General features: G+C 37.7%; 4 protein-coding genes across 6 annotated transcripts; 1 reads left to right on the top strand and 3 right to left on the bottom strand.

Moving 5' to 3' along the window:
- Nucleotides 1-1181: 1181 nt before the first annotated feature.
- LOC306847724 (syncoilin-like) lies at nt 1182-8708 on the bottom strand. Its single transcript, XM_079381850.1, has 5 exons — nt 8546-8708; nt 6787-7549; nt 4960-5379; nt 4765-4889; nt 1182-1943 (listed from the first exon to the last, which is right to left on the bottom strand). Exons 2-5 carry the CDS (start codon nt 7534-7536, stop codon nt 1886-1888), a joined length of 1353 nt encoding a protein of 450 aa, XP_079237976.1. The 5' UTR covers nt 7537-7549; nt 8546-8708; the 3' UTR covers nt 1182-1885.
- A 20607-nt stretch (nt 8709-29315) lies between these two features.
- LOC306847676 (NHS-like protein 3) lies at nt 29316-82261 on the top strand. Of its 3 annotated transcripts, XM_079381773.1 has the most exons (9): nt 29385-29525; nt 29840-29874; nt 30927-31218; nt 75893-76048; nt 76183-76223; nt 76725-76851; nt 77491-77598; nt 77744-81337; nt 81428-82261. In XM_079381773.1, the coding sequence occupies exons 3-9, from the start codon at nt 30981-30983 to the stop codon at nt 81448-81450; spliced, it is 4287 nt and encodes a 1428-aa protein (XP_079237899.1). In that variant the 5' UTR covers nt 29385-29525; nt 29840-29874; nt 30927-30980; the 3' UTR covers nt 81451-82261. The 3 variants fall into 3 exon arrangements, with proteins under 3 accessions (XP_079237900.1, XP_079237898.1, XP_079237899.1); XM_079381774.1 differs by lacking the exon at nt 29840-29874 and having other exon boundaries at nt 29316-29525; nt 75896-76048; XM_079381772.1 differs by lacking the exon at nt 29840-29874 and having other exon boundaries at nt 29316-29525.
- Nucleotides 82262-82448: 187 nt separating this feature from the next.
- Nucleotides 82449-90128, bottom strand: LOC306847038 (tyrosine--tRNA ligase, cytoplasmic-like). Its single transcript, XM_079380777.1, has 14 exons — nt 89865-90128; nt 89513-89583; nt 87787-87933; nt 87515-87690; nt 87223-87352; nt 86245-86325; nt 85852-85944; nt 85522-85657; nt 85358-85443; nt 84578-84713; nt 84314-84414; nt 84038-84231; nt 83785-83926; nt 82449-83689 (listed from the first exon to the last, which is right to left on the bottom strand). Exons 2-14 carry the CDS (start codon nt 89567-89569, stop codon nt 83579-83581), a joined length of 1590 nt encoding a protein of 529 aa, XP_079236903.1. The 5' UTR covers nt 89570-89583; nt 89865-90128; the 3' UTR covers nt 82449-83578.
- Nucleotides 90129-92265: 2137 nt separating this feature from the next.
- On the bottom strand, nt 92266-104867 carry LOC306846821 (sodium-dependent lysophosphatidylcholine symporter 1-B; the record flags this gene model as incomplete). The annotated part of the gene is made up of 14 exons (XM_079380449.1): nt 104746-104867; nt 102233-102358; nt 100658-100782; nt 96862-96985; nt 96684-96762; nt 96437-96606; nt 96260-96350; nt 94707-94825; nt 94438-94521; nt 93422-93505; nt 93187-93299; nt 92957-93100; nt 92496-92672; nt 92266-92317 (listed from the first exon to the last, which is right to left on the bottom strand). Exons 1-14 carry the CDS (start codon nt 104830-104832, stop codon nt 92266-92268), a joined length of 1575 nt encoding a protein of 524 aa, XP_079236575.1. The 5' UTR covers nt 104833-104867.
- Between the last annotated feature and the right edge of the window lie 31851 nt (nt 104868-136718).

Genomic DNA, 136718 nt, shown 5'->3' with positions numbered 1-136718 from the left:
AGACCTAGATGGCATGGTGCAAGTGAAATGTTTGTGAGTGCAAGAGTAATCACTTTTAAAGCACTGTTATGAAATCGTATGTATAGATTTGTCTGCAGACTTAATGCTTCTAAAAATAAGATTATTGGGGGTTTATCAAATATAGGGGTTAGTAGGCTAATACACGGTATCAGTCAAAACTGTGGAGACACTGCTATTGCTGTATTTATGGGTTGTAGGCTATATGTAGTCTATTGTCTTTTTTTAAATCTGGACCTTGAGTCTGTTATAAAGTTTGATTGATTTACGATTCAACTAAGTCTTAATCACTGTTCTAATGGTGAAAACTGGCAGAACGGTAAGTTATTTAAGTAATGTTCATTTTAATGGTACCCCACGGGCAAAAAAATAAAATTAAAAAAACGTGGCAGCAGAAAAAAATGAAGATAAAAACAATTCAATCAGGTAAAGTTCAAGTGTGAAAGTTTCATGGGTGTAGGCTACTTGACTTTACAAACATTTGACATATTCAATAAATATCAGTGTCTATTTCAATGTGCAGCGGTCTTTTCCACATAGTCTAATGATCTTTTCACATAAATGTTCTCTAATCCAGTGGTTCTCAAACTTTTTACACCAAGTACCACCTCAGAAAATATTTAGCTTTCCAAGTCCCACCATTATGACCAACATTAAAATGCAGTAGCACTATGCACAGTTTCAAAAATATAAAAAATAATGAGTCAGTTTTATTCCTTAAAAAAAATAACCCACTGGCCGATAATTTTACTTGTTTCCCCCAGGAAACAAGACTAAATATCATATTTTATATAGAAACTGCATCTTGATTCAAGAATGTTTCGATTTTTGTACTTGAAATAAGGCAAAAAATCTCAGCAATAAGCATTTTTGCAGCATTAATGAATGAGGTTTAAACAGTTTATGCTTTAAAAAGGGGGAGGAGACCCCGAGAAACTCTGGCTTTACCGAAGATAACCTGCTCCAGACCAGGTTAGGTTCACAAAGTTATTTTATTACTATGGTAACTTACCGAGAGGTTTAGTTTAGTCTTTTATTGGAACCGAAAACCCTGAGTTTCTTTTTTCTGGGGTTAACAAAACCCGCTTTCTGGAATACACCCCAGACCACTTGTAATTGTTTAACAAATGAAAGCCAAAAAAAAGAGACCGAACAAAACCCAGTGTTCCTCAATAAATGCCTTTTATTTTTGTAATTACCCAGATTCAAATTTTCTAAATTGTTGTCAACAAAAGGTCTTGAAATAGCAACTTATTCAGTCTTAAAAGTACATGCTCCTTGTCACTGACAGAATTCATATTCTTGCACTCTATTCACAACTAGGTACGAGTCATATGAATAATATTTCTAATTCTTGTTTATTTCAGATCTTAACAAGACACATCAAATCAACTAAGCACTTAATTCATCTTCTCTTAGTCATTCATCTAAACATTCTCACCATCATGCTGCTGGCATGTTTATAGAGCTCTCCTACAGTGCCCAAATAAGTCCTTGTTTTTCCCACTTAACTTACTCATAAGAGAAAGCACTTAGTTCAGGCACCACTTGATATATGAGCTTTATTCCCTCTTATACACACACAGCAAAACAGTGTTTTAAGAACATTCTAAACTGTGTAACTTGTCAGATAAAGATCTGGATATCTGACACAATTGGTCCTTGCTCTTCAGAGTGCTTTTTTTTCTAATTTGACCTTTGCAGAAAACACTGTTGTGCGTCTTCAGTAAATTGGGGTTACTGTTTTGGTGATTGACTATTAAATGATACTAAGAGAGGAGAGACAGTTTCGATTAAACTATGAAAACAATTAATGAAACACATTTTACATAAAAGAATAAGATAATCAGTAACAAACTTTAGTTCATTAGGTTTTTTCCACCACCACACGGTTCTCTTGCTTGCAGGTGCCCTCTACATGCTCTCTGTAAAACAATAAAGACGTACAATGTAGATGTGCCATCTGTCCTGACCAGATGCAATGCAAGTTTTCTGCAATTAGTAAAAGTAAATTGTCCGTCCACACTGAAAGTGGAAATCCAGTACAATCACGGCCAATCAGAACGTAGGGCAAGATGGAGGAAGTTATTCCTCTTGAGAACAGTGTGCTTTTATAGGTTACATGTACACGACAGTGATGAACTAAAAACAGAAAATGCATTTTTTTGCATTTATGAAAAGCTTTGTATACAGACAACAATGTTGTCAAAAGTTCATTCACATGTATCTGCAAAAATGTCTGAAAATGCTGTATTATGCATGCCAGGCCAGTAGTGGGCGATGTCACTTTGTAAAATAATGCATTCTCCTACACAGCCTTGAATATCAACATTGTTGGTTTTGGTTGTCAAGTACTCTCGCATGCCTATAGACTGAACACATTATACACACGATGTCACTTTTTTCACAAATTCGTGGTTGTGTGATTTACACAGAAATAATACTGGTAGTGTTTTCAAAAGTTTGCGTTATCAGACCCGCTAAACACTGTTGTCGTTTAAATGATCAGCCAAAACCCATAAAAAGTGACATGTAAACCCCTTAAATTGTAATGTATGTTTATATAAGTGTAGCGTGGGCAGAATGATGATGCATCAGCCAATGTGTTATTAAGGGAAATAAACTGAAACATTTGCAAATTAGTTGGCTTTTGATATCATTCTTATTAATATTTATATATTTGTGTGTATTTACATCCGTAAGTGGCACTGATATAAAATACTAAATCAGCTATTCTACAGTGGGGGAAAAAATGATTTGATCCCCTGCTTATTTTGTACGTTTGCCCACCGACAAAGAAATGATCAGTCTATAATTTTAATGGTAGGTTTATTTGAACAGTGAGTGATAGAACAACAACAACAACAAAAAAACCTGAAAAACGCATTTCAAAAAAGTAATAAATTGATTAGCATTTTAATGAGTGAAATAAGTATTTGATCCCCTATCAATCAGCAAGATTTCTGGCTCCCAGGTGTATTTTATACAGGTAAGGAGCTGAGATTAGGGGCACTCCCTTTAAGAGATCTCAGCTTGTTACCTGTATAAAAGACACCTGCCCACAGAAGCAATCAATCAATCAGATTCCAAACTCTCCACCATGGCCAAGACCAAAGAGCTGTCCAAGGATGTCAGGGACAAGATTGTAGACCTACACAAGGCTGGAATGGGCTACAAGACCAACGGCAAGCAGCTTGGTGAGAAGGTGACAACAGTTGGTGCAAGATCTTACCTCGTGGAGTTTCAGTGATCATGAGAACGGTGAGTAATCAGCCCAGAACTACACGGGAGGATCTTGTCAATGATCTCAAGGCAGCTGGGACCATAGTCACCAAGAAAACAATTGGTAACACACTACGCCGTGAAGGACTGAAATCCTGCAGAGCCCGCAAGGTCCCCGTCCTCACGATAGCACATGTACAGGGCCGGTACAGGGCTGTCTGAAGTTTGCCAATGATTCAGAGGAGAACAGGGTGAAAGTGTTGTGGTCAGATGAAACCAAAATCTAGCTCTTTGGCATCAACTCAACTCACCGTGTTTGGAGGAGGAGGAATGCTGCCTATGACCCCAAGAACACCATCAAATATGGAGGTAGAAACATTATACTTTGGGGGTGTTTTTTCTGCTAAGGGGACTGGACAACTGCACCTCATCAAAGGGACGATGGACGGAGTCATGTGGCTCGTGGATGGGTTTTCCAGCATGACAGTGACCCAAAACACATGGCCAAGGCAACAAAGGAGTGGCTCAAGAAGAGGCACATTAAGGTCCTGGAGTGGCCTAGCCAGTTTCCAGACCTTAATCCCATATAAAATCTGTGGAGGGAGCTGAAGGTTCGAATTGCGAAACGTCAGCCTCGAAACATTAATGACTTCAAGAGGATCTGCGAAGAGAAGTGGGACAAAAACCTGTGTGCAAGTGAGATGTGCAAACCTGGTGGCCAACTACAAGAAACGTCTGACCTCTGTGATTGCCAAAAAGGGTTTTACCACCAAGTACTAAGTCATGTTTTGCGAAGGGGTCAAATACATATTTCACTCATTAAAATGCAAATCAATTTATAACTTTTTTGAAATGCGTTTTTCTGGATTTTTCTCACTGTTCAAATAAACCAACCATTACAATTATAGACTGATCATTTATTTGTCAGTGGGCAAACGTACAAAATCACCAGGGGATCAAATATTTTTTTCCCTCGCTGTATTTAAAATTGTATTTTGGCACTTTAGTAAATAATTGAATAATTGATGACACGCAAAGCAGCATCAGACTAAAAGAGATTCATGTGAAAGTTATATTTATTTTAAGACTTATACAGACATATAGATATTTACATATTTAATGGCCAATATTTTAATTAAAGATTTCACTGAATTAGCTAATAGGTTTTAATGAAAAGTAAAGATGTACGTCTAATTCATGGAATTACTGAATTAGAACCTCATGAATTACAGTAAATAAATAAAAAATTGGGGTCATCATGCCCCGGGGGAATCTTACCCCCTTTTAATATTTAATAGAGTAAGCTTTTGGACCAATGACATATCACTGTGGGCAGTGCTATCTAGTTTAGTGTAACAGAGCTAGAAATCTTGCAACTGTCTTGTTGCAGCTGGTTAGGATGAGTATCCATTATCATAGAAGAGTTTTTATCACTTGGTACATGCATGGTGTAATAGTATATTCGCCTTAAATTACTTTGCAGTTTAAAAAAGAAAAACTAATTGAAAAAGTGTCTGCACTTGCCTGTAGAAGAACAGCTCTTTGGCCGTGTTGTTCTTCAGCATATCCAATTCTTCTGTCTTTTTTATCTGGATCTTGAGCTCAGTTTTCAGTCCTCTGATGTTCTCCTCTAAGGCATCAACTGTGTCCTGAATGAAGAACGTTAAACACTCAATAACTAAAAATGACAATTATCTAAAATCAGTTAAAATTACTTACCCGATATTGTTCCACATTTTCCCTTCTCTGTCTCTCCATTAGTTGGATCCTCTCCTCCAGACAAGTTCTCTGGAGTCTCAACATCTGCTCCTCTTCTCTCAGTGGTCCCAACTGGGCCCTCAGCTCCTGGCACTGCTCTTTAGCCTTACTGAGGGCATCCATGTTGGCCTCACGTCTCTTCAGCAGGGACACTAACCGGGGCTCGTAGAACTCCTCCAGAGCTTTGATCCCACCCTGCAGGTACTGCTGGAGGTCACAAGAGGCCCGTCGTCCTTGAGTTACATAAGAGCGATTTTTCTTCTTGCTGGATTCCTGAGTGGTGTTCAGTTGCTTTTCTAGTTCCTGCAGGTGGCTTTGGTGATCTGAATGTATCTTGGCGATCTCCTCAGTCAGCTTAACATCAAGGGCCTTCAGCTCCTCCTGAGCCAGTGGGTTTTGAATACAGTTAGTTAATTTAACACCCATTTATCACAACTGATATGACATGAACAACAGGGACTGAGTAACTTAAACCAGGGGTCTCCATCCTTTTTTATACCATGGACCTTTTTTTGTTTAGACAATATTCTCGCGGACAGGAAATCATCAAATTACGTCTCAACTGCATGCAACAGCAAACTAAAACAAAACATTACAACTCACCATAATAATCAGTGGGAGCACTGAGCTTGTTTCCCTGCAATAATAAGGTCTCAATGAGGAGGGATGGGTGACAGTGAGCATCTAAAACTAAACTAAACCAAGTGTGCATGACGAGTCCTCAAAAGTGAAGCCATAGCATCTTGATCGCCCCAGGTGACTGGCTGCAGTATAGGTCATAAACCCCGCCCTCTCCATGTAATCTAATGGGACGCGAGACAAACTAAAAAAAATCAAATTACACATTTTAGGTAGTTCTTATGCTGAAGTATGTCCAAGTATTAGTTTTTCTTAACAAGTTTGCTTTTAACTAGTTATTTGATGCTATAAAAACAGGGTGTGGTAGCATGATTGTGAGCTTGTGATTGGGTCTGCGGGAGTTTGGGAGGGACTTTGATACCGCACCTCACGATCTCTACTGCGCAGACTCTGGCTCCAAATGACGTCATTTTCACAAGATGACAGCGTCCATACTGAGAATGTTTTGGCTTCACTTTTCTATAGTGGAAGGAAGTGGAGACACGTCGTCCATCTTTTTTTACAGTCTATGAACTAAACTAAAGAAACTTGAGTGATGTTTGTTTCCCTTTCATGTTAATATTAGCTGAACCTTAAAGGATTTTCTGAAATCGTGCCTTATGTAAATTTGGATATTAGCTATCAAAGGGGAAACACAATGAATAATACAGTGGGATAGCATATAGCCTAGACTCATTTTGCGTACTTGCGGCCCAATAGCAGCTGTTTCACAGCCGGGACTGGGTCGCGACCCCGGGGGTGGGGGACCTCTGACTTAAACCATGTGATTTTCTATGATATTTGGTTTACAATTTTAATTGGTTGGAACTTGTCAGCTATTTAAAATCTGGTTAACAAATTTTGCAAGAAAGAAATTCAATTAATTAAAAAAAAAGATTTTTGTTTTGGGGCCACTGAGAATGTTATCAGAGTAAATCTGTTAACTATAGGCCTGACCTGGAAAGAAAAAATAATACCACCTCATACAGTTCCTGGTGTCCTTTTGCTATACAGTTCTAAACAACATTTATAAAAGGTAATTTATAAATCCTATAATCAATATAAAAATCTTGCTTAAGTTTAATATATAAACTTAAGTGGAAGCTTAAACTTGAGCAAGATTTTAAAACTTTTGTTTCAATGTACTTGTACTAGTTCACTTAACACTACCTGAGCTTGGTTGAGATGCTCCACCTCTTTATGTTGTAATTGAAGCTGTACTTGTCTCTGTGCACAGTCTCGGGCCGCTATGAACAGGCGTCTCTTGGTCTTTTGAGTCTCCTCCTGCAGATTTTGCCTTTCCAGTCTGGCTTTGGACAGGAGGCCTTGTTCTTCCCCCAAAGTCTCCCTCACAGTCTGCAGCTCTTGGGCCATTGGCTCCTCCAGCTCCAGAAGCTCCTGAACCAACTCATCCCTTTTGCGCTCCAACTTGCCCACCTCCTCAATACAGCTCTCAAATGCTTCTCTGAGCTTCTGTATTTCCATGGGGGCAGACAGCTCAGGCCTTGCCTCGACAGGGATGCCAACAGCATTATCTTTGACCTCCAACACAGTTTGCTCTTTCTCAGGAATGCACGTCTCTCCAAACTCTATTTTTTTTGTGAATCCATTCTTGTCCATTTTGTTCACTGTTTCTGAGAATAACTCCAGTGGTGCAGTAGTTGGATGGGCTGCATCAAAAGCATCTAACTGTGACAACATCTGTTGCATAAGTCCATTAAACTCAGCTTGCAAAGCTTCTCTGTATTTTATTGAATAAGGCATAGCCTCTCCAGGAAGAGTTAGATTAGCCTCAATATCCTCCAAGCAGTCTTCAAAGTAGTCTTCATCTTCCTCCTCAATAAATAAGGGTTCAAACGTTTTGTCTGTCTCCGATAGAGACCCATAAGCTTGCTCAATGTTAATTTCTTGATCCTCCATTTTATATGTTGACCTATGAGGTGAACATTATGTGAATGCGAGCTAAATCAGAATTAAACTACGGTATGTAGTTTGTATTACTTTCACAAACACCAAATGCATTGATCACTATATTAACACATCTTGTCGTTAGCCATCAAGTTCATTTTATAGTTTAAGTATGTACTATGTGCTATCTATGTGAACTGTGATTCCTGAGTGATCAAAGGATGGTGAGAAGAAATCTGAAGCGAATGCGTCACTGAAGGACAGCTGCATAAACTTGTCGAACAGCTGACTGATCATGAACACATAGATTAACATCTGCGAGTGGACCTTTGGTCAGTTGTAAATGCACACATTGGTACATACATGCTTTTGCATGTGGCAAACATGAAGTGAATATAACGGTAATGTTTCTACAGGTTTCTACACGAACTGTACATCTTCTGGATCTTTATCAAAATGCTGTCAGTCACCAAAAATTGGAAACATTTTTTTTGCACATAAACTTTGCCCAAACTCTATGATTTAAGTATCTAGAAATGCCCGTCCACTGTCTTCCTGTTAGACTGGGCTGGCATTTCTTATGCCAGTCTCGATGGGACACAGAGCAGCTGCTGAAACTGGCAGCAAGAACAGACAGAGAACATTCCACCAGTGCCAATGATCCTAAAATCCCCATCATGAACAACTGCTCATTCCTTCGACATGTTTACTTAAGCATACTATGACATATCAGCAGTTTTACATGTTGTTTTGGAGTAACTAATAACTCTAATCAAGTGAAAATAGATGTACATTTGTCTTCAGTTAATTAATTTCCTCCAACTTTTGAAACCATCGCCAAGAATAGAAACAAAGTGTGAAAGAAAAACCACAAAAACACTGTGCAGTGACTGAGTAGGTAGTGATATGACAAGTCTAAAGATGTAGCTAGAGCTAAGATACTGTGCCAATGTAAATATTCTAAAATCAAACGCCTTTGAGGAAAAAAAAAATACTGTTATATATAAATGCATCAACTCACCTCAACTCAGATAATGAGTTTCCAGGACAATAACCATGAAATGAACCCAAAGGGAAGAGCTGGTAGCCAACTGAACATGAAAATAGGACAGCAGTAGTCTGGCCTCTCTCTGACCGAGTTTAAACACATGCCGCTGGTCTCTCAGGCAACGTTTTATCTGTTTACATTTATTAATAAACAGAAGGGGGAAGAAATATGAGCTTGTACAGCATAGGCACCAACTCCAGCTAATCAGAAATCATGAGGCCCTCTGGGAGGCGACCTCCTCACTGGAACCAATAAGATAGCAAAGAGCAAATTTTATGCAAATAATTATAATCAGTATCCAATGGGTGGAAAGTGTAGGGTCCGCACATGGACACACAGCAATAGAATCTAGGAGGGGTGGCCGCACAAGAGTGACATACTGCAGTCACCAATAGGGGCCACGAGGAGATGCTCATGAAAAGTTGTCATCACTTTTGTGGTTTCCTAAACGGCGCTGACCTACATTCAGGAATGACCTGAAAGCCGGGCTCTCATAAAGCATGGACAGGATTGAAATCAAGTGGGAACTGAAAGCTCCAAGAGAGTCATTATAGACAGTGAGATATGAGGAGTGAGTGTTTGCTTAGAAGAGCCAACAGCGCCAAATTCCCACCATGCCTGCTCATTTTCTCAGCTACTTTTAATAGACATCACAGATCTAAATAGATGTTTCACAAATCAATAAAGTTGGTACAAGATAGACATTTTGAGGCAGCTAGTTTCAACAAATTAATAATTTGGTGCTGCGATAAGGCTTAACAAAACATTTAAACTAAGATAAGAAGACAAAATATAATTTGTAATAAAAATAATGACATGGTGAAAGTATTTATAAATACGTGAGAAATCAGTGTGCTATTTTTAAATCCTTCTTTAGCAAGAATTGTCATGTTTATCCAAATTAATCCACTGGAGGTTTTAAAAACGATAAACCTGGGAAAGTTATGAGGTAACACTTTAGAATACTGTTCTGTCATTAATAACTACATGGGAACAAATAATTAATGCACTGTTAACATTCTACACTCTTAAAAGTGCTGGGTTATTTCTGTAAATTGTGCTGGGTCATAATTCTGGGTTGTTTGAGGTACTGTAAACACACAGTTGGGTTGCTCATGCTGGGTCAAATGGACTGCAAGGGGTTCTTTCACCACTGAACACCTGGGTTGGGTTATTTTGACCCAACCGGTTTGTTTATTTTTCCTCTTCATCAAATTTTCTGTATTCTTCGCTCATTTCGTCGTCAGACGGTCAAGCAACTCGCAGCAAGCAGGATTATAAGGTAAATTAATGTGATGATATGATTATTTACCTTTATTTTTAATAAACTGTAGTAAGAGCACACTGATTTCACGGTTAATGTGATATTTGATCTGTCGCTGTGCGAGTTAATGTTAGCACTATTCTGTGAATGAAGTAGCCACCTAAATTTTTTGTTGACAAAAAAAGGCCTCAACAATTTCTTTATGTGTGTGTAAGTTTTATATATTTTAACGCCTCATGGGAAAGGTATGAACTTTGGTTAGGTCAGAAATACAGGGGTAAGTTCAGTCATCCCAGTGGTTGGGTCAAATAAACAACCCAGCATTCAATGGCTCAACCCAGCACTTGGGTCAAAACAACCCAGCGCGTGTTCTGTCCCATAGTTACCCAGCGGCTGGGTTAAGGTTGGGTTGTTTTTTAACCCAGCATTTTTAGAGTGTAGTAACTACTATCAACTAACAAAAAACTCAGTTGGAAAGTTGTAGTTCACTATTAGCTATAAAGTAACTACTGTTTTTTTTTTTCATATCTCCCGGAGAACTTTTAAGAACAACTGTATTCAGGGTCTTAATTAATGTGAATAATGCAAAAAGGATAATTACTTTAAAAGTAATGGACATGGTAACCCACTAGTAATGACTCAAGTATTAGCAAATCCTTCAGAAGGGATAACTAATTATTTGGATCAGTATTGGAATTAAAAACTCAGACTTCGGAATATTGTGAAAGCCCCTAAGACATAAAAAGGAAAAATCCTGGAGTGGTGAAAAAGATTTCTGTAGTGACTGGTCCACTTTGGGATGCAGCCATTGCAGGGTTGACATGTCTAGGGGCCTTCCTGTAATTTAAATCCTACATTTTCAAAGCTGTGTTCCACATGGAGGCGCTATACAACTTCTTTTCCTAAGGTAACAGATACATAGGTGTAGTTTAATTTTCTTTATAAATGTTGTCTTGACGGAATTAGTCATCTGATTGGAACCTAAAAATGCAATTTCTAAACATTACATCTAGAAGCTTTTTACTACAAGCCTTTTCTAACTATTTTAATGCCCAACAATTCAAGTCTCTCTCTCTTACAGAAAGACAGGGTAATAATAATAATAACAATAAGCCCCCTCTGTGGATTGCAGAGGCTCTTGAGCTGTGTAATAAAGCAGTGTTGAGTGATTCCTGAGCTGACTGAACTTGGTAATGACCATTCAAATTAGTGTTCAACAGCTTCATTCACTCTGATTAGATTTACATTTATGCATTTAGCAGATGCTTTTATCCAAAGCGACTTACATTGCATTCAAGTTACAGTTTTTACATTTTATCAGCTCTTGCTTTCCCTGGGAATCGAACCCACGACCTTGGTGTTGCTAGCGCCATGCTCTACTATTTGAGCTACAGGAAAGAGATAAGCTTGTTCAATTTATTTGTTAAAAAAAAAAGTACAGCACCTATTTGGAATATGCGTTTTCTTCACAATACAGTGTATCGCTGTAACAATACAATAGTGAATAATAATAATGCAGCTAGCCTTAGCGAACACTGCTAATATTTCCAAATAGTGTAAAAATAATCCCAAGCTTTTACCTATGTGGCTTTGAATTACAGGTTTGCTCCGTAAATAAGTGGATACATTAAACACTGTTACCACTGAGGTAACTATAGATACTATAAGAGACACTGAATGGATTCTGCTATTCACATACTTACATAGATGAAAAATACTTAACCAATTGTTTTCCTAAACTATATCTATGAGTTTGATTGTATTGTGCAACTATGTCAGGGACTACTCACCAGTTTTCCATCAATAATTAATTTTTTTTTTCTCTATTTTTATGTATCCGCAAAGGCTGGCTGTAAGCCTCTGGTCTAGAGGTGCTCTGGAAAGTTAAATATTTTGATATGCCGCTTCACGTCCAGTGTTTGACCAAAAGGTCACTACTGCTATACAGGGCTTTGCTGCGTCAAAATGTGTAACTAAGGACATACAGTGAGGTTCAAAAGTCTGACACCAAACAAAAGTACAAGTATACATGGTCAGTGTCTCCAATTTGGTCAAATGATTAGAGACCTAGAAATAATGCAGAATATTTCTTTGTTTTGCATTATAATTACATTATAATACACTATAATAAATCTTCAAACTTAAATCACATTTCTTTTGGTGGTGGGGGGGGGGGGGGGGGGGGGGGACTTTTAGAAGTGTTGTGTCATACCTCCTCTGAATAAACACTGGGAAGATCTTAGTTTTACAAAATAGATCTACATTTAAAGGCTGTCACCATGTTGAGAAGTAATGGATGGGACATTTAATCCCAAAGTTTTGATCTGTATATCTACAGAGGATCTTTGAAATATTGGTTTAAAACATTACAATTTTTATTTTGCATTACTACTTTTTTCTGCTGTTCACATTACAGCTCAGGAGATTCAATTTGCTGTACATGTATTTGTATAACACAAATATTCATGTAAATATGCTTGAGACCGCAAGTGTTATGTTGCCATCAACCAGTCAATCTTCATTGAGCAACTCCCATAACAATAAAATGTCACAGGTTAGCTTCACTTTAGCCCTCAAAAGTCCAGTCCAGTAAAAGGCAGAAAGCACACTAAAACAAAAAGATTACTTCATGTTCATATTTTAGATGTTTGTGCTTACCTGGTGAACACTGCAATATTAACATCCTTGACTTATTTTGAATTGCAGCCTAAACGTTCTGTGCGTGCCATTTAAATTTTTGGTCAGAGTTATATTATCATAAAAGTCTTTGGAGAGCTATAACTCTTGGGAAAGTCTGCCTGTGGTCCCAGATGTGCATTGTGATCTTTTATTCATTGCTGGCTGTCAGATTTTTCTTAGATTGTGTTGTTAATGGAAACTCTATGTGTACTCTAAGAAAAAGACAGTCTTGAAAATATCTGCTTACCTCAAAGAATGACTGACACTGTGTGATAAAAACATGCTTTTCACAAGCACATGTATGACTCTGTGGCTCTTCAAAACAATGTTGAACCATTAGTATCACATGAAGGAAAGACGGTCATGATAAACAACCTTCCCTGTCTGAAAATAACATCCTGAACTGCCACGACAACATTCTCAAACATCCGATAACTCTCTTATGATATTGTTTTGTGTGGGATACAACTGAAGCAAATCCACGTCAATGGCACCCTATAGTGTTCCTTTTAAATGATACATATCATTTTTGATCTAAAAAAAACCCACACAAATTTCTCACAAAACATACACCTGCAAGAGCACTGGGTTGTATGATGATGATTTTTTAAGTGAAAGACTATAGTGCATGAAATGCAGACATAAACTGAAATACTTTTGGTCCTAGTAATAGAAACACATGGTACAGGCTAAAAAGCTCAGCTGGTAAGTTAACCATAAATGGACACAGAGTTTTTGGAAGTCAAAGAATGCTGGAGATGAGTAGATCAGTGTGATCTGGAGAGATTTACTGTATGTTCTCTGTCTCTGCTTTCCACTGGTCTCCTCAATTTATTTCAGTGGATGTGGATGAGGTCAACTCTCCTGACGGTCAGCTATGATCAAAAACTATCTGCTGGGATTTTAGTGCAGCTGTTTTCATTGCCGTAATAAAATGGCTTTTTTTTTGCTATGATAGTGAGGGAATTATTGAGGATGGGTCAGTCGGATCAGCCCCCTGACACCTGATTCAAAAAAAGGAGTATGAGATGAGATTGAAGATTAAAACTAAAATGAAAAGAGAGATTAGAGTTTATGGGATTTTTAAAAACAGCAGACACTTAACATTCCACATACTTGATATGAAAGCTGTTGTGTTGATAATGCTGTGTTTTTGACTTTGAAATTCCCAAACAGGCGTATATGACACATTTGCACTGTCAGCTGTATGTGTAAATGTGAATCATACTCCTTATCAGTGTGTGGGGAGAGTGAACTGGGCAAGTTTAAATAATTTGGAATATTGTACACATTGCAGTCCATTTGTGAGAAATACATACACAGCATCTAAGGTCAAACAAATAGCACCTCTGACTGGGATGGCAATCAAAAAATACACTGACTGAACAAATAAAAACCCAGTAGCTGGTTAGACTCCTGTTCATTTGTTGACCGTTTTTTGCATTGCATGGAAAATGTGATAAATTCAATTCTGGTTTCTAAAAAGCCTCTTTCATGCACCAAAACAATAGACTCAGGTCCATCACAGACATCTCCTTAAACATGTATATTTTTCAGTTCATTATGTGGCTACAAATACAGCTGATGTTCAGATACTTCAAATTAAATGAAAATCTATTGCTCCTTCAAAGGTTTAGACATTAACAGTGTGACTGTTGGCTCGTTTTCTGACAAGTATATATACACACTCAAAGATTGGGTAACTGTACTGCAAATTTGTCCTTAAGATCAAATCTAGCTGTTGTTGTTCTATTTTAGCCATATACTCAAGACTAGTGTAAAATGGTTTTAAAAATACTTTACAGACCATTAATGTAATACTAACTAATCCATAGAAAAAGACCGTAAGGGTTTGTTTACACGATACCTTCAACTAAAAATTTTAAACTTTTTATCTGTTTTGGCCATTCATTTACACAACAACTCTGTTTTGGAAGCCTTCAAATTGCAAGATTTTACACGTGTGCAGTAGTGTTTTTTTTACAAATTAACATTGCCAACTACTGGCCTGGCATGCAGTGTTTAATACAGCATTTTTAGTTGTTTTTGTGGAGCTGTGTGAACGGGGATTGTCTTGATGACATTATACACAAAAAGTTTCAAATTGGAAAGGTAAAACTTGGTTGTGTAAATCATTGTCATGTAAATGTACCCTTTTTTCATTTTCTGTGATATTCATCTTGTTGAAAGACCTACAAGATAAAAATTTAAATGGATTAAAATCAGTATTTCATGTCATAAATGGAGATTGTGTGCAGTCATTTTCACAAAATAAACCAAATCAAGGGATTATTCCAGGGAACCAGCATTTAAATATGGATCCAGCAAAGCATAAATTAATAACAGAATGGAAAGTGTGACAAACAAAAAATGTCCATGTGTTTACTGCGATGCTCAACCACATAATGCCCAAAGGTGCACTGAAAAGCCAAAGAACCAAAGCCTGGGAATATTCTGTCCACCTTATCCCCAGGTTTTGTGCATCTGCATATGACAACTCCAAGCTGAGTTTTCATAGACCTCCAATATTTTAAAGAACCTATTGTGTGTTCAGGATTCTTTAGTGTAGACCATAATTAAACTCTGCAAAATCTCTGTACATTTTTCCAGAATGTCTGAGAAGAAAAATTGACAAAAAAACTGATTGCTATCTTTTCTTGTTCTTTTTTTGTTGTTGTTGTTGTGCAAATGGAGCAAAGTCCAGGAATTTCAGGACATTTGGCCTCACAGCGTGTCTCTTAAATAGAGTAGGAAAACAGAGAGACCAAAGATCATGCCTGGACCTCTGCCTGTGTGTGAACAGAACGAACAAGACGAAAGGGTAATGAATTAGCTTGTCTGACCTCTCTCAAAGACCATAAGCACAGCAAAGAATGACAGGCAAGAAAGAAAAAAAATAATAAAATACGCATTGTCAAAAATATCTCTGTAGTATCAAGGCTAAATGTGTCTGTGCAGTTAAAGATTTTTGTCTTTAGTAAACAGTGATTTCAGCCGCATCTGTCTGATTGTCTGTCTGTGGCAGATGTTACGAATAGGGTGGGGTTATGAAGCTCTTTTGTGTCCTGCCTTCAAGCAGTGGTTTCTTGTCAGAGCCACATTTCTGTGAGTCATTGCTTTGGCTCTGTAGGCATATACAGCCTCAGACAGAGTATCCTCAGCCTCAGAAAGAGCAATTTTTCTTCTCAGACATTCTGGAAAAAGGTACAGAGATTTTGCAGAGTTTAATTATGGTCTACACTAAAGAATCCTGAACACACAATAGGTTCTTTAAAATATTGGAGGTCTATGAAAACTCAGCTTGGAGTTGTCATATGCAGATGCACAAAACCTGGGGATAAAGTGGACAGAATATTCCCAGGCTTTGGCGCTATATAAATGCATCATTCATTCATCATTCATTCATTCATTCATCCAGCCAGACGTGCTCCTCCAACCTGGAAGTGGTCGGATGGCTTGAAATCTTGCTTGCACATACTTGTGAGCATGGATTTTTTTTCCCAATATGGTTTGCAGATCATTAGCCTTTAAGCAATGTAGAAATCACAGCTGGACATGCAAGGAAAAGGAACACGTATGGTCATCCTAGACTTGCAGTGTGCTAAAATAGCAGGCTAATCAGTTATTTGAATGCTAAGCTGGCAGGCTAATTGGCTACCAGTGTGCAAACTAGTCAGCTATCTTGTTAGCTTGCAAGCTAACTACAAATGTTTTACTTGAAAGCTTGCATTTATAATATAAATATGGTAATTGTCATTGTACACACAGTGCATATTTACATATCCACAGTTCTGTCATGAGAAACTCTCGGAGGGATTTGCATTACATTGTTAATGTACATGACAATGTTAAAGGGGTCATCGGATGCCCATTTTACACAAGTTGATATGATTCTTTATTCTATGATTTCTATTAATGAAAAGTCTATAACGTACTTTGGTTAATATGTTTCAATGGTAGTGTAAAAAACACCTTTACCCTGTCAAAACCAGATCTGTTTTCAGCACGCTGTTCTAATCCATGATGCTTTAAATGCTAGTGAACTCTGCTGACTCCGCCCCTCTCTTCCGTGGAGTGACGAGCAGACTATAGATATGTGTAGATTCCCTATTCGACCACTCCAGATACGTTGACGCATCAGACATCTTGCATTCACCATAATAATCAATGAATATTTAAATATATACAAGCGTATAAATTGCTGTTTTAGACGCACACAGTCAATGCGCTCAAAGAGTCGCAGACCGTTCCAAAAATGTCAGATGGCTTACGTATCACGGCCCACAGAAACAGTCGATGAGGCATCTAGGTATATGGAGCATACTGAACTTCAGCCGCGAATCTGGCTAACTAGCACATTATTAGGAAAGGCAATCTGCAAAGATTCATAAAAACCTGTATCCTTACTTCTTCTGTAGATAAAGGTTGTAATGATCGGCCTTATTGGCTGATTTACATAGATTTAAAATGGGGTCAGATTAAACTGTGTGAGGGCTTTGAATGTTTAAAAAGATAAGTCTGACAACAATGTTAAAAGTTAAAATCAAATATGTATTTACAGTGTTCACAAGGAAGCTAAAACAACAGAATCCTAGGCTGTTAAAAGCACAGGTGTATTTCAGTTCCATACCATTATAACAGTCCTTAAGAATTCCAACGTGCTGTAAGTCCCAATGTGAATGTGAGAAGTATCCACCGGTGTATATACAGTCCAAAGAGAGTGATAATCCAATAAAGTGAGCTTCTGGAATTGTAAATCCTCAAAGGTAACTCCACAATCCAGCCTTTGGCCATTGACCATGATTGTTTGACATGCTGCCTCCTTTATGCTGTCAATTTCCTATTTGCTGTCATGTGATCAGTCACATGACAGGCAGACCCAAACTCATTTAAAGACATACACACATTAAAATGGTTAAGAGGCATAAAATGGCTAAGACAACATGAAAACCTATTAAAACTCAAACATACATAAAATCATTATAATATACTGAGCAGGTTAAAACGTGTCCTGTGTGACAGTGTCACAAGCTGGATTACGACTGATTCGGGCGAACATAGATGCATTTATGTAGATCGGGGATCGGCGCATTCCCTTCAAAATGAAAGTAACGTTAATCCTCTGCGGCTCAGATGTTGGGAGTAAATGATGACTGCTATAGTCATTATTACATCCAACAACTAAACTCTTAAATCGATTAATCTGAGACATCTTGTCTTCCCCTGAAACGGAGCTGACACAATGGCAGACAGCTCTCAATTCACTCAGGGTGGGTCTAAGGTAAGACGGTCTTGTCAATCAACTATCGTGAGAGTGGTCTGTACAGAACTACGTGATTCTGACAGGGCTCTCAGAACAGCCTGATCGCATTAAATTCAAGGCATTGATGTTTGCCTGCAGAACCACCACTGGCTCTGCACCCCTTTACCTAAATTAATTACTTCAGACTTATGTGCCCTCTAGAAGCTTGCATTCCTCAAGTGAACGACACATTATTGTACCATCCCAAAGACACACAAAAACACTTTCACAGACTTTTTCATTAACTGTTCCCATCTGGTGGAATGACCTGCCCAACTCAATCCGAGCAGCCGCATCCTTACCCATCTTCAAGAAACGGCTAAAAACTAATCTTTTCCATCTTTACTTGGCCCTCTAACTCTAGCACTCTCTATTCTAATTTTATTTTATCATATGTCTTTTTATTAAAAATAAATAAATAAATAAATAAATAATGATAATAATTATCTGTACTGCGTTAGGCTAACCACGACTTGTAATAGTACTTGCACTTTGTTGCTCTTTTGTTGGTTTTGATTGCTTCTTATGTCCTCATTTGTAAGTCGCTTTGGATAAAAGCGTCTGCTAAATGACTAAATAAATAAATAAATAAATATTGCTGCTGCAAATATAACATACAAGAAATAACCCCCATATAGCATACATGAATCACCTTGTAGCAGACCTATTCAGGTGGAGCTGGGGAAGGTGGAGGGTTTCTGAAGCACGCTGCAACTACTACAGCAAGCACTAGTCATATATTTGAATGTTGAGCAGCGAGCTCATTGGCTCGCAGGAGAGAACCAATCAGCTATGCCATGTGATAATGATGTCATTAGGTCAGATTGAGTTAGACCTATCGGACTGCGCCATCTACAACCCAAATTCCAGAAATGTTGGGACGTTTTTTAAATTTGAATGAAATGAAAACTAAAAGAATTTAAAATCACATGAGCCAATATTTTATTCACAATAGAACATAGATAACATAACAAATGTTTAAACTGAGAAATTTTTAAATTTTATGCACAAAATGAGCTCATTTCAAATTTGTTGCCTGCTACAGGTCTCAAAATAGTTGGGATGGGGGCATGTTTACAACAGTTTGAAGACATCTGGGCATCAAGGTTATGAGTTTCTGGAGTTTTGGTGTTGGAATTAGGTCCCATTCTTGCCTGATGAGTTCGTGGTCATCTTTGATGTATTTTTCGTTTAATGATGCACCAAATGTTCTCTATAGGTGAAAGATCTGGACTACAGGCAGGCCAATTCAGCATCCGGACTCTTCTACTACGAAGCCATGCTGTTGTTATAGCTGCAGTATGTGGTTTTGCATTGTCCTGCTGAAATACACAAGGCCTTCCCTGAAATAGACCTCGTCTGGAGGGGAGCATATGTTGCTCTAATACCTTTATATACATTTCAGCATTCATAGTGCCTTACAAAACATGCAAGCTGCCAATACCGTATGCACTTATGTATCCCCATACCATCAGAGATACTGGCTTCTGAACTGAACGCTGATAACATGCTGGAAGGTCTCCCTCCTCTTTAGCCCGGAGGACACGGCGTCCGTGATTTCCAACAAGAAAATTTGGATTCGTCTGACCATAGAACACTTTTCCACTTTAAAACGGTCCATTTTAAATGAGCTTTGGCCCACAGGACAAGACGCCGCTTCTGAACCATGTTCATATTTGGCTTCCTTTTTGCATGATAGAGCTTTACTTGGCATCTGCAGATGGCACGGCGGATTGTGTTTACCGACAGTGGTTTCTGGAAGTATTCCTGAGCCCATTTAGTAATGTCAATGACAGAATCATGCCGACGAGTGATGCAGTGTCGTCTGAGGGCTTTTATAGTTAATCATGTTACAAACCTGATGTCAATTAACTTAATTAGTTGCTAGATGTTCTCCCAGCTGAATCTTTTAAAAGTTTCTAGCTTTTTCAGCCCTTTGTTGCCCCTGTGCCAACTTATTTGAGACCATTAGTAGACCATTAGTAAAAAGACATTATAAATCATTATAATCAGTAATTATGTCCCCACTGGATGCAACAAATGCCTTGTTTATAATGGGTTTTATTGTTTTTGTCTCGTGGCACCGGGACACGGCATCACAATACGGTAAGGGGCGTACCATTTCTGTTACACGCTTGAGGTATTTGGCCAATCACAACACTTTGGATAGCTGGCCAATCAGAGCCCACCTCGCTTCTCAGAATGACGAGTTTTGTAAAAATCGACGCGTTTCAAAAGGCGGAGCATAGAGGAGCAACAATAATGTACAGTATGTGGAAAATCATGTTTTTTAACTTTAAGCCACATAAACATATTGCATTACACCAAATACCCAAAATAATGTTCTTTTTAGAAACATCATATGACCCTTTTAATACTTAAGCAAAGTATCCACATCTACAAAAATTACACACTTCTGCTTTAATAAGGATGGATTTTTCAAACTGGATCGTTTGGGGAAACAGTCTGTGAACCTGATTTGACCAGCCACTGAAACTGGTGAAATTAATTGAGTGCTAATATTAAAGTGTTAAATGTGTGATGCTCTGGGAGCTTGGCACGTCAGTGCCTTATTACAGACAGAGGCATGAAGGCACAGAAGCCTCTAAATCAAAGTGTTCATCACAGGCCATGTTTGGAATGTCTAAGTGAAACTCTCCATGCGTTTAATTTTTGAGCTCTGGCTTGATGAAGGAGATTAAAAAAAAAATGGGGACGCTTGCCAGGATGTACTTTCTCCATGATTCTTGTGACAGAGTAATGAGTGCGCACTGAAAATATGTGAGTCTCATTAGGGCTAAAGCTGTGGTACTAGAGCATCCGTCTGGTGCCTGCTGGGGTTTGGCTGGACTGCATATGGGCAACCACAGATCTCAATGTATTAGTGCTGACTATTTTACAGTCTGTACCTTTACTGAAGTTTATATATTCAAGGGATAGTTCACCCAATAATTAAAATTCCTCATTGCAGCTTTATTTTCTCAGTGGAACAACAACAACAAAAGTTGTTGAAGAACCTCTATGCCTATGTCTGTATGGAAAAGGGCAGCATGAACATTCTTCAAAATATACCATTTTGTGTTCCACAGAAGAAAGTAAGTTTGGAACAATATAAAGGTGAGTAAGTAACACTTTTCATTTTTTCATGAATTAACTCATTGTTTTTTTTTTCCCCAGCTTGTGTGTGAATTGTGTGTTTGAATTAAATTTTGTGTCCTCAGCTCATATTGGTTTGTGCGATTTTGTGCATTTGCGATTGTGTCACTGGCTGTGAAGTTCAGTGATACAGAAGGAAATCCAGTCTGCAGAGGACAAAGAGAGTGTGAGAGAGATAATATAATGCTGGGAGAGGAGGGCTTAACCCAATGGACAGGTGGGATTTCCTGGCTGTTGCCTCAGCTCCCATCCATGAGAGTGGTGGGAGATTTACGGAAAGCACCTGTGTAAAGGAGGCTTGTTATTGAGTTGTTATTGCTTATACGCTACAGGGATTTACAGAGAAAATTACAATAGGAGTTTTATGGTTTTAAGAACTTATTTTGACTCTTGTTTTTTTGATAAACTAAAAACAGCCAACTGTTGGCTGGTTTAAAGTTAAAGGGATAGTTCACCCAAAAATGAAAATTCTGTCATTAATTTCTCACCCTCATGTTTTTCCAAACCCGTAAGATCTTCATTCATCTTTGGAACACAAATTAAGATATTTTTGATGCATTCCGAGAGCTCTCTGACCCTCCCATAGACAGCAAGGATCCTTACACGATCAAGGCTCAGAAACGTAGCAAGGAGATCATTAAAATTCATATCCATGTGACATCAGTGGTTGAACCGTAATGTTATAAAGCTATGAGAATACAGAAAACAAACTTTATTCAACAATTCGTCTCCTCTGTGACACCCTATAGCGCCATTTTGGAGAGTATCACATACGTACACAACAAAGCGTAAACAGTGTATCCGCATACAGTGCTGCTGACACAGAACAGCATAAGTTGTTTACATATACAAATATTGTATGCGTAATACAAATCTTCAATACAAATATTCGCTTCGCTGTTAGTGTGCACACACCATAAACAGCTGATAGAAAAAAACACATGACTTGATTGTTGAAATATTATCAGAAAAATAATTCTCGGGTCGGTGTTGTCAGTCCTTGTCTTGTGTTTCCCCTCCTCTCGTGTCCCTATTTGGCCATCCTCGTTCCTTTCATGATTAGTTAATTTGTCCCAAGCCCTGCGTTTGATTAGCCCTCACCTGTTTCTGTTCTTCCCCGTTAATTTCCCTGTGTTTATAAGCCCTGTGTTTCCTAGCCCCTGTGTCCGGTCATAACGTCATTGATGTTCGTCTCTTCCCAAGCTCCTCGTCTCCTTGTGTGTGTCTCTCCAAATAAATGTGATTATTGGAACTCCTACGTCTCCTCGCTCCTTGTGTCCCGAGAGGGAACGTGACAGATGACCGGACCCACAAAGTAAGCGGCGCTCCTTTTCCCGTTTTGTTTTCCGTTTTTGAAAGTTTTTTGTTTGCTCCTTTTTTCCCGCTCCCTCCATGGCGATGGAGTTTACCGCCCGCCTCGGTGCACTCGTTATGCGGGATCTCCCATTCGTGGAGTACACCGGGGAGTTCTGCCGGCTCGCCGCGGTGACGGATCTGCACGACGCGGCCATCCTCCACCTGTTCCGGCTCGGAGCCTGTTACAACTACCCCATGGACCTCCCAGACACCACAGGATTGACCTGGAGGGTAGGAATATACCGGTGTCTGGGAGACTTCCGGGTCCGAGTCGGAGCTAGCCCGCCGTCGTCCGCGGCTCTCCCGAGCCCGCCGCCGCTCGCGCTTCCAGAGCGCCCCCGCGAACTCGCGCTTCCAGAGCGCCCTCCAGTGCCTGCTCCTCGCAGGTGGACTCCTGCGTCCCCGCTGGTCCCGCCCAGCTCTCCTGCGTCCCCGCTGGTCCCGCCCAGCTCTCCTGCGTCTCCGCTGGTCCCGTCCAGCTCAGCTCTTCCCGAGCGCCCCCAAGTGTCCGCGCTTCCAGAGCGCCCTCCAGTGCCGGCCCCACGCACGTGCCCTCCAGTGCCGGCCCCACGCACGTGCCCTCCAGTGCCGGCTCCACGCACGTGCCCTCCAGTGCCGGCTCCACGCACGTGCCCTCCCGTGCCGGCTCCATCCAGCCCTCCTGAGTTCCCGCTGGTTCCTCCCAGCCGTCCTGAAGTCCCGCTGGTTCCTCCCAGCCGTCCTGAAGTCCCGCTGGTTCCGCCCAGCCGTCCTGAAGTCCCGCTGGTTCCGCCCAGCCGTCCTGAAGTCCCGCTGGTTCCGCCCAGCCGTCCTGAAGTCCCGCTGGTTCCGCCCAGCCGTCCTGAAGTCCCGCTGGTTCCGCCCAGCCCTCCTGAGTTCCCGCTGGTTCCGCCCAGCCCTCCTGAGTTCCCGCTGGTTCCGCCCAGCCCTCCTGAGTTCCCGCTGGTTCCGCCCAGCCCTCCTGAGTTCCCGCTGGTTCCGTCCAGCCCTCCTGAGTCCGCGCTGCAAGAGCGCCCGACAGAGTCCGTGCTGCAAGAGCGCCCGACAGAGCCCGCTCCTCTGTGGCTCCCAGGGGGGAGCTTCCCCAAGAAAATTTTGGGGGGGGGGTAAGAGGGTCACAGCCTGTGTGGCCGGGCCAAGGGCCAAGGCCACAGAACCCCTCAGGCCCGAAAAAAAATAGGCCGTGGCCTCCCGAGTCTCCAGATCCGCCCTGGCCTCCCGAGTCTCCAGATCCGCCCTGGCCTCCCGAGTCTCCAGATCCGCCCTGGCCTCCCGAGTCTCCAGATCCGCCCTGGCCTCCCGAGTCTCCAGATCCGCCCTGGCCTCCCGAGTCTCCAGATCCGCCCTGGCCTCCCGAGTCCCCTGACCCGCCATGGCCCCTGGAACGGGCACCGCCCTGGAGGCCTCCAGAGCGCCCACCCCCCCTCCCCATTGGATGGCGTTAGGCGTGAGGACACGCCTTCCGGAGGGGGGCGTTATGTCAGTCCTTGTCTTGTGTTTCCCCTCCTCTCGTGTCCCTATTTGGCCATCCTCGTTCCTTTCATGATTAGTTAATTTGTCCCAAGCCCTGCGTTTGATTAGCCCTCACCTGTTTCTGTTCTTCCCCGTTAATTTCCCTGTGTTTATAAGCCCTGTGTTTCCTAGCCCCTGTGTCCGGTCATAACGTCATTGATGTTCGTCTCTCCCCAAGCTCCTCGTCTCCTTGTGTGTGTCTCTCCAAATAAATGTGATTATTGGAACTCCTACGTCTCCTCGCTCCTTGTGTCCCGAGAGGGAACGTGACAGGTGTATGATAATCTTAATTTACATATAAGGATTTATCAGTAATGTTTTAGTGTTTTAGTACAGTGGTATTTTACTGGGGCTTATTCCCCATTAAGTTTTAGTACTTCTGCACAAAGTTTAAAAGTTTTACAGCTTTGAAATATATTATACTATGAGAAATTTCAATGTAAAGCAACTTCACAGCCCGAGAAGACACGGAAGGAGGAGAATAACTGAAGGACTTTGAAAATCCACAACAACCACAAATGCTGGTTGGCTGGCAGACAGCAGACCAACTGTGCTATACCTGTTAGGATATTCATCACAGATGGTTCAACAACTTACTGCAGCCAGAACAGGAACCCGAGGGTAGTGTTTGATTCTCAGTTAAACCAAAATGCTTTCTCAACAGTCTTATTTGTAATTTGTAACAGTTTTACATTTTTGAAAATGGTTGGCTAATTAGTATGAACTTGTATAAATCCTGCTGGTTATGTTTAGGGGTAGACTTTCTTGCATACTTTTTTCTCATATCTTACATTTTCATACCTTGCAGATTGTATAAATTACCATACCATATTGTATAAATTATTGTACAAAATTTCCACCTCATAAAATAGTTTTCCCATGAGATCAGTTTGAATAGCTCAACTTTCACCTTCTCTGTTCACTCTTCTTCTGTGGTAGAACAAGCTTTCTTGGATTATGACATGGACCTGAACTAAACTAACTCCTGTACTGTACATCATCACTAATATACAGTACATACACCCAATACACTTGTTCATTTGTTAAAACACTTATTCCAGCCCGATTGTTCCATGTTTTGAAACTGTCTTTGAAAGCGTCTTCTTTGGAATTTAGCTGCACCGCAAAATTAACAACACAACAAAACTAACTCATCCCATTACATACAACAAAACTACTAACATGATCTTCATGATAAATTGCTTGCGCTTTCCTCATTTGTAAATCACTCTGGTTAAAACTAAAAATAAATGTTCTTTGGTAATCTTGAGAAAGGCTTGATTTATCTAGCTGGAAATGAGGAAATGTTGCATTTTCCCAATGCAATCCAATGATCAAAGGATTTGGCAAGGTTGAGTTTCTTCTGGTGGTAAATGATTGTGTATAGTAGTACTCAAAATATACCCGCAGTTTGAGCTCCATACTTTCACAACAACACACTGAGGCTTTTGTGAAGGCAGAGAATGACTGTTTTCTTCATAGTTGCTATAGCAACATTTAAACATTTCAAGGTGTTCATAGGGACTGAGTTTAAGTCTGACTCACAGTAACCCCACCCAATACCCCACAAGTCTTCTCTATCTCTCTGTACAATACAGAGGTTGCTGACAGAACATCCATGACATATTTTAACCTTGTTTGAAGCAACACATGAACTCTCTGGTCCTGCAATGGTTAATAAATATGTCTGACTGCAATCTGTGGTTGGCTGAAGAAAAATGTGTGCACGTATCTTCACTCCGTGACCCTAGAAAACAGATCCAGATTGTGATCCCTAGATAGTGCTGATTTACTGGATCATAGCTGGTCCAGCCCAGTGCAAGGAAGGAGGAAGGAGGCCAGGGCCCGAGGTTCTCCATCTGTGCTTTTCAAAGCAGAAAGTAAGTCAAACAAGCTCTGAAAATAAGCAGGCTCGTGTTTACAGAGCATATTGAGTCGTCCTGGGTACATATCCTGACACACACGTCTCCCTTATCTCTGTTTACGGTCACTAAATTGTCCTGTAAATGGCTATGGCGTGGTGGAAAATACATAGACAACACATTAAACATAGTTCCTGAAGGGTTGCGCCAGACAACAAAGGTTTATTTCTTTGCAGAGGCTGAAATAATACTGTCATTTTAGTTTGTTGTCCTTCTTTCAAATTCAGATAAAAGGAACTCAGAAATCAGATTGTTTGTGAGACTCTAGAGTAAACATTGACAGACCGCTTTGACACATCTCTGAAAAAATCCCACAGGATGAATCAAGAGCCCCACAGTTTCACAGTAACATACTATATGAATGAACCAGGTGGCAGAGCACATTTCTATCATGACAAGATTTTAGCATGGTAAAGGATATGACAATGTTATTGTATTTGGCTTTTGCGGAATAGATCTGCTACACTGCTGCTGTTGGTTATTACTGTTGTTGTAGATTATTGCTGCTGCTGCAAAGCAAGGTCAAGGAACTTGCTACTGTCAGTACATATGCCGAAACGGTGCTGTGAGTATTTAAGACATACTGCTGCTGCACAAGTAGCATATATAATAACCCGTAGCAGATCTATACAGGTGGAGCTGGGGAGGTGGAGGGTTTCAGAGGAACTCTGAAAGCTTGCTGCGAAACGTTCTAGTGGATGCTAACCAGCCGTTTAAATGTAAAGCAGTAAGCTCATTTACTGTGTATGCAACATGAACCAATCAGCTTTTACCTAGTAGTTTAACACTGTGAATATCCTCAATTTATGTTAACGACCCATCAGTCTGCACCATCTAGAGTTTCATGACAGAACTTGGCATTCATTCAAGATGGATAATATTAATTCTAAAACTAAAATTAGAATCTAAAATATAGACTAAAATAAGGCTAACATATGACACAAATATTTTTGAGTATTATAAGTGAAAACAATAATATTGTGATTAAAATTAAACAGTTTTTCTGTTTTAATATGTTTAAATATTTGTGACTCTGGACCACAAAACCAGTCATAAGTGTCAGTTTTTCAAAATTTAGATTTATACATCATCTGAATAAATGTCTCATGGAGAGGCTTCTCACCCTTCTTCTGTGAGCACGCTGTTTAAGTGCAGCCCGGCTGACGAGGCGCAGGTGTGGCCGATCAGCCCGTGACGAGCTGTGAGCAGGTGCTCCACGTGAATCTCCAGGGCAACACTGATGTGGACTCGGGACGCTCGTCACACAAAGTATATTACTAATCAAAAAAATTTACATTTTACAAGTTTTGATATATTTACAATAGGAAATTTACAAAATATCTTCATGGAACATGATCTTTACTTAATGTCCTAATGATTTTTGGCATAAAAGAAAAGTCAATCATTTTGACCCATACAGTGTATTTTTGGCTATTGCTAGTGACTTAAGACTGCTTTTGTAGTCCAGGGTCACATTAAATGTTTATTATGTTCAGTGTCACATGATCCTTCAGAATTCATTCTTATATGCTTATTTACTGCTCAATAAACATTTATTACTACAATCAGTGTTGAAAACCACTGTGCTGCATTTATATTTTTGTGGAAACTAATGCATATATTTTTTTCATGATTCTTTGATTAAATTTAAAAGAACATAATTTATCTGAAATAGAAATCTTTTGTAAAATTATAAAGGGTTTTAATGTCACTTGACTGTTTTAATGCATCATTGCTAAATAAAAATATGAATCTCTTAATTTACAAAAAAATAAAAATATGAACAGAATGCACATTTTTATTTGTTTCAGACTAATGTATATCCTCAAATATTAAGATAACAGGTTATTAAATAGACTGCCATAGTCCATACTACCCTTAGCCTGTACAATGAACATGAAACCATTAGCAACAGACAGAAAACATCATCTCATAGGATGTTGTCAGAGTGGCAACATTCACATCTTTGAGTTAGCTCACCGTCAGCCAGGATTTAAAATGAAACCAGATGAGCGGGTAACAGATCCCTTGCCACCGATTCCCACGGGACATGACATCGCTATTAGCTATTCTTAGCCTGCTTTCTGTGGCTTCTCTGTGCTGCTAAAAAACGAAAATAGCGAATTCACAGCAACCAAGCTCTCAAAGTTCAAGAGAAAATTCCCTAGAGGGTGAATCACCATCAGAGGTTAAAGAGCTACTCAATACATTAAGGAGACAAATCCCTGCACATACTCTCCTTTAACCGTTTCCACTGGTTACCAGACCTCATTAAGGCAGACAGTGGCCCCAAAAGTATTTGGACACTTGTGCCACTCTTTAAAATGTATGGCTATCACTATATTATCTATAAAAAGTATGTTAAAATAGCCTATACGATACAAAATATAAAGTAGCATCTGCAAACAATTGGTCGTAGACAGTTTCTCACAGCTGACCTTACTTTTAACAAGCTGGTCTCAAGATGATGGTGATTTTGATGTTCCCTTCAAGTTCACACAGGTGTCCTATCAGAGCAACCCAGTGTTAGTTTAGTATCAGTGATGTACTATTATAGTTTTTATTATGTGAATTCGAATTAGATTTTTTTTTTTTATTACCATTTTAATTTTAGATAAAGTTGTAATTATGTTTTGTCATTTTTAATTTTTAATTTATTTTATTTTATTTTATTTTTTAAATATGTCTATAGTTCTTATATTTTTATGTCAGTTTTAGTTATTTTAGTAAAGTGATGCCTTGGCAACTAGTTGAATTAAATAATTCCAGTTAATGTTTATTTTATTTCAAATAAGGAGAATGTTTTCTGTTTAAGTTTTAATTTTTGCTGTAGTTAATGATAATGACCTTAACAGGTGTATTTGATCATTTTAATTATGAACATGATCCACTAGCATTTCAAACCATAAAGTGTCCAGATGCTTGTCTTCTTTTTGAACATGATATCTATTGTTTCATCATTTAAAAATACTTTCTTTAGTCTGTTTTGCTTTATCTGTCTTTACAATAAATAGCACTTTATTTGATGTTCTGCTACCTGATATAATAAAAACCATGTGGCTGAAATCCAAATACTTTTAGGAGCCAAAAAGAGGAATTTTTTCCATGTTTTGGTTTATTACTTTATTTTTAGCCTCACTCTCATAGCTAGTAGAGTCTACACGCCTCTAAGCCTGTCAATCATGTCCAAAGACACGCTACATCTCAGGTTTCAGAGTCCATAAATCACCTGTTGCTCATGTCTATTTTTCATATGCCAAACACAATGATCAGCCTTTTGGCTTCATGTCAATGTTTCGAAACCAAAGCCAGCCTGGATGATGTCTCTCTACCACCTCTGATTAGGATGACATAGTATAAGTTAACAAAAAAACAATGAGTGCATAAGGAAGAGAAACAGGAGGAGTGGACAGACGATGTCTAAGAGCGATAAGTGAAGGTAGAGAGGAGTAAAACGGTGTGTACATTGTGGTGGGAGCCTGAGAGAGAGAAAGAGAGAGAGTAATAAGAGGAAGAGAGAGTCGGGGAGGGAGGGAGCCAGCTTGACATTGTGAAATAGTTGGGTGGAATACACATGTGAACAGTTCCTCTCTGCACTGCGCTGAATGGTGACCAGGAGACAGGACAGGAGGGGGAGGACTGACCAGCATGGAGCTCCACTTACCCAAAAAGAGCTGAATAAACAGTACAACACAGCACTGCAGCAAAGACAAGACACACACTGAGAAACACAGACAAAAGGACGCAAGAAACGAAAGCAAGGTACCCTCTGGTGTTTTTGTGCGCTTTTGTGTGTGTGTGTTGCCACATAAAATGTGTGTTTGGGAATGTGACGACTGTTTTGAATTGCATGCTGTAGTTGTGTAAGTGTGATGGTGTGTTAGAGTTTGGGTTTATGAGTGTGTAATTGGGGTGTGTGTTACTCCATCCAGAGATTTTGTTGCTGTCGAATTATTGTGCTTAGGTAAGATTGAGAAATTGAGAGAGAAATACAGAATACATGGTCAATATTAGCAAACTGAAGCTCTTGTGGGTGAGTTGGATATAATGGAGTTTACTTCTGAATACTTTCTCAGACGGAGAGGAACTTCACTGCCTGCTTTTGCATAAGGTAGAGTGTTTTCTCTCCCTTACACTCTTTTTCTCTCATACCATCAGTTCTCGCACCATGACTGAGATTAGAAGGCTTAGCGAGAATAAACGTTTTCAGGGAATGAGGGTGTAGACGCTACATTTGCATGTGAATGCTGAAACGGGACTTGCAAGTGCCTGATACAAAACACATGTGAGGCATCTTTGGAGAGAGAGTAATAGTAACTTTTCTCAGATTTCACTGTGTCTATGGGTGCTAAGAGAGACTTGATATAGACACAGTAGGTGAAGTGGCTGCTGACTTCTGGGCATTTCTTCTGTTACACAGAAGTGTGGCGTAATGGTTAAAGATCTGGGCTGGTAATGAAAACGTTGTGGGTTCAGTCCCCAGTTTGTGCCCTGCATCCAAGGTTGCTCAAGAGGGACTGGACCTGTAACAAATGAACTGATCCTGGTCCTGGAAAAACATTCCAAACAGATATTTGGATTAGGTCTGAGATTGGACTTGAACATTATTATAATAGTCTGATTTTATGGGTAGATAATAGTTAGGAGTTGTTATTTGTTAGAAAAAATATTTTAACAAAACTGCTTTGCTGCTTATTGATATTTGGAGAAATTTTCAACCATGTCAAAGTCATGTGGTGTAACCAACGTACAAAAGAAGCATAAAACAGGATATTATATTGCAATATTCATGGCAGTGTGTTTAGGTCAATAAGTCTTGTAATATTTCAAATGATCTGACATAATAGTATGACAAGGTAAGTTCAGGCTGTAAAATGTCATGAGGTGCAACTGCCTAAAAACTACCAGTGTTTTCATAGTGGTGTTACTTTATGGTTACACCACTTGACATTAAATTGAACCTTTTCTTGAAAATGGTTCATAACATTTTTCAAAACCATATGAAACTAACATATATATGAATAGCACATTTCTATGAACTTGGCACATGTGTTTTTTTGGACACACTTACATGTTATTGAGTCACGTGTCATTTACTTATCATTTTTTTATTTTATGAAATGTGAATGTTCATGTTTCTTCTCTCTTTTGATGTTGTGGTAGGTGTTTTGAGTGGAATAGGAGAGCAGTCAGAGATCAGTGGTCATTGGTCTCAGGATGTCCAAGAGCAGCTCTGCGGGGGATCTGGTGCCCAGAGACATTACTGAGATCCTGGCCTTGCAGCAGGCCAGTAAGAAGAAACGAGGTTCATCCTTGGGCCGGGCTTTCAGCTGGTTCAAGGGCAGTAAATGCAAGAGGAGTCTCAGTAATGGGCATAGCCGGTCAGGAGGTCCATGTGGACAGTCTGGAGAGAGCACTACAGCCAAACAGATTCATGCCAGTGGTGACTCTAAAGGTAAGCAAAAACTCCTTGCTTGCTTCAAATTCAGTGTATTTATAACTAGTCGTGTTTTACCGGGTTTGTTTTTGAAGAATTGGATTAGTTGATGCTAATCAAAGATGCCTGATTTTGATATTTTAGATGGAAAGGTTTCAAAATACCATAAAATTTGGTTTTAGCCACGTTCTCTGGTGCCAGTCTGTCCAAACCTTGAACGTGGAATTTTGTTCTTGCTTTATTTGAATGGTTATCACTGGGACATCACTTATTCAAGTAGGATTAGGTTACAATCACAAGGACATGTCTTCTCTGGAATGGCTTATCTGCTATTTTGTTGTTTATTTTTGCTTCATGTCTTCCTACTTTACACTTGCTTTTGGGTTCAACTTTTCTACTGCAAAGACAAAACAGTGTTGATATGCTATTAAGTGTCTCTGAGCAAATCAGTGGCATTGTGTGGTGTTGTCACGGGTTAATGTTTTCTTAGCGTATCAGTTTGAATGCGACATAATAAGAATTGTCATATTCAGTATCATCCGGCACCAGTGTTGCCAGATTGGATGGACGATTTCCAACCCGAAAGCTCACCAAAACCCGTCTACTCCAATAACAACAAAAATTGCCCAAAACATTAACTGTCAAAATAATGTGATGAAATGTTCTTGCCCTGCCATGTAAGGACCAGTTTTTAACTCCTTAAAACAAAATAATGATGACAAAATAATATTAAAATAGATCAATTTCACAGGAAAAATACATAAAAGAGAATTAACAAATATGACTACAATATACAGGCAGACACTATGTCAAAACTGAAATCAAGAAATTAATCGATTCCCTCGAAAAAAAAGAAAAGAAAAAAAGAAAGTGCATTATTTTCAATGTCAACAATCATTAGCCAATTTAAATGCAAAAAGTGCCCAATATAAGTGATCGGAATAACTAATGTAATTGGCAGGTATTTCACATTCCTTCATGCACACATCACGACAGTCAAAACTGCGTCATTCATGAATACATACTGCATGATAATCCGACCTTAAAAAATCAACAACAGTAAAGCACTTTATCCTTCCTGTCACACTTTAACTTCAGACAGAACTAGATAGTCTTTCGTGAAGAACATATTGTAGAACATAATACAAAACTTGGCACAGTCCCATATTCAGTTTTGATTTTGATTAAATTATTCAACTGTGCTCTGATTTCAGTTACAATGATATTAGAGCCTTCGTGTCATCTCCCTCCATAGGTTTAATTGACGTTTTGAGAATTAAGTCACTCTTCCCACTCTTTTCCGTGTAACATATTTATATTTGGCATGATGATCACTTGAATATACTGCTATTCATTCAAAATCTGATCCCTTATCATGCTAAAAACCCATCAACTCATGAATCAGCACATCTGTCTGCTGATCCCTATAGTGATTGGCTAAAAGCGCAGTTGTTGACGTCAACATCAGCATCAGCCTCTTCTGCAGTGTGTGTTTAATAACGTCATGATGACTGATTGGATGCAGTACATGCACACTTGGGTTTTGTTTGTTAACTAATTAGTCCATACAATTTAGATATTTGAAAACCACCAAACTGACCCCAAACCTGCCCAAATTTTGTCTACCTGCCCAAGTAAATTCTTACCTGTACATGAAATTCAAAACCCAATCTGGCAACACTGTCCAGCACCTGTAGAAAGGTGAGAACACGCTAGAACACAGCAATCACACAGCAACCAACCAAACCTACTTAGCAATTCCCAAGCAACACCCCATTAATGCCCAAATATCCACCCACAACAAGCTAGAAACACCTTATCAATCATCTAGCAACACCCTAACAATCCATAACATCTTAGCAATGCCCTTTCAACACCCTATCAACAACCACCCAAGACAAGCTAACAACATCCTATCCTACACTCAAGGAAAAAAAAACCTGGAAACCATTTAGAAGCACTTTATCAACCACCCAGAACTTCCTTGGAGCACCCTAACAACACCCTGGCAACCACCCAGAACCTCCTAGCAACCACCCATATATTGTTAGCAACGCCCTATCAACACCCACGCAACCACCCAAGACAAGCTAGCAACATCATAACACCCTACACTCAAGAACAAAACCTAGAAATCACTTTAAAACCACCCATAATGTCCTGGGAACACCCTAACAACACCTAGCAACCATCCATATCTTACTAGCAACACCCTATCAACACCCAAGCAACCATCCAAGACAAGCTAGCAACACCCTACACTTAGGAAAAAAAACTAGAAGCCACCTAGAAACATTTAAGCAACCACCCAAAACTTCCTGGGAACACCATAAGCAACTGCCAATATCTTCCTAGCAAGACCCTATCAATGCTCAAGTAAACACCCAAGACAATCTAGCAACATCCTAACACCCTACACATAAGCAAAACAAATAGAAACACTTTAACAACCACCCAGAACTTCCTGGGAACACTCTAGCAACGACCTATATCTTCCTATCAACACACACGTAACCACCCACAAGGTAGCACAACCCTAGCAACCACCTACACCTAATGTAAATCCTTGCAACCACTCTAGCAACCACCCAGAACTTCCCAGGAACAATGTATCAACGCTCTAGCAATCACCTAGCAACACTATAGCAACAAGCTATAAACACGCTATAATCCACCCACAACCACTATAATAACACTCACCCTATCAACTGCCTTAGAAATAAACTAAAATTTAGAGAGAGATGTGCTGTAAGTAGACCTACAGCAAGAGGACTGAGGATCTCTGCCATGTGACATCTGCTCACAAATCCCTGTGTGGAACCTAAGATTGTAAGAACAATATTGGACACTACGTTCAGTATTATTTCCCCAACCTTTCTGCTAAGTGGTCTTGGGAAAGTTTTGCAAAGCCGGCCTCTGAGGTCCTCTTGGACACTGACTCTTTAAAACCTGCTGGACCACTTTTATGTAGAGGTCCAACCAGAAGAGCGGAAGACTATGTAAAAAGTCTCAGTTTCTGGATTTTTCTCTTCCTGCCCCCACAAGTCTCACACTCCCTGTTACACTGAAAAAGCCAGTAGACTTTGAGTTGCCAGAGTCTGTGAGTTAACAGGCACTTGGGACTTAAGCTGGACATACACTGAGAATAACATGTCATTCAGAGTCTTCTAGTCTCATATTCTCTTCTTATACTCCACAATTTATAGCATTTTCTGGTCTTTATGAGAGGGAGACAAAGCCAACGTGTGGAAAGGTCTGAGAGATGAGACACATGCTGTGTTATTGAAAGATGACAGATTTTTCTGAAATGCTTTGTAATATTACATCCCTTTTTCTTTACCTCATAATCTCTTTTTTTATCTGGTTTCACAGTCTCCAACCCAAAAAGTACATTTAATTTGAATGAATGTGTGCTTGTAGTGTACTTCATTTCGTAAAAGTATTTTTTTTTAACTTTACTTGTAGATAAAATAATATGAATGAAACAACCAAGAGTACACTTAAGTTTACTTTAAAGTACATTTTAAATAATTTTTATGATATTTTGTCATGCTTTGCAGAAGTACACTGTTTTTTTGATGTGATGATTAACATACTAAAGCACCTGCAAGTATTTGATTAAAATGTTAACTGTAATGTGTTATTTAATATTACATTTAAAGTTATATATTAATATCAATATTTTATAAATATATTATATAAATATTTTAAATGTACTAAATTGCAACTTCATCATTGCATGTCTCATTACAAATATATTTAAATACACAAAATACAAGTTTCAATAGAAATTATATTAAAGTATATTTTAGTTACCATAAATGTTTCTCAGTAAATTCAACCGTAAACTTTAATCATATTTCAAAGAAAATAGAGTAAAACATATAAAGTTGTACTGAAGTCCTACATACGTGGGTCAAAAACACTCTAAAGTTCAGCTAATTGTATTTCGTATCAATTCAAACTATAATACATTTTCATTTAATTGCAATTCAAATACAGTTACAGTGTTCAATAACATTACATTATTTTTATTAGAATATTATTTTAAAGTCTGAATTTAATTGCAATTGAAAAAGTTACTAATTCACAGAAGATGATGTGATTGCTTAGCAGGTTCTAGGGGCTTTATGTAGATGCTATAAGGCATTGCTATATAGTTACATGAAGGCACAAGACCCACTGATATTCCAGTCTATATACAGATATTGGATTTGGGACATGCTGCTTCTTGTGGGCCCGTCCCCAAACAAATAATTTGAGCTATCCTGATTCAGGACATTTCTGGGCTTAGGAGCTCAACAGTGCAGCACTAACTCCTTGCGTCACCCCTGTTTGACTGAGCTCAGCCTCTGTCTACCCCCCTCCTTCCAGCCAGAGGGCTCTATCAGGTCCGGAAGCTTTTTGAGGGGTGAGACCACTGTGCATGGGATTCCCTCTAACGGAAAACATAGACACAGTAAATGCGACTTAATGTGACCTTCATAATGTATAAAAAAAAAAAAAAAAATTTAAATCAATACATGTTTCTGTAGTTGATGAAACATGTGGGACTCTTATGACAAGTGTAGTGGAAATAAGGGGGAAAAAAGTGAATAAGAAGGTATATGTTACTTAACTGGTCATTCTTATTGTGGAAGCCAGACATCTGTTAACGATGATCTCGAATGCCAACATAGAATGATGACTTGTGGTCAAACGGAGGAGGGTCAAATGAAACATGAGCTTCCTGTAATAGCTCTGAAATGAAGAACATGTGAATGTTTAATGGGGTTTGGAGACACTGATATACATCCCAACGCACGTCACAGAAACACAAAGGAACAGAGTGACAAAAGACAGTAATTGAATGTTCCGAGCGCTTCTCTGCCCAGAGGACGGTTAAAGAGCACACGAGGTCAGACTGGGAAACTGTGATAGACATTAGGGTTAAAACTGTTTAAAAAGTCTTGCAGAGTAGAAGAATATGATGACATGTTTTCATAAGAAGTAAATTTAGTGTTGCTTAGAAGATTTTGAAGATAAGTAGACCTTTACAAAATATACAACCACGGAATTCCACAGAAAACTCTGCAGATTTCCACAGAATAGGAACACCAGCCATTCAAGTTCAACAAATGCATGATCATTTAATAAATATCTTTGCATATTAAACAGCTCTTTGCTGTACTTCATTCTGATTGGTCATTCCCAACATTACGCAATCAAATGTTTTTATATAATGACCACAAACTAAATTCCTGATTTTGGCTGACATGCATTCCAAGGGTTATAAAGAAATTCCAGTATTGTGTTGACTACATTACATAAATCAGTTTTAAATATTACTTTGTCTTATTTCCAAACCAGTAACAGCATTTTGTACTGTTTGTAAGACGTATTTTGACTCTCAAAATCATTTTAGGTCACTGGAATTCTGAAAATATGATTAAATATTAATGTACTCTGAAGTGTAACAGCTTCTCTGCTTCATGCCATGGCCGCATTACTAACATGGGTGTGCATTATAATCAATAATGAATTAGTTTGGAGTCAATTATTCCATCAGAAAGAGTCTAGTATTATCAGCTACATTCAACACATTTTACAACATATAACGCCACAATTCCACAGGTTTATCACCAAAGATTTTTAAGTTTGTTTTTGAAAGAAGTATCTCACAAAAGCTCACAAAAGATTATTTCATTACATACAGTAAAAATCATTAATATTATGAAGTATAATTAATTAACTAATTTATTTATTTATTTTTATTTTATTATTATTAAATTATTATAATTTAATTTAATTTATTATTTTTTAAAATTATTGATGGCAAAGCTGCCAGTTGTGCTGCTTAATAATTTTGTATACACATTGTTTTTTTTTCAGGATAATTTACTTTTTTTTTTTATTGAAAAAAAAATAAATAAATAGAAATCTTTTTCTTTTAAATAGAAATATTTTGTAACATGTCTTTACTATCACTTTTGGTCAATTTAATTAATCCTTGCTGAAAAAAAAGTATACATTTCTTAAAAAAATATTTTGAACCATAGTGTATTTTCATTGACTTTTCATTCTATATATTAACTCTGTCGAATAGAAACTTCTCCATTTTCTCTGCATCCTTCGCCTACGATTCCCAATCAGCCAAGTTGTCTCATGTGTGGTTTTCATTATGTAACTCACAGTAATGGATACACCTGTTGACATGTTTGTTTTATCGTTTACTCCAACAAATTCTTGCCCTCTCTCACCCTCTTCCAGCCTGTGCATGAAAACAACCAGGCAGCTCACTGACAGCCTCTCACTACCATCTTAATTTACATAAGAAAGCATTAAGTGTTTTTCTTATTACCACAAACCTGTCAGGGAGACTAAGGCACATTTCTCACACACCTCTTTTAAAGTCAAGATAAGTGGGATAAAACAACGTCACTAATCCCTTTGCAGTAAGATTTTACAGAGCTTCAATACACTATCCAAGTGCTGGACTGTTTAATTTTGGCTGTGGCCGTGATGTTGGTATAATGAAACAAGGACACTCTGACAGCATTAATGGATGAAATTGCAATTTAGAGCTCCAGAGAGAAAGCACAGGAATGAGGAGAGTCTAAAAGAAGCTGCCAAGGTCACGAACAAGTTCTCTGACCTCAGTCTGGGTCATGACGGTTACACCCAACTGTCCGGCAAACACACACAAGCTCAGCAAGGGGTGCTGACACACCCACACTTCTCTGCTGTGAAACCAGATTACAGTATGGGGATATTTCCTGTTGTCGTGGCAGCCAGCCCATGACCTCTTGACCTCCATACCTCTTTGTTCAGATCTATTAATACCATTGGAGATGGAATAATCCAGTCGCTATGTCTATCAGGGTATGTTTGCACAGCAGTACAAAGAAGTGTTACTTCTGTCATGTGGGTGGAACTTGATATTATTTTTTGGCTTTTCATATTCATCTTGATGTATCTAATATTTTACAATATATTTTGCTAAATTATGGCTGTACGCTTTATTACCGTATTACCTTACTCTGCATTGCTGCACAATTGCATAACAAAAAAGGAAAGTTATTTCTGAGGTAGAACAAGTTATTTTATGAAATGTTACCAAGACTGCCATTTTTATTTTGAAAAAGTACGCAAAAGAGTTAAAAAAAAAAAAAAGCTGTGCATCATCACTCAGAGACAAACATCACACTATAGGCATGAATGAGGAAAAAATGCTCTGTCTGCTTTTGTTGTGAAGCACAACACTTTTAGCTCTCCACTGACAGCGTTTTCACAGCCTTTGTTTTGCTTTGTCTCCTTCCGCCTGGTTGATGCTGAGATAAATTTTTTTGTTTCTTATAATGGATCATGACTCATCATCTCACCTTGACCTCTGATTCTCTTCTGCCTCCTCTAGCCTCTTCATAACTCTGGCACTGTCAGCAGGCATGCTAGGAATGAAGACAGGGAACAATGAACACACAGATATACTATGAAGGTTCAGGCTGGGCTTCTCATAAGGTTAGCTTTTCCTACCTTTTTAACTTGCAAAGACAAATTGTCTTGAACAATTAAAAAGGGAGGAAACAATGTTAAAACAATAATCAGAAAAGGACAAGCAGATCCATCTAAGAGCAGGTGAATTACATTTGTAGGTTGGTACTGAGTAAACTGGCCACGTGTCTGCCAAGTGTTGGATCTGGAGGAATGCAGGTGGATGGAATTTGACTTGATGCCACTTGGATTACACCCCTCATTCAAGGATAGCAATATCCCAGCAAATCCAGAACAATTGCAGATTTGTGCAAGAGAAAACTGTTAACTTAAAGAAATGTTCTCAGTATGGTTTTGTTTTTTTGGCGCAGTTTTGTGTGCTTAAGAACAGTGAGAACAGCAGGTTTGAGTTACTGGTCATTGAGCTAGTAAAGCATGAGCCAGCAATGCTTGCCAAGCTGTCTTCACCTAAATGCTCATTTCTCTCCACAGCATTGATATGCTGTTTCAAGATTATTATAGAGTCGCATCTTTAAATGTTAGCAAATTTACATTTTTTAAAAGTACAAATTTCCACAATTAATTTTTGTATTTATAATAATGAGGCTTTCACTTCAGGATATATTTTGTCCAATGATCACTGAAATATCTTTCAGAGTGATTTTTTTTTTTCAGCTGATTAAGATAAAAACATTCACAACCAATCAGAATCCACCTGACTTTAAAGAACTCCAGCATTTAAAGCAACAGACAATAAAGCTTCTGTGGGCGCTTATGATGAACGGAATGTTATCATACTCACTTTGTTCCAGTCATCGTTCTTGATGCTAAACTACGGTGCCCGGGAGGGGACGTCTTCGGTTCACTTAGTTTTCTCGTGGCCATGACATATTAACTCATGGGAACGTCATATTAACTCGTGGGAACGTCATATTAATTCGTGGGAACGTCATATTAACTCGTGGGAATGTGATAATATGTCGTGGCCACGAGAACGATTAGTTGAGGTAACGACATCCTTATGTTGTGCCCTCGAGATGCTATGTTGAGGGAACGACATCCATTTCTCGTGGCCACGAGTTTAATGTGTACAAATATTATATTTATATTTATATATTTATAAAAAATATAGCAATAACAAGTTAATATAACCTAATAATAATAATCAAATATTAAATGAAATGTTTAACGTTAATAAAAATGTTTTATCCATCTCTGATAATACCGGGTTGCTATGGTCACGTAGGTTTGTTTACACATTAAACTCGTGGCCTAGAGAAAAATGTGTCGTTCCCTCAACATAAGGATGTCGTCACCTCGACTAAACGATCTCGTGGCCACGACATATTATCACGTTCCCACGAGTTAATATGACGTTACAACGAATTAATATCTCGTGGCCACGACAAAACTAGTGAGCCGAAGACGGCCCCTCCTGGGCACTGTACTAAACAAAGACAGCATGTTGAATATTAAGATATTAATGTTTTTTTTGTTTGTTTTTTTTATCTGCTTTAGCATAATATTTATTTAGAAAATCACTATATAAATACTTCCGAAATAGAACATTACTTTTAGAGTAATATTTTTACTCAAAAATATTTAGGTTTAAATTTAAGATGAACTAAATTAATTTAATTATTTTTACATTGAACAGATTTATGGTGATTCAAATCAGTTTGAATAAATGCATTTTGAAAATATGACGATTTAAATTAAATCAAATAGATGTAAATAGTTAATCATCATCTATGCCATGTTTTTTTCAAGCGTAGAAACTTTGCCCGTTTCTTACTGGTTTCAATTATACATAACTGACATAGGCATTATATTACCTTTATAGTTAAAAAGTTTATTTTAAAACTGTGTAATCCAAATGGATGGAAATGATGTGTTGTTTTATGTGGAGTTATGTGTTGTTTTGCCTTAGTACACTGACAATATTAAAGCAAATCATTTATTTTAGAAATTTCATGTGTAATATTTTTCTCACACGGCACAAATTGATCTTTATAGATGAAAATATGCATTTTCTAGTATGCATTTTAATACAGCATCATTTTGTCATACTTGGCATTTTGACAAAACTATAAATAAAGCAATTCAGTGTAAAACAGTGTAATAAAAAAAGTTTTTAGCTGTGAGAAAGTTTCTTACGAAAAACTAAAGTGTGACATAAAAACAACTGACACACTTTTGTCACTTCAGCAGTGATGAATGAAGCAGGCAGCAGGAAGGAAGCCAGTAATATCACTACACCTTCAGGGCATTCAATTCCTGTCAGGTGAAACTCTTCACATCACAAGCCTCTAAAATAGCATAGCATGTCCCACAGCACATTCACAGGTTCAGGAGAATCAACAGAATTCAGATGAGCTGAGTCACATGGAGGAACGGTGGTGTGAGTCTGTGCAAAGAGCTTAATGCAGAGCCAAATAAGAGCGGCATCGATTTATAAGGCATTATAATCCATTACTCTGTGAGGATGCTCTCTGAAAGCTTCTTGTGGTATTCAGACTACTTCTAAGTGTCTGTAAATTGATGTATGGTGTGCTTGTCTTAGTCAAACCTGATATTAAACCTGGAGCTAGTCTATGTCCAAACATGAGAGTGATGTTGAAGGGTTTGTGTTGGTGTTTGCATGCTTTTCTGATGGTGGTTTGATAGAACTGGTTGTTTTAGTGGAGAATGATAACATGCACTATAGTGGTCTTGCTTCATTGTGTTTGTGAATAACAAATGATGTAATATGGATAATGTTTCAAAAGAGGAGTGTTTCAAGAGAGGATCAGTTTGAAATGCAATGCATGAGACATGAGGTAGCTGATTGAAATGGTCGTCATAATTTTTGTTACAATCCTTTTCTGTTACATGATTCATAAAGTGTTTCCCCTGCCAAGTTACAAGAGGATAACGTAATTCCCAGGATTCCATTATGTTTGCATCTGCTTATGCCGGGGCCTCCTGTGTCTTCTGTCTGTTTTAGATTAACAATGATTTGCAAAGCTTTCAGTATTTATAAAGCCTGGGCTCTTGATTACAGTGAGAGGAGGTTGAAGGAGAGGAAACAAGGGAAGGGGAGGCCCAACTTGTACCTGGAAAAGGTCAAAAACATTCCTGGGGCACTGTGTTCCCCTCCTAAAATCTCCAGTAGGCATTCCTTTTCTTCCAGTCCAGTACTCAATGTATAAATTAACGTTTCTAAAGCCCGGTAGGCATAGTTTCAGTGACAGCTGTGTCACACACAAATGCTGAAAATTTTGCATTTAAACTTAAATCGTTATAAAATAAAATAAAATAACAAAACATGCATAAAATGTGCATAAAGACTGTTAACTGTAATCTCCTTAATTTAGACGGAAAACAAACAACATTTTCATGACACTGTCTAAAAGCCACTATAACCATATTTTTGGGTAATTTTGTTGTGTTTTGCCTTTATTATTCTTTAAATATGTATAGTTTTTATTACTTTTTTATTTCAGTTTTACTTTTTGGTTAGTTTATTACATAAAGTTAAACTAAATGAAAATGAGAAATGTTGCCTTGACAACTAACTGAAGTTTTTATATTTTATTATACTGCACCAGAAACAGGACAAAGAAAGAGATGCTGGTGGAAGAAAGAATAATGGATAAAATATGCAGGGTACTTGGCATAATCGTGGATGAGATGGAATGAGGTTTGATGCTTGCACAGTGCAGCAGTTGAATAATAAGTTGTTTCTTTGTCTGGTGTAGATTCGAATTACATGCCTACAGCCGTATTGTATCAAGAGATGTCATCTGTATGTTTCCACATATGTGGGATATAACATGTTAAAGTATTTTTAATACTGAACCAGGGAAATGTTTTCAAAATCAAAACAAAATGTTTGGGACGGGCATCTCTTCTTCTTTTCAAAACAGTTTAAAGACATCTAGGCATCAAGGTTATGAGTTTCTGGAATTTTGGTGTTGGAATTTAGTCCCATGTCAATTCAGCTCCCAGACTCTTCTACTACGCAGCCATGCTGTTGTAATAGCTGCAGTATGTGATTTTGCATTGTCCTGCTGAAATACACATCGTCTGGAGGGGAGCATATGTTGCTCTAAAACCTTTATATACCTTTCAGCATTCATAGTGCCTTCCAAAACATGCAAGCTGCCCATACCATATGCACTTATGCACCCCCATACCATCAGAGATGCTGGCTTTTGAACTGAACGCTGATGACACGCTGGAAGGTCTCCCTCCTCTTTAGCCAGGAGGACACGGCGTCCATGATTTCCAACAAGAATGTCAAATTTGGACTCGTCTAACCATAGAACACTTTTCCACTCTGAAACAGTCCAATTTAAATGAGCCTTGGCCCTCAGGATACGATGGCGCTTCTGGACCATGTTCACATATGGCTTCCTTTTTGCATGATAGAGCTTTAGTTGGCATGTGTAGATGGCACGGCAGATTGTGTTTACCGACAGTGGTTTCTAGAAGTATTCCTGAGCCCATTTAGTAATGTCAATGATAGAATCATGCCGATGAGTGATACAGTGTCATCTAAGGGCCCGAAGACCACGGGCATCCAACAAAGGTCTTCAGCCTTGTCCCTTACGCACTAGAGATTTCTCCAGTTTCTATGAATCTTTTGATGATGTTATTCACTGTAGATGATGAGATTTGCAAAGCCTTTGGAATTTGACAATTACGCACTCTTTCACAGATTTGATAGGCTCTGCCCATCTTTACTTCTGAGAGACTCTGCCTTTCTAAGACATCCCTTTTATAGCTAATCATGTTACAGATCTGATGTTAATTAACTTAAGTAGTTGCTAGATGTTCTCCCAGCTGAATCTTTTCAAAATTTCTTGCTTTTTCAGCCCTTTATTGCCCCCATGTAGCAGGCATCAAATTTGAAATGAGCTCATTTAGTGAATAAAAGTGTAAAATTTCTCTGTTTAAACATTTGTTATTTTCACTATGTTCTATTGTGAATAAAATATTGGCTCATGTGATTTGAAAGTCTTTTAGTTTTCATTTTATTCAAATTTAAAAAAACGTCCGAACATTTCCGGAATTTGGGTTATTTATATATATATATATATATATATATATATATATATATATATATATATATATATATTGTCTTGATTTTGGAGTAAAAACCTGACCGGGACATACCCTCTAAAATTTATATATATATATTCGATAGTTAAGCATGTTCTCTCCAAACTGTCGTTACATCAGTTTCATATATAAAGTAAATCAAATCTAATTTATATAACACATTAGATTAAATTAAATTTGAATTAAATTAATGCAACAAATACTACTATGACATATAGAGTGAATACAGATAACATATAATAATATTTGAATAGCTAAAGTCATTAGACTATGGAAGCTTGATATAATTTTGCAATTCTGAGATAAAACAAAGTTGCAATTCCCTTTTTTCATTATTTATTTTTTGGAAGGAAAAAAGCTGAATTGCAAGATGTGAACTCCAAATTCAGAGTAAAAAAATATATCTGTAAGATTATATCACAATTTTGACTTTTGTTCTCAGAATTTGGAATTTATATCTTGCGATTCTGAAAAAAATTCAGAATTGTGAGATATAAACTCATAATTGCCAAGAAGCAAGTCTAACTTGTGAGATAAAAGTTTCTCTTAATTTAGTTTTTCTTTAGATAGTTTTTCATTAGACATTTCTTAACTGCTTTCATAAGATTCACCCACCTAAGGTTTACACAAACATTGGATGGAGTCATTGGGATTTAGTGGATAAAGGCAAAAGAAAATAAAAGCAGGCATCCGTGCAAACAGAGGTATGACTGCCTAAGGCAAGATCAAAAAAACAGACAGAGGAAAGAGTGAGAGACAATACAGGATATACTCAAATATGTGAATCCTGATTGTTAAACTGCATCCATTACTGTAGTGTGAGTGCTTTAATGCGTGTTTGTGTGAGTATACAAGCATGAGTGGCTGAAGCAAGCACATATCCCTCCTTTCTCACATTCCAAGTGGCTGAAGTGAGCTGTGACTGATCATCGCTGAGAGCGGTGTGGTCTGAACAACAGAGGCGAGGAGGGAGGGTCTCGCACACGCACAGCAGAGAGCGAGACATCTCTGTCCCTGCTGCGGCAGCTGGAGCTCTGAGCGGGAACAGGAATATATAGGCATTGGGAGGAGGAGGAAGAGAGAGCGGGGAACCAAGGGTCCATATGTGGCAGTCCAGTGGGTTTGGGGAGTCTACAGCCAGTGGGTTCTGAGATCAGTGCCATGGGGAACTCTAACAGCAAGAAGAAAACCCAGGCTAACCTTACCAGCAGTTACCACACTAGCAGAGTAAAGTCCATCTGGCACTTTAGACATGTGGATAAATTCAAAACAGGTAGGAAAAGATGGGAAATGCTGCATTTTGCAATTCATAAAGTGTTTAGTATTACCCAGCTTAGATACTGTGAATATTTTTTCTGGCATTTTTTCTGTATATATGTGTATAACAAATTCAGTATTGGGGGATTTAAAGATAAAATATAATCTGTCATTGAAAAACCCATATTGATTGATTTAATGATTACTGTATACATGATACAAAGCACTTCAAAATATTCCCATATACTATTTTGGAGTTATTATTATTAACAAAAAAAAAAAAAAAAAAAAACTCATTGCTTCAAATAAAATAAAAATTAACTAAAATAAAATAAAATCTACAAAACAAACTATTTACCTAAAAAAAAAAAAAAAAAGAATAATAATTTATATCAGTGATACTAAAATTTCACTGTTCCACAAACCGTGGAAGTATCCCTTTAACAACACCAACAAAACTATAGTAATACCTGCATCACAAATTTGAACAAAAATGTTCAAATGTTTTTATAAAAATTATATTACAGTTAAAATGTTACAAATTGTGTGAACCAACTTTGTGACCTAACTATTAAAAAAAAAAAAAAAAAAAAAAAATCTGTCATTTCTAAAGCCTACACGTGTCCAAGAAACCATGGTAGTTCCATCATATACTATTGGTGGATTTCTGTTGTGTGGGAATCCTGAGAGATTTTGTGCTTTTGTCATTATGGCAGGGAAAGAGATCCAGGTGTCTCTTCCTGTGTTCCAGTCAGTTGCTTCAATGGCTGGGGAAGGGTTGGGAGTGTTATTGAAATTGAAAATGCTGTAAACCCGTCATAAGTCTATCATTTACGGCTTGTCTTCCTCATATTCCCTGCAATCACGGCTCTGTTATTTAGCAACCTATCATTTTCCAGAGCACACAACAGAGGAGGTCTTTGACTGAATGTTTGGTACATCAGTATCAGCACACTTCTGTGACTTCAGGCTTTGGGTGTCTGAGTGGCTTTGAGACAGTCAGTTCTCTGTCATTTAAAATCACAGGGGAATGTCAGCAGTAAGACCCTGGACAGAAAATGAAATCAAAAGTGTACGTCAAAAAGAGCTGCTGTTCACAGAGATGAACAAATCTTCTATCAAACACATCCCTTTCATCTCTCGGTTGCGTCTTAATAAAAAACAAGATGCCTGTTCTCAAGTGGAACATTTCACCAATCTGACTTGCTTCGTAAGGCACCTCACTTTTCATGTGACGCAAAGACTGCTACATCAAAATATCTCTGTAGAGAAAATGGAAAGAGGAAATTAGCCTATTAGCAGTAATGTCATTTGTGCGTGCAGGGCGCATTATGTCCAAATACTAAGACTTCTCCTTTCTCCTTTTGTTTGCCATAAAATTTTTTGCCAGTAAAATAATTAAGAAAATGTTTAACAAAGTTTTTTTTTTTTTTGATTATGTCAATGATAATAAATACAACATGATAAAAAGATATTGTGCATTATGGCGATAAACTAGACGATTTTAATGAAAACATATCCACTTATTTTGCAACCTGGAAGAAACCTATATTCTTTGAACATCTGAGACTTATAGAATTAGCTGCTATAGGTAAATAGCTAGAAGAAAAACTAAGTACTGTATAAGGTAGGTTAAAATATTGGTGCTGCAAACTAGTCTGTTCATAATTATACTAGATCGTCATATAAAGCAGTCCAGCAGGCACCTTGATATCGATTTGATGTCAAATTTTAGTCAATACATGATCAAGATGTTGTAAGATCATTTTAAATTCAGTTTGGACGGCAATTGATAGTTTTCACGTGACGTCACACCCTCATAGGAACGCCCGCCTGGCAGGCAAAACGAAGCTTAGCTGCACTGACCTCCAGCTATTTTTACGCAGATTGCATCAAGTAATAATGTAGTAAAACGCAGATATTAAAAGGCGAGATTCAGTGGACACCTTATCGAGGATGTATATTTTGTACAGGCAAGAAGATGAAGCCAGAATATAAACGCAATGTGCAAAGTTTCACATTAAATGGCTTCCCGTAGAAAAAGTACAAATTTTGCATGTCATTCGGAAATCAAGGTGCCAGAGTCTGGAGGAAGACTGGGGAGAGGGAAATGCCAAAATGCCTGAAGTCCAGTGTCAAGTACCCACAGTCAGTGATGCTGGTGTTGGTCCACTGTGTTTTATCAAGGGCAGGGTCAATGCAGCTAGCTATCAGGAGATTTTGGAGCACTTCATGCTTCCATCTGCTGAAAAGCTTTATGGAGATGAAGATTTCATTTTTCAGCACGACCTGGCACCTGCTCACAGTGCCAAAACCACTGGTAAATGGTTTACTGACCATGGTATTACTGTGCTCAATTGGCCTGCCAACTCTCCTGACCTGAACCCCATAGAGAATCTGTGGGATATTGTGAAGAGAAAGTTGAGAGACGCAAGACCCAACACTCTGGATGAGCTTAAGGCCGCTATCGAAGCATCCTGGGCCTCCATAACACCTCAGCAGTACCACAGGCTGATTGCCTCCATGCCACGCCGCATTGAAGCAGTCATTTCCCATTTATCCAGTCAAAGGATTCCCGACCAAGTATTGAGTGCATAACTGAACATAATTATTTGAAGGTTGACTTTTTTTGTATTAAAAACACTTTTCTTTTATTGGTCGGATGAAATATGCTAATTTTTTGAGATAGGAATTTTGGGTTTTCATGAGCTGTATGCCAAAATCATCAATATTAAAACAATAAAAGGCTTGAACTACTTCAGTTGTGTGTAATGAATCTAAAATATATGAAAGTCTAATGTTTATCAGTACATTACAGAAAATAATGAACTTTATCACAATATGCTAATTTTTTGAGAAGGACCTGTATGTTTGTCAAAAGACAAAAACTATAAAACTGTAAAAACGAGGACTGACTGTGGAACAAAGGTTTGAATGCTATGCTTTATTGAGCAACTGTTATACACTCTTCCTTGGATTGTCTTTATGCATAGCTTTACTCATTCATCGAGCCGTTTATTCAGAAGAGCTAAATCTGAATGCATTCCAGCATACCAGTCTCTCTCCTCACGCGTGACTTAGCTGAATACACAACAGAGGGCTCGGCCCCTGTGGCGGCGGTGCTGCGTACGTGTGTCCAACGGTCTATAGCGGTTTAAATATTTAGAGGAAAATAAGTGTTTGTAGCTGAGCTCCACCTTGTGTGCAGCAAACTATTCAACCGAAGACTCTCAAGGTCCGTGAGCCATTAGTGATGTTAGTGATTGATAGATGGACATTGGATTATGGAGAATCAGTTCTCCTCATCTCTTCAGTGCCTAAGTTGCAAGAGCCAAGTCATGCACTGGGGAATCTGGGCTCATGGTGAGAAATCCATTATGTTAGATCTCTCTCCATGGTCACTCAATGATGATTAACACTGGACATAACTCTGACAGATTGCTCATTCCCAGTCAACCAAGCTGCAGTTCAAGTGGGACTGGGGGAGGGCCAGCAGACTGCTGCAGAAAGCAGGAACTGAATAGTATAGACCTTTCTTGTGATAATACACCTGTCAGTGCTGCTACAGTCAAACGTGTTTCTCAGAGATTTTTCAGGCGTCTTAGAGAAGATAACACTCATTGCATTAGTTTGCTCAACAAATATTATGTATCTATAGTGAATGTTCAACTAGTTTGTTTGTATCATTGTATCATATTGAAATCCAGCAGGACATTCTGCAAAGGTTTACTCAGAGACTAAATGTTCTTGCAGTAATGTAATAGAATAGGACATTTATTAAATACTCACAACCAAGGAATTATTATTCTTTCTTTTTTAATTCGTAAAACGTTTATTTATTTATTTACTTACTTACTTACAAATGGATGTTTTGAATGTTCTAGAACTTTTGTACATAACATTTTTATAACTTTTTATTGACACAAAATTGTTACTTGGGAAGAAGCAATGCAAAGAATACAGTGACAAACAATCCACAATATAATTGCTGCCATGGTTTGGTTCAATTTGATTTGACATTAATAGAAAACATTGCATATTAAGACAAAAACATGCAAACAAGTCATACAAAACAATATATTTACTTTAGATGTAAGCCTTTTGGTAACACTATATTTTAAGATGTCCATAATACAGAGTAATTACCTAGTTAAGTACTTAGTAGTAGCCGTTGTACTTACATGCAATAAAATGTACTTACCATGAAACTAAGTTATGAAACAGCCTGTACTTACAGTTTGTAATTATATAGATGTAATAGGCAGCTACTGTTACACATATGTAACAGGCCAAGTCTGTTACACAGCAACTTGTGTAACCAAAAGATTGTTGCATGTGTTGCAGACATTATACAACGTAATTACAAATATAAGTACACAGGCATAAGCTACTTAAAATAAAGTGTATCAAGATTGTACTTAAGTGTACTAATAGCGGTGTAACAGACTCGGTTTGTTACATATGTGTAACAGCAGCTGCCTATTACATGTACATAATTACAAACTGTAATTACAGGCTGTTCCATAACTTAGTTGCATGGTAAGTACATTTTGTTTCATGTAAGTACAATGGCTACTACTAAGTACTAAGTTTTTTTTTTTTTTTAGCTTATTACAACTTAATATCACCTTAAACAAAAGCTTAGTTAGCTAAATTATGAAAGTAGAATCTCATCTTAAGATAAAACTAAAACCATTTTGTTAATCAATTTAGTATTTTAATTTAATATTAAAAAATACTTCAGTAGACCTTAAATGTTTGTGATGTATTTTTAAAAGAAGCATATTATTTTCATCATAATTACAGTATATACCAATAATATTAATACAAATAATAATAGTAGTAATAATAAAAACACAATAATTTCTCCAGTCAGTAAAGCTTGCCAGTATGGTGGAAAGCAAAAATAAACACATTTTTAATATTTTTAATAATTTATTTTTCCTTTTTTGAGGAGTGTTATTTGCTTTTAGAAAAACTGAACAAAACAGGTTTAAAACTTGAAACCATGATTTTTGATTAGACCAATATGTGACCTTGGACCACAAAACCAGTGTTAAGTCGCTGGGGTATATTGCAATAGCCAAAAATACATTGTATGGGTCAAAATTATTGATTTTTCTTTTATGCCAAAAATCATTAGGACTAACTTCTAATCATAGAAGTAAAGACTATATTCTAGGAAGATATTTTGTAAATTTCCTACTGTAAATATATCAAAACTTAATTTTTGATTAGTAATATGCATTGCTAAGAACTTAATTTAGACAACTTTTTAAGGCTATTTTCTCAATATTTCAATTTTTTTTGCACCCTCAGATTCCAGATTTTCAAATATTTGTATCTCGGCCAAATATTGTCCTATCCTAACCAACCATACATCAATGGAAAGCTTATTTATTCAGCTTTCATATGGTGTATAAATATCAATTTAGAAAAATGTACACTTATGACTGGTTTTGTGGTCCAGAGTCACATTTATGAATGCACTTTAAATAAATTACTTTTCATTTTCATTTTCATTCAACACACCATAAGCCACTTGTATTCTGAAATGAACACTAAATAGGCATAGATCACTTTTAATATGCATGACTTTTATGAACTATTCGTGAGAAACATTGTTTTTGAGACTTTGTGTTCTTGTTTATGATCAAATATCACACTGTCACATTAGAAAACTGAACATTCTGAACAAGACAAACCACATGCTGACCTTCAGTAACCTCTAGAGAGCAAAGAAAGCATCTCAGTCCCTTACAGAATTACAGTTGAAGAAGAAAGAAGAGCGCGTGTGCTTTTGTTTTGTGGGAAATCCTCTTACTCTGGCAATGCTGTCAGCAGAAACTATGTGTGTGGTCCAAACTAAAGGCTCATCAGGACCCAGTATGGGATTTTCAATACAACCTCATTTTTAATCTTGTTTTAGCAGTCAAAACAAGTTCAAAAAGAGTTTGTTTCATACTCCTGAAATAACTTGCGATATGCAGGACGAGTCATAAGATGTAGTGTGACTATCTGTTTTTCCTAAAAACTACAAGCATGCTGCCTTGAATTTATAGCAGTAAATGGACACTAACAATTTAAAAGCTTATAGTGCATAACAACACAAACATGCGTAATATAGATATATGGTTCTAGTATTTGGTTATAGTATAGTTTGGTTATAGTGTGAAGTATTTGAGTGTCTGTAAACACTGTGACAGTAGCCGTGAGAAATTCTCACTAAATGTCGTTTAGCAGTGATCCTAGAGTGTCAAATGCATTGAGGGGTGGAATCTAAGCATGGTGGGTAATGGGGCATAACATTGATTATCTCTCTGAGTGAGTTATTAAGATCCGCAGTTGATGGTTCCCATGTACAGTAGATATATCAGCTCACATTAAGATTGCTTTTCCTTAGGAAGTAAAAGAATTCTTACAGGTATTATACAGTAAAATATTACATTTGTTGCTTGACCTTTAGCTCTCAGTTACATTTGAACTAAGACAAAATATAAAAATAAATATTGAAAATTGCTAAAGTATTTAAACTTACACAAGCATAACAAAGCAGCCCATTCATTCAAATATCTTCAACTACATTCTTTTACTGAATTGCATTGGATAGTTCACCCTAAAATGAAAATTCTGTTATCATTTACTCACTATCAAGTCATTCTAAACCTGTATTTCTATATTTCTGTATTTCTAAACCTGAGTTACTTTCCTCTGTTGAGCACAAAACAAGGTATTTTGAAGAATGTTGGTAACCACACATTTGCTGGTAGCCATTGACTTCCATATTTTTGTATTTTTTCCCCATATTATGTAAGTTTCAAATGTTGTTCTTTTGATCTTTCTGTTCATCAAATAGTCCTGAAAAAAGATCATTAACTCAGAATGTTTATTCAGCATCAAATCAGCATATTAGAATGATGTGACACTGAAGACTGGAGTAATGAGCTTTGCATCTTGGTAATAAATTACATTTTAAAATATATCCAAATAGAAAATAGTTATTTTAAATTGCCTTGGTGAGCATATACTGTAAAGGTCATTGCACACTGAGTCCGAAATTTTCGCATGTGTTTTTCCGTTTTTTCATATTCCCCATCCTTTTCTATCAAAATGCATGCTACCGATCAAATCTGATCCGATTTTTTTTGGACGGACGAAAGTTTCGGAGGCAGTGCGCAAGCGTGATTGACAAATCATATTTTTTAACGTGCAAAAAAGTGTGTGTGTGTGTCTGTGTATTATATTGTATATTTCATTACTGCATCTTGTAACCACAATCATTTTGACAAGACTTGAAGGCAGTATAAGGAGCTGTTCAGAATGCATTTTTTGCATTGATTTCAGCTTTTAAAAAATGTGTCTCAAGACCTTGTGATTTTCTGTACGTCTTGCATATTTATGTCTGTGTGAATGGCTAAGTCATCCTGTTTCACACCTTTAGAACGTTTTTATGTTCAGCAACTTTGGCCTGGACATGAACTGTGTTCAACTGTATATTGAACACAGGGGGGCTTGAAAAATCCCTGCAGATTTATACTATTTGGTGTTCAAACTTTCCACCTGTTTAAAACAAAACACGGAGAAGCTGCACTCTAGGACTCATCTCAGAGGTTGGATGTTGTAATTAATAATTCCATAGCAACAGGCTGCGGTGGGCAAGATATTGAATTTTTCATTATCCCACGAGCAGCATTTGACTAATCCCTTTGAATTCTGTGATTGGTGTAGGCGCGTGCACATCCTTCCCCCTTTGAAGTTTAAGTTAAAAGTACTTCAATCAAGCACAGTGCCAAAGAGAGTTACAGAAAAGCACGAAAATCTGTCAGCGGAGGGAAATTCTTTCATACCCAAAATAGAAATTGCTAACAGTTTTAATGTTTATTTTAATAGGATTATAGGGCACACTCCAATTAATCCCCCTACACCAGGGGTCTTCAACTAAAATGATTTGAGGTCCAGTAATGAACCCTCCCCACCAGCCGAGGTCCGGACAATTCTAAAAAACAATTGATGGTTTTTGCCAGGCCAGGGTATATGCCAGATATTTAAGCTTAATTTCAAGACTTTTAAAGACCTTTTTTAAGACCTGCACAAAAATAAAATAAATTAAATAAAATGACTGTAAAAAGCATGATTTACAGTTCAGATGCAGGTTTTCACAAAAACAATCAAGTATTATATTAATAAAATAACATATATAACTATATTTTACTGCCTTAATTGTTTACATTTTACAACACATTATCTTCTTGTTGATCCACCAGTTCACATTTACAACTCTGTGTGTTAGCTGCTTAAAATCATGGGTTGTTTTCACATTGGTCTTTGACAACAGCAGACGTACAGGCTGATTGAAAATGGAAAATCATCCTCTTCCAGCGGGTGGCGCTTTCGGAACGGCAGTACACAAGCCCAAGAGACAGACTCCACAAAGCAGCACAGCAACTGAGTCTGAAACGTGCAGTGCTCATATTTATTGAATGAATAGCCTTTTTAAGTTTATTTGAAAATTTTTACTTTTAAATTTTTTAAAATGCCATCGTTTTTCACTCACTGAAAGTTTCATCTGTCCGCGCGCATGCAGCGCACCGCTCTTTGCTCTCATCACTGCACGCACGACTGCACCCAAATGGCTCTAGAGCTGACTTTGATGTGCTTAATATAAATTTGATTTATTAAATTAGCGTTTGGTATTTATTTATTTCATTATGTCAAAAGCCTTCACGAATTCGGACCGGAGTCTGCCAGTTGGCGACCCTACTACCACTACCGTAAAGACTACAAAAGCTGTGCCGGTTGAAATAGAAGCGCCGCGTCAGGTTTAAATCTTAACCTTCTGTTTTGGCTGTAGACGGGTCCGTATGGGATGGCTTTTGGGTCCGGACCAGGACCGCGGTCTGCCTGTTAGTGACCTATGCCCTACACAGTGACCTCAGGATTGGATTTGTTCTCAGACTGGCCAGGGTTCCTCAGGGAGGAGAGAGTTGCTTTTATTATATCTTGAGCTGCAACCAAAAGAACCCGCCAAATGTTGTTTCAAGAATCCCTGCCAATGTCAACCTGTTTTCCAAACTCAAATAGTTGTATCAAGTCATTTAGAAACATGTTTTGACTGGAGTTTTGGTTTTATTGCTCACATCTAGTGATAGGCAGAATAGAAAAGGGTCCAATATAAAGCCATTGTGTCTGAATATAATAGGGCCTGGTGCAGCCATTATAGACAAATTGATTTAGCATATTAGAGGCAAGGAGACTACACCAAAGCCATTTTGTACACTTTTCGATCAACAAATAACATACAAATGGTAGCTGGGATAACAACAAATATAGTAGCTTTGATAAATAAGATAGCTGGGATGTGCCTTTAAAGGGATAGTTCAATCAAAAATTAAGATTATTTCATTATTTATGATACTGCCCTTTTATCTTTCCAAAACTGTATGACTTGTTTTTTTCTGTAGAACACAAAAATCTATTCTGAAAAATGGTTCAACTGTTTTTGCCCATTTAAGGAGAGTCAGAGGGGTCCAAAACAACACTGACCCCCACTGACTTTCATTGTACAGAAAAGGAAATTTTTTATCTTCCAAAGAATAACGGAAGTCATACAGGTTTGGTATAATGTTTCATTTTTGGGTGAACTATATTTATAAATAGTTCATTAGTATTACTCAGCAAATCCAAATGTTAAATGCACAGTAATGTTGTAGGAGTGTTGTAATAGCCTATAGATTGGGACCCAACTTTATCTTTGTCAAACAACTCTAATTTGCTTTTCACTTGATGCTAAAACACTGTCATCAACCTTGCAGGTGCTTTGATGCAAGTTATGTTAATGAAGTAGGTCATTGTGCTGAAGTCTGCAGTGTTCTTGCTTACCTGTGAACGTCAATGTACAGACTTCCGAATTAGCATTCACTCTGTGTAAGAAAGTGCACTAACAATTGCTATCACACACCGCCGCTTCATCCTGATAGACTCAGATAAACAAACTGAGGGCAGACTTACACGGCTGTCATTCTGCCTTGGCGCTGCATTCAGATATTAATTAAATTGTATTTAATATTCACATATTCTTCTGCAAACAAACTGTAATTTAGAAGGCCTATGACCAGGCTTGAAAGTTCTCTGATGCAAAGGTCTGCAATGAATTCTCAAGGCCATAGAAAGCAGTTTGTATTGATTGGATATTGTTTCAGTGATAGCAGAACAGAGCATGTGTGTTACAATGAGACTGCAGTAAAGTATTTGTGATGCATTTATCCCAATGCACAGGGTAAGCTACAGTCATTAAAGGAAGATTTCTGTAGCATATAAAATCAGAAGCCTCTCTTGTCCAAGCACAATTATTCATACTATAGTTAAAACTGCATTTACTGCATTTTGCACTGTCATACCTTTCTAGATGTCCGTCTCCTCCACTCATGGTAATCACAGTAACTAACTATAGGGTTAGGGCTGAATTCAGCTGATAGTCGTCTGATGGTTAATTCACCCAAAAAAGAAGATTCTGTCATCCTCATGTTGTTTCAAATCTGTGTGACTTTCTTCCCTCCGTGGAACACAAAAGAAGATAATTTGAAGAATGATTATGCTGCCAATTTCCAGACAGTGAAATTATGTGTTGTGACCAATTACAACAGGCCAGCTTTGAGTAAAGCAGCTTACAAACTCTGCAAAACATTTAATTTTGTATACAACTGAAGAGAGACTGTCATACATGTTTGGAGAACAACATGATGAACATGGTAACAGAATTTAAATTTTTGGGTGAACGATCCCAAACTCGTTGCATGATGGAATTTTTTAATTTGCTGTATAACAGCAAACACAGATTTGGCATTTTACTCCCTGTCCTTATGTAACACCTGGTAGTGTCTGTTTCCATAAAACTTCTGTCTGTTCTGTATTAGAATCACACCATGCCCATTAGCATAGACAGAACTGCTCTTTGTGTTACTAGCTTGCTAAAGTAACACACACACCAATAAGGGAACTGTTTTTGATATGTAACTGCTCTTAAATCAAATTATGCTTGATAAAAAATTCATCTGACAGCTCTGTACAAGACTCGAGAGCTCATGTAAAGTCACAGGACTGATGTTATTATTTCAGAGCATTTACTGTATACCATATGACAGACTCCAGATGCTCTTATTTCCTAATTTCACTAATGACGTCAATATGTATAAATGATTAACTAAGGCCCTTCTTATGTAATTTAGTTTCTGATGATCTTCACAGACCCTTCAGTTCACTTAAATGCTGATGAAGCTCTTCTGTTGTCATAGTCAGCCATGTTTGTGTCACAGCAGTAATCCAGGTGGCATCTTTGACATGAGCAGCTCACATTTACAGCCTCTGATTCTTGTGAGAAATTTAGGTTGGTAGCAACTGAGAAGGAAAACTGGAGTGATTGCAAGCTGATTACAAACCACCATTGCTATTGATTGCAGTCATTTCAACATCTTAAAACCAAGTGAAAGTGTCTTTGTGTGGTCGTATTCAACAGGGTTTGCCTTCTTTTAGGAAAGGATGACAACTGACAAATGGAATGCTGATAACATTTTCACAGTGTATCTAGTGAGCTAATGTAGCAAACACCCTCCATATCAACCCCACATCAGAGTAATACTATAAAAAAGTTGCAAGCAGCTTCATAGTTTTCCCATTCCTGACAGTTTTCCATTTTCCTGTAACTTAAAAAAAGGATATTGTTCAAATTGCTGTCAGTTCTAATGGGCAAATATTTTTGTCTGGTTTCATTCAATGAAACTTAACAGTAATACAGTTTGATGTATGATTCTGGCACAATCATTGTAATTTCTTCTCCTTTATAATAAATAGTCAGTCACACTTTAGTTTGGGGACCAGTTCTTACTATTAACTATGATTTTTGCCTCAGTAAACTCCTAATTTGCTGCTTATTTTTTTTTGTGAACAATTATTTTTTATTTTATTTAAAGGCAAACTAAAAAAAAACATACATAACTGCATAATGGACATACATAATTTGGGAAAGGCGATACATGCACACAGAAGTGCCCCAAAGGGGACAGACAAAGTCCATGCCGCAATTTCAAATGGATCATCTGATGATCTGGGCTCTTCGAGGATGATGTGATTGTCTCCCAAATCCGATCAGAAAACAAAGTTCGTAAGTCACCACTGATATCCTTAGACCAGATAGTTGTTATGGACAATGGTCTGAATGATTGTACGAGGATTAAAGAGCAAACAACTGAAGCAGAAACAACAGAATTATCAGTTAGGATCAGGCAAAATTACAGGCAATTCTGTCAGCATTATCACCATTTCTTTCTAAAATAGAAATATTTTAATTTATTCAAACAGTTATCAAAACACCTTTAGTATTATTGTCAGTCGCAGCAAAAGAGACCACCTCGTAATATTTATTATTGCATCTATGAACATCATCCGTCCACAAATGAGCTTTCTGGATCAAAGCAATGTCAACCTTTTTTCGTTGCAGTAGTTGTAAAAAAACGTGTACGTTTATGGGGGCCATTTAAACCATTGAAATTACAACTTATTATATTAATTTCAGTAATTACTATCATACAAATAAGTGAACTGAACAAATGAGAGAAAGTTATACCACTGCAAATGAATTAACTCAAGTCTGCCTTTAAAAATCCATTAACATAAAGAAAACGCACCCCATAAAACCTTCATCAAGGATCAAATTCCTGTTGTTGTAGCGTAACAGTTTGAAGAGAAACACTGGCGGTTTGGAGCAATCAGTTGAAGCTCTGGAGTAAACTCGATGCGCGTGTTCGAACTCGATATCTCTGCCCGCAAGTGATGGGATCCAAATCGGCAGAGACCGTTTCAGAAAGCCAATCGGGTCATCCTTCTCAGCCCCTTCAGGTAGTCCCAGCAGGCAGAGATTACTGCGTCTGCTGCAGTCTTGTAAATCATTCACCTGCTCCTCGAGGGCATCCAGACGGCCAGTGTGTTCGCCGATCACTTTTTTCTGCTCTCTCTGTTCCCGGATTAAAAAGTCAACTTTAGAGCATATATTCTGGGTTGCAGACATGTGAGAGGCGAATTCGGTGCGCATTGCTGCTAATTCAGCCTTCAAAATGTCCTCAAATTGCTTTATAGTGATCACCATATTGTCTTCAATGTCGACTCGGCCACGGCTGCTGGTTTTGTTTTCTTCTTAATTTGCGAGGATGATGGTGAAAGATAAGCGAGTTTCCGACTGTGTGACATCTCCGGACCAAGGACAAACGAAAAAACTACCCCAAATGTAAAAAAAGAAGACAAACAACAGTAAAAGATGGTAATACTGTATACACTGAGCTCAGCTAATGTGTGACTTGGCTCATGAAAGCGTCACGTGATCCCTCCCCTAATTTGCTGCTTATTAAAGGGGTCATCGAATTTTTGCCAAATTGATATGATTGTTTAGGGTCTTAATGAAAAGTCTATAACATACTTTGGTTATAATTTCTCATTAGTAGTGTAAAAAACACCTTCTTTACCCTGTCAAAATCAGCTCTGTTTTCATCAAGCAGTTTTTTAGTCCATGTCCCTTTAAATGCTCATGACTCTACTGTCCCCGCCCCTCTCTTCTGTGGGGTGACAAGCAGTACTGTTTACTTTAGCCGCGAAACTGGCTAACTAGCACACATTAGGAAAGGCAATTTGCAAAGATTCATAAAAACCTTTATCCTCACTTCTGCTGTAGATGAAGCTGGATCACGAATGATTCACGCGAACATAGACGTATTTAGGCAGATCGGGGATAGACGCATTCACTTCAAAGTGAAAGTAACGTTAATCCTCTGCGTCTTCAGCAGCTCAGATCTCGGGAGGAAATGATGACTGCTGTATTCATTATTACATACAACAACAAAACGCCTCAATCGCTTAATCGGAGACATAATAGGTGTGTTCGACTTGAAGCGGCGCTGCGCAGAATGATCAGTGTATGACATCAAAGTGCCGCGAAAGCTATTCGAAAGCTTAAGGATCCATCTGCTCTCTTATTGCTCTCGCGGTACTGTGATGTCATACAATTTTGCATCCGATGACCCCTTTAATGGTTAGTAAGGTAAGGTTAGTTATGTAGTTAAGTTTAGGATTAAGGTATCTAAGGGTGCTTTCACACCTGCCTCATTTAGTTCGGTTGAATCGCACTAGAGATCGTTTTCCCTCTTGGTGCGGTTCGTTTGGGCAGGTGAGAAAGCAACAATCGCACTCGGGTGCGCACCAAAAGCGGACCAAACAAGCGTAGGTCTCGGTACGCTTTCAAACGAACCCTGGAGCTGTTCGTTTGTGGTGAGAAAGCGATCCGATCTTAAACAGACCCAACCGCAAAAAGAACTGCACATTCTGTGCACTCTCTATGATGAGAACTCCTCTCATCATAAAAACGGTGCCCTGCACATATGGCATGCAAGGAAAAAATAGCCGCTCGCATCGCTTCTTTTGCGTGCTCAGGTTCGTTATTTCAAATGTAGATGAGCGACAAGCACACATACTTCTGCGCCACATGACGGCTCTGACAAGGTTTTGTTTCGCTGTCCATGCCATAGGTGCAGATTTATGTTTCTACCGGTCGATGCCCACTGCCCTCACACTGCATAATGCGCACTTGTAATATCTGAGAGAGAAGGGAAAACTGGACGCGCTGGCAGCGCTCTCTAAAACACATATAGTGAGGAAAATCCACCTGCGATTCGAGCGGAGAGGCTACTCACGGACTGAATATGCGCTCTGCAATAATAACATGATCGGTGCCTATGGTCCATGCTGATAGCTGTTCTGGCACTTCCGGGGCAGTTTTTTTAGTTCTCATCTCCATAAACATATAAAATATAGCAGTAGAGCTAATACAGTTGCTGGAAATCTGTTTATCCTTCGGTTCCTCGTGCTTCACCATCTTCATAGAGAACGTGGTTCATGGTTGCTCAGAGTGCTTTGGAAAGCTGGAAATGGTGTGGCCGCGATTTCCACACATTTTTAGACACTGGAAGCAGTGAAATCTATTTAGAGCACCTTATTGTATTAATGAAAATATTGATATTTGGCGGCAGATATCGATTCTCGTATCGCATGGAGAAGGATCACGATATATCGCCATATCGATTTATTGTCCCACCCCTAGTGAGAATGGGTCCCAAAAATTAAGTTTTACTGAACAGCCATAAGCAAAATTATAACCTCATGTTTCAAGTGGATGGGAACTGTGACAAATAGCAGATATCAGAAGGAAGACACAGGGTTACTGGGTTGTTGTTGCACATCTGGTTGAAGCATGTTAGTTTCTGCACTCACAGACCCTTTAATGGACTAAGAGCAGTAAAGACGCACCCATCAGTCTCTAAAGCTCCTAACTGTGCTGCACTGCTTGCAGTGGGTCTGTTCGAGTTCACTCTGAAGCTAAAGCAAACTTCACTATGATTATTTATCAAACTTAAAAAAAAAAAAAAAGTTCTGTATGAATTTCTTTCTTCTATTGAACATAAAAGGCAATATTTTGAGTAATGTGGCTAACTAAACTATTTTTTATTTATTTATTTACATACAATGGAAGTCAGTAGCTACCAGCAACGGTTCGGTCAGACACACTCAAATTATTGTCTTTTATGTTCAACAGAAGAAAAACTCATACAAGTTTAGAACAACTTGAGGGTAAGTAAATGATAAAATAATTTTAATGTTTTGGGGGTGAACTATCCCTTTAAACTTGAACACATCTTTGATATATCATACAGTAGTGTGTTAATGGGAGCTGTGTCATTACTTTTCTAAGCAATCAAACTAAAAAACAAAACAATTGGGATTGGGATCTGGTGAGTGCCGTTAGTGGAGACTGCGGTGACTGTGGTGACTCTCTGACAGTACCCCCTTCTCCAGGGGCAGCTCCTGATGCCCTATTATGGCAGTGGGATCGGCCACGGCCTCTGGGTGCGGGACGGTCAGGGTGGTTCTGGTGAAATTCGGCCAGGAGAGGGATCCAGCACATCGTCCCAGGCCACCCAGGATCTTTCCTCCGGACCGTATCCCTCCCAGTCAATAAGATATTCCAGGCGACCATGCCGTCGCCGAGAATCCAAGATGTCCTGCACCCTGTAGACTAGGGGCTCCTCGATGATCTCGGGAGGAGGAGGTACTGCAGACTCGTCGGGTTCTGTGACAGAGAGAGAGACAGGCTTGAGGAGTGAGACATGGGTGTGGGTAAACCCCCGGAGGGGAATTAACTTGCAGGCTGTAGAGAATCTGTCAACTACAACGATTATGCAGGTAAAACCTTGGGGAGATCTGTGATGAAGTCGACTCCGACGTAGGACCAGGGACGACTTGGAATGGGTAATAGGACAAATTTTCCGGTGGGTAAGTGATGTGGAGTCTTGGAGATGGCGCAGACTGAGCATCCACTTCCACTATGAATGGGAGTTGGGGTTCGGGGTGTGAGAGGATGGGAGCAGTGCAGAAGGCCTCCTGGAGCTTTTTGTAGGTGGCTCGAACTTCGGAAGTTCCAGGACAGAGATTTGTGTTTCTGACGGAGCATGGAAGTGAGGGGGGCTGAGAAGAGACTGAAGTTTAGAATGAACCTCCGGTAGAAATTTGCGAAGCCGAGGAATTGTTGAAGTTCCTTTACTGACTGAGGCTGGGGCCAGTCCCGGATGGCTTGGACCTTCCCCTGGTCCATCTGGATCCCATCCGCACTGAGGATGTAGCCGAGGAACTGGACCGTGGGGTGGTGGAACTCACACTTCTCGAGCTTCAGGTAGAGGTGGTGTTTCCTGAGTTGGCATAGGACCTGCGTCACATGATGGCAATGTTCAGCCACCAGAGTCCGGAACTGCAGGGTGTAGTCACTGGCCGAAGAATCTCCCTGACGGAGGCGGATGAGTTGGTCGGCAATGGAGAGCGAGCCGGTGGATAGGCCGAAGACCTCCTTGAAGTGGGAAGAGAAAGCATCGAAAGAGGACTATAATACGGACTATAAAACACCACCCTCCAGATCGGGGAATGCGGACGCTTCTCTGGCTGACGAGCTGAACACTTTTTATGCTCGCTTCGAGGCTGCAGCTAATCACGCTAGCGGCGCTAGCAGTGCTAACTGCATGCACGCCGAGGAAGCCGGTGAGGACAACGTGTTCACCATCACGGAGCATGACGTGAGGAGGGCATTCAGGAGAGTGAACATCAGGAAGGCAGCAGGACCAGATGGCATCACAGGTCGGGTTCTGAAGGCCTGCGCTGACCAGCTAGCACCGGTGTTCACCGAGATCTTCAACCTCTCCCTGGAACAGTCTATAGTCCCCTCATGCTTTAAGCAGTCCACCATTGTTCCTGTCCCCAAGAAACCCCAGCCCACCTGCCTAAACGACTATCGCCCTGTAGCCCTCACATCAGTGGTGATGAAGTGCTTTGAGAGACTGGTCAGAGCCTTCATCATTGCATCACTACTAGACACACTGGATCCACTACAGTTTGCATACAGGCATAACCGCTCCACGGAGGATGCCATCTCACACCTCCTCCACACCACAACAAGTCACCTGGACTGCAGAAAAGGGAATTATGTAAAAATGCTGTTTGTGGACTACAGTTCAGCGTTTAACACCATAATTCCCTCCACACTCACCTCCAAGTTGGAGGTCCTTGGTCTCAGCACATACTTGTGCCAATGGATCTCCAGCTTCCTGAAGGACAGACAGCAAGCCGTACGGATGAGTAAACACACCTCATCCTCCATCACCCTAAGCACTGGAGCCCCTCAAGGTTGTGTTCTGAGCCCCCTGCTGTACTCACTGTACACTTATGACTGTGTGGCCACTTCCAACTCCACCACCATCATCAAGTTTGCTGATGACACTGTTGTGTTGGGCCTGATCTCAGACAACGACGAGACGGCCTACATACAGGAGATTAAGAACCTGGAGAGTTGGTGCCAGGTGAATAGTCTACACCTGAACATCAGCAAAACTAAGGAGCTGATAGTGGACTTCAGTACGAAGCAGGAGCGGTCATACCAGCCGATTACGATCAACGGGACTCCAGTGGAGAGAGTGGACAGCTTCAGATACCTGGGTGTTCACATCACGCAGGACTTGACTTGGTCCTGTCATACCAGCACCCTGGTGAAGAAGGCCAGGCAGCGTCTGTACCATCTGAGACGCTTAAAGGACTTTAGACTTCCCTCTCGGGTGCTTAAGACTTTTTACACCTGCACCATCGAGAGCGTCCTGACCGGCTGCATCACTTCCTGGTTCGGGAACTGCACTATGCAGGACAGACGAGCCCTCCAGAGGGTGGTGCGTTCAGCGGAACGTACCATTCACACCGAGCTCCCTAACCTGCAGGAGATCTACAGCAAGCGGTGCCTGACCAGGGCCAGGAAGATAGTGAAGGACCTCAGCCATCCCAACAATGGACTCTTTTCTCTGCTGCGTTCAGGTAGACGCTTCCGCTGCATGAAGGCGAACACAGAGAGAATGAGGAGGAGCTTCTTCCCGCAGGCCATTCGGAGTCTTAACCTCTCTCCACTCTAAGCACATCACCCCACACTTCCACTTTGCACATTTTCATTACAATCTGCACTAATTTGTAGAAGGTCACGTAAGGATAAATGAGTGGGACTTACATACCATTTGTCTTTAGCATTCCTTTTACTCACTTACACACTTTACTGCACTGCACAGCACACAGACACTTTATCACTGACATACACTTTACTTTTACAGAATCTATATAGAATCATATTCTATTTTATTCTTCATATCTATTTTTATTCTCATATCTATTTGTTATTTTATTTTATTGCTAGTTTATTTCTATATATATGTTTACTGTAATTTTTCTATTTGTATTTTTGTAAACTTGAGGTTTTTTTCTTAATTTTGTTGGACAGTCGTACAGTACATTTCACTACATGTCGTACTATGTATGTATATGTATGTGACAAATAAAATTTGAATTTGAATTTGAAAAGAGTTAATTATAGTGGTCTGTGAGTTCCAGATGGCTCGTGCCCAGAGCAATTTCCGTCCAGTTAGCAGGGAGATCAGGAAGGCAACTTTAGCCCGTTCGCTGGAAAATGTCTGGGATTGCATCTCTATGTAGAGTGAAACTTTTGAGTAAAAAAACACTATGTTCAACTGCCTCACCCGAATAGTTAGCAGGGATGCCCATAGGACTGACAGAGGCAAACTGAGGGTGTGTGACCGGAGAGAGAGCTGTTCGAAGAGCACTCACATAAATACTGGTGTTGCTTAAAGAGAAAGAATAGATGCTTTTATTTGCTTGGCCTAATGTCACCTCTACATTTAAGCACCACAGGGTCGTATGCCACTATATACACAGAGATAAAGTATCTGTTTCAAAAGAATATTTACAGGGTTCTATTAACAAGTCAAGTAAATCTTCTTGTTTATTAATGAACCCAGCCTGTGGGGACATTTCTTCAAAATGGTCACGTTGCTTCTTAATAAAAGGTTAAAGCTCTATCGTGTTTGAAAATAAAGTACCACCGTCACTAATCCCTACCCTATACCTAACTGATAGTGCTAACAAAAGCTCTTTGATCGAGTGTTGTGTCTTATGTTTCACGGGACTCATACCTGAGCACTCTGCATTGCAAGTTCAGTGCTGTACCAGGTGAGCTTCCAAGCAAGTTTACTACAGCCATGTGGAGCTAGTTATGTAATGCAAATGTCAAAATTGGCTATTGCTGTTAAACTAACTAAATTTACGTTAGTTTACAAATCATGCATTATGGTAAATGTATGGTAGCCGAGAGAGCTCAACGCGCTGCAAATAGAAAAACACCTGCAAATTAAGAAAACAACTTCGTCAATTTGAAAACACACACGCTGCAAATGCTCACAACACAAACAAATAAAGAAACAAACTGCAAATACTCACAACACAACCAAACAAAGAAACGTGCTGCAAGTACAATTCTTTATTTGGTTGTGTTGTGAGCATTTGCAGCACCTGCTGTCAAATTGATGAAGATGTTTTCTTGATTTGCTGGTGCTTTTTCTATTTGCATGTGTTTTCTGAAGTTGCAGCATGTTGAGCTCTCTCAGCCACTGTATAAATGTGTTTTGAGGTTCTAACCTAGTATTGTCCAAGCAACCGTTTGAAAATAAAGCTTTATTAATAATCAAATTAATAATGCATTTAAGATTTGTGTGAAAAGGAACAAAATGTGTTGGTGTTTTGCTGCCACTAGTGTTCATTTCAGATGGAAACTGCAGTGAAATGTATGAATAGGTATGATTTTATACTTTTTTTAGTTAAAAAAAAGTTTAAGTTTAGGTAGATGCACATTTTTCAAATGAGCCTAGGTGGATATTAATATTCTAGAAGACTTGATGAAACCTCAAGCTTGAGACCACTGTGTTGATATTAATATATTTGATATATTTTCTCTCCCTCTATCCTTATTCATACCTCACTGACCCCCTGCAATATATAGGGGCACAAACTAATGCAGGGTTAGTTGTAACACATGTGGTTTAAATATTTCCACTCATGCGTAACAAAATTTACGGTATTTACTAGTTGCCATATTAAAACTATATAGAGAAAAAGGCGTGCCAAAATTCTAAAATCTTTTGAAGATATCGCTGAACATTTATTTTTACTATAGTAAAATTACATATCTGGTTTAAGTAGATTTTTCATCTCAGTTTTTAGTATTAATTTAAAATTAGACTAATCTGCTATTATTTTAATCTCCAATCTGTTATTTATAAGTTTAGAAGACACTAACCAGTTTTAAATTTCAAATGCGCAGATGGGGAACATTGTAACTTTGTGTTACAATGTGCCCCGCTATTATTAAACTATGCTATTCTGTGACATTAGCGATGTAATTTACACTATTTGTGTTAATGAATTTTAATGAGAAACCACCAGAAACAAGTGAATGAAGACAGACAGCCAATGTTTAATGTTCAGAAATTATTATTTCAAGAAATGAAAAGTATTTTGGCTTGTTTCTGTGGGCCATCCCAAGCATGGTTGCAGTGTGTTCATTGTCAAACTCCAAAATCTGATTATTTTTCATTCTTAAAAACACCATTATTTTATTTGAAAAAATGTATTATTTTATTTTATTGACAATTTTTTTTTAGGTTGTCTTGTATATAACATTTTAAGCTGTCATATGGTCATGTTACAGTACCCCACCAACAGGAAATTCTGTCACATTTCACTTCCATTTTTTGAGGGTAAATAAAGAAAAATGTATACATTGTAATCATGAAACAAAGCGACATATTTGTTCTAGTCAAGTGTGAAATTACTGTGGATGAAAAGAATTATACTCTGAACCCCATGTGGATTAACAAACTGAGAAAGTCAAAAAGTATTAGGTTGTGCCCTGCTGCCCCCTTCTTAAAAATGCCCTTAGAAGCCTACAACTTTTAAAAAGTCAGGAACACCATTACAGAAAAGCTGCTGTTTTTTCCTATATTAGAGGCATGCAGCTGCTTGTTAGCACCAAGCGACCTTGTATGACCTTTGTTCTGATGATAGTAGAATATAAAGCAGATGGAATGCAACATATGATTCATGATATATTTCACTGTAACACTTTCATTGGTAATAACATTCAACATACAGTATGACCTTAGTCTGGAGGAGGGGCAACATTTTCTTTTGTAGACATCTGCATCATGAAAATTAGACTGAAGTTGTTTGGGATGAGAGCAATATACACTAAATAGATTTCCTGAAATCAAATATTCCATATCATATATTAACATATTAATTTGCCACTACACTACACACACAAATAACCCATTTTGGGTGTAATATTTTCAAAAATCATGGCATCCCAATCTTTTATTTAAATTCTTTGCTTGAAAAGCGTTCTTGTGCTGCATTTCTTTAAAAAAAAAAAGAAATTTTGAAAAAGCTATTTTGCTATCTATTGGCGGCGACTCATGTTTTAAGCACGCTTTAATTGTCAACTTCTGTGGCTATTGTAAATTTAGTATGGAAGACTCTGTGTCTGATAGAATGAGAGCCATCCTAAAACATCATAACCCCTGCAGAACAAACCCTGCATGCTCCTCAACCCCTCATGCTATTATTAGTAAGTATTGAGGAAGCTTTCAGGCAGGGGGAAAGGATTACTTCACACAGTGTTTTTTTTTTGTACAGAAGATGTATAGATGCTTCAAGGGACTTGTAAACACTGATAGATGCAGAACTCCATCACAGCCAAGAAAATAAACTTGTCTTTGGCTTCTTGGCTCTAATGACTTGAGGTGGTGAACTGCAGGGCGCTCTAAAATTAACCAGATAATCATGAGGGGAGGGGAGCGGAGCTGAGTAAAAACGCCTCATCATCTGCTGAGACACTGAGAAGACGCCCTAATACATCAGTATCATCTCCTGGTCAGATTCCTTGAAAACAACACAGAGGCAGTTTTATGAAAGCAACCCATTGTCAAAATGGGAGATTTGGGTCTGATATCTGGGGCAGGACTGTTAGTCACGCTTTACCAACTATAGCATATAATTAAATAAACATGTCAACAATAGATGCACTTGTTGGCAAAAGTCAAACTACTGTAATTCTGTGGGTGTATAATACTAACAAAAAATGCTCATTTTTAGACATTTATACAACTTTTATAGAAGATTTCACATGGCTAATGTGCATTGTTTGGTTGAAGCTTACCTGTGATCAAACACAAAAGCGGTCATGGAAAAATGTGGAAAATAGAAGCTAAAACAGCTGCAAGGTACATTAACCTTGTATTGGTGTTTACCCCAGATTAAGTCAGATGTTAAAGAGTACACCCTCCATTGAAAGCCCCAGGACAAAATGATCCCACGTTTATAAGTAACTACTGTATAAGCATGACTATGTGTGGTGGTGGGTGGTGGATAGAAATATTTAAAGCATATTGTAGTTTCACATGTTCATTGTTCTCAGACCTACAGGCTATACAATATGCATGTGCAACGATATATACACACAACCTCACATATAGACACAAAAACTTTCAGTTTATATGAGAACAGACATCTGAGAGAGTGTTGAGAATAGTTCTGGGTTATGAGAACAAGGTCACACTTTTTGGGAAACAAGGAACAACAACTTCTGAACTAAAAATGTTTCTCTATCCATCTGCAGTCAGACAATCTATTAAAATTTGTATTATGAGTTGCCAGATATAATTTTTGATATTTTTTACTTGTGGATGTAGGACACTATAGTTCATAAATGTAAGTGAGGATAGCAAAATAAAAAGGCAACGGTTACATATTATACCCCAAAATTCTTCATAGTGGACTACCAGTAAAATTTGGGCAAAAAATTTCAGACACTATGACCTGACCATGTTTTGCTTAAGTGTTTGTGAACTTTTAACACCACAGACTGAACAAAATTAAGCACTGCTTGGTAATTGGTTGAACTAAATTGGTATCATATAATTGTGTACTTAATTTTAACAGGCAAATAATTTTTTGGTTGATTGTAATATGTATTAAAATGATCTGATATTATCAAGATTAATTTGTTCTGACAGAGTTATTGTCATATTTTATCACCATTTTCTAAACTATAGCAAATAAACTGTGATATAATGTGAGAAATGTTGAAGGTGTCTGTATAATTTTGGTTTGACTGTGTGTGTGTGTGTGTGTGTGTGTGTATATATATATATGAATATATTCCCAGTTTCAGCTCTCATCTCGGTCAGTTCTACTATTCTGCACTAGTGGATCTGGTCATGTTTTGGAAACTTCAGGAGAGATGTTCATTAGTGAATCAGATCTATCAGACATTGTAACAGACAACAGACCTCCTGTACCACCCCCTGGTGGACTTTATGGAACATTATTTTTAATCTATAAAAAAAAAAACTAAAGATCAATAAAAATATAATATAAATATTAAATAAAATTAAATATAAATTTTGTAAAATAAAATATTAGATAAAAGCTTAAACTCAAAAAAAAAAAAAAGAATTTACCTTGGCAACTAAACTAAAACTGAAATAAAAAAAATGAAAGCTAAACAAATTTTTCTAAAAATTATTAATACTAAAAATTAATTTTGCTTATGTAAACCCAATTGCTAATAGCCAAGCAAACCGAGTGTTCAGGTTATGCTTATGTAATTTACCATAAAATGGCCTGTATGTCATTTGTTTCCTGCATCTAGGAATACAAAAGCTTCGGTGTGAAGAAACTCAAGAGTCTGGTGATCGTTTAACCCTCATGTACTGTTCAAAAACAGGTGACTTCCTGTATGGTCCGGGTCAAATTGACCCGTATTGGATTCAATGTAATTCCACAAAAAATACTGCATATAAAAAAACATACAATCAAGTAAAATCAACAAACTGTTAATATCAGTACTTTTCACACATTTCAAAGAATGAATATGTGAATTTATGATTTATAAAAATGTTTTTAACCACTATTTTTGACTGCCATTCCCCCAGACCTGTGAGATGTTTGCGATTGCACATTTTTTAACGATAATATCTTGGTCTAAACCTAAAGTAATCTTGACAAATGATATATAATTTGAAAGGTTTCAGACTCTAGTTTTCATATTTGGTGACTGTTTTTCAAAGAAATTACAGAGTAATCGATAAATAGCGATAGATTCTCCATTTGTGATAGGTGCAAAACACACTCTTATTCTATACGTATGTTTTTATGTGTTTTAGAGATAGAATTCAAATCAAATATTAAAGTTTTTATATTTTACATTTTCATATATTTAAACTTCTATAACTTTTGATAAATTTAATTGTATAACTGTTATAACAAATAAATTGTATAACAATCTTAAGTCTGTGCTCTGAAGTATTCAATTTTTAGAACAATTTTAGCCGGAAGTCATTTTTATGTCTATGCTCAAAAACGGACTTACAGTTAAAAGGCTAACCAATTTAGTTTTCACAAACTTTGAAAATAAAAAGTTGTTAAACTCATCAAGACACTGACACTAGGAGGCACTTCAGGACTAGAGTTGAGGAAGGAATTTGTTGTTATTTTGTGTGTATTTCAGTTGCTTTTGAATGGATGCCTATGCCGGTCAAATTGACCCACGAACATCATAAACATAATAATTTCTGTATGTACATTTCACAACACATCAGCATGTTGAAACTTTGCATGCATGTTCATGACCCTAAATGAGAAAAAAAATCACAAAATTTCAAGAAAAACATCTTAGCTTTAATAGTATTTCAGATAGATTATAAAGAAATGATAGCTCATTTTTACCACTTTGGCTGACAAAATATATTTTCTGTATTGAAATGAGTGGGGAAAAGATACTTTTTTTGCTTCATAGGGTAGTAAAAAACTAAAATAACAAAATATAACCAAGAAATGTTATTATTTGGGGTCTGTAGAGTTGCCATAGAGCATTAAAATAGGCAGGTCAAACTGACCCGGGAACAGTACGAATGTAACAAAAAAAAATTTGGGACGTCAAAACACATCAGCATGTTGAAACTTTGCATGCATGTTCATGACCCTAAATGAGGAAAGGTCACAAAATTGCAAGAAAAAAAAACTGATTAGTTAACTGATATTTCCGACAACTCAAATATCAAAACAGTACATGAGGGTTAAAGGCATGCATCAACCCTCATCTCACACCATGTGCCAGATGGTGTCTTTTGGCTCTCCTGATAAATATTAATGGGATTTTTGGAGTTGGACAACAGGCAGTTGGTAGACTGGGTACAAACTGAATGACAGACTGAAAAAAGAAAACATAATCAACTGCTTAGAAACATAATAGCTCACCTCTCAAACATCTCAAAGAGTTGAGATACGATTCATTCACGCAGATGTGGTAAATCTGTTCAAAGCTAAGAATGGGAAGTTTGCCGAAATAGTGACCTTTCTATCTCGGTTTGCAGTAACGCCCATAATTCTAAGCCAACTCCACTTGAGTCTCTATTCAGTGCCAAAATCAGTGACTGTGAAGCGAGTGCAGACATGGGATGTCTGATAAATGGTGTAATGGTAAAGCACTGCTGCAACCCCTGCAGAGGTACAAAACATACCAATTTGTAGCTATGTTACCCTAAACATGAAATAATCAATTAAAATGGTTTCTGACATCTGCTGTTCTTGCTTATCTCTTCTCTGATACTTAAAGCTGTAATTAGACCTCTCTCATTGCATTGTGTTTAAAAAACTAATAAATAATTTCCAAGATATGAAGTTAGAACACCATGAGGAATAAACTCTGATCATAAGACAAATATACAAACAATCTGAGAGCACAATTATTTTCCATAAAATGGCAGCGTACAAGTTTCACATATCAGAACACTATCATATGGCTTCTTGTAAAATAGTGCATGACTCATGGACTTTTAGGATATTTTTGTAGCTTTGAAGCTTACTTTCATTTTATGGACAAAAGCAGCGTGAACTTTCTTCAAAACATCTCCTTTAGTGCTTTACAGGTTAGAACAGTTTTAGTAACTGAATTTTGAAAATAAGTGTCAGAAATTTCAGTTTTGGGTAAACAAAGTTCAAATAACCATCATCATACCTGCTAAAACACAAGTGCAATTTGAATCACACCAACACTAGTCAACACATTAGATGAAGTATTTGATTCTAGACACAGTCCCTGTCTATATGTATATCAAAAAGTCTATTCCTTTTACTATTTATGATGCTCTAATCTGAGTGTGGCATGTTTCCAAGCTTGTTGAAGCGAATCCCAAATTCAGTTGGTGGCACAATGGAGGAAACCAGCCAACCAACAAGTTGGGGACACCTCTCAGTAAGATGCTGACAAAAGCCGGGGCAAGGGGGAGGAGAAATGAAGAGGGGTGGGAAAGATCAGGGCAGCTGGAGGATTGGTGGCACACAGTAGATCTCATTGTGTCCATTCTGATTATCCTTCACTGCAGACAGCTAGTTGACATCAGTTAGTCTGCAGCCGAAGAAGTGGAGAGTTAGTCATGATGCTGCTTGGTGAAAGAGTTTCTCTTTTATCATTCAAATAAAAGACACTTTCAAACTACAATGCTCGCTGCCTGGACCTTTATCTCTAGATAGACATGGTGGTCATCATTAGTAAAAACGTTCTATCTCTGTTGTCAATCTTCAAGAAGAAGGGTGAGTAGATTCATGAATTTAGGTGATTTAGGTCACCTTTCAACATAAGTATTTCTGCTGGTTCTCAAGAATTTTCCAGTTTTTAAATATTGTCTCTCCATTGTGGAAAGTTCTCTGTGTACCTGTATATGTAACAGGTGGCTTCTCTTTGCTTAAAATGTTGGCAACAATGAGGGACTTTAAGAATGTACAATGAAATGCTTATAATGAAGTTTACAGACTCAATACTAATGTGTCCAAACAGATAGAGATAATTATTATTAGTAAAAGAGAACAAGGTTTTAAGTCCATTACTTTGCTGCCCCTTTTGCTGTTCATACCCGAGGTAACAAGGTCAGGAGCCACGTTGAGTTCAATCCTAGCATACACACTTTATTTAATTTACCAGTATACCTTAATACCAGGGTACATTGTGTGTAAATGTCTGTTTTTATCTACTCTTAAAACTAACCAAAGTAACAGAATGTTTCAGGTTAAATACAAGATAAGCTTCATAAAAACTCAATTTTAAAATCAAATCCATAAAATGTGTTGACTGAATTCCACTTAAAAATGGAAGTCTGTTATTGAATTGATGAATATTCAAGCTGATCTCACAGCAAATTCTAACACAAGGTGGCTAATTTTTTCGAATTTGTGAAAATTGTATGTATTTTATGTGGTAGCAAATTTGTAGGAATTCGTACGAAGGACCATAGCTAACCCCGCCCATAAAATTAACCATCACAGAAAATCGTATGAGTGAGGTCTTAAGAATTCATACGAATTAGCCTTCTCGTAAAATATGTATGAACTGGCCATGAGATAACAGTGGAATATTTGCTGTATATATTGGAGTATAAAGTACACTGTTAATGTTTTATTTTGAGTTGTATTTAACATGGAACAATCCTTTAACTTGAATAATTTGCAAAAAGGACTCATACATTGCACTTGCCTGCAGTGTGTGTTTTGACTTTGTTGTACCACAATGCCTGTAGTCAGTGCCAGGACACCTGACACCCCCCATGAGATGTACTATACAAGAAGCTTAAACGTTGATACTGAGTGAACAGTTAGAAATCTGCATAAATGGCTAAGAGGCTGAGGAGAACATCTCTGTTAAGGGAAAGTCCCTATCCTAAAACACTCTCATTAACTCCATTTGCAATGCCTTTTGGAAGAATCAAAACTGATTGGCCAGTAGTTTAAGGCACTCAGAACGTACATAAGGAAGATGATAGGGGTACGAGTATGAGGCTTCTCACTGTTCCTTTGTGAGTGCCCCAGTCTAACGATAGGCCACCCTCAAGTGTCCCGTTTCTCCCTATTGTAAAGTTAACAGTGAGTCTCAGTGCAAGTCAGACAGGAAGGCCACTAAGGTAATTCATAGTGCTTTGATGTTTGCAATGCTTGCATGTTTTACAAATAAATTTGCCAATAATAGATATTTGAAAATGAAATTCAGTTTATCGGATTTTCTAGAAAATCTGCTAACAGGAACAAGTGCTGTCTCATGACTGCTGAAATTTAGGTGCATTGCTCTTGTTTAGAGGATTTATATCAGTTCCTCATCTTGGTCTTGTTGGGTTATAAACAAATACTTGACTGGGATATTTCAGGTGATTTCAGAATGAAACTGATTAAAGATTTAAAGAAAGACAAGACAAGTTCTTCCTGTGAATGCAGAGGCTCTTGTGCTGCCATATGTTAAACAGAGGCAAGCAAAGTGTAATCTGGTATTTCAAGGAATTAAAGATCAGAAGAGATTACCTGGTCACAGCATGAGTGTGAAGTCCATTACTATGTTGGAAATCTACAACCTGAATTCCAGAAATGGTGGGACGTTTAAATTTGAATAAAATGAAAACTAAAATAATTTCAAAATCACATGAGCCAGTATTTTATTCACAATAGAAAATAGATAACATGACAAATGTTTAAACTGAGAAATTTTACAAGTGTATGCACAAAATGAGCTCATTTAAAATCTGATGCCTGCTACATGCCTGCATGTTTACCATGGTGTAGCATCTCCTCTTCTTTTCAAAACAGTTTGAAGATGTCTGGGTATCGAAGTTATGAGTTTCTGGACTTTCGGTGTTGGAAATGGTCCCATTCTTGCCTGATATAGGTTTGAAGCTGCTGAAGAGTTTGTGGTCATCTTTGACATATTTTTCGTTTAATGATGCACCAAATGTTCTCTATAGGTGAAAGATCTGGACTGCAGGCAGGCCAATTCAGCACCCAGACTCTTTTACTACGAAGCCATGCTGTTGTAATAGCTGCAGTATGTGGTTCTGCATTGTTCTGCTGAAATAAACAAGGCCTTCCCTGAAATAGACGTCATCTGGAGGGGAGCATATGTTGCTCTAATACCTTTATATACCTTTCAGCATTCATAGTGCCTTCCAAAACATGCAAGCTGCCCATACCGTATGCACCCCCATACCATCAGAGATGCTGGCTTTTGAACTAAATGCTGATAACACGCTGGAAGGTCTCCCTCCTCTTTAGCCCGGAGGACACGGCGTCCGTGATTTCCAACAAGAATGTCAAATGAGTCATCTGCCATGGATGAGTCAAGAGCAGTCCATGGCATCTGACCATAGAACACTTTTTCACTTTTGAAACAGTCCATTTGAAATGAGCCTTGGCCCACAGGACATGACGGCGCTTCTGGACCATGTTCACATATGGCTTCCTTTTTGCACGATAGAGCTTTAGTTGGCATCTGCAGAAATGAGTGATGCAGTGTCGTCTGAGGGCCCGAAGACCAGGGGCATCCAACAAATGTTTCTTTGAATGTTTTGATGATATTATGCACTGTAGATGATGAGATTTGCAAAGCCTTCGCAATTTAACGTTGAGGAACGTTGTTTTTAAAGTATTACACAATCTTTTTACGCACTCTTTCACAGATTGGAGAGCTGCCCATCTTTACTTCTCTACTAAGACATCCCTTTTATAGCTAATGTTACAGATCTGATGTTAATTAACTTAATTAGTTGCTAGATGCTCTCCCAGCTGAATCTTTTCAAAAATGTCTTGCTTTTTCAGCCCTTTGTTGCCCCCGTGCCAACTTTTTTGAGACCTGTAGCAGGCATCAAATTTGGAATGAGCTCATTTAGTGGATAAAAGTGTAAAATTTCTTAGTTTAAACATTTATCATGTTATCTATGTTCTATTGTGAATAAAATATTGGCTCATGTGATATGAAAGTCTTTTAGTTTTAATTTTATTCAAAAATAAAAATAAAAATCTAAACATTTCCGGAATTCGGGTTATACAACATGTGCCTCTAACGTCCATCAAAATCTGACTAGAATTAGCTGCCATCTTTAGCAGGTGTTGCTGCTGGATAGAGAACGAATGGGCAGAGTTGGAGCACTTGACAGCCAGATTTCTGAGCTTTCACTGCACCATTCACAAAATAGATGTGCGGAAATCTTCACTCATTCATAATTCAAATTTCTCACAGAAATGAAAAAAACTCAACGGGGTAGTTTGTAAATGTTGACCTTTTGTGCCTTTAGCAAAGATGTCCTGCTTATGCATCACTATTTTGATTTGATTTGGAATAAACGTTTTTTAAACTCTCCTGCGATTTGATAATGTCATTCTGCATGGTTGGGAGAATGACTAAATACATCTTTGATTGATTGATTGATAGATACTTTATTAATCCCCAAGGGGAAATTCAGAAAGAATAACAAGACTTGTTTTTTTACAATAACAACAATACCTTTCCCTCTTTTAGCAGGCCAAAAGCAGAACGACCCAAGAAAGCTGACTGTACACTACACGGCCTCCCAGCACTACCAGGAGAATGTTTTCATAGAGGGAAGCAGACCACAGTACCTGGAAGACCTGCATACTGAGGCCCAAGAGGGACTAAAGACACTACAACAGGAGGGTGAGCCTTATGCCTATCTTTTGTTACACAAAACACTGATCTATGACAGCCTTAATGCACTGCTCACAATCTGGCTTTCTAACGTACAACTGTGTTTTCTGACGCACCTCACTTTCTGTCTTTCCTCCATGCAGAGAACAAAAACGGAGTGGACTTTCAGGATGATCAGACTGTGGTAAGCCTCCAAAGATTCTATATCAATATCCATGGCAATTTCCACAGATGTGGTATACTTTAGGATCCCATTCTGCTTTTTTTTAAAGCATTAAAACTCCTTTTTTTCTTGGCATTTCATACAATAGATTAAGATAACAAGATTAGATTAGCATGAAAAGTTGTTCAGTTTAAACAAATCAAATATTTTGGAGGTTTTGACCTATTCCATCTCTTAGATCTGGTCTTGAACTTTCATCTGTATCTAACAAATAAAATCATTAAAACAGTCATAAAACTTTACTTAAATTTTTAGGGCTAGGTTCCACCAAACCCCTGAGGATAAGCTTTAGTTGTCATTTTAAGGGAGTTACCGCTAAGAGGTTTTTCTTTTCTCTTTTTGGCAACTTAATGCAAGCCCCATCTTGTATCCTATTCATTCAATCACTTAACTCTTTAAAATGAAATCATATATGCATAATGGATCACTTACAATTTACTGATGACCTCCAATTCTCCACAGCCAGAGGAAGATACAAGCTCAAAAGGAAGAGATGAATCACTTGAGACTGATAGCACTGCTGGACACTCCGTCATTTCAGTTTCAACTGTCTCAGCAGTCTCCTCACGTCCAGTGCTTACGTGTCAAGGTATACAATGCTGACTTACTAAGAAGGTCTACAAATAAACGATGCTTAGTGGCACATACTACCTCTTTCGGGGTTTTTTTCCCTCTAAAGCGTTTTTAGGTTTAACAGTGCACTCATTTGCCACCCTTATAATCTGCATTGTAGTGGGGCAATGCAAACACAAAGTCATGCATTTGGTCAAAAAAAGTTATGATCTGTCCTGTGATAGGTTCTGAGAAAATGTGACATCAATCAAAATGATATCAGTTAAGATTAAATAAAAAACGTGTTTGTTAGTTCACCAAAAAAATTAAATCACTCGCCCTCATGTCATTCCAAACCTGTAAGACCTTTGTTCATCTTTGGAACACAATATATTTTTTATGAAATCTAAGAGCTTTCTGATCCTGCATAGACAACAAGGGAACTATCATGTTCAAGACCCAGAAAGGTAGCAAGGACATCGTTAAAATAGTCCATGTCATAGTCCATCAATAATTAATGACAATTTTCATTTTTGAAAATGAATTGCCTTTATAATGTAGTGAAGCCATCACTCTTGAGTATAACTTGAGATTTAATTTGGAATAACAAAACAAAACCTCATGACATTTTTTTTTCTTTGTATTCAATCTCTGTATGTTGTACCACTCCGTTTAGGTTCCACATTTAAGCCCTTGAACCCAGTTAAACGACTGGACAAGGCCAAGAGGAGAAGTAGAAGAACAACTATAATGGGCATACCACAGCAAGTCCAAAGAGAACTGGGCATGTAAAACTGTTATTTTCAAATATTAAGAAAAGTTTTTTAGCATGACATACCTTAAAACGGCAATGACAAATATATGAGATTACACAAACTGTTCTGTCTAAAACAGAAGAATGACATTACTTTGTTTTATTTCTATTGAAGATATGGCAAGAGGAACTATACTGCAGCAGTATCCAAATGGAGAACATGACAGTGAAGATTATTCCTCTGGTAGAATTGTCATCCCAACAATTGATGGAGAGCTTCCTTCAGTAAATCATGAAGGGGCTCGTGTACACCTGCAGAACATTGAGGTTCTTCAGACATCAAGAGATGAGGAGTTTCTAATAAACCACATCCATTCTGTCTACCAAGATGAGTTGAACCGAAAGCTTGGGATAGGAGCATGCCCTACACAGAGGCCAAAGTCTCTTGCTGTGCCAGGGTTGACCACATCCTCTTTCCTGCATGAGCCTCAAGGTCCCGTTATGTCTATTTCACCACAGGCAACTTATTTATCCAAGATTATTCCAAACGCAATTCTGCCTGCTGCAACAGACATCATTGAAATTAATCATGATCACAGCTGGCGCAGTACAAGTACAGTTAGCAAGAGTAGTTTAGCATCAGCTAGCCCGGCTTCTTCACGATCTGGAGGTGGCACAAATCAAGATCCAGCTACTGCTAGCCCCAACAGGAGCCATTCACAATCATCTGAGACGATTGTCTCCAACTCCTCCATAGTCTCTTCAAAAGCAAAGAGTCTACTAACATTTGTTGCTGACAGCACCAAAGAAGATTCAGATTTAATCCCAAAGGAAGTAAGTGTTACAAGCTCAAGCAGTTGTAAGAGCTCTAACAGTAATGGTACAAATCACAGACTAGACCACAGGGAGATGGGTGAAGCAGGGGAAAATGTCAGAAACAGCCATTCATTCTCTCGTAGTCTCTCTGCAATGAAGACAAAAGTGCCACCAGCACCACCTCAGAGAACCTATTCCCTGCACCATGAAAAACTTAAGCGGAGATCAAGGGAACTGGTAGACATAAAAAATATGGCCCCAGATGATGGGCAAACAGGTAGAGATCTTAGCAGTGCAAAATACCATGAATCCACCAATAATGAGAAGAGTTCTATCCATTCTTCAGTGCTCAACTCGTCAAGAGAATGCAGCCCACTTAGTCCTGATCAAGCTTTTACTAGAAGTCATGTCAGATCAGGTAACTCATCCCCACAGAAAACTGGAGAAGAATCTGGTGAAAACAAATTTGATAGGACTTTGTCTCCTTCGAGTGGATACTCAAGCCAAAGTGGGACACCTACGCATTCCCCTAAAGAAGTCAGTCCCTCCTCACCTGGAAAGAGAAGAGTTAAGCCTCCAAAGCCTGAGAGAACAGGTGTACGGACCTCGCCGGTGGTTTCAGTCTCTTCATCAATGACATCTCTATCTTCAGTCACATCAGACACAGCACATCATGACATTCAAACTATCACTACTCCATCAGAGCCATTAAAGTGCTCCCCTCCTGTTACAACAGTGAAAAGCAAGGTGACACTGACACACCCAACTATTCCCTTTAGGGAACTGTTCAACATTCCCCCTCCACCCAAGGTAAAAGCCCCATCTCCCCCACCCTCTGAAACCTGGATTCACAATAAACGCACACTTGAACTCTTATGTGGCCCAGGTCCAAACCCCCATAGGTTACATCAGCTTCAAAAACAGCAAAAAGAGTCATTAATAGGTAAAAATCAAAACACAAATTCCATTGAACAAATTATCCCAAAGATACAGACAACAGAAGAAATTAAGTCAGGTACCCAACTGAAGAACAAAGCTATAAAAGAACAAAATGAGTCCATGTCATCACAAGTGCATGAACAAATGATGGCAGAACCTCCAGATTTGAGGCATAGTGAAAGCTCAACATTACACAATGTGCTAAATGAACTAGAAAGTACAAAGATCCCTACAGATGTCAAACAGAATGTTCATACACAAGATCAGAGAACTGTAGAGGATCAAAAGGAAAAAGGAAGCCAAATACTCCCTACAATGACGGTACCAACTATCAAAGTTGATCAAAGTATGCTGTCACAAACAAACTGTGAAGTCAAAACAAGTCCTGAAATTGTGATCACAACATGCACGCTAAGAAATTATGAAACCAGTGAGGAGAACAAAGGAAACTGCATTGCTAAGGACATTCTCAATCATAAACAATTGCAAACTCTCGGCATAGAAATACCTGAGGTCAATGGCATTTCTCCTCCTCCTTCTCCACCTCCAGAACACCACCCTCCACCACCGCCTACTAAAAAGACGTCAGCCTCCTCAGAGTCTATACCACCATCTGATGAAGAGGAACAGAAGCAAGAAACAGAGGAACAGGTGACTCTCCTGGAGTCTTCTTGGCCTCCACCACCGCCACCAATGGAAGAATCAACTGACTTGATGTTTGAGGAACAAGATGAACTTGACTTCCCCCCACCACCTCCCTCGTTCATCCATGACCCCCTTTCGGAGGTATCTATCAACTGCCACAAAGAGTCCTGTGAACAGCAAGACAATATAGAATCGAGGTCATCTAATGCCTCAGATGTGGCTAGCAGTCCAGACCAAGACTCCAAAAGAGAGTCCATTCTGCCAACAAGAACTGTACAAAATGATATGGAGGACAGGCAAGAAGATAAGCCTTGTAACAATGTCTCACACTTCTCTGTGGACGAAGGTGTCATGCAAACTGTAGCTCCTACAAAAATGTCCTCTCTTTTACCAGATGAACTTGTACAAGGGGAGGAAATGCCAACTTTGTCAGCACAAGATTCATCAGAGCAAACATCACTTGATACCCAAGCAGATTCCACTAATGTGCCGCTTGCACCTCCACTTCCAGTGGAAGACCAATCCACTGTTAACTTCAGAAGACAACTGAGCCTCATAAACAAAGACAGCCAAAGCAAAGACCTGCTTTGTCGTCACAAAAGCACACCTATTCCAAAGGAGGATGCCAACATTCCCCTTGTCACACCTTCCTTGCTTCAGATGGTTCGACTAAGATCTGTAAATGTAGGTGAAGATCAAGTTAACGATACCAAACCCAGCATTGAGGCCACAACAAATGAGGATCACAGAATTACTAGTCAAGCAACGCCACAAAAGCCTATTCGTAAATCCTTGACCTTGAAGTCTAACTCACCTGCCAAGTCATCTCCTGCTCCAGCCACAGTTCCATCCATGTGTCTTCAAGAGGCCATACGTATGAAGACTGCTGCAATGTCCTCCAGCGGAGTACCGGCAATGCTCAGTCTACGCATTTCCTCAAATAGTAGTGCTAGTTCACCTGTGCCATCCCCTAAGACACCAGACGGCTGTGACTTATCCAAGTCCCCTGCATCTACAGCCAGCTTTATCTTCTCAAAAAGCACAAAGAAAGTTGTCATTGAAACGCCTACTTCTCCTGAGGTACAAGCAAGCCTCAAACAAAATCTTGTAGCTGAGATAACGCAGGTTTCTGACCAAGCCAAGACAATGGTTACAAATGGGGAAAAAAAGCCAATTAAGGTGCCGCCACCTGTTGCTAAGAAACCAGTGCATGGAACAAATCCTCCCAATAAGACAGAGAGTGCAACACCGGATAAGACCAAGATCTCGACAAATAAACAAATAACAACGGTTGAAGTTAATGGGCAAAGTGATCAAGTGCATCCTGCTGGTCAGCGAACACAATCATTAGGAAACCAGAAACAAGCACGTAAGGAAGCATTCACTGGTTATTTTAGTTTGTGCATGAAATACAGACAGAACCATGCAAATTATCAATACAATGATATTTCTTTTTCAGGAAGTACAGAGACTGCATGTTGAAGAGTCAGGACACACGAGTTGAGAGTTGATTGGACTGTTTAGTCACAGTATGGGAAAACCAAGAGGACAAAGCAAGTGATGAAAGCCCAAGATAGATCTTGTTCAAGGATCCATGGATACCACAGCTGTCTTAAAAGCCTTAGCCTGGAGAAATGGCCTTCAAGTGTATGCAAAAAGCTTTTCCCCAATCTGTTTTATACAATAGCTTTATTACAGCTTTCAAGTATTTTTCTAAATAAGTTTGTCTGCTCTGAGAAAAGTCACTTTTAGTATATTGTGGACTTAAAATAGCTAATGACTGCAAGAGTGAACTGACATCTAGTGGTCACTAGTGGTAGTAATTACTGCTTGGCGCAGAACAGTCAAAACCTGTTATAATTATTTTTTTTACATATACAAATATGTCCAAGCACACAAATTGATTACTAGCTTTCAATGAAATTCTGATTACAGTTTTGAAAGTTTTAGTGCTACTGCAATCAACTTTCAGAATTTGCTTTCAGCAAATGTGTAATTATACATGTACAGAACAATATGTTACCTTTATGAATTTTGCAGTATGCTGACTATAGCTGAACATATACACATTTACGTATTTACTTTTCATTAGATTAAAGCACTTTGTAAGCTAAATGCTGCATTTCTTTTTAAACCAGCAAATAGGTAAAAGTATTGACTGATGGTCCTTCTGAAATTGATGTAAAAATATACATACACAAATACTTTAGTAGCTATTTACGTTAAGGGAGGAGTTAACAGAATTACTACACTGTTTTAAAAATAAATATGCATTAAAGATATTTATAGATTTACCTTGTTTTGACTGTTTTTAACTTCCATGTGCTTTTCAACATTACCAACAGCCATACATTCGTAACATCATATATAAGCCCCCCATACCACTAGTCCTATATGTTTTGATTTTTTGAAGGATGTTATCTGGTAAATCTACAACAACACTTTTTTTTCTATTGTACAAGACAATACATAAGTGAATTATAGTTTCCATAATCTTTAATCAAACATTACATTTTAATGCTCATATGGTGGCGTTTTAAAATAGTGAAAGTGGCGTGACATACGGCCAAGTATGGTGACCCATACTCGGAATTCGTGCTCTGCATTTATCCCATCCAAAGTGCGCACACACAGCAGTGAACACACACCGTGAACACACACCCGGAGAAGTGGGCAGCCATTTATGCTGCGGCGCCCAGGGAGCAGTTGGGGGTTCGTTGCCTTGCTCAAGGGCACCTCAGTTGGGCTGGAGAGAGCGCTGGACATTCACTACACCTACAAACCCTGCCGGCCTGAGACTCGAACCCGCAACCTTTGGATTACGAGTCAGAATCTCTAACCATTAGGCCACGACTTCCCCAAATAGGCTCCAAAATATTTATTGTCAGGTTCATATATTGAAATATCTCTTTTCAGCAGATCAAACCATAAAGGTACTTTCAAAAGCATTTCCATCATCATTCCATCAAGACATATAGGAAATGGTTGTGAATCGTTGTTTATTTTAATGAATTTGGTTAACATCAGATGAGTTCTGATAACATGAAATTCCATATTTTTCTCTGTGAAGTAAGCTAACTAATGCTAAAATATGTATCCACAACAGTTTGAGTATATGAACTATCCATGTCTGAACCGTTTCCACTGATGATTAAATAGTATGAACATTGTCAGACTGGAGACTTATCATTGTAAGCAATGATCTAGTTCCAGACATGGCACAACAGGAGGACCTGAGTTTAAGGATAACAGATGAACTCCTGAAAGAGTCTTCATTTGTTATTCAAACAAATGAACATGGCATTATTTACTCCAGTACTTCATGTAAAACAACCTGGATGGCAATACATGCAATGTAAAGCACAGACGATACCCATATGTATTTTGCTGCAGTAATCATGGGCTATTAAATTATTCACAGGTTGATATGGCTGAATGGGACAGTTGAAATTAAATAATGGCATTATAATTCATTTGCTTCTCCTTTAGAGTCAGTTAACAGTTTTGGATGACTATGATGAGCAATACCTGACACTGTACTTTTCATGGGGATACTGGGCTGTCATGGGAACTCTAACTTTGAGGATTTTGAAAGAAATGGTGAATACAACTAGCTAATATTTCCACCCTTCAGTGTTTTACAGGTGATCTGTCCTAGTTTGGTCATCAGATTTTGCTCTTTCCATTGTGCAACACACTCGCCTGAGATTTTCAGATCCACCTGAAGAGATCAGACAAATAAACATAAAACCAAGAATAAGACACAGTGATACTTTAATATGAATCTTTAAGTACAAAGATATAAAACTCGCATACCTGCAACTTTTCAAACACCTTTTTCTTTGGTTTCAATTCATCATCTGGTTTGCCTGATTCATATCCTTCTACATAAACACGGTCTCCTGGTGCTGACCCTTCTGGTGGATCCAAAGGCTCCACTTTCCTGGGCTCTCCCTCACTGAAGACCATCACATTTAGAAAGATCAAAAATCAAGATGATTTTTACTATAAGAACTATAAGAGCTGATTGAATGAAATGGTTGAATTAGAGTGTATCAGTCCTACTAACATTGATGCACAGAGCAGCATGGCTTGAGATTCAATCCCTCTCATCTTCTGGGGCTTTAGGTTGCATAACAACAAAACAAGACGATCCTGAAGCTGCTCCTGTGAGAGGTAGGCCACCAGTCCACTCACTACAGTCCGTGGCTGTTCCTCCCCCACATCAATCTTCTCTAAATACAGTGAGTCTGCATCTGGATGCTAACAGGTCAAGAAATAAGGTTATTTAAACATCCTTCACCTAGATAAAAATACACTTAAAATTATAGCTGGCTTTCTCTACCTTTTCTACACTGACGACTTTGCCAACTCTGATATCCAATCTAGATGGGATGACCTCCTCTTCATCTACGGTTTGTTTAGGGTTTCCCTTCGCTCCTCCTTCTGTGAAGCAATGACAATTTCAATGTATGTGCAAATAAAGGTGCAAATTCTTCCTTGTCCTAAAACTCAATCTAGAACTTGAAGAAGCACTGTTAAATGGGTTCAAAAGTGTCAATGATTAAGTCCAAAATTATTTTAGATATTGTTGTGTATTTTCACTCACTGTTTTTGGAGAGCTCTGGGTAACCTGATGCTGTCAGTTTCTTCAACTCTGGGGTCTCAAACTTCTTTCTGATGGGGTCCAGCAGTTTGTTAAGAGCCACCTCTACTGAAGCCTTCAGGTCACCAGGATGGATTTGCTGAAGGTAAGCAGTGCAGGGGTCAACATATGATGCTCAACTCAATTTATGTGAACATCATGAACATGTCGTTTGTACATTAAAGGGATAGTTCACCCAAAAATGAAAATTCTGTCATTAATTACTCACCCTCATGTCATTCCAAAGCCATAAGACCTTCGTTAATATTTGAAACACAAATTAAGATATTTTTGATGAAACCCGAGCGTTTTCTGACCCTCCATAGACAGCAACACAACTGACACATTCAAGGCCCAGAAAGGTAGTAACACGTGTCACAATACTGTCGTGAACGCACGTCGAAGACTTACACAGAAGAGAAGAAATTGTTGAATAAAGTCATTATTTTAGTTTTCTTTGTGCACAAAAAGTATTCTCGTAGCCTCATAACATTACGATTGAACCACTGATGTCACATGGACTATTTTAATGAAGTCCTTACTACTGTTCTAGGCCTTGAACGTTTCAGTTGTGTTGCTGTCTATGGAGGGTCAGAAAACTCTTGGATTACACCAAAAATATCTTAATTTGTGTTACAAAAGGTCTTGCAGGTTTGGAACGACATGAGGGTGAGTAATTAATGACAGAATTTTCATTTTTGGGTGACCTATCCCTTTGAGTAAATTTTTATATTGTTCAGATACCTCTGCAGCAAAGTCCTTCTCCACTTCCTCATAGTCTGTATAGACTTTGTCGCCTCCCCACTTTGGATCTCTTTTGATCATAAACTCTGAAAACAGAACACATCATTAAGCACTTAACTAGAAGTTTACATTTCTAAAATAATTATTATTTTGCCAGAACTCACCTGAGTGCAGAGGGAAAACCACATGTTTGACAAAGGACAGAACTCCATTATTCTCCACATTTCCAGGCTCACAGAAGGCTTTCTTTAATTTCTTCTTCACCTCTTGGTTCTTATCCAGCAGGTCAATCTTGGATTCCTGTAGCACATATGAAAGTTTGAGAATTATTAATTTTAGTGTATTAACCCGACACCTGTAATACAACAGCATAAGCCATTATCCCATCCTGCAGAATCAATAGGATTCTTTGATTACATGAATCAAAGAATGTGATTGTAAATCTTTATCTTACAGCATTCTTGAAATCTTTGAAGGTGTAGATGGTACCGTACCTCCTCAGAGGAACTCATCTTGCCCCCCGTCAGTCCAGGCACCATTGGGTTCATCATGTGGATACGTTTGGTGTACCCAAGAGAGGGCAGATACTGCAAAAAAAAAACAGAGAAAACAACAATTCTAAAAAAACAAAAGATAGCCAGCAAACATACCCATACATATATACATTGGGATCAGCATCTTTATACAAATATAATAATCAAGTTTGATTTTTTTTTTTTTTCTTACTGGCAAGTTAAAGCAAAAGATGCAAAAGAAGAAAGAACAAATATTAAATCAAAAACTTTTGAGAAGCATCTATTGTGCCTAAGACTTCTGCACAGTACTGCATAGGTGCACTTTAAAACATCATATGGAATAAGAAATATGTAAAAAAAATAATAATTTACCTTCTCTGCTAATGTGAAGATCTTCCTTTGGTCCACACCCCCGAACTGAGCATCTACTTTTAAGTACTCCTCATCCAGTGCCTGACAGAAATGAAAAACAATGTCACAGTGTCTGGACTAAGCAGCAAATTAGAATATAGAAAAGAGCAACAAAAAAAATTCATCCAGTCAGGAAATTTAAGTTTTAAATAAGAGAATAAAAGAGAAGTACTGATAAGCATAGAGTAACTATACACTACCGTTTAAAAGTTTAGAGTCAGTACGATTTTTTTTAGGCAGCGGCTATTTGCACTCACTTACCACCTGTGTCACTGAAACTGATACTGTATCGGCATCTTTTACACTGTGTTAGTGTAAATAGCCTTTGCCAACAAGACGAGCTATTTTCACTTAGTGTAAATAGACACTCCGTTTTTTTTATGCTCACAAAGGCTGCATTTATTTACAAATATTTAAACTTAAAACATGAAACATTTAAACCAGTAATATAGTGAGATATTACAACAATTTAAAATAACTATTCCATTTTAAAACAATACTTCAGAAATCATTCAAATATGCTGATATTCTGCTCAAGCAACATTTCTTATCATCATGTTAAAAACAGTTGTGCTGCTTTATATTTTTTGTGGAAGAATACCACATTTAATAGAACAAAAGAAAATTACAAAAAAATATTTTTCAAATAATATAAGTGTCTTTACTTTACTTTTTATCAATTTAATCCACCTTTGCTGAATGAAAGTATTAATTTTGTTCTTTCCAAAAAAATACAAATGACGAGTCCCAAACTTCTGAACAGTAGTATAGAAATACATAAGCAACATTTTAATGGGTTGCATTTGCACCAATTAGAAAAAATACGCAGGTTTTGAAAACTGACTTCATGTTCAAGCTTCTATTAAAAACAAATACATACAGACCCCTCTAGAAGACCCCAAAGATGAGGAAAATGTTAGCAGAAGATGATCTGCATACCTGTAGTCCAGGATACAGCAGGCCACTCAGAAGAGGATGCTCAACCTGTTTGACCACCTCAGCACCTGCTTTCTTGGCATCATGTTCAGTGACCATGGATGACAGTCGGTAAACATCCAGAGTGTATTCTCTATAATAAATCAACCACACAAAGCATTTGCCTTCTTCTTATATAAATAACAACCATAAACATCATCTTTATATTCATGGTAAGAAAAACATGTTTGACAACACAACAAAACATACCTCTTCTTAATCTGTAAAAACACTTCCTAAAAAAAAAAAAACTTACCTGCTGAGCTGATAGTCTGTGCCTTTGACAAATTTGAGTTTGTCAAGGGGAACTCCAATGCTCTCCAACATGGCCTTAATGATCTGCTCATAATACTGCACCCTGAGCTCCAGCAGCTCCCAGGGAGCCTTCATGTTGTCCAGATAGGCATGGAGATCGGCAAAGAGGATGGTCACCTACAGAACAGAAACATCAATAGTTATACACACCCGTGCCCTGATCAATTGTCCATGCAAGTAATTCAGAACCAATACAGAACGCCAGAGTCAAACCTCGCAGCCCGCCTTCAGGAAGTCAGCGATCTTTGACATGGGGACAAAGTAGGCCACATGGGGTTTGCCTGTGGTGGCTGTTCCCCAGTAGACCTTCAGTTCCCTCTCCTTCAGGATCTCCTTCAACCTCTCCTCACCAAGAACCTCCTGAGAAAACAACAGTATCAGAAAAAGTCTATTGCAACTGACAGAACACCTCATTAAAGGGGTCCTATTATGCTTTTTCACTTTTTGAATTTTAGTCAGTGTGTAGTGTGTATGTTTGGGCATAAAACGATCTACAAAATTACAAATCTCAAAGTCCACTCCAAAGGGTGATATTTTGTTTTTTTAAAATCCCTTTACAAGAACTACAACGAACGGCTCATTTGGACTACAAAGTTGTTTTCCTGTATTTGTGACATCATAAATTGTAAATCCCACCTACAGAAATTTGAATGGTTGGGGGCTGAGGAGCACTGCACGTTTCAAAATCGAAACCCAGTGCGGGTGTTTTTATATCACTGTATTTTATATCACTGTATTTCTGATGGAAACCAACTATTTTCAGAAAATTTTGGATGTCATTTTAATTTCATCTTGCATATAATGTCTGATAATTCAGCGTTTGTGAGTGGAGCTCTACTTTGTGTACAGCGTTACCGGGGAAACCTCGAGCTCTCCCGCTCCAACAGCGCCAACATTTTTAAGCTGTTGTTGACATCCTATCTAAAACGTGATTTAGCCAAAAAAAAACAATAACCTTACTACTTTAATAGGTCTTGCAATATCCGTGCGTGCAAATGTTCTGCACGATCCTCGTGTTCAATATTCTCGGGATCTGAACTGATGGCAATTTTGATGAACTTGCTGTTCTGGCAAGGGGCGGGGCAATACTGAAACACCGTCTAAGCTGTTTACCAATCACAACGCACTGGGACAGCTAACCAATCACAACACATTTCATTTTTCGGAAGGCGGGCCTTCATCAAAGCCGGAACTAATCAAGTCTTTTGTCAGGCTGGGAAGGAAGGTATTGTAATTATGATACATTCGAGTGGCTTAAAGATTCAGTCAAGCTGTCTTCTCAGTTTTCTAAAAATGATATGATTTGTGGCTCATAATGGAAGATGTATGTACTCAATTTATACTGAATATTATTCTCATTTTGGGCAAATTTTATATTCATAAATGTAAGTGCCTTAAATCAAAGTCATTGTTTTCTGTTTTTCAAAATGAATTTTGGATGAAAAGATTGCTAAAATGTAAAAATGGAAAAAAACTGTTTAGTTTATTGCAGAAATTTTAACTTTTAGAAGACCCTATTGTGTAATTAATTATCTTTTTTTGACTTTTTCTTTTGTGTTTTTTGTATTTTTTATTTATTTATTTATTATTATTTTTTTTATTCATTTTGTTTGGTTCTCTGTTCTCAAAGATCGCATTGTGGTCTTTTATTGCCTTATTGTATTTGTGTTTGTGCAATAAAAAAATAAAAAGAAAGGTATTGTAATAATGTAAATTATGTGAAAAATAATGCGATTTTCAAACCACCAAGCAGGAGAACATGTTCTAGTACACCCCCAAAACGTAAAAGAGCATAATAGGACCCTTTAACGGTGCATGTAAAAAAAAAAAAAAACAGAAATTGTATAAATGAATATCTTCAAAACAACAACAAACATACTTCACATGTTAAATATGTTTTTGAGGGAATCTCTTAACATCTTTCCCTGCTGTTTCTCACCTGGAGGTTTCTGGTGATGAGCTGGAACTTCTCATCAGGACTCAGCTGCTCTCCCATGATGTCTGCTGCTTCTGTGCGAATGAAGTAATCGCAGGCTTATATGACAAATAACGAAGATAAACTCAATTTGTGGTTCTGGTAGAAGCCATATGTCAAAACTGTTATTTTCAGGATCAGTTGTTCAGCCCTGATGTTGAGGATGAGCTGTCTGACTTATTTCCCAGAGTGAAAGAAACACTTCAAATCAGGAAATAGGTCGGTATAAAATTTAATACTATCCTTATGAAATGTCAGTGATAATAGAAGACAAAAGCTCAGATATTTAATTTTTAAAAATCCCATTAAATCTCACCGGTGGTAGCTGAGAAACGTGTGCGCCGGTGACAGCTTTTTCCTGTTGAAAGATTACATTGCGTATTTCATAATAAAAGTCCCCCAGCTATATCTATGAATGAAAGTCCGTTTTATCAATTTATGTACACGAGTTTACAAACATATTTGGATATATCGGTGTAATATATTAGATTTATATAAATACATGTGAATTATTAAGCTATTTTAAACAATTTTGCTTTGTAATGATAGTGTTGCATCAGCTCTGAACAATCGATTGTCTAGCTATTCAACAGCAGGAAGAGTAATCGAGTGCATAGAGATGCGACCCATTGAGCCTCCAGTAGGCGCTCTAGCACTGACCCTGTTGAGACGGCGAGATTTTGTCCTCTTAATTTTTGAATTAAAAATAATAATTATTAATTTTTTAATACATTATATATATATATATATATATACATACATACATATATACATGTGATTTATAAAATATATATACACAATATTATATATATATGCGAATGATTTACAGTTGAGAGTACGGGTACCGCGTTTTAAAACCGATATTGATAAAATTTTATAACGAAATAATGTAACTGAAGAAAAACCACAATGAAGTGGAATTTGGATTTCGTTAATATATTATAGATATATAAATATATAATATTTTTCAACGTTTTTAGATTTTATTATATAAGAGGCTGAGTGTGTAGAAGGGGAAAAGCAAATGATGATCCTTTAATATTAATTAGTATTTATTAACAAACATTTTTGTAACATCGTTTCTTTTAAATAACTTCACACATTTACACTTACAACAATTGCATCCAAAAATATCACATCTATGTACAAACATCAGCATATCTGTTATATACAATAACTGTAATGTTTGATATCAGAATATGGAAATCACCACAAACAGGTGTTAATGAAAATGGGGTAAAAAAAAAAAAAAAAAAAAATTCACAGATGCATCAGTACAAAATTGACACGTGTTAGAAAACGGTGTTAACTCCAAACATGCACTGACGAGATTTCAATGCGCATCATATGTATAAAATAAGACATTTACACAAATATTATTTACAAGCCATTCCATTTTCCCCAATAGAAAATGAAAAAGGACTTAATATTTTCAGATGGTTTATGTACATATATCACAGCACTCTGTAAGATGGTGGAGAAACACTTGGTATTCAGATCTTTGACAGAAATTACAGGCAGAGAACTATACAATAATAAAAGCACTTTTGAGACAACTACTGTACGGACACTGGCACGAAAACGAACAGACCAGAAATCAGATTAATTTAACACCTAAACAAACAGCAGTGTCACCTGTAAACACGCTGATTGGCTTTTCTATAGGAATTAATGGCACATTAGATATAATTCAGCAGTGCCAACTCTAATTATTTCATGCGAATGAGGCCCTTAAACAAGATAAATTAAGGAAGATGGGAGAAACAGACATAATCAATATATGATCTAAAACAAAAGTAATAAATACTTAAATAATCTTGTTCACCTCACAACATAAACAACTGATAACCCCATATAGTCTGATGGCATCCTACTAGCTCATAGCCTCAGTTGTCAGCAGCACTTTCACCCACACGTTAGTGACCCCATCCAGAATGTAATCGAATAAGATCCCCTGATCTGAAGGATATCATCTGAAAGCGTTGAGGGACCGAATTTGTAAGTTTATCCCTCAGCGCATCCCTCTAAAAGATCTCTGTTTGCCCCAAGAGAGCGGAAACAGACGAAAAGGAACATAATAGAAGGGGTATGTGAAGGAAAGTAATACAAGAAATAAACAATAACCTTCTGTGCGCAATACTGAAGTTTGATACAATCAAACCCCACTTAGGTCTCAATGTTTCAAGTTTACTTATCCAGTTAGATGCACAAAAGCATGTATAAATATTAAATTACATACAAACATTACTTCGTTGTGTACAGTTTCACAGATATTCCTCCCAAAATGTACCTTTCAATCACGACTGAAATGTATTTTTGGTTTTAGCACCTAAAAACTACATCTTACGGTAGACATGCCCCATCTCAGATCATTTTTTAGTGCAGTTTAGATGTGTGCTTATAAAAAGCTGGCTTTTTTGACACTGAGATCCTATACCAGCGAGCATCACAAATACTGGCGACACACACAAGCCTTGTGCGACTCAGGGAAACGTTTCTAGCGTCTATAAGCACTTGCAACTGGAAATGGCAAGGCACTTAGAACTTGAGCTGGAAAAGGCTACGTTTCAAGTTGATTTGCGGTCGTGTGGGGGTGATATGGGTGGAGGTTTTCAGCCACAAGGCAGCATGGTTGGTTCAAAGCATCCACTCAGTTTGTTTTGGCGCTGTTGGTCCAAAGTAATTGGCATGATGTTCTATCTAGTGTCCTGGTGCTATTAAACCACATTGAGCTCAGTGGAGTCTGTTTCTGAGTCAAGTTCATTTTCTCTGAAGAAAAAAGAAAAAAAAAAAAAGGACAAAGTTAGGCAAAATAATTTAAAGAATGACATTTAATCAGCTTTAGAAGTTTAAAAAGTACCATGTCAATTTATAGATTTCAAGAATGTTAAGAAAAACTTTAAGAAAAACTGTGACTGGAAGACTTAAAATAAATAGGTGGCTTTACCGTTGTTCATTAAGTAGTTTGCGGTTGCCTTGTCTCTTTTCCTCGTTGATTGGATATGAGATGAATATTAGCAGCCCGATAATGATAAAGACTATCGGAGCAGCAGACACCAGGATTTTCAATGTTAAATCGACTTCGGCAGGTTGCGTGCAACCTCTCGTCACATAGCCGGCAAAACTGTTTGAAAGAGAAGAAACGAGAGATTAATATCTTATTCATGTTCATCCAGATAAATCCAACCTCATGACTGATCACTGAATCTCACAGTAAAACACAATCCTATATGGTCACGTCTCCAAACTCAAAAGACCCATAAAACCAACGCTAATCGCATTATATCTGAACGTCAGGAGGCCAGACTGATTCTCATACAGTAAAACAAACAGCCGGGCTTAGTGGATCATGGACACTATAATCCAATTTAAAAGCCAGTATTTCATGTACAAGGCTGTGAAACTTACTCAAGACTAAGAGTTGAGACCCCCAAGGAAACTCCAGATGCAAACTTGGTGAAGAACACATAGAAGGAGTAGAAGATGGCTTCATGGCCCTGGGATTCAGGATTTTGGACTTTAAAATCATCCACGACATCAGGAAGCATGGACCTGAGCATATGGGAAAACACACTCCATGAATAAAGTGCACCAAATCTGGAAGTGCACACACATTTGTACAATTGTCAGGTACTTACCATGGCAGGAGGAAGGCTGCTGCAACACTGACTCCAGCGGCAAAGGACACGACGTACGTCACAATTAGATTGCTGGGCACAACGACAACAGAGACCAGGAAAGGCACCACAGACTGCAAAGAGAATAAAAACCATCAGTAACAGGAACCAAAACATCAATTACAGACCAGAAGCAGCCACTGTTATTCAGTTAGTGTAATTAACTGAAGGTGTATGTGCCGCTGCCAGTACTTACTGTAGTCCCAATATACACAGCGGTCTTCTTGCCAAATTTTGTGAGGAACCATTGCCAAAATGGGATGGCAAGTGTGGCGGAGAGCTGAAAGAGAGAAAATTAAAATAGAATTTGCTCAAAGACAACTACTGTAAAAGTGTGCAGGATGAAAAACGTTTTAGTTTGTTTGTATATGTTGGTCACATCACATGATGTTAATTTGCAAGACAAACATTTTTCAAATATTAAATATTTTGATGATCTATGCTGACAGAGATGTGTTTATAATACAGTAAAAGCAATGCAATTCAAGATGGTTTTCATGACTAATAATGTGTGCAAACAAGGCATTAGCTAAGATTAGGTTTCTGGCAATGAATTTATCTATCAATGTGTTCACACAGGTTCCCATCAGTAAGAATGCTTCCTAACACACCTTTCTGAAATCAACACTGGAATGTTCTCGGTCATATCTAGGACAATGCCTGAAAATGTTCTATTCATGCATTCAGCTCCCTGAACAAGGGCTATTGTAGTCTTGAAAAATAAAAGTCAGCAGACTGGGTTTTGCATGACTACAATAATACTCTCTTATTGAACATGAATTCTTAAAGGAATCTGGGTTTTGAACATTCTGATCTCAAGGACAAAAGCACACAAACAAGACATTCTTGTTCTTTGAAACTAGATGAACAACTTTTCTCTTCCTTAATAATCTAGTTGTCAATACTCTGGATATTGACAACTTTTCTGTGACACTGAAGCATTTTTATGAGTAAAGCCGTGAGTTGTGGGTTGGTTAAGGCGTAATACATTACTGGAAATACTAGTCTACTCAGATTGTCAGCAAAACTGGAACTTGTATTATGCAAATGTCTTATGTAATGGACCCATTAAGTGCTCTCCTTTTGTACATTTGTCTGTCAAAATGTCACTGCCAATCCCCTCACCCAGACAATACAGAGTCTTTATCATTCAAAAAGCCCATTTAAAATACATTTACAATTTAAAACAAAAGAAAGATTTAGTTTGCTTACCATAATGACAAGAAGGACGTTTTGGAAGTCATTTCTGAAGCCAAGGGTGTAGCTACAGAACAGTGCAAAGTTTCCCTCCAGAAACTGCAGGAAATGTTTATAGAAATAATAAGCTGCACAGTCAAGACACATTAGCAAAACCTAACAAATAAAGCGATCGCCAAAGGCAACAGTGCTCGTCCAAGGTGGTCACAGAATAAACAACCCAAACGGCTGGGGGTGACCACGACTCAACATGAAATGAATGTATCATTTGCAAAAGAACTCACCATAAAAGCCAGAGAGGTGAAGAGGAAGCCCATGACCAGCTTGGCATACGGACCGTGGCCCATCACCATACGAATGCCCTGGAAGAACGACATGGGCTCAGTCCTGACCCTGCAAGTCTCTGTCAAAAAGAAGAGAGAAGCAAGATGAGATGATGGAAACAAATGCCAATTAATGGTGCTACATTAAATGCAATGAATTACAGAGCAGTGGGAAAGAGACTAGGATTTTTCCCCATCAATTCTCAGGTGTCAGCTTACTGAAGAATCAAAATAAATGGGTGCACACAACCGTACACATTTTGATTAGCTGCCAAAATGAGTCATTGCACTGCATGACAAGGAATCTGCCACAAAATATGTTGTTTAATTGCTTGTACGCTTTCATTTCTAAGTGCAGAGCATGATAAATCCACAAATGAGGCGTGATGATGAGCTAGGACTGTGCTTGATTCTTCCTTTCAACAGTCTACTGAGGCCTGCATGTTAAGGCTCAATATTTTAGTTTAAAATTAACTACTCAAGAGAACACCAGTAATAACCTTCCTTTACCATGAGCCCCATTTAGACAGCCCTATCTGTGCTGTGAAAGCTAATCACCCTGCTAAACTTATTCACTGGCCTTTCCCTGCGACCAGCTGAGCTCTGCTTGTGGGCCAACTACTGACTCAAAGAAACCCGAGCAGTGTGGAAAAACCCAGGTACATCTGCAAGCAACTTCATGGGATTCATTGTTTACACACATTTCTCACTGAAAAAGAAAGTATGGGCGAGACATACCGAATGGATCATTTCCCCATTTTAAGACAGCCAATAGGCTTTAGTTACATCACAGCCAAAAACTATGATTTGCTGTTTACAAGTCTGTTTCAGTGGTAGGGACATTTTAGAGAGGATTGGACAAAAATCTGTGTTGTGCTGAATGAGTCATCAAAATTTTGGTACATTTCCAGCATTTATACTTATAGAAAATGTTAAATTTGTATCTAGAAAAGGTTAATCTTCTAATATGCTGGTAAAATTTACAAGACCTCATAGCTAACAGCTTAAAAGCATAAAATTAAGTCTTAAATTATGATACCATAAAGTCTTTAAGAAAGAAGCTATACTACCATTCAAAAGTTTGGGGTCAGTGAGATTTTATTTTTTTTTTTTAAGAAAATCAATACTTTTATTCTGCCAGGATGCAAAAGATTTCTATTTCAAATAAAGACACTTGGAAAAAAAAGGGTCACTTATCAGTTTGTACAAAATATTAAGCAGCACAACTGTTTTCTACACCAAATTATCATATTGAGTATGATTTCTCATGTGACACTGGAGAAATGATGGTGAAAATTCAGCTTAGCATCGCAGGAATAAACATACAGTTATTTAAATTGTAATATTTCACAATATTATCATTGTAACTTTACTTTTGTCAAAATAAATGCAGTGTTTTAGCAGTAATGCAAAAATGCAAATCTTTTAGCAGTAATTTTTTAACAGTAGTGCAAGTTTAATTACATAAAGTTTCATTTGTAATAATCTATCTTTGCAGTAGTAGTAGCACTTACCTTTTTGTTCTTTCACACCAACAAACAAGACCACGGCACAGGCAACATAAATGGAGCAGATGACACCAGATGCGATCAAGTAAGCATTTCTCTGTGGGAACCACATGATACCAGGCATTTAATACCAATACAGCAAGAATTTTAATTTAAATCAACCTCAGAAGAAAAAATCCTTACGAGATGCTCCAATGAAACATGAGGCTCAGTGATGTTGACCTCAGAAGCCACCTGCAGATCTGTAGAGTTCAGGTCCTCGCCAGTGCTGATACAAGGAGCGTTAGCCATTCCCACAATCTGACCTTGAACAGCAGTGCCGATGAGCGTGCCCAAAACCTCAACAGTCATTCCTGAGATAAAAGATTAGCGGTTAGCTGTGAATTTGAAAACGATGGATGTTTCTAGCTGTAGATGTTTTAAAACTCACGGTAGGCTGTGGCTGAATCCCTCTCCTTCTGCTCAGTGCTGATAAACATAGTAAGTGCAGAATATGGTACGTGGAAGCACTGTTGATTTTTGAGAAAAAGACAATGGCAAAAGGTTAAAGGAAATTATGTAGAACTATACAGGGTACAACTTATGGTCATATAAAGATGGTTACTCACTGTCTGTAATGTTTGGAAGGAGCAGTAGAAGATCAGGTACCAAACAACCTTGCCTTGCTCAACAGACGGCACGTACCAAATGAGGAAATAGCATAGCACAGCAAATGGGGTAGACAGTACAATCCTGCAAGAAAAAAGATATATAAGATTAGAAGTGCACAAAAGGTAAAAAATGAAGTATAACTAGGTTGGTATAGTGCTTCCCCATGATGGTAAACAGGTTTAGGATCAGGTACATATAGATGAAGTTTACTAGGTGTCATGTCATTGAACCTTGTCAAGCACTGTGCCATTTCTGTTCCCCATGACTATGAGAGATGAAAGAATTGATTGGACAACTTCCTGTCTTTGTTCAGTGACCCATGTGGCCAACAGGATCCTGAAGTGGAAATACATTGTCTGCTCTTAATCTGTTGTGTCTGTACAAGGAAATACCATTTCGGGTGTGTTACACGTCATACAACTGAATGGTACCACATTTTGTTTTCCTGGTAGAGTGACTTAACATCCCGAGTAGTAAAATCCAGCATTATTTAAAAAAAAAAAAAATTAAAAAAGGTTTGTGGGAAAAGTGGAGCCTCACTTGGCGGTTTTTCTAGAGCAGACCTTAACACAATACCTTAACCCCACAGAAGTCCACTGATTTACGCAGAATGTGAATGTTATTATAATTCAGTCAGTACATTCCACGCGCCTCTCCACCCCCTTTCTCTGTGTTTATCAAATATTTTGGTTAATTCCATAATGCTTTCAGCAACCAATAAGACTGCAGTGCTCAAATGTGTAGCACTACCCATATAAGTCATGCAAGCTATTGTCATGCATGCAGGTTTTGCATGAACCTGTCTGGGTTACATTTCTCGTTTAAAAAGGTACTGCGGTGATGTTATTCAAGAGAATTTAATGCAGAATGCTGTAAGGTCAGATGTTTTCACTGAGCTTTAGTATACCATTATCATCATATATTTTGTGCAAAAACAAAAATATATAAAAATTAAATAAAACAAAATAGTTCAATGATAAATTACAATAAACAAACTGAATATTATAAAAAGTTCACCCTGACACCGTTTTTTAGATTAGATATTGGACTTTGCCTGCACTGAACAAATTAATATTTGTCTACACAAACCTAATAGGACATAAAGACTAGGTTTGCGGGTAAAAGTGCATTTGAAATTATTGACGGGAATATCTTCTGAACTAAAAGCAACAAAACTCAAAAACCTTTTACAGCTGTTTTGACCTATTACATCCTACGATGATACTACTGTATAATGCTAGTATATAATATCACCAATCTGTTTGTAATTGAAAATCTGTTTTTTTTTTTTATTATGTTATGTTTTTAGTGTTTTATAGTGTTCGTTAGCTGTATTCTTTGTTTATTTATTTTCACTTAATCAAAATAACCCAACTGCAGTTTGATTGAGATTAATTGGAATGCACAATGAAAAATCATGATTTTTGAAAATTGTTAAAAATTGAGTTATCCGTTTAAGCAAAAAGATGCAACTAGTTAACAGTTCAAAATAGTAACAATCTGACTCTACCAGCAAGGCTGCCATTTGAACTAAAGTAACCCCAGTATGCTGCCTTTAGACTTGAAGCTGAATTGGTCTGCCTCCCTCTCACTCTGATTGGACGACAGAGGTGGTGTGTTGTGGGTTGGACCACTCAAGAGGTGCTGCATTTTGCATAAACCTCCCAACCCCCAAGGCATGAAGCAGGAAAAAAGGAATGTCTTCCTTCTGAACCCGGCAGCATAAAACAAATGTTGTTATTCAAGCAATTTGCGGAATTACACCTCAGATGATTCAATCCGCACAACACGAGTCGCTTACAGACAGAAAATATCCCATGGATTACGGAAGATCAGAGACGCTCTTAGCCGTTCTGACTAAACCTTTTTTTTTTTTTTCTTAGGTTTATGGTGCCTTGAAAATCATTTGCGGTTTATGAGATACTATCACATACGTGTTCAAATATTGACATTTTCTTTACAGTTCCCCAGCTCATGTCATTTAATATACCATTGCAAGTATGACTAACCTTTGCAATGAATTCCCTTTCAGGATTATGATATCTTAACTCACATGCTTGTGACTATTAATAATGCATGTGATCAAGCATCGAGAAAATTAAATTATACAGGCTTGTGGTCCATATGACTCTCCACAGGGATAGTTAGGGGAGAAAAAAAGTCCTCTCCCACATATACCCATAACTACACCAACAAACCTGTCTCATGCACTCCCAAGTGACTTCACAGCACAAATCTAGCGTAACTAGGGATTTTGTAATCACACCACCCTGAGAGGATACAACCATCTTGTTCAGATCCAGCGTCACTGAAATAAGCTCATTAGGGCAGAACTTTCTCACCAGCTTCCTACTAGATTCCTTCACATGCCCTGAGTCCAGTTAAAAAGCAGATGCACATTCCTCACCCCACCCCCAATTCCCATCACTTCCTCAGAGTGGTTTTCCAATTATTCATACAATGAGTGACCTCCTACTTCTGAGGACTTGAACACTCTTCAAACCGACCATCATTTGGAAAATAAGACAAAGAAAGTGGAATCTTGTACAGTGCTTTTGATGTTAGCCTGATCGCCTGTTTTCCAAGGTTGAGAACACCAGTTAAGAAATTATAAATTGGTTATTTCCTTCATTTGATGCTGCGAACCCAGATTTCTCGCAGTCTAACCCAATAGGCTTTCACCAAACCCAAAAGCCTTCATTGTGTAGAAAACCACACAAGCGTTCTCTAAAGCAGACATCTCCATCGCTGCAGGCATCACTGTCACTACAGATAATGCTTGCGTGAGCGCAGTGTTAAGGGTCACTAGCTGCAAAGTTTTTCATTTTTCAGTTTTGTGTTGGGAGAAAGAGCTGTTTATCAATCAAAGGATGCACTGAAAAATAATTGGTCGCCAGTATCGTGAGGTCAAATTAAATATAGTATTAGTAATTTCGTTTTCGATTTTCTATGAGGTTTGCACTTTTCACAACAAAATTACCAACACTCAGGGCATATAGTCTAAATATATAGTCTAAATATTTAACTACACCAAAATGAGTAAGAAGCTAAATTTTAACCTAAATTATGCCATCACTTGGTAGCTAGTTTTGGACCAAATGTTGGTTTCTTTAGGATATTTGACTCCATATATTCTGCAATACAAGTTAAGAAAGGGAACCATTTAACTTGCTTATAATTTGGTGCTCAATGGCAAGCATTTCTTGTTGTCAGGACACTGATAAAGTGGTTTAGTCATGCATGGGATGTAGAATCAAATCAGATTGGCCGGCTGAAAATGCAAATTGGCCGAAGGCAAAGCTACTGTGGTGTATCCAGCCCCCCGCCCATCACGCCCCTCAACCCCCCATGTGAGTTTAGGGGACTTTATTTAGCCCACAAGTGTCCTCTGACTTAGAAACATCACCAGATTCACTTGGCTCTCTTACTTAAAGACTACCTCCTGACATTCCACAACAACAGAGAAATGGGTCAGAAGAGAAAGCAAGTGACGGAGCAGAGTGATTCATTGAGACGCATTTTAAACGCAACAGAGGAGTCCGCTGATTTAAGGGTTGAATTGTGAAACTAATAATTTTCCTAAGAAGGGCAGACAGTTGCTACAGGCAACATGCTCCTTAAACAAGACAATTCTGAGTCTTGTTTAATGTTTAATGTGATAGATTGCTCTGAACATAAAGGTATGAATGCACAAAGACCTGGACAGTAAACCCTTGGAGAAATCCAATGAAACTGAGGTGAAGAAAGACTTACCAGGGCATCATTCGTCCAAATCTGGTCCAGGGACTCCGGCTGACTAGAAAGCCCACCGTAGGGTCTGTGATGGCATCCCATGCTCGACCCACAAACAAGATGATGGAGGCATAAAATGGGTCCAACTGTCAAGAAAAGAGAAATATCAGCATGTCATCATCACACATCACTGGTTGAGAGTTTTCTCAAAAACTTTTATTCAGCATCAGAATGGACTAAATGATAACTTAAACTAACAGATGAAATACCAACACGAATAAGTAAGAAGTAAAGAAAGAAAAACTTCTTAAACCGAAAAGTCTGTTAAATATTACATTTATATTTGGTGATAAAGAAGAGATATGCACCACTACATATCAGTTGCAGATATGACTTCTCACGATAAATCTACAAATATTTATAACCGTTTCGAGGGCTAGGCAGTATGTAAACTACTACAACTTCTTACAGAGATCAAGAGGAACACATGAGGCCTGACCAGTGACCTTGAGATACATGAGATCATAAACCACATGACAGGTAAATGGAGTTATTCAGTTGAAACAGTTTTACTTCCAGTAAAACGAACTTGTAAAACTCTTTTAGGACTCTGACATGCTGCACAGATTGAGTGCTTCATGCTGGCATTGTGTATTGTAGGAATAACTGTTAATTATGGGATTAAACACATTAGCACATTCTCACACTGGGAACCTGTCTTCTGTAGTCAGTGGTAACATGATAAACACTGAAGGCTATTAGAACAATCCTATTCAGACTCTTTAATCTGGCCAATCAGCCTGCCAAGACTACAGTAGCTCCCCAAAAGTTAATGGCATGAAAGGCCTTTGCAAAACTATTCATTTTGCACAATTCCCCCTTTGTGACTGTACTTGTCGCCTCTGACTATGTGAACAGGGGAGTAAAGAAACCTGCTGCCCCCTGAGGATCGCAATCGGATTCCAAGTCGATCTGATCTTCTGTTATGAGGCACTTTCCACAAATTCAAAATAGGGCAAGATTTTAAAGAAGATTTTAAATGGTTAGTATGAGGAAGTTCTTTGCAAAAATTTCGTCCTTACGAGGCTGAATCAAATTATTACATGAGCTGTTTTGTTTCATATCCATTTTCCATGAGGTTTGCTTGACGAATGCAGCAATATTCGTAAAATGTAAGATTATTTCCTCATCTTCAAATCTTACTATTGCGCTTTTGGTCATTAACATTAGTTTATAATTTAATTAATTTTAATTCAGTGACTTGAATTCAACCGAAAAAATATGACAACATATGATTTTTATTGTTGGATACAGTTGAGATCAAGACCTCTGAGGCGGCACAGGTCCAGATTATTTGCTGTGACATTATGTGTGGCTTCGGTGTCATTCTAAGTTAATTTTATGATATATAATAATTTGTTGAATGTATAGTTTTCAGAAAAAAAAAAGGTAATGGGACACCAAGTGCACAACTTTCATGGAAAGTGCAATCAAAAGGTTAAACAGTTCGTTTACATCAAAATTCATCAATCAGTTGATCAAATCCATTGATCGATCCATATGATGTTATTAGTAAAATCAATCACTTTCACTCACCAAAGCAACGTCGAGCAGGTAGATCTGAAGGAAGAAGCCGATTGCACATCCTGTTATCTGATATGGTGCTCCTCCAACGGCATAACACAACTTGCTGCATACCGACAACCGGCCCCTTGATTCATGCTATTTTTATTAAAAAAAAGGAAGAAACAGGATATGTTTTGAGACGTTCATAAAAACACACTCCAAATAATTAAGAATACAGTACAGATGCTATATTCATTAAGGTCATACGGAGTTCACAGTGTCTCAGTTGGGATTCAAACTAACCTAATTGTAGCACACTGTGGCCAGACTCGCTTGTAATTTGGCTTTCCACTCTTAGACAAGCGCTGGTTTTAATTATGCTAACATTATGCTTTTCTGCTTGACTTGACTGGTTCTAATCCAAACATAACCTCATTCCCCATATAGCTGGGTAGCTTCTGATATTTGGGTCAGGCAGCCCTCAAGCAAGAAATCCCACTGAACACAATCAGATGAGGCAGCATTCTTCTGTGATGAATATCAGTACATCATCTTGCGGCAGATCAGCACATTTCGAGAGGCTCAGGGAGGGTCAAATATGAGTTTGACACTCCTGTTCTCATTTATTAAGAGTGGGCGTGAGATTCAGTCAGTTTGGTGACTTCTTATACATTAGTCAAGTGTCTGTCACATGCATCCTCCTAAAATAAACCATCAAAGTTGCAATGTGAAGACCTTAAGTAACTACCTTTGGCTTTAATGCACATGGTGTTCCCGCAATGCCACCTGCTCATGTTAAAGGACACTTGGACAACCTTAACACTCCAACGTCATGTAATGCAGACACTGTATTACGGTCTTATGGAAGTGTCCAACTGACACTGATTCAGCACCACAGAGCTATTATAGCAGAAACAGAGAACAATTTTTTGCCTGCTGCTTCACTAAGGACTGTTAATAGAAGATTTGTTGGCATGTTGTGTGAGTGGGGCTTTCATGAATTCTGGACCAACATACTGACTTCACTTGTGATGCCAATACACAGTTTTGGGGTAAATATGGTTGCTATAAAGTCAACCATAAGTAGAGGAACACACTCAATGTTTTTGTAATGACACTAAACTGTGGGAAGTTGTGGCCCAATGGTTAGAGAGTCGGACTCGTAACCAAAGGTTGCGGGTTCGAGTCTCGGGCCGGCAGGGATTGTAGGTGGGGGGAGTGAATGTCCAGCGCTCTCTCCACCCTCAATACCACGACTGAGGTGCCCTTGATCAAGGCACCGAACCCCCAACTGCTCCCCAGGCGCCACAGCATAAAATGGCTGCCCACTGCCCCGGGTGTGTGTGTATTCACTGCTGTGTGTGTGCACGTTGGATGGGTTAAATGCAGAGCACGAATTCCGAGTATGGGTGAACATACTTGGCAGTATGTCACTTCACTTTGAACAGTGAAATACTGCTGTCGAACAGCACATTTCTACAAGACAACTGATAATTTCTAGGAATTGTGAAGTCAGGTTTCCCTTCATCTTTGCAATGGTCAGGATAAACTATAAACTCTGTATAATTGTGTATGTGACATTTAAACAGCTAGTCTCAGTTTAAATGATAGATGGCAATGGGTAAAACACTATCATAGAGCTACCAAGAAACTTTGGGATGCAGAATCTATTCTATGACTCATTTAGCTTATCTACATCAGCAATAAATGCATATCACGTTTTACAGCAATAAAGCCATATCACATATCATCAAGCTTATAAATCAAATGACTATGTTTAAATTTAAGGTTGCATGGATTATCCATTCTGATGATGTGGCATGTGGAATCTAGACTTGCATCAATAAGGGAATCTAAAATTGATGGGTGATTGGTAGAATAATTGCTATATATACAATTTTAAGTAAGGAATAATTGACAGCAGACCATGACATTACTGAAAATCAATCCAAACTCTTAAGTAGTAAAGTGGAGATGAAATGATGAAACTCATTTAGTTAGTTTCACTATATATAAAACAAACGATTATTTGAGATATTATATCTGATATTGGGAAAATTACACACCAATATTTTCCTTTTCACTGATAACTTCCCGAATTCCCTAAATTAATTTAAAATAGCCTACTTTGTTCAATTCAGTGATCTCTGAAGGACAAAAAAATGTAAGCACATTTAAAGCTGTAGCTATATACACACACACCCATATGTATCACACACCCCACCTAATAAAACAGTCAGACAGCAGCAGTGAATTCTGCCAGCGGCTCCCATTTAAACCCTGACACCGGTACTGTGCATGCTAAACGAACAATCAACGAACAGCCAGAGAATGCATGTGCAATCGGTCTAATACATGTTTATATCATATATAATCTCCACGCGTCGCGCTTAATTTAACCTGACAAAATGACACGTCGATCAGCTCTCGCCGCTTCTACGTGGCTGTTCAAAAGGGAAATCATGGGAATGGGAAACGCGTAACTTACGCTGCTAATAAACTTATCACTTGAATGAAAGTATAAATTATTTTTAGTTTCTTACCTTTGCTGCCAGTTTGATTCCTTCTGGGCTGGGTTTTTGAAGGAGATTGGTATTGGAGTACTGCTCTGCGCCCTCTCCTCTAGCCATCTCGTTTTTGAAGATTTACGTTCAGAGTCCTTTACACTTTACCTATGAATCCAGTTATTGAATGATATGAAATAAAGAGGGGAAAAAATAAACCGGCTCGATAAAAAAAACTGTCTTTGTTGGCGTAAGCCGTTTTGTGTTTCTGCCGGTCCCTGTACCAGCCGACTGTAGTAGTAACTGAAGGCTTGGATTCTGCCCCCCTTTCAAAGAGTCATTCATCCAATACAAACCCCTCCTTCTTCAACCTCGTATGATTTTTCATCCAATTGGGGCGGCGAAGGTACAAACATGACGTCAACACGCTGACGCATGGCACTGGTTCTAAGTGCATAGAAAATCATACTAGCCTATTGCATCATGTTTAATGTATATTATAATTATGCTCATCATTTATCAAAGACTGTGCAATGCACTTTCCATTCAGCAAAACACTCTGAGAAACAGCTGTCATTTGGGTATGCAGGGTATATACCATGCCACGTGGAGACTTTTACTTTACTGTTACTCACATATTGGGGGCGTCCACCAAAATAACTTGAAAAAATATACACGCCATAGTGTTTACAGAATTCAGGTTTAAGCACTAATCAATGTGTGTCAACAGAAGATAAGATAACAGTCTGCTGGGTTGAGTTGTTCAGTGTCACAGACAGATCTGTTTGGGAAGGCATTAGCGGTTATCTTGAGAGCAGAGGGCAATGCAGTGCTGTGTTGCTGTATTGCCAATTACGTTTAGATTGACTTTGCCATTGCATCTAACCAGAAACTGACATCAATGCCCAATTTTAGGTTATTTGAATACTGATTTATCATAACCTTTTGATCTAAAAGCTTTCTACTGCTTAAAAATATATGGTAAAACTTAACAACAGTGTGCCGTTAATGTTAGCTGCAGCTAACAGTGCATTTGCTACAGCAGCCTTTTGTTTAAAAACATTGTTAGTTCATTGTAGTTCAGGTCCGTTAAATAATATTAACACATCTCTTGATTGTAAAAATGTATTTTGTAAATGTTAAAATTAACTAAAAAATTTACTTTAGAAATATTTTCCATTGTGAGTTAATGTTGGCTCTGGTCCATTAAATAATCTTAATACAACTTTTGATTTTAATCATGAATTAGTAAATGAATTAACATTAACTAAGATGAATAAATGCCTTAAAATATTTTCTACGTTAGTTATATTACGGGTAGGGGTGGCGATTTCAGAGAGGCCAGTAATAACAAATTAGCTTTGAAAGCATAAGATCCCACCCTCACTGGAAATCACTCTCCAAAGCACCTCCTCCAAGACACATGAATGCAGTATGTAATACACTGACAGGCAGGTAGGACAGCTTATCGTAGCCTTCAGGCCGAGGGATATGATTGGATGAACATTTATAGTCCTACGCCTTTCACAGATGCAAAACCATAAAGGGCCAGATTTACTATCAGCTTGCGTCAGCACAAACCCTCATTTGGCATTAAAAAACTACTGTCAGGCATTACTAAAGACACACAGTGGGAAATTAGCACTGAAAAGGTATGAATAAAGTTATTTTTGCAACTCACCTTATTGAATATGCATTTGTAGTAGTTTCCCTTTCGATCTGAAAAGTTATGGGAGGAGAGTATTCAAATGAATCACGCAACGTGATTTACTAAGATTTGCGGTTGTCAATTCACTGGTATTTGCAGCATTATTTAATGCCCCCAAAAATGCATGTCTTAAGGCGGGCAGTAATTTGTACTGCTCTTGGTAGATTGCGCTGGTCATTATGGAAATTAAGTGTTGCGTCTTTGTTCTTTAATGTGCAAATTGTCAGAAAATCTCCCACAGAATTTTCCCCTCCCATCTGCACTTTTATGGAATTGGGATCTAATGCTAATTTGCCCTGTTTAGTAAATCTGGCCCCAATACATTTAGGCCACTTAACGTGATTGCTGTCAGGATGTAAGGCAACTTTTAACCAGCATAACAAAAAATGTTTTTGAATCAAATCACCTACCCTACCTTTAACTAATATAGTTCACTAACGTTAACAAATGGAGTTGTAAAGTGTTGCAAATCCAACAAAATTAGAATCCATAATGTTAACCAATCTGAAGTTGATATTTCCTTATCAACATTTCCTCCCTCAATATTTCCTTCAAAATATGAGGGAGGCTTTACTTGACATTATGTCTGTTTATGGGGCATTTTAGTTTGCCATTGGTTAAAAGGCACAGTCCTGATTCTTATTTACCTGTCTGGGACAAAATGACAAATTTTCAATCTGTCCAGAGATCATTTCGCTCTTGTTTGCACAACCACATGGAACAAATTCCAACATGAAACGGATTTTAGTTATTGGTATTTCACATATGGAGCCTTAAAAGTTTTACTGCTCTCCTGTACCTCATAACAGTCACCATATTTCTTTTATATTGTCTTCAGGGTGGTGTGACCAGAATCCCTGACATTAGCCCTAACCTTGACTCAGTCCTTCTGCATTCACTTTCTGTTACAGCATCAAGAAACAATGGCTTGTTGTAGCCTACTGTTAAATTCATGACAAAGTTCCAACGAGTTGGAGGAGCAGTGACCTTGCTGTGACCATTATTCCACTGGTTTAATGTTGGGAGGGGTCATTCATGAATGAACACTCTCTAGCTTTCTCAGCACTCGCACATTTGCTTTCATCAGCTCACATGAGTGTGTTGTCAAACACACAAGACGCTGCTGTATAATGGCACTGAAATCCTGACCGCTGTTCTGCACTATACATAGCCACAGGTGTTATGGACAGTCTCGAGCGAGGAGGTGGGATTTATCTGGGTGTGCGTATGTACAGTATGTGACAATTGTTCCCATTACGGCAACAGCTTTGAAGCACAAGCACCTTCTGTACCCTTGTCAGTTCTTCTTATCTGGAGCACAGTGTATGAACGTATTTTTATTTAAAACAGGATGTTATATACCAGTCAAAATTCTGGACACACCTGACTGTTTAATCTTTTAAACTGAAGACTTGCTACATGCTTCAAAAGAAGTTTTGCAGACAAATATACATTCTGCATTCATTTATGTATATATGTATTTATTTATTTGATTGATTTTGATATTGACTGGAGGAAAAGGCTTAAAGGGATAGTTCACCCAAAACTGAAAATTACCCCATGATTTACTGACCCTCAAGTAATCCTAGATGCACATTGCTTTCTTCTTTCAGACGAATACAATTGGAGTTATATTAAACAATGTCACGGCTCTTCCGAGCTTTATAATGGCAGTAGGGGTTTGTTTTTGAAGTCCAATGAAGAGCATAAATCCATCATAAAAAGTACTCCAAGTAGCTCTGGGGGCGAATAAATGCTTACTGAAGTGAATCAATGTTTTTGTAAGAAAATATACATATTTAAAACTTTATAAACTGTAATCTATAGCTTCTGCTGAGTGTCGTACGCGTGTTCACAAGAGAGTGGCGTCCAGCAGATAACGGAGGATGTAGACGAACACACCCACTGGAAGTTTAACAGTCCACGTACACTATTAAAGAATCTCTGCTGATAGAATCAAAGTCCAATAAATCTGTCCATGTGGCTGTGGGGCAGAAATACAAAATGTTGGGCCATGCTGGTTCTGTTTAATCTGGAAAACAACATGACCTCCGACTGTCTGCGATGGACATGAACTGGAATACCTCTGGCCATGTTGGCGAGGAACACGTCACATGTGGAATAGTGCACTGCACTACTATTGGTATTTGTTAAGATAAAAACATCATATTAAAATGTAGAGCATGTCAGAACAAGAGATTAAGAATGAGTAATTTACAGTATATGACTGCAGGACACTAAATAATGCATGCAGTGCAACTAAAGATATATTTCTTGGACTGCTCATGATTTAAATAATCATTTTAAAAGTATGTTAACACCGTTATTTACATATACTTTTATTTCAGTTTTTTAACCCACTGGTGTGCTCCTACACCACTCATGAATTATTAAAAATGTGATATCAAAAAAATAAATAATAAATAAATATTATATGTTTTATATATATATATATATATATATATATATATATATATATATATATATATATATATATATATATAACAAAAAAATACCACATCAAGTCTGAAACAAATCTGAGAAAAAAAATCTGTGAAGCATTTTTGGTATTAGTAGGCTATATATACTATATTAAAAAAATATATATATATTATATTTATATATATATATATATATATATATTAATCAAGATTAACGCAACTAAATAAATAATGCATATAGAATATCAAATGACTCAAAATGGCCAAATGACTCAAAATGAAATCATTAAATAAATGTTGAAATATATAAATAAATCGTTGCATACATAAATAAAAGCATAATTGCATACATATTTATTATTCATTCATTCATTTCTTATATATTTGTGTGTGTGTGTGTGTGTAAATCAATGAATGAATAAATGATAATAAATAAAATAAATAAATGAGTGAATAAATAAATATTTAATTTGTATTTATTTATGCATTTATTTATGTGTTTCCCTGTGTTTCCCTGCCTCTGTTTCCAGTCTGAACGTCATCAATGTTCGTCTCTCCCCAAGCTCCTCGTCTCTATGTGGATCTCAATAAAGATTACTAATTGGAATCTCCTTGTCTCCGCGCTCCTTGTGCCCGAGAGGGTTCTGACAATTATGAATGATGATGCCAGAAAGCTCAGTATGAGGATGAATTATGTACAATGACTCCTTCCTAAACAACAGTATGTCACAATTGCACTGTACTGTATCATTGTAATGATGTGAACAAGACACAAAACAAACTAAACTTAGATTTACAAAACACAGAATGGCTCGGTGAGGCAGCTAACACGTGGAGAGTGTTATACGCAGGACCAGACTCCGAGCTAGACATACACACAGACAGGTTAACAGAAAACACAGGACAATACACAGGCAGGATCAAACACTGGTAAACAGAAATGGCACATGCAAGACACAAGAGAGCGCTCAAAACACAGCAGGGTGAACAGCATACGCAGGACAATGCTCGGCAGAGAGGAAGAGGAAGTCCATGGTTTAAGTAGAGTGTGTGATAGTTCTCAGGTGTGAGTGTGATTAGTGCAGTCAGCTGTATATGTGTCGTCAGTGCAATGGATGATGGGAATTGTAGTTCAGTGTGCTGTGTGGTGTGAGAGTCAATATGATGGAGAGGCGACCTCTGGTGGCTATCGGGCAGAATGCCACAGACCGGATTCTTGACAATCATGTGGGGTCATGAGGTAAGCCAGTCATTCTCTCTCTGTTTTAGGAACAGCTTCATCACACCCCAATTAGGATTCATGATGCTCATCGTGAGCATTACTCAATGTCCAACTGACAGCTTCCTGTCTATTTTAACTCTGCAGTGTTCAGACATGCCATTGACATTCATAGCAGCTCTTTGCCTCCATCATGAATTTTCCATCCTGACCCTGAGAGTGTTTAAAGGTGTCAGGGACAGCACCAAATGCTGACTTGTTTGGCATGTATCTTTGTTGTCATTTTCACATTTGGGTCCACCATTAACAAACCGTTGGGGGGAAAGGAAAAGTGCACACAAATACAGCTTACTTGGACCAGTGAGAAATATAAAAAATTATTTTGTCATCTTCATTAAGGGTGAGTTTTGTTCCATTGGTAGTTTCCTAGAATAATGAATAATCCATCTGAAGTACATGCTGTGGCCTAATATCCTCCCTAGCAGGATTCCTTCTACTTCCCAGCAGCCTTACCAAAACTTTCTGTGATGTAACACTCTCTTAGTCAAGCACCGCCATCGTCCATAGGAAGTTTACACTGTACTGTACATTTAATTTTTTTTCTGATGACTGTACAGTACATGTGCCACACTGTCATTGTTTCCTCCTCAAGTAACCAGTACATCCAGCAGACACTTAGCCTATTACTACTGATAAGTAATGACAGTGTGAAAGCAAGATCTGTAGGCTATAACTTGCATCTGTTTCTGTGTAACCCTTGTTGTAAACATTGCATGTTATTCCAAAGAAAAAAGAACTTTCGTAGGATGTTTGATAACCAGCATAAGGCAGATATATACCCAGATTAGTATGATTTTACTAAAACAATGCCTAAACAGGTATACCTATTTAAGCATTGTTTGAGTAAATTCATACTAATCTGGGTTATTTTACTTATGAAACACCCATACAAGCAATTCCTGATGGATGAAGTCAAGTCTCGCCCAGTCGTCCTACATAAACAATATAACAACATGAAACCAGAACCGAAATGAGTCCGTCAGCCCACTGAAGACTGATGAGGGAGAGCGGAATAGGACTGATTTGTTTTGGTCATTGGCAAAACAGTTCTCATTTTAATATGAAGAAAATACCTTCTTTTATGTTCCACGTACGTTTAACTGGAAATGTATCAGGAACATATTTTTAGTATAGTGCAGTGGTGTAAAGAGTACCTGAAAACCATACTTGAGTAAAAGTACAGATACCTTACAGTGAAAGTTACTCCACTACAAGTTACCAGTCACCAATTCCAAAACAACTTGAGTAAAAGTCTTAGAGTTTTGAGAACATGTAACACAAACAAGAAAGAGCTGATTTGTGAGGAGAGCAATCACATTTATTTTCTAAATCCAAAATAAAACTGAACACCTCATAATTGAAATAATAATAATAATAAAATAAATACAAATTTAAATAATTAAATAAAATTAAAAAGTCAAAGTCTTCTTGCACTGGATGTGCTGGTTTTGGCCTCATTGGCAGCTGCAGTCATGTCCTTATATATAAAACACCTGCTGTGATTCACCACTACTTGCTAAGGCGCTCGCATACATGTTAAGTAGCCTTGTTGACAAGTTTGGGAGAGTAAGGGCAAAACGCACAAGATATAGTACTTTAAGTGCTCTGTAGTTGGCAATATCACATAATTTGTAGCACAAATGAACTGCTGCAGAAAAAGCTAGGTGCCATGCTAAATGTAATGTGTAACTGCAACACTCATTTCAAATGTAGTTGAGTAAAGATTGCAGATACTCATTCAAAAATGTAGTGAAGTAGAGACCCTTATGGAAAGAAAATATATTTTATTATATATGAACGGTCAATATATTAAAGAATTTTCAGTATATTGGTAATTATATAGAATAATACATGGTAATATATTACAATATACTGAATAATACATCAGGAATTGCCGCTTTCCATATATTGGGAAATATATGTCAACATATACTGTATGGTGCTCATATAGTCACATTTATATGGGAATATATATTAGCAATATATGAACACAATTCAAGGTAGATATTTATTTTAATATATTTTCATATATGGAATTATATATTTGTAAATATATAAATATTGGCTACATATATAATTTAACATATATGCAGTATAATGTCACATATATATGTGAACATGTATGTAAAATATTTGTATCCAAATATGAGCAAATGTATTGTGTCATGTATGTGTGAATATATATGTGTGTGTGTGTGTGTGTGTGTGTGTGTGTAATATATTTTCACATGTAGCTACTATATTAGGGGTGTGCCATACTGTTCACGATAATGCTGGTAAATTAAATTATTTGCAAGCCAGATTCAAGAAGGGGGTCTCAAAAATGGCCACAAAATTAAATATTTTAAGTTAAATTGTGCTTTGGTGGTATAATGTCTGCTAGACATTACTGATACCCCTAGAAATTCTTATCAGTAAAATATCTCTGAAGTATATTCCCATTCATATTCACAATTATGAGCACACCAGCGTGATTATGAACATGAAATGATCCAGCCATGGCTTCCTGTTTCACAGAAATATAAATAGGAGGGAAAACAAAGGCCAAATTCCAAATTAATCACCCATCACAATGAGAAAAACCAAAGAATATATTTCTGATGTGCAGCAAAAGATAATTGAGCTTCACAAATTAGTGAAGTGGCTTTAAGAAAAGAGCTAGAGCAGTGAAAATTCCCATTTCCACCATCAGGGCAATAATTAAGAATTTCCAATCAACAGAAAATTTTATGAATCTGCCTGAAAGAGGACGTGTGTCTATATCGTCCTAATGCACGGTGAGAAGCAGAGTTTGAGTGGCTAAAGACTCTCCAAGGACCTCAACTGGAGAATTGCAGAAAATAGTTGAGTCTCGGGGTCAGAAAACCTTTAAAAAAAATATCAAACAGTACCTACATCACCACGTGTTGTTTGGGAGCGCTTCAAGAAAACAATCAAGAAAAGAAAATGCTTTCACCAAAAAACAAACTTTAGCATATTCAGTTATCAGACACGACTGGAACTTCAAATGAGATTGGCTTCTATGGTCAGATGAAACTAAAAATTTAGCTTTTTAGCAACAAACACTCAAGATGGGTTTGGTGAACACATAAAAAGTACCCCATGTGTACAATTTAATATACTGCTGTGTTTTTGATGTTGTGGGCCCAGTGGCGGAACGCAGAAGGAAAATTACCAGTATGAGCACGTACGAGTTCAGAACGCGAAAAACATTAGCCTACATTCAATTGCAATTCAGTTGTCCTTTGTGGGCTATGTATGAATACCAACAGTGAAAATTATATCGTATATAAAAGTGTCATTAGTGCATTATTACACGATCTATCTGTTATGTTAATGTAGCGTTTAATTTTAAATTCACAAAAAAAAAGTCAACATCTATGAATGGGACGTGTATTAATGTATAAGTGTCGTGCGTTGATTTGAATGATGTTATTTCGCCGTATATCATTCTCCCCCTACTGGACGCATCAGGAACAACAGGGGCGTAAAACTATCTGGGCCGTAGATCTGCCTGCTCCAGGTCTGCAGCCTCCCCGTATAGCAATCATAACATTCCGACACAGATGACGCATTCACGCCACACTTTCCCATGTATCCGCCCACGTCCGTCGCACAGACCTCTGCATTTGTGTAAACATAACTGTTTTTTTTTTTCAACTGTTCACATTTACTTAAGAAAAAATCTGGATACTCGACAGGGCGACCATTTTGTGTGTATTTGGCCACTTAAGTTCAACAACAAACTACGTAAAATAACTCAATATGATACACGCTATAGACGACTTCGGCTTTGGATGTGACTAAGAGCGCGCATCGTTGAAACAGCCTCTGGAGCGCGCGAGTACCGATTGGCTTAAAAAGACGTGCAAATTATACATTTTTGTGACGATGCAACAATTACCCGATTTAGCAAATTACAATTCTGTCAACTGTCCCGAAATGCGAGCGAAAGTCTTGGATCGGTGTGCAGCAGACGAGATGCGCTGATGTGAAGCTGCTTTGAGAGTGAAAGAGAGAAGCTGAATCACTGACACTGTTTTCAAATGACTGATTTAATCTGCTAGTTTGTTTGGATTTATTTACTCATATAACCTACTTGCTATCTTGAATAAATGTTTGCAGGAATTTCCCTCATTATAAACTTGAAAGCTGCGGGGACGAGTAAAACTATGCAATATATACGCACAATCCCCCACGAAATTCTGGACATGATTAATTATAACTAAAATGTCAGTATTTTTTTCCCCCAGGCCTGGAAATTGCTGTTTTCAAAATGTAATAAAAGCAACTGATGCACGCTGTTAATCACTTAAGCAATGCTATGTAAATACAATTTATGATTAAAAGCAATGGCATTATAATGAGTCATTATAATGTTATAGCATTACCCTGATCCCTCAGCCAAGATCCACTCAGCACTTCATTTATAAAACGAAATCGTTGGTGTGCAGACTTGTACACAAACTTCAGAATCACTGATCTATACTCTTCTATTGGTGATTATCTGTTGTTTATTTGAAGATGCTTTTTTTTTTTTTTGCATATGTGTAACAATATGGATTAGAATATAAACATAGATTAATATCGTTTTTTATAAACATATATCACCAGCAGGTGTCGTAATTGGACCACAAAGTTTCTTTCATAATCTAAAGTCACCGCATTGGAAATCGTCGCCGTGCACTTAATTTAATTTAAAAGTTTAAGAAATCTCTGTTACAACAGGAACCAACTGAGAATCTTACTTGCAGTTGCGCTAGCTGTTGGAGCAGTTTGCAAACATCATGCCTGTCACCTGTGACCTTAAACACCTCCAACACATCTCCTCTCCTGATACATTAACAGTATCTAGTAGTGAGAAATGTCACAGCCATAAGAATAATGCAATCACACTTGACATGCATCTTCATAAATGGGTTCTAGAGACACAGAGTCCCAAGCCACCCACTCCAGACCCTTCACACATCTCAGTGCTGGAGAAATCAGTGATTAGATGGATCTTACACAACATATCCAGGAAATCAACTTTCAGAAGACTTCTGTCAAGACCTGAAAAACTGCACTTGTTTTTGGTTGATCAATAGACCAATCGGGGTAACAGCATTTTTATTTTTTATTTTTGACAGGAATGAAAAAGAGGTTGTGAGGGATAGATATACAGTGCATTCATTGGATTGTACTATTGTTTAACAACAAGTCGATTATTAATTCGATATTTATTATGTATATATAAATACACACACACATACAATATATATATACTGTATGTGTGTGTATTTATATAATAAATATACATTTAATTTTGTATGCGAATAATCGTGATTAATTGTTTGACAGCACTAATATATGCATATATATACAGTATATACACACACACACAGACACACAGGAACACACACTGTATTTACTGTAAAATGAAACCAGGGCATTTCAGTATTACAGTTTTTCTCGATTACTAACACACAATTCATGAAAACAATTCACCATTTTCTCACAACTATGAACACAATCTCAAAACTACACACCAACTTGTGCAAACTTGACTCAAAGTCAAACATTTTAGTCAAAAACATATTCTCTTTTGTCAGAATCTAATCTTTGGCCTCAGATGACACAGAGAACACTAGTGATATCAATTCAAAACTGTTACAAAAACCTCCTTTTAGGAAACAGGAAACATCTTGCTATTCAATGACTGTTACAGTCTGCAGCATAAATAGAGGGGTCACTTTGGTGCATTTCTCGAATCACCCTTAATATGTATGTGCATTTCTCAAAACAATTCGTACAAACAGCATGCACAATGGATTTCCTGCAAAAGCCTGTAACTTACTCAAAATCTTTAGTTCATCTCTCAAAAGTAAGTATTTATGTCAATGAACATATCAGTGCCATCAGAATAAAAAGTCCTTGTGTCAGTTTTCACAAACAAGATAGTCAAAATGCTTAGTCATGTTGTTGTCAGTATAATAATGTGCTCTGTTACTGTAGTATGTAATCTATGACAACAGTTTGGATCACAGTTACTGTACTGAAATGCAGAAGGCTGCGCTTCTTATGTATGCCATATATCTATTTCAAAATGGGTCGATCTCCCAATATTTAGCTGCACCCTTCAGCCATTGTAAGGCCATGATTGACAACATGGTCCACAACAGTGGCCCTTATTTCATCTGATATGCACCTCTGTCCTTGGCCTCTTCCTCTGTTTTGCCTCTGCATCCTTCCTCCTCTTCTTCCTCTCGTCTGTTGACCCTGAACGTTTTCTGGATGTTCATCCATCGTCAGAATTTGTAACTTTTGTGTTGTCCTCTGTCTATATATGCTTTCCAATTGAAGGTTCGTGAAATGCACCTTTGAGCTATTTCAGAGAACTGATAAATAATTTTATCTATATTCTACTGCTAATTGTAGGGTTTTACGATTACGACATCTCTCGCTGCTGACCTGTATTCAGATTTCTGAAAGAAATATACAATGTGATTAGACTCACAGCTTCAGTGGCTGGAGAAGTGGAGCGGGTCAACAAGCTCATCTGTGTCAAACCCCTGAAGACAGGCAAGATTTTAAAACGGTTTCTTCTCAAATCAATAAATTATGCCCGTCATTATTAAAAGCTGTATGATAAGCGAGACAGCCGTGCATTATCCCTTAAATGTCCATTGTTTGACTTTGTTTGTCTAGGTTCAAATCTGCTTGCTAGGAACTTTGTTTCTTCACGTCGGCCTAATCTTTGTAGTTGATGAGCTAATAAAATATTTAACCTCAAATCAATATTTTTGTGTCAAATTATTTACTTGAGACATTTATTTTGTGACAACAGTTGGCTGAATGTACATTATCTCTTGTTTAATGACCAGTAAAGCGTATACTGCAATTGAGCATTGGCAACAAATTTTGTGCTAGTTTGATGTCTTTTGTATCACTTTGTGGTCTCTTTCTATTCATATAATAAAGTCATTTCAATGAAAAACATTTTATAAGTGTGATAATCTAAAGCCATCATTGTACAAGAAGCCTATTGGCATTTCATCATTATGATTTTGTGCGGATCATCTGATTGTATTCTTACTTGACATAAAAGTTCTGATTAATGATGTATGTTATAAATGTTACATCAATGTTTAATACGTTTTGGTTACATGATCATGTAAGACCCCACACAGAGTGAGAGTATAGGCTGAGTTGTAAGGAAATCCTTAGGGGCTGAGGCAGAAGAAGCAGTCCTTTGATGAAAGCCTATAAACAGATGAGCAAGTCCAGCTGTCCAGAGCTGCTCGGCATCAGTTTACAGCAACCTAACTGCCTCCCCAAGAGATCCCAGAGCAAATGGACCCATCGACCTGCTACCCTTTACCACATGAGTATATGGCACATATACTGTCCTCATAACAGCACGCATTTCATGCAGCCAGGCACACATGCACACACAAATCTTAGAACAAACTGTTCTTTCCCCATGGAGTATCACTTTATTTTATTGCTTTTATGTCAGAATTGCAGGGCAGTAAAAGCACATGCCCTCCCCGCATACACTCAAACAAATGCATGCATGCTGAAACAGCTGAGTCTCTCTCCTCCTCAGGGGGTCTCCGCCTGGTGCCAGACCCAACGGCTGAATGTTGTAATACTGTTATTCTGTGGCGCTTAAATGCCTCAGCTGTCGAAAAAATTCAACTCGCCTGCCAAACATCCCGGTACTAGTACAAACTTCAGGGATGTTTTGGTAGTGTTTCTCCTGACCTCTACTGTCTGAACTGAACTTTCTTTCCACAGAAATGTCTACTAATTAAACTAATTCACTCAGCTAGCAGCCAAACCCAACACTACACATAAGAAAGTAAAATGACAAATAAAACCTCTTATATAAAGTAACTGGTGTTTCTCCTAGACTACAATGACATTTGGAGAGACAGAGAGAGAGAGAACAGTGAAAACCTGTTTCTTATACTGTTTCTTTGTTGCAAATGAGATATCATCAGTTCCTCAAAATGTGCTCAGATTTCAGAAGATGCTTAAAGGGATAATTCACCCCAAAATTAAAATTCTGTCATAAATTAAAATGAAGATTTTAGAACAAATTAAGATATTTTTAATGAAATCTGAGAGCTCTCTGATCCTCCATACAACAATGCAATTACCACGATCAACGCAAAGAAACGTAGCAAGGACATCGGTAAAATAGTCCATGTGACATCAGGGGTTCAACCGTAATTTTACGAAGCTACGTGAATAGTTTTTATGCAAAAAGAAAACAATAATAACATAATTTATTCAGCAAGTCTTCTCCCCGAGTTACCATCTTCCCACATTTTGGAGAGTATCTCAGAACATGATCAGCATTGTTTACGTTCAGCATGCTTTCTACTGAACGCTGATTACGTTGATTACATTCTTAGCTACTCTCCAAAATGGCGGAAGATGGAGAAGAATTGTTGAATAAATTGTTATTAATTATTTTATTCTTTGTGCACAAAAAGTTTTACCGATGTCCTTAATAAATTTCTGTGCGTTGATCGTGGTATTATCCTTGCTGTCTATGGAGGATCAGAGAGCTCTCAGATTTCATTAAAAATATCTTATTTCTGTTCCGAAGATGAACGAAGGTCTTACGGGTTTGGAACGACATGAGGGTGAGTAATTAATGACAGAATTTTCATTTTTGGGTGAACTAACCCTTTAAGTCTGCAATTAGAAGACAGACTCAAAATCTCAATATGAACTTATTATTAAATAAGACATTTCTTATTAATTTCTTTAGGGATCACATTTTCTAAGCATTCAATTTTCAGACATTTTATGCCAAGGACACCAAAATATTAATTTAGCATAAATAAAAAAAAGAAGAAAGAAAAAAAAACGACCCTGCTAAAACAGAAAGACAGCTAAATATGTTTAAAATACACTCTGTGAGAAAATATGAATAAATTAATTAATAATAATAATGATAATAATAATTAATTGATGATGTCACGAATCCCTTTCATGGCTTTCCGTCCGACTGCCGGTCGCCTCTCCATCATATTGACTCTCACACCACACAGACTGTTACATGTCACTCCGGATTACCCTTTTGTCAAGCCCTCTGGATATTGTAAACCGTCGACCGACCACGCCCGTTTGGGATTATTCTCTTGCCTTGCCCTCAATATACCTGTTTGCCATTGTTAGAACCTTGCCTTGTTTTATAACCACGTTTCTGAATAAAGCTTTGCAGATGGATCCAAACGCTTCCTCTGCTCCTTCCATAACAGATAATAAATCATTCACAAATTTAAATAGATTGAATTGCTTAAATTATTAAAATATAATCTGGAACATATTTATTTTTGAAGTTGACAAGTATTTTATAAATTACATTGTATACCAGTGAAAGCAGAATGAAATATTAAGTTATAAAAATGTGTTAATGTGAATTTAAAAAAAGTAATAAATAAAAAATAAAAAAAACTTCCTTTGTTTGGCCAAAAAAAAAAAAAGGAAACTGTATGCTCTAGTGCAGTGCTTCCCACACCTGTCCTGGAGGCCCCCCTGCCCTGCATCTTTTGTATGTCTCCCTAATCTAACACACCTGATTCCACTCATCAACTCGTGAGACTGCAAGAACTAAATTAGGTGTGTCTGATTAGGGAGACATACAAAATGTGCAGGCCAGGGGGTCCTCCAGGACAGGTTTGGGAAGCACTGCTCTAGTGGCATGTAAATGGTTGTTTTATTTGTGTTTTGATTTCTTAAATGGAATTTTAGGAGAAACATCTGAGACAAAGAAGATACTTGACAGCTCAATTCATTCTCCTTAGTGGTTTTAAAAATAGCCAAAAAATAAAAAATAACAAATATTTGTTAATCCTCAGACTTTTGAAGAACTAGAATTCAACATTGTAATAAGCAGATGAGCTGTCATTTGACACACTCACAAGAATGTGAGTATATGGTCCGTTACAGCTGTGGGAGGTCAGGTTGTGTAGTTCTACTTGTAATGGTTTCTAAGTGGACAGAAGGTCCTCTTCTCCACCTCACCCCAGCCCTCTTCCTGTGCATGATGAATTATGCTTTGATCAGCTCGAGAGGGATGGATCAGTGTGTGTGTGACTGATAGAGACAGAAAGAGAGCAGGAAAAAGAAGCATCTGTGTGTAAACTCTCCAGATGTGTGTGTGAGGGTGGAAAGTTACAGGAGGATCAATCACTTTCATTGACAGTTCTTATCCGGGATGAAGTCTCACCCAAGGATTCCCAAGAGACTCACAGTGGTCCATCATGCTGCTGGCAGAAGGAGCTGATGGGATGCAGTGACCATCCCATCTGTCGGGACATGGACATCACACGTATGGCTGCACTTCAACACCTCCACTATCTGTCTGTCTGTCTGTCTGTCTGTCTGTCTGTCTGTCTGTCTGTCTGTCTATCTATTTGTGTATATTTAAATTTTTGAAGAATTGGTGGAGTATTAATTTAAATTCATATGATCTCAAATTCATACATTTTTGTACGATGGGTTTACTGTAAGGGTCAACCATCATGCTCAGTTTTTTTTTTTTAGAAATTGTACGCTTTCATACAAATTAAATCACACATTTTGGTGAGGTTTTCCACACCATAACAAAGCATTGACTTTGACATTAACAATATAAGTGAGAATATTGAAACGCTGGTCTTAGGTCAAAAATGTATGCAATGATGTCACTCCCTCAAATATTATGTCAGAAAGATCAAGTCATTAGTTTTACTAGGGACTTTTTAAAAAATATTCTTTGTAACTGAAGGCTATTCTAAAAATAGGTATAAAATAAAATACATTCCAGATAAAACACTTCTGACTATGCTCTTTATCTCTGTACAGTATGTTTTATAATATATATTTGTGGGCTTTTCACTTTTATTACACAGGACAGAAGGAGGAGAGACAGGACAATCTCTGTATCCACACACACACACACACACACACACACTCATCAGTAGTGGGAGACACAATTTCACTGTTTCCTAAAAGGACTTACAGCATGAGGAGATTGCTGAACATCAGCACTTTGATTCCTGTGTGGGTGTGTAAAGACGAAGTGCTTATGTCTCATCCTTTTGATACATCCAAAAACATCCAATAACAACACATCAGAAGTACTTTATGCAGAACCAACCAATCCACTGGGTTGATTTGTTTGTGTGCTTATTTTAGCTTTATGCCATAAATTCTACATGGATTGAACAAAGAAAGATGTACTGTCTTTGTGAGGACTGTTTCTGTAGAGTGCTTGCTCAGCATCTGCTCATTGCTTCTTCATTTAACACTCTGCTGCTGTGTATGGATATTCATTAGAGTCAATTGAATGATATCGATACTGGATTCAGCCAGTAAGCCGTCAGGACTGTGATTTATTGGTGCTTATTAGAGAGCATTGATCAGAGAGAGCTGGTGGAGCCGCATGTAGCTGATTGATCATGCTAGCTGCTCTCTGTAGTGGGCTGGGAGTCATTAGCAGTGCAATAATAATTTGCTTTCAATGAGTATCTGTCTGAATCAAGACTTTTTCAAGTCAGCCAATAAAGAACTCGTAGAGTGAGCGTTGCTTTTTTGCACAGTGATTGATAAACACACGTACACAACTGTTTACTGAATTATGTTACAGTAATGAAGCCGTGAGCGATGTTGTTGAAGTGTGCGTTTCTTTACAATTGAGTGGGTATTTTAGTTTTTGTTATGTTTTCTTGTGCTCACCAAGGCTACATTTATTTGATTAAAACACTGTCAAGGTGCACACACGAGGAGGACACAGGAATGCGCAGACGAGGACGTAAACTCAAATATTAGTCTTTAACGAAGACATCACGGCAGGGCAAGACATGGCAGGACAAGGCAAGGCTTACAGACAGGAAACACCGGGGGTAACGAGTAGACCAGACCAAATCTAACGGAACAGAAAGGACTAATATACACAGGTAAATCATAGATAATGAGATGAACATGGCTGGACAAGAATTAACTAATGATTACAATTAACAAGGACAGGAAACAAACCAAATATGGACACAAGAGGCAGGAACACGACACACATGACAGAGGACTGACAAACACTTTAAATATTGTAAAATATTTTTACCATTTAAAAGAGTGTTGTATTTTAATATATTTTGAAATTAAATTTATTTCTATGATGCAAAACTGAATTTTCAGTATCATTACTCCAGTGTCACATTATCCTACAGAAATCATTCGAATGTGCTGATTTGCTGCTCAAGAAACATTTCTTATTGTTAGCAAAGTTGAAAACAGGATTCTTTGATGAGTAAAACATTCAAAAGAACAGCATTTTGTAACATTATAAATGTCTTTACTGTCACTTTTAATTAATTTGATGCATCCTTGTTGAATAAAAGTATTCATTAAAAACAATCTTACTTGATTTGCAATTATTTTATTATTAATTTGAGATTATTCATTCATGTCTGTAGCGCAAACACAAATTCTGCCTTAACATCTAAATGTGAACAGTGCTAATAATAGTGATTATTTGCTTATATCAAATATGAATAGGCAAATATAGCACAAAAACAACGAAAAAAATCGTATCTATCCGTCTGTCTGTCTGTCTCTCTGCCTGCCTGTTAGTTAGTTAGTTAGTTAGTTAGTTAGGTAGTTAGGTATATCTATGATATCAATGTTTTTTATTTATGTATCACTTTATTTTGGTGAATTTTTCCACCCCATAACAAAGCATTGACTTTGACATTAACAATATAAGTGAGAATAAGGAAACACTGGTAATTGGTCAAAATGTAATGATGTCACTTATCACACTCAAATATGATCTCAGAAAGATCAAGCCATTATTTTTACTTGGGACTTTTTCTTTTTTTTTTTACATTCTTTGTAACCGATTACATGTATTCAATGGAATAGTGATAATAGCATGTAAACTGCCCGAAAAATACTTAAAAATATACGTTTCAAAGTAAAATACAATTAGAATAGAATAGATTTTTTTGCATCACACACTTAAGTTACAGAAAAAAAATCTGACTATACTCATTACAGTATCTCTATATGTTTTTTAGTATATATTTGCGGGCTTTTCACTTTTATTACACAGGACAGTAGGAGGAGAGACAGGACAATCTCTGTACACACACACACACACCTTAACATTCTACCTTACAGTAACATCCAAATGTGAGCAATGCTAATAATAGTGATTATTTGCTTATACACTCTAAAAACTGCTCGGTTAAATACAACCCAGTGCTGGGTAAAATATGTACGAACCCAGCGATTGGGTTGTTTTTACCCAGGGGTTGGGTTACTGACCAGAAGGTAGGGTTAAACATTTAATCCAACTATTGGTTGAAAACAACCCAGCATGTGTTCTGTCCAACACAGAAAAAAGGTCCATTGCCTTTTACAAGACCTTTTCACCCAAGCTTAAATTCATTTTACAGTACACTAATTGCATCCCACTGGATTAACCAAGGTTAAGGACCTTACTGACACTGGTGAGCAACAGTGGAAATCAACTAAGTCACAATTTCTTGTGATAAAATCAGCAACATTTATTTTACAAACGCCCTGATCATCTCGAGTAGCGTAAGAAGGTTCCATCCATCCCCCTTTTTACAACACCATGTGCATTTATTGGACTATTACCGATTGATTGATTGATTGGTGTCCCATAAGATGACATCAGTCCTTCTGCATCATTAATGTACAGGGCCTCCCTACGGCCTGCAACGACGTTCCTGGAAAAGGCTAGTCAGAGTTTTTGGAGGAGATGTAGGCTTAAGTGCTTCACTATGGGTCAAGAGGCTATTGGCTATTGGAGGGCTTTGAATTGAGAGAGCATTCTGGGGCTGGGATCAATAGATCAATGCAGAGGATTGTATGGATGTCTAGAATTCCTGTAGAGTGGTCTGCCCCATGGCCCCTCCCTCTCCTGCTGAGGTGGCCCATCTCTCTGGGGTGACTGGCTACTAATGTGCTAATGTGCCCTGCTTGACTTCTCCCTAAAGCCATCAATGCCCTCTTCTCCTCACTGTTTCACAGACATATGCTGGAGAGACAATAGAGAGGGTTTGTGTGGGTGGGTGGGACGTGGATGAGTTGAGGTATCTTCATCTTGAGTTAACCTGGAGGGCTCTTGGGTGGGAAAGACGTTGTTGTCAGTGTTAACCATTGTTGGGACTCAACTGTGAAAGTTGAGACTCTGAAACAGAGGCAGGCCATGGGAGGAGAAGGAGAAGCTCCCCTGGTTGTCTGAAAGGTCAAAGGGCCCGTTATTCTCTCGGGCTATAATGAATATCACATAAGTGCAACAGATTGTGGGGTGTGCCCAGAACAGTGAGATTGTCACAGAAGAGCACACAACACAATGCAGAAAGCTTCACTGGCTCCACTATTCATGAGTTTTATTCATCCTCTCTAGAGACTCACATCACTCATGAATGTTAAGATGATGTTAATCTATCTATCTATCTATCTATCTATCTATCTATCTATCTATCTATCTATCTATCTATCTATCTATCTATCTATCTATCTATCTATCTATCTGTCTGTCTGTCTGTCTGTCTGTCTGTCTGTCTGTCTGTCTGTCTGTCTGTCTGTCTGTCTATCTATCTATCTATCTGTCCGTCCGTCCGTCCGTCCGTCCATCCATCCATCTGTTTTTGTTTTAAAAGGTCTTCCATAATTTTATTTGTCCACACTAAAAATGCCAAGGTCCAGAGCTGTTCTTAGCAATTCATAAAATAAGCCACTTCCAGTCAAGACCCCCACATGGCTAAATGTTTTAGAACAGCAATTTGGAACTATTTTGGTGTAATGTAGATTATTGTCGTGACTTTGATCCTCCTTGGTAAAATGCAAACATGGTACTCGCACACACACGTTTGTTTTTGTGTAAAGTGGGGACATCCCATAGGCGTAATAGTTTTTATACAGTACAAACTGTATGTGCTATTGCCCTACACCTAAACTTAGCCCTCACAGGAGACTGTGCATGCATTTCTACTTTCTCCCCAAAAAACTCACTCTGTATGATTTATAAGCGTTTTGAAAAGTGGGGACATAGGGCAATGTCCTCATAAGTCACCTTCATCTTGTAATACATATGTCATACCTGTGTCATTATACAAATTTATGTCCTCATTTGTCACAAAAACGCGCGCGCACACACACACACATTTCCCCTATGTAAGGATTGAGTCTCTGGCAACCAAAGAGTTGTTTTATCCCACTATGAGTACAGACAGAGGAAGCAATAGTCTTCTGGCAAGGCAACAACTGTTTTCTTTGGCCTAGCTGTGCTAGGACTGTATTACAATGAAGGAAACCCTCTAACTTTATCAAATGAAGGGGTCAGGTGGAAACTATTCTCATTCTAATTTGAAGAAAAAAGAGCAATGCATGCAAAACACTGTAGAGTGGAGATTATGTAATAATGTTTCTTTCAACTAAAAATGTTTGTGCTCCTGTTAAGGGCATGAACTTGTGGTTACAACTAAATTGAGCGACCAAATTTACTGTCTTTTACCACCTTCTTCCATGCAATTTTTATTTGCAGTACTGGCAGACAGCGGGATATCTTACAGAACAAGAAAAACATGTAAGTCTTATTGAGTTAAAATATCACCAACAGCTAAAAACATTCAATAAAAATAGATCTCTGCAGATATAGAAATTGCACACTCTCAAAAAGCTTTGTCAAAAACCCCAAATATGATTCAAATAGTAAATGAATTGATATGTGATATCATGTTGTTATTCAGGTTTGTAAATTGCTGTTAATAATAATAATAATAATAATAAAAGAAGAAGAACTCAAAATCCTTGCAAAACATCATTGATTTGTTTATCATTTTTAATCAATTTTAATTATGCTTATTCATAAGTTTATGCAAGTCATTCTAGTTATTTTAATAAAACCACATAACATCAGCTTGGTGATGTATGCACATAATTAGAATTAATAAATTGCTGGGACATGAGAAAAACGCTGGGCTTAAACTGGCTTAAAGTGCTTTCGAGCTGACCCCGGGCCAGCAGGACATATGTTGAGAGATGTAAGTTAACAACTGCATGTATCCACTTCTTTATACAATGTTAACGTTTCTCAGGTAATGCTTTGTTACAAAGTGACATAGAGCTGATGTTTGTGGACACTGCTGAAACTCTTTATGTCATTCAGATGCCAGATTTTTCTGCCTTTGTGCTCAGTGTTGATATACAAGGGTCCTGCTCTTTGATGAAGGCATCTCTGTCTACAGGTCATGTTGGGTCATTTGGACCATCCCAGCTCAACACTGCTCTTTGTGAAGGCCTGCTAATCTTGACTTTGAGCAGACTGTAGGCCAGGATGTGGAGCTTCTCTGTTAACACTCACTGCATTCCAGTATGCCACTGCTGAAAGACCGTTCTGCTGGAATGGAAGCTATTTATCCAGTCAGCTGTAAAAAGAGATCACATGAGATTACCCAGGGAGTATGGGAAATAAGAGGTTTACAAATATTGTTGGTTTCTTGTGTGATAAACTGCTTGTGATGTTCCTCATTTGTATATACCTCAAGTGTCTGATTAATGAGTAAATGTAAATAGGGGGCAAGTAAATGATGACAATATTCATTTTAAGATAAAGTGCCTTTTTGCAGGCAAAGCTCCATCATATGGCTGTATATCTTGTTTTTTTCTGGGATTTTGAAGCCTGTATGAGTCATTAATGTGTTTATAAATTAAATTGTGAGGCTGACCTTCACTCATATAACCAGTGTAAGATTTCTGGATGCAGAATCTGGGTTGTTAAATAACTGGGTTGTTATTCTGACCTTTGTGGTTTTGTGGCTCTTCTGCTGGCAGTTTGATTAATTTTGTCAGGTCACATGAGGATGTCTGCAATCCATTTGTAATTGAACAGCAGTCTGTGTGATCAAACGAAGATGGCGTCAAATCAATGATGTGATTATTATTTTTGGCTGCTGTGTGGATTTCCAGGAATGCTGAAGAGGTGATCAGAAGGAGAGAGATTTCTATCATGTACAGATGCACCAAGGGACATCATTTAGTCTTAAATTCCTTTTTTTTTTTTTCTTTTCTTTTTTTTCTAATTTGTAGCCTTATCATATACAAACACATATAATGTAGTCTACACATTAATTGGGTGTTAAAAAAAAAAAAAAAATAGACAGAAGTCTTGTGAAAACTACTGTAAAAAGAATAGAATAAAGAATGGAGGTGCATAAACAAGAAACAAATATATGTATGTATGTATGTATGTATATACAGTGCCCTCCAAAAGTATTGGAACAGTAAGGCCAATTCCTTTATTTTTGCTGTAGACTGAAAACATTTGGGTTTGACGTCAAAAGATGAATATGAGATGAGAGATTAACATTTCAGCTTTTATTTACAGGTATTTCCATCTGGATCTGATACACAACTTAGAAGATAGCACCTTTTGTTTGAACCCACCCATTTTTCATGTTACCAAAAGTATTGGAACAGATAGAATTAACAGATTAAAGTGAAAAAGACTTAATATTTAGTTGCAAATCCTTTGCTTTCAATAACTGCATCAAGCCTGTGACCCACTGACAACACCAAACTTTTGCATTCTTCTTTTGTGATGCTTTTCCAGGCTTTCACCGCAGCCTCTTTCAGTTTTGGGGGGTTACTCCCTTCAGTCTCTTCTTTAGCAGGTAAAATGCATACTCTACAGGGTTTAAGTGTGGAGATTGACTAGTCAGTCTAAAACCTTCCACTTCTTGCCCCTGATGAACTCCTTTGTTGTTTTGGCTCATTATCTTGCTGCATGGTGAAGGATCTCCCAATCAGTTTGGTTGCATCTTTCTGTAAATTGTCAGACAAAATATTTCTGTAGACTCCTGAGTTAATTTTGCTGCTGCCATCATGTGTTACATTATTAACGAAGATTAATGAACCTGTCCCAGAAGAAGTGATGAAAGCCCAAGCCATTACATTACTTGTGTAATGTGTACTATAATGTACACCTGTGTACACTGTGTTTCAGATGAGCTTGTATGTTTGGGATCATGAGCAGATCCTTTATTTCTCCAAACTTTAGCCTTTCCATCACTTTGGTCCATAAAATCAGTCCATAAAACCTTGTCCCAGTTTGAGGTGTGTTACTTAGTACACCAGTGGTTTCTTTGTTCCTCAGGAGATTCCAAATGGTTGTACTTGCTATCGCCAGTGTTTGTGCAACGGTTTGATTGATTTTTCTTCTCTCAGCTTCACAATTGCTTGTTTTTCACCCATAGACACCTCTCTGGTTTTCATGTTGGTTACACGTCTAACTAACTATAAATACAGTCTGCATGGATCTGAAACTGAGCGCAGACATTCAGTGCTATTTATTGTTTGAATAATCAATTAATAGGACACACCAGGGCAACAAAACACACCTGTCGGTCACATGTTCCAATACTTTTGGTAACATGAAAAATGGGTGGGTTCAAACAAAAGGTGCTATCTTCTAAGTTGTGTATCAGATCCAGATGAAAATACCTGTAAATAAAAGCTGAAATGTTAATCTCTCATCTCATATTCATCTTTTGATGTCAAACCCAAATGTTTTCAGTCTACAGCAAAAATAAAGGAATTGGCCTTACTGTTCCAATAGTTTTGGAGGGCACTGTATATATATATATATATATATATGTTTGTGTGCATCACAATTTTTGTGATGACTTTATCAGTTATTTTGTGTTTATGGTAAGAGTTTCTATGAGTTTATTTGCAAAAACAGATAACTGTTAAATTTTCAAAAATCATGTTTTTCATTATGTTATCATGTTTTTATTGTGTTAGTTAGCTGTATTATATATTATATATATATATAATTATTTTCTAACCTAATCAAAATAACCCAGCTGCAGTTTGATTGAGATTAATTGGAATGCACGATGAAAAAAACATGATTTTAAATGTTTTTTAAAAACGGAGTTATCTGTTTTTGCAAATGAACTCTTCATATATACAGTGGTGTGAAAAAGTGTTGGCCCCCTTCCTGATTTTTTTTTTTTTTTTTTGCATGTTTGTCACACTTGTTTCAGATCATCAAACAAATTTAAATATTAATCAAAAATAACACAAGTAAACACAACATGCAGTTTTTGAATGAAGTTATTTATTATGAAGGGAAAACAAAATCCAAACCCACATGGCCCTGTGTGAAACAGTGCTTGCCCCCTAAACCTAATAACTGGTTTGGCCACACTTAGCAGCAACATCTGCAATCAAGCGTTTGCGATAACTTGCAATGAGTCTGTTACAGCGCTGTGGAGGAATTTTGGCCCACTCATCTTGGCAGAATTGTTGTAATTCAGCCACATTGGAGGGTTTTCGAGCATGAACCGCCTTTTTAAGGTCATGCCACAGCATCTCAATAGGATTCAGGTCAGGACTTTGACTAGGCCACTCCAACGTCTTCATTTTGTTTTTCTTCAGCCATTCAGAGGTGGATTTGCTGGTGTGTTTTGGATCATTGTCCTGCTGCAGAACCCAACTTCGCTTCAGCTTGAGGTCACGAACAGATGGCCGGACATTGTCCTTCAGGATTTTTTGGTAGACAGCTGAATTCATGGTTCCATTTATCACAGCAAGTCTTCCAGGTCCTGAAGCAGCAGAGCAGCCCCAGACCATTACACTACCACCACCATATTTTACTGTTGGTATGATGTTCTTTTTCTGAAATGCTGTGTTACTTTTACGCCAGATGTAATGGGACACACACCTTCCAAAAAGTTCAACTTTGTCTCGTCAGTCCACAGAGTATTTTCCCAAAAGTCTTGGGGATCATCAAGATGTTTTCTGGCAAAACTGAGACGAGCCTTTATGTTCTTTTTGCTCAGCAGCGGTTTTCGTCTTGTAACTCTGCCATGCAGGCCATTTTTGCCCAGTCTCTTTCTTATGGTGGAGTCATGAACACTGACCTTAACTGAGGCAAGTGAGGCCTGCAGTTCTTTAGATGTTGTGTGGGGTCTTTTGTGGCCTCTTGGATGAGTCGTCGCTGTGCTCTTGGGGTAATTTTGGTCGGCTGGCCTCTCCTGGGAAGGTTCACCACTGTTCCATGTTTTCGCCGTTTGTGGATAATGGCTCTCACTGTGGTTCGCTGGAGTCCCAAAGCTTTAGAAATGGCTTTATAACCTTTTCCAGACTGATATATCTCAATTACTTTCTTTCTCATTTGTTCCTGAATTTCTTTGGATCTCAACATGATGTGTAGCTTTTGAGGATCTTTTGGTCTACTTCACTTCTTCTTCTTCTTCTTTGGTGTTTATTGGCTGCTGGCAACCTAGCTTATTGGTGCATTATCACCACCAACTGGAATGGAGTATGGATCAAGATATTTGCTTGTATACAAAATATAAAAACCAAGCAAAACAAATAAACAAACTAGAAAATAAACATAATAAATAAACTAAAAACCAATCAAAACCCTATATTCTGTTATATAATTTACTTTCTTTCACAAATTTAATAATATCATCATACACCTTACTAGCTGTTTCCCTTAATAGACTTGATAAAGTAAATTCATGATGTTTCACTTTCTTCAATGATTGAATAAGGTGACATCTCTCATTGTTATATTTCCTACAATGAAGTAGTACATGCTCAACTGTTTCTTGTTGGCTACAGTGTATGCATTCTCCAGTTGGGTGTTTTCCAATTTTATATAGTGTACTGTTAAGCCAAGTATGACCTATTCTCATCCGAGTTATGATACTTCCTTCTCTTCGATTCCTGCTCTCCCTTCTCCCTGCACCAACTTGTTTTTGTATGTTGTATAAATGTCTACCAGTTTCATTATCATCCCAATATACCTGCCATACTGATTGTGCATGTGTTCTTATGAGTACTTTAGCTTCTGCTTTACTTAATGGGACCTGAAAATCTACTTGCTTTATTCGTAGAGTTTGTTTAGCCAGAATATCCACCTTCTCATTTCTTTCCAAACACTTTTTCACACAGGGCCATGTGGGTTTGGATTTTGTTTTGGACTACGTGATTTTCTATTAAATCTGTCAACTCAAATCTGCAGGCTGGCATAGACTTTTGGCAACTAGCATCAACTTTTCTAGACTGTAAACCGGTCCAAGAATCTGAGCAAAAGTCAAGTGTATCCTAGGCTTTACAAGCATGAACATGTAGAACCTTAGAAGTTGTTGTATGAGCAAAGTCTCCAAGTCACAAGTGTTTAGTGTGAGAAGCAAGCTGTATTCAAATGCAAATGGTGGGTGTTATTGACTACAGAGTTGAAACACAAAGGGAAAAAAGTATGCCTAGAGACAAATTCAATAAAAGACTGGACAAGGAAAGACTGTATATGTAATGGCTTTAAATTAAAAATGTATTATACAAATAAAACAAAAATGCACTGATAGAATGACAACAAAATATGTGTTGACAGAAGTACACTTACAATGGAATTCTGTGGGTCATTCACTGAACATGACTTCTGCCAACACATATTTTTGTCTTTATAATACTCTCAACTATTCATTCATTCATTTTCTTTTTATGCATTATATTTTATTTAATAGTATTTAAATTATTCACAAAATAAGCAATTCCACAAAAGCCATGGTGGACACTTTGCATTGACATTTTTATAGTGATCTAATAATTTTTTTTTTTTTTAAATGTATCCCCAACCCTATGTTTAGTTGTCACAGAAACCTTTTTTCTTCATTAGGACAATTTTAGAATGTTTATAGTTTATTAACTATAGTTTCGTCAAAGGAACTGTTGGCCTGGTCTCCACAATGTAATGTAGGTTTTTTTACTATCCTTGTGGGGACATTTCATCTGCAAAGTGTATAAACCTGAGCCACAATCACACGTTAAAAACAAGGTTATGAATATGATGCTGTGTTTTGTGTTTCCTCTTTTGTTTATTTATATGGTGGAAAGAAGAAGTGTGCATTGACCATAACAGAAACGACTCGCGAATCCTGTCTCAACTGTTTAAACGCCATCCCATCACATTTACAAGAAGATCTAAATGGTATGTTAAGTAATATCCTGAATGATGTGAATCTGAATAACCCAGACAGACCCTCAAGTTTGTCTCAGGTAATGCATTCCCATGCAAATATACATTTTGTAGCTAATATTATGTAACTAATAACTGACATCAAGCAGAAAGATGCAGTGCAACTTTTCAGTATCTTTGCATCTGCTCATATGCAAATTCAGGGGAACAACATGTGAAACTGCAATGGACGGTCAAATAACTGCTGCTCACTTTGTTTATTTAGAAGCGTTTGCATTTCTCTCACTGCCAGATAGTGGTTCTGAAATCTTTTCACTCTGTGGCTGTTGTTGTGAAATACAGCACCTCTCTCTCTCTCTCTCTCTCTCTCTCTCTCTCTCTCTCCGGCTCTTTTTCAGTCTCTCTCTCACCCGATTTCTGCTGCCAGGGTGCAGTTTGCAACAAGTACACGCCATACCCAGAGCTGAGCTGACAGCCGGCCCTCTCTCAGGGCTGAGTCTTGGAAGAATGCAGTAAAAAATCCCACACCGTTTCCAATTAATGAGCATCTATCAATCAAAGGGGCCATGTGACCCTCCCACTCACATTCATCCCTGCTGGTCAATAGTTGGTCCTGGACAAAACCTCCGTGCTTGGATCTCTCGTCGGATTGCTTATATATTGGGATTGTTTCTGCATTTCAGTCTTTGAATTTAGTGGGGGAAAAAATCACATAGTATAATGCAAAAGAAAGGTTGCAAAAAGATGGTGGTACATTTGTGATTTACATACAGATGCCACATGAATGACACAAAATGTTCCTGCACTAACAGTGATGATTTTCTTCACAGATGCTGGTTATTTCTGAAGTTCACTTTAAAAGAATAGTTCACCCAAAAATTTAAAATTGACTTATGCTCAGGCCATCCAAGATGCAGATGAGTTTGTTTCTTAATTAAAAAAGATTTGGAGAAATTAGCATTACATCACTTGCTCACCAATACATCATCTGCAGTGAATGGGTGCCGTCAGAATGAGAGTCCATACAGCTGATAAAAACATCCATAAATTTCACACAACTTCAGTCCATCAGTGGTTTAATGATGGGTTTGTTTTTTACAAACATGCAGCTTTTCACTTCACAAGAAGTTAACTGATGTTGTGTGGATTATTGTGATGCTTTTATCAGTTGTTTGGACTCTCATTCTGACGGCACCCATTCACTGCAGAGGATCCATTGGTGAGAAATTTGCTAAATTTCTCCAAATCTGTTCTGATAATGAAGCAAACTCATTTACATCTTTGATGGCCTGTGTGTGAGTAAATGTTCTTTTTTGGGTGAACTATTCCTTTAACGTTTCTTCTGCAAGTATGCTTTCATTTATGCAAGCACGTGTCCATAAACATCTGTGCATTTGCTGTAAAGCGCTAAGCAATTCAAAAGCCCACGCAATCTAACAATCTTTTCCATATGTATCTCACACATTCATCTTCATGTATCACCCTCTGAATCATGCTAATGTGAACTAGCACCTATTAAATTATAAGTGCTATTCATCACAAACACGGGGTAGGAAAAATATAGCTTCATTTATTTAAACTTTATTATAGGCTATTTAAAATTCCAGTGGAATGTATAATAAAGACTAGAACCTTTTCATTATAACTACTTATTTGCATATTGTACAAATAAAGAATTTTAAAACATATACCTGTTAACTACCAGAATCTGATTTCAAACAAAGAAATCTGCTTGGTCTTGGCTCTCACTTGTGCTCTGACATCAATCTCACATGCATTTCAAAGTGATGTCAACCCACCCACGAGCACCTCATTGGCATATGAACCCACCAGGCCATGGATGGGCTGGGATTGGCTTGTGCATCTAAATAAAATCCAACCAATGGGAAACAACAAAGAGTCACCAGGAGATCTATTTGACCCCAAACTCCAATTCACACGTTCCTTTGTGGGCCCCTCATGGAGGAGGGATTTAGGCGTAGGCCAATGTAATGACATCTTTTAATGCAATCCTATCTTATACACATGGTTCCTTCAATCAGTATAAAAAACAAAGCAAAGCAAAACAAAACAAAAAAGTATTTTTAGTGTAAAAAGAATAAAAATTCCTAAAATAAAAAGAAAATGATAATGCATTTAAAAATACGTCATCATTTTACAATAATTTCAGTTAAAATAAGTAAAAAGTCTGAATCAAAATGGAATACATATTTCAACGTTCATTTTGATTCAGACTTTTTACTTATTTTAACTGAAATTATTGTAAAATGATGACGTATTTTTAAATGCATTATCATTTTCTTTTTATTTTAGGAATTTTTATTCTTTTTACACTAAAAATACTTGTTTATATTGAGTCTTTTGTCTATATATTTTTTGAAAACACAGTATACTTAAAATGAATAACTTTAAAAGTTTACCTTCTCTTTTTATAATAATTGTACAATATTGATTGTAATTTAATTTAAGTACAATTTTTTGTTAAAGTAAAATAAAAAAAATTAATTAACTTAATATTTAGGTTGAAACTTTACCGCTCACATTGTGTATATTGAGTATTTTATTTTATTTTTTTAAAACACAGTATTTAATAAAATCATTAACTTTAAAAAAAGATTATCTATATTTTAGGTAAATGTTTTACAATTTTAAATGTATTTTAAATATTTTAAAATGTTGAAAACTATTAAAATTAAAAAGCAAAATAAAAATATGAATTAATATTGAGTCTTTTGTCTTTAATTATTTGAAAATACAGTATACCTTATTATATACAGTACAAATGAAAAATTATGTTACATATAAAAATATTTTTTTAATTTATACAAGCTTTTTTTAATTATACAATAATTTTACAATATTTAAAACATTTATTTGAAACATACAATATTAAAAAATATTTTAAAACTTTAGAATGATACTTTTAGTAAGAACAAAATATGAATTATATGTTTAATTTTATATGAATTATTGCATGATTATATTACATGAAACTTAAAATTTATGCTGAAAGCTTTTCCTCAGAAGTCCCTCATATTTCTGTATATTATATATTTTGTGTCTTTGCATATGTCATATGCCTATACATTTTTATTGCTAAGTGCATTTTTTTGCCGGCTTGTCTGTTGCTGCCAGTTGTTCAGATGTATTTAGAGAATTCTGAGTGGAGCAAAGCGTGTAAGATGCTAATAGAAGGGACAGGTCTCCACCCTGGTTTGTGCATAGTGGTCAAGAAGATCATGGGACCTTGACCTGTCATTATACGTTGAGAGATAGTTGCTCCCTTCCTCATCTGATTAGAAAGATATCAGGTGTTATTCAACCTGCTCAGCCTATTCACTCAAGGGTCAGGCTACTGGGAATTCATGATACCAGTCTTTGAGAGATGCATTGAGTAACAAACAGAGTTTAGATATCCAGAGAATGTTAGAAGATTGCATTTTTGTGTATTTATCTCATCATTTGTAACACATTAAACCCTTTTTCTGATAACCCAGCACATTTCTCACAGTTTGCTCTCCACAGCAGTATTTGTTATTCGACTTCTCAGTTCAGTTTTTATGTCAGTAAACCTTCATAACCTGAAAAAACTAAAGCGCTGTCATGGAAACAAGAATTCTCACATCCTTCACACCACAGACATCTGCTGATATTCTACTTTATGTCATACCATCTAACACTACAGCAGCTGTAAGAAAAAATAAAAAGCTTATAAGAAAAAGCAATTACAATAGGCCTATAAAAAAATAAACCTCAAATAACTTAAAAACAAAGGTGCAGTTGCTGCTTTAAATTTAAAAGTAGAAACTAGCTGTAAAAGACTTTTAAACTCATTTAATAAATTCTTGTCTCGCTGAATCTTGTATAACTTAAATTATTCCGATGAAACATATGTTGCCCTGACATACGAATTGTAAGAGAAACTTTTCCATTTCTGAACATTTGTTTCAGAAAGCATATTGGTGCATGTTCATGTAAAACTGACTGCTATGTTGCTTACTGGCCAAGTCAAAAGACCAAGAAATGGCCTGGGTCTCTCATTCAGTGTACATTGCATTTTATGTCTACCAGAAGAAAACAAAAAAAGAGCTAATAAAAATGAGTGCTACAAAAACTTTTTCATTTCTAATTTTCTACTTTGTAAGTTGGCCTTACTGTTCCAATACTTTTGGAGGGCACTGTATATATATATATATATATATGTATATATATATATATATATATATACATACAGTGTATATATACAGTATATAATAAACACACATATATATAAACACACACACACACACACACACACACACACACATATATATATATATATATATATATACCTACAAACTCTTGAACATTTGTATGGGACAACTGGGTAAAAAGGGTGGGTCAAAAAAGCAAAGCAAATTTATAAAAAGACCATAAAGCCAAAGAGAGAAAGATACATCTCTCCAGGGAGATTCCTCAATCACTGTGGGAAGAGCCTTTGTTCTGCGTAAGGTCAAGGTCTTAAATTAAGATGAAAAGAAAGGAGAGATAGACACTGAATTGAGACACTAGTCAGCGACTTACTTCCTAATGCACAGA

Source organism: Barbus barbus, assembly GCF_936440315.1.
Source record: "Barbus barbus genome assembly, chromosome: 27".
NCBI classification, from domain to species: Eukaryota; Metazoa; Chordata; class Actinopteri; order Cypriniformes; family Cyprinidae; genus Barbus; species Barbus barbus.
This window is presented reverse-complemented; position numbering and strand designations above follow the sequence as displayed.

What these genes read in the sequence shown, in the direction of transcription:
- LOC306847724 (XM_079381850.1), bottom strand. Translation starts at nt 7,536, where the DNA reads ATGGAGGATCAAGAAATTAACATTGAGCAAGCTTATGGGTCTCTATCG. An exon ending in AGCATCTCAACCAAGCTCAG is followed by an intron (nt 5,380 to 6,786) that starts GTAGTGTTAAGT and finishes CCACTGGCTCAG; the next exon opens with GAGGAGCTGAAGGCCCTTGA. An exon ending in AAAATGTGGAACAATATCGG is followed by an intron (nt 4,890 to 4,959) that starts GTAAGTAATTTT and finishes TTCTTCATTCAG; the next exon opens with GACACAGTTGATGCCTTAGA.
- LOC306847676 (XM_079381772.1), top strand. Translation starts at nt 30,981, where the DNA reads ATGTCCAAGAGCAGCTCTGCGGGGGATCTGGTGCCCAGAGACATTACT. An exon ending in TTCAGGATGATCAGACTGTG is followed by an intron (nt 76,224 to 76,724) that starts GTAAGCCTCCAA and finishes AATTCTCCACAG; the next exon opens with CCAGAGGAAGATACAAGCTC. An exon ending in TCCAGTGCTTACGTGTCAAG is followed by an intron (nt 76,852 to 77,490) that starts GTATACAATGCT and finishes CACTCCGTTTAG; the next exon opens with GTTCCACATTTAAGCCCTTG.
- LOC306847038 (XM_079380777.1), bottom strand. Translation starts at nt 89,569, where the DNA reads ATGGGAGAGCAGCTGAGTCCTGATGAGAAGTTCCAGCTCATCACCAGA. An exon ending in TCTTCACATTAGCAGAGAAG is followed by an intron (nt 85,945 to 86,244) that starts GTAAATTATTAT and finishes TTTTTTTTGCAG; the next exon opens with TATCTGCCCTCTCTTGGGTA. An exon ending in CCCAGAGCTCTCCAAAAACA is followed by an intron (nt 84,415 to 84,577) that starts GTGAGTGAAAAT and finishes ATTGCTTCACAG; the next exon opens with AAGGAGGAGCGAAGGGAAAC.